This window comes from Mangifera indica, chromosome 11 (genome assembly GCF_011075055.1).
Source record: "Mangifera indica cultivar Alphonso chromosome 11, CATAS_Mindica_2.1, whole genome shotgun sequence".
In the NCBI taxonomy this organism is placed as follows: Eukaryota; Viridiplantae; Streptophyta; class Magnoliopsida; order Sapindales; family Anacardiaceae; genus Mangifera; species Mangifera indica.
The window spans coordinates 12,116,419-12,259,950 of NC_058147.1; the positions used below are offsets into that span (position 1 = coordinate 12,116,419).

General features: G+C 32.5%; 16 protein-coding genes and 2 pseudogenes across 21 annotated transcripts; 10 read left to right on the top strand and 8 right to left on the bottom strand.

Annotated features, from left to right (window-relative positions):
* Positions 1–2,987: 2,987 nt before the first annotated feature.
* LOC123229119 (pentatricopeptide repeat-containing protein At1g12300, mitochondrial-like) lies at positions 2,988–19,424 on the top strand. 5 transcript variants are annotated; one of them, XR_006504798.1, is made up of 4 exons: positions 2,988–4,399; positions 4,580–5,037; positions 18,904–18,986; positions 19,092–19,424. XR_006504798.1 is itself a non-coding variant. In XM_044654716.1 (2 exons), the coding sequence occupies exons 1-2, from the start codon at positions 3,013–3,015 to the stop codon at positions 4,957–4,959; spliced, it is 1,767 nt and encodes a 588-aa protein (XP_044510651.1). In that variant the 5' UTR covers positions 2,988–3,012; the 3' UTR covers positions 4,960–5,485. The 5 variants fall into 5 exon arrangements, 2 of the variants coding, with proteins under 2 accessions (XP_044510651.1, XP_044510652.1); XR_006504799.1 differs by having other exon boundaries at positions 4,580–4,609; positions 4,667–5,037; positions 18,904–19,424; XR_006504797.1 differs by having other exon boundaries at positions 18,904–19,424.
* On the bottom strand, positions 7,392–8,850 carry LOC123228733 (GDSL esterase/lipase At1g71691-like). Its single transcript, XM_044654196.1, has 4 exons — positions 8,686–8,850; positions 8,354–8,592; positions 7,927–8,177; positions 7,392–7,752 (listed from the first exon to the last, which is right to left on the bottom strand). The coding sequence occupies exons 1-4, from the start codon at positions 8,848–8,850 to the stop codon at positions 7,517–7,519; spliced, it is 891 nt and encodes a 296-aa protein (XP_044510131.1). The 3' UTR covers positions 7,392–7,516.
* LOC123228734 (pentatricopeptide repeat-containing protein At1g63130, mitochondrial-like) lies at positions 17,097–19,242 on the top strand. The gene is made up of 3 exons (XM_044654198.1): positions 17,097–18,602; positions 18,904–18,986; positions 19,092–19,242. The coding sequence occupies exons 1-3, from the start codon at positions 17,097–17,099 to the stop codon at positions 19,240–19,242; spliced, it is 1,740 nt and encodes a 579-aa protein (XP_044510133.1).
* Positions 19,425–22,450: 3,026 nt separating the features above from the next.
* On the bottom strand, positions 22,451–38,988 carry LOC123228738 (annotated as a pseudogene).
* LOC123228735 (GDSL esterase/lipase At1g71691-like) lies at positions 22,546–24,966 on the bottom strand. The gene is made up of 5 exons (XM_044654199.1): positions 24,861–24,966; positions 23,746–23,924; positions 23,423–23,652; positions 22,987–23,234; positions 22,546–22,811 (listed from the first exon to the last, which is right to left on the bottom strand). Exons 1-5 carry the CDS (start codon positions 24,964–24,966, stop codon positions 22,576–22,578), a joined length of 999 nt encoding a protein of 332 aa, XP_044510134.1. The 3' UTR covers positions 22,546–22,575.
* On the top strand, positions 31,717–32,753 carry LOC123228736 (pentatricopeptide repeat-containing protein At1g12300, mitochondrial-like). The gene has a single exon (XM_044654200.1). It carries the CDS (start codon positions 31,857–31,859, stop codon positions 32,751–32,753), a length of 897 nt encoding a protein of 298 aa, XP_044510135.1. The 5' UTR covers positions 31,717–31,856.
* LOC123228737 (pentatricopeptide repeat-containing protein At1g62930, chloroplastic-like) lies at positions 32,924–34,175 on the top strand. Its single transcript, XM_044654201.1, has 3 exons — positions 32,924–33,532; positions 33,834–33,916; positions 34,025–34,175. The coding sequence occupies exons 1-3, from the start codon at positions 32,924–32,926 to the stop codon at positions 34,173–34,175; spliced, it is 843 nt and encodes a 280-aa protein (XP_044510136.1).
* Positions 38,989–45,697: 6,709 nt separating the features above from the next.
* Positions 45,698–47,739, top strand: LOC123230091 (pentatricopeptide repeat-containing protein At1g12300, mitochondrial-like). Its single transcript, XM_044656207.1, has 3 exons — positions 45,698–47,029; positions 47,210–47,332; positions 47,416–47,739. The coding sequence occupies exons 1-3, from the start codon at positions 45,862–45,864 to the stop codon at positions 47,418–47,420; spliced, it is 1,296 nt and encodes a 431-aa protein (XP_044512142.1). The 5' UTR covers positions 45,698–45,861; the 3' UTR covers positions 47,421–47,739.
* A 2,705-nt stretch (positions 47,740–50,444) lies between these two features.
* LOC123228739 (GDSL esterase/lipase At1g71691-like) lies at positions 50,445–51,990 on the bottom strand. The gene is made up of 5 exons (XM_044654202.1): positions 51,954–51,990; positions 51,753–51,874; positions 51,430–51,659; positions 50,994–51,241; positions 50,445–50,818 (listed from the first exon to the last, which is right to left on the bottom strand). Exons 1-5 carry the CDS (start codon positions 51,988–51,990, stop codon positions 50,583–50,585), a joined length of 873 nt encoding a protein of 290 aa, XP_044510137.1. The 3' UTR covers positions 50,445–50,582.
* Positions 51,991–58,120: 6,130 nt separating this feature from the next.
* Positions 58,121–61,164, top strand: LOC123230090 (putative pentatricopeptide repeat-containing protein At1g12700, mitochondrial). 2 transcript variants are annotated; one of them, XM_044656206.1, is made up of 2 exons: positions 58,121–59,730; positions 59,788–60,232. In XM_044656206.1, exons 1-2 carry the CDS (start codon positions 58,134–58,136, stop codon positions 60,078–60,080), a joined length of 1,890 nt encoding a protein of 629 aa, XP_044512141.1. In that variant the 5' UTR covers positions 58,121–58,133; the 3' UTR covers positions 60,081–60,232. The 2 variants fall into 2 exon arrangements, 1 of the variants encoding a protein (XP_044512141.1); XR_006505015.1 differs by adding an exon at positions 60,332–61,164 and having other exon boundaries at positions 58,122–60,159.
* Positions 61,165–62,500: 1,336 nt separating this feature from the next.
* LOC123228740 lies at positions 62,501–64,435 on the bottom strand (annotated as a pseudogene).
* A 14,604-nt stretch (positions 64,436–79,039) lies between these two features.
* Positions 79,040–81,109, top strand: LOC123230093 (pentatricopeptide repeat-containing protein At1g62720-like). The gene is made up of 3 exons (XM_044656209.1): positions 79,040–79,174; positions 80,039–80,383; positions 80,770–81,109. The coding sequence occupies exons 2-3, from the start codon at positions 80,074–80,076 to the stop codon at positions 80,772–80,774; spliced, it is 315 nt and encodes a 104-aa protein (XP_044512144.1). The 5' UTR covers positions 79,040–79,174; positions 80,039–80,073; the 3' UTR covers positions 80,775–81,109.
* Positions 80,890–81,977, top strand: LOC123230092 (succinate--CoA ligase [ADP-forming] subunit beta, mitochondrial-like). Its single transcript, XM_044656208.1, has 2 exons — positions 80,890–81,021; positions 81,192–81,977. The coding sequence occupies exons 1-2, from the start codon at positions 81,000–81,002 to the stop codon at positions 81,530–81,532; spliced, it is 363 nt and encodes a 120-aa protein (XP_044512143.1). The 5' UTR covers positions 80,890–80,999; the 3' UTR covers positions 81,533–81,977.
* A 7,040-nt stretch (positions 81,978–89,017) lies between these two features.
* Positions 89,018–90,546, bottom strand: LOC123228742 (GDSL esterase/lipase At1g71691-like). The gene is made up of 5 exons (XM_044654203.1): positions 90,510–90,546; positions 90,309–90,430; positions 89,976–90,215; positions 89,550–89,799; positions 89,018–89,378 (listed from the first exon to the last, which is right to left on the bottom strand). The coding sequence occupies exons 1-5, from the start codon at positions 90,544–90,546 to the stop codon at positions 89,143–89,145; spliced, it is 885 nt and encodes a 294-aa protein (XP_044510138.1). The 3' UTR covers positions 89,018–89,142.
* A 6,439-nt stretch (positions 90,547–96,985) lies between these two features.
* Positions 96,986–107,576, top strand: LOC123230215 (pentatricopeptide repeat-containing protein At1g62720-like). The gene is made up of 3 exons (XM_044656383.1): positions 96,986–97,221; positions 98,086–98,430; positions 107,530–107,576. Exons 1-3 carry the CDS (start codon positions 97,044–97,046, stop codon positions 107,532–107,534), a joined length of 528 nt encoding a protein of 175 aa, XP_044512318.1. The 5' UTR covers positions 96,986–97,043; the 3' UTR covers positions 107,535–107,576.
* Positions 107,577–112,901: 5,325 nt separating this feature from the next.
* Positions 112,902–114,915, bottom strand: LOC123228743 (GDSL esterase/lipase At1g71691-like). The gene is made up of 5 exons (XM_044654204.1): positions 114,807–114,915; positions 114,071–114,192; positions 113,738–113,977; positions 113,262–113,562; positions 112,902–113,188 (listed from the first exon to the last, which is right to left on the bottom strand). Exons 1-5 carry the CDS (start codon positions 114,913–114,915, stop codon positions 112,902–112,904), a joined length of 1,059 nt encoding a protein of 352 aa, XP_044510139.1.
* A 10,932-nt stretch (positions 114,916–125,847) lies between these two features.
* On the top strand, positions 125,848–128,447 carry LOC123228744 (putative pentatricopeptide repeat-containing protein At1g12700, mitochondrial). The gene is made up of 4 exons (XM_044654206.1): positions 125,848–127,508; positions 127,566–127,807; positions 128,109–128,191; positions 128,297–128,447. The coding sequence occupies exons 1-4, from the start codon at positions 125,912–125,914 to the stop codon at positions 128,445–128,447; spliced, it is 2,073 nt and encodes a 690-aa protein (XP_044510141.1). The 5' UTR covers positions 125,848–125,911.
* Positions 128,448–131,018: 2,571 nt separating this feature from the next.
* On the bottom strand, positions 131,019–133,577 carry LOC123230164 (GDSL esterase/lipase At1g71691-like). The gene is made up of 5 exons (XM_044656300.1): positions 133,217–133,577; positions 132,382–132,503; positions 132,049–132,288; positions 131,623–131,872; positions 131,019–131,447 (listed from the first exon to the last, which is right to left on the bottom strand). The coding sequence occupies exons 1-5, from the start codon at positions 133,506–133,508 to the stop codon at positions 131,212–131,214; spliced, it is 1,140 nt and encodes a 379-aa protein (XP_044512235.1). The 5' UTR covers positions 133,509–133,577; the 3' UTR covers positions 131,019–131,211.
* Between the last annotated feature and the right edge of the window lie 9,955 nt (positions 133,578–143,532).

Consider the following 143,532-nt stretch of genomic DNA (forward strand, 5'->3'; position numbering starts at 1 on the left):
TTACGTGACGATATGACTCGATTATAGGATCGTATGCTTGTCTAGAAGACATCGTCACGCGTACATATCCAGCCCACGTCACTCAGGTTGTTAAACCACTTCTAATTTATTACTTATAAAAAATGATAGTAGTGTTATTATTCTGACAACTATTATTGCATTCGTACAGGAGAGGGATGATGATATCCGACTGACATCCCTCATTGATATCGCAATACCATCCCATTAGTCACACGAGGTCTGTATGACATTTCAAATTTATATTTAATGTTAAATGTCGTTATTATATTATAGTATTGTTATATGTGAAATGTCACTGATTAAGTTATTATTACTATTATCTTAGGGTAGTCGCCAGGAGGAGGCACCGGTTAGCCCTTTTGTTGCTGCATCACCTGTCCGAGCTAAGGTATGTCACTTATCAATGAAACTTTACTTTTATGATTGTTCAGTTATCGATTAATATAGGGTATATATATTCGTATAGGGTCTTCCTCATGAAGGCCATCCGGTCGAATCTCTAGTTGCTTCAGATCCTCCACTTGAGGTATGATAATTATTATAGATATTATATTTTATATGAAATGTAATTTACCATTTTGTCCTTTTCATGCATATAGGGAACCGACATTGATATATTATCGATTGAGGGTTCTCCCCGAACACCTTCTCCGGAAGTTGAGGTTAACGTTTTTTAAAAAATGACATTGATCGAGTTATCTTTTCAATTATATTGTTTATTTAATGATGTTTTGACTCTTTTTCAGGATGAGCGATTACGGTTACTTGCTGATATCCTGAGCTCAACCAAAAAAATAGTGGATAATGGTTCACAGAAGGACTTCCAGGAGGACGTTTCTAAGGCCATCTATATTGAGGTATATCAATTATACTTAGTATATAAATATTCGTATATATTGGTCACTAAGAAGTTCAAAATTACAATTTTTCAGCCCGCCGAGGGAGCACGCGTGGTGGACTTGATCGTGATTCAAGATTCTCTAGCTAAACCTCCTCCCGCATAGATGAAGAAGGTAAAATAAATCGATTAATGCTAATTGTTACGTAAGATGGAATGATGACTTAATTGTTTTTTGGGATCATGCAGCTGATTCGTACAGCACGTGGTTGGATCGTCCAGAAGGGTCCGTTGGTTCGCACCTCGTATACAAATCCACTCAAAGGGAGGGCGAAACGGTAACTTAGAACCATTCCATCCTTTGCCTCAGAGTGTGAGGAATCTTTCCTCACGTGGTACACCACAGTTGCGGCTTCCGACACACATAATGTCTACTTCATCAGGTCGAAGTCAAAGGATAGGTTTTGGCGGTTTGTGGTAGAGTTGTGCTAATGGCTGATCGACGATGTAAGTTGTCTATACTATATAATTCGGGAAAAAGTTTGATATATTTATCAATAACTAACACATGTGAACTTGTTTATACCATTTTAGTACGTGGATTCTTTTTTGGCTTTATTACGTCAGCACCGGGACGACCACCGTGTGACTGTTTCACATCGTTGGACAACTGCCCACACATTCTTCGGAGGCCATATTGAGATGGCTTAGAAGAGTTGGCAGACCACACCGTTTGAGGAGTTTGAGTTTTCGGAGCTCTTCACGAGGATGGTTAAGGCAGCATACACCCCGGGATTGCTATACAAACCATGGGGGATAGTCGATTAGGTATAGTATATATATATTTCTATTACATTGAATTGGTTGATGACAACGATAATTAACTAAAATTTGTCACTGTTTATAAGTTTACATCCCTATAAACTTCGAGAAAGCACATTGGGTCATCGAAGTTATAGATTTTCGTGAGTGGTCGATTACGGTATACGATTCAGAGGTATCATATTCAGGGAATATGGGGTCTCTTGAGCAGCGGATGCGACCGTATCTGACATTCATACCAGCGTTATTAGAGGCGACGAGTTTTTAGATCGCTTCTGGACAGACTCCACAACGTGATTCCCTCGCTTTATATAGAGCGAATGTCCTTCAGCAGGGACTGAGATCCGATGACTATGGCGTGTTTATGTTACGTTTTTTTGAGTGTCTGGCATTGTCACGGAGCGTTGATTTTCCCCAAGAGTCGTCTACCTCTACGCGTCGTCGTTTAGTGTTGTAGTTGTATTTTCACTATATCGAGTAGCTCACGGATGTATATTTAGTTAGCTCATTGTTTATTTATCATTCTTCATATGTTCGTATGTATATATTTATTGTATGTGTGTATGTGTACGATGTATTTTATCTATCATTATATATAGATATGTGTTTGATTTCATTTTATATATGATTTGAGTGATGTTACTATCCAGCAACAATCGAAAAATTCTTCAAAAATTCAGAAAATACGATTCGATATATCCTAAAATCGTGAAATTCAAAAAAACGAAACTAAAATTCGAATTCTAAAAGTTGAAATACCCTAGAATGGCAACAATCGAAAAATTCTTCGAAAATCTGAAAAATATGAGTCGATATATCGTAAAACGGTGAAATTCGAAAAAACAGAACTGAAATTCGAATTCTAAAAGTTGAAATACCCTAGAATGACAATAATCGAAAAATTCTTTGGAAATCTGACATTTAACCCCTAATATTAAAATGCCCCTCTAATTGTAATAAAATTTCATTTAACCTCTCATAATGAGTGAGGAGGGTTTATATAAATGAGAGGAAGGGCAATTTTGGTATTTTAAAAAAAGTCATGGGCATTTTTGCTTAGGAATAGTGATTTTGGGCATTTTTGCTTGAAAATAGTGATTTTGTGCATTTTTGCTTAGTGGGAGGGTATTTTGGCCATTTTTAATAATTTCCCTTATAATTTTTTACTTTTAATCAGTTAGTTCTTCTGTTTTTAAATATGCAAATTTGTAGAGCTGCTCAAAGGGAAATTTGAAGAGAAACTATATATAGAAAAAGAAATGTTTGACCGTAAAATGTCTTATAGATGTAGTTCATGCTTTAGGGTTTTTTTTTTCAAATGTCCTCTGAAAATGTTTCTTAAAACTTCACTTGTTTCTTCAAAATCATCTTTCAATGTTAGATTTTCATCTTCATCTATTCTTTCTTCAGTTTCCCAAAATCAACACACCAAATCACCACCCAAACACATCTCCACTCTTAAGCACCATTCTCAACTTTATAATTTCCTTCGTGTAAACTGCAGGTCAGGTAACTTTTCTCTTGATGAAGCTTTTGATTCCTTCAATTATATGATTCATATGCACCCAACTCCTGCTATGTCTTCCTTCAGTATTTTGTTTTCTGCACTTGTTAAGAAAAAACATTTTGATCAACTTCTTGTGATGTACACGAGATTCATTTCAGCTGGGTTGTTGCCGGATTTCTTTATTTTGAATATTTTAATTGATTGCTTAAGAAAAATGGTACGCGATTCTGATGGTTTTGTAGTTCTTGGGAGTATTTTTCGGAGGGGTTTTTACCCAAACGCTTTGACTTTTAACAATCTGATTAATGGTCTTTGTATGGCGGGCAAGATTAAGAAGGCCATTGAATTTTTTAGGAAAATGGTTTCAGTTGGTTGTAGACCGGATGCGGTTACAGTTGGGACTTTGATTACTGGGTTGTGTAGAACTGGTAATGTCACTGTTGCCCTTCAGTTGTTTGAAGAAATGAATAACGGGAATGGTGAATTTGGTGTCATTTGTAAGCCTAATATTGTTTGCTATACTACAATTATTGATGGTCTCTGCAAATATGGGTTAGTAGACAAGGCAAAGAAACTGTTTTCAGAAATGAAGACCAAGGGCATTAATCCAGACGTGATTACTTACACCACTCTAATTTATGGTTTGTGTAATACATGTAATTGGGAGGAGGCTAAAACTTTGTTTATAGAGATGTTGGAGGAAGGTGTAAAACCTGATGTGGTGACATTTAGCGTGGTAATTGATAAGCTCTGTATCAATGGAAAGATGGACGAAGCCAATGGGTTGTTCCAACTAATGATTAATAGAGGTGTTTGTCCCAACACAATAACTTATAACACACTTTTGAGTGGTTTTTGCTTGGCAGGTCAAATTGATGATGCTAGAAGGCTATTTGATTCCATGGCAAGTATGGGGTGTAAGCCTGATGTTTTTAGCTACAATATTTTGATGGATGGTTTATGCTTGACAAATAAAATTGATGATGCCAAGGAACTTTTAGCCTCAATGTTGAGTATGGGATGCACACCTGATGTAGTTAGCTACAATACTCTGATCAAATGGTATTGCAAGAATCGAAAAATTGATGAAGCCTTGAATCTTTATGAGGAAATGACTTCAGAGGGAGTTAGGCCAGATGTTGTTGCTTATAATACCTTGCTATCTGGGCTTTTTATGAACGGTAATGTCAGACATGCAAAAAAGCTATTTGGTAAGATGCAACTTAGTAATTTGCCTCCCGACTTATTTACGTATAGTATTCTTATTGATGGTTATTGCAAAAATGGTTATGTTTTGGAGGCTGTTGAACTGTTCTATACTTTAATAAATCGAAACATTCAACCTAACATCACAACTTTCAATTGTCTCATTAATGGGTTGTGCAAAACAGGGAGACTCAATATTGCTTGGGAAATGTTCAACAGATTACATAGTAATGGCTTTGTTCCAGATGTTATTACATATAGCATTATAATGCATGGATTTTGTAAGGAAGGAAAGTTAGAAATGGCAAGTAAATGTTTCTCAGATATGGAGCAAAATGGTGTTGCGCCAGATTTGGTCACTTTCAATACGCTTATGTCTGGTTTCTTGCAGAATAATGAGACTTTAAAAGTGGTGGAACTTCTTCACAAAATGAAAGAGAGAAATGTGAAACCAGATGCATCCACAGGTTCAATAATATTAGATTTACTGGGAAAGCATGAAGATTATCATGAAGTCCTGAATTTGCTACCATCCTTTTCAACCCAAGAACCAACAGGATGTTGATTGTTGAGGACGTGCATTTTCCAGGGGAGTATAGCTTATCAAGAGAGCCCTGGCAAACGTTAAAGTTTCCGTGTAAAGGTGTGTGCCAACATTGTAGTGGTGATTGTATTTATGTGAATCCATTAATGAAGAAGTCATATAATTGAAGTTATAGATTTTGTCTTCATCTCTGTTGATTTGGCTTGACTACCAAGTTGCTATATTTCTTTGGAGAGATGAATCCCCTTGATGAAGTCTCTAGTAAGAAGTTGGTGGTAGCTGATGCTAAGTTGAACTTCGATGATGATGCTGCCTTCCTGGTAGAAGGGAATCTCTCTTGTGATCCATCACTAGAGGGTCCTTGAGAGGTTTCGATACATTTACTTCTCGATTTATTGTTTACGTGGAATAATTATTCTTAATAGTAACTGCCAAACAAGTACACAAAGATTCAAGTCTGGTTAGTGATTAAGAGAGTTGTGGTGCTTTTTGGATATTCTATATGGCAACCAAATTCTTCTGATTAATTTGGCGATTTTCTTCTGCATCCTTTGATTTCTTTGCTCTTTTTGGTACCTAAGTTCAGTTATCTCAAAAATGGGCTTTTAAAGTTTGCTAGCAGAATGGAGTTTCAAATTGCGAGTGGAAGACTACTGCTATCACACAACACAAATTAGCCTTCTGCTTTAATTCATGCACTGAAAATAGGGCTTGTCTTTGAGGCTTGTGTCAAAATTAGAGTCTCTTCTCGGCATCATCAACAATTAGATTATAAATGTACATGAGGAACTATTAATTATGGTGTCAACAACACTAGTGTGCAACAAATTATAAAGTAGTTTCTCACTTTGCATGATGTTATAAAGTAGTTACTAACTTTTCCCACCAAACACCAAAAAGATAAATAAAAAAGAAATTATAAAGTTCACAGTTACAAAATAATAAAAATGACTTCGATTATACATATATCCGCCAATAGAAAAAGCTGCATTTCACACTAATTATGTTAATGACAATCATACAAATCCCTTAAGTGTGGTGGAGCACTATCAGAATCTCGACAAAGTATACTAGCATAAATCAAAATCTATCCACTTGAATAACATGATATTCCATAACCTTGAAACGCAATAGAAAATAAAGCGAAAAAAGAGAACAACAAAACGTTATTAAAATGTATATAACGCCTAAAAGTAACATAATCCAAATAAACCTATCAAAAAAACATATTCAATTAAATTAATCTTTGTCTCTATGATTCTAACAGTTCTAAACTACTTCTAATTCATCCAAGTTGGACATTGGAGCTCGTAACATCACTAGTGGCGTATGTTTTTTTGTTTCTTGACTCTACTTTTCTTAAATAGAAAAGCTGCATCTTACTATGTTAACTCTAATGAACTAAACCAGAACCACCCTTAGTTTCCATTGTCAGTAAACCATAAGGCATCCACCTTTTTCGCTTTTTGGTTTTTCTTCCTCAGTTAAGTGAAGTTTGACAATGGATACCACAGTACATTTACAACCATTTATTCCAATACTTTTCTTCTTCGATTTATTTCAAGAGCACAACCATTTAATAATTAAGTTGACACCATTACATTAACAACTCGATTTATTTCAGCAGCACAGCCATTTAATCATTAAGTTTTATTAATAAAGCTTGTAAACTTGCTTCGAATCTAACTCTAATTGAAAATATAGGGTATATAATGTGTTATGTGTGGGGGCCTATAGATATTTTACATTATGTACTGCATGGGGGTATGGATATTTTATGTTGGGGGGTAATTGATAGTTTTCATATACATGTGAAAACACACAATATGTGAGAAATCTCGGGTGGAATGAAGTTTTTTATTGATTTATTTTTTTATTTTGAAATAATTCATTTATTAAATTATGCAATCAGGGTTGATTAAAATTTAAATTTGGTTATTTAACTATAACAATGGAGACATATAGCTATGAAAATTAGTTACATAAAGAAAAGCAATACCAACCCATTGGAGAAATGTTGAGGCTTAACAGTAACAACGACACCTAATTTGAGTTGTGTTTTTGAGAGAAAGAGCCAGACACTGAGGTTATAGTTGGTTTTTAGACTATGTTACTTTTTTATGTTTTAATTTATTTTTCAAGTATCAGAAACAAAGTTCATTACACCTTGGGTGGAACATAGTCATTTGGCCATTACACCTTGGGTGGAACATGGTCATTTGGCCTTTTTAACTTGACGTGGAACCCATCACTCAACAGGTACAGGTATGCCGCTATGAACACTGAAGATTTGGTGGAGCTTTATACATAGAATTATGAAAGGCTGCTAGCCATAACATCATAATTCCCTAAAATATTAAACTACTACAGCAGAAATAAATAAGGATATGTCCAATCTAAGAGCCAAACATTCGTTTATACTAAAGGACAAAGGAAACAAATCCATCCAAGGGTAACCAAATTAAAGTTGCTGCATTATGAAAGAAAAAACCACAATCCCAACTTTCCTCTGATTACAACAAGCCCTAAAAACTGAAACAACTACATGCATGGGCATGGCTCTCATTCTAAATTCTTATTAATTGGGTCCAATGTCAAGATTGGCAAGTTGCTGTATGTTCATGGGATAAACGATGCCTAAGTCGCCCGAGAAGGCCTTCTTTCCAAATAAAATGTTGACAGCTTTTGTTGGATGAAATGCATCCCAAAACACATACTGATCTCTGTTTGGACATGGTGTTTGGAATGGAAGACACGTAATTTGTCCTCTATTTCGCCCGATTTCGCAACATCCTCGATCTATAACATTGAACCCTGTGTGCATAAAACAGTTCAAAGTAGTGAAGAAGACGTAAATTTGTATCACTATTTTAAATAGCTGAAGATAATATAAAGAAAACGAGAAAAAGTAATTTTGTATATTCAAAATGGGTAAACATAATTTTATTGAATGATAAAATATTAAGTATAGAAGTAGTGTATGCATACCATAGGATCTGTAGTTGACTAATAGATCTACAAACATTCTAGCGATATCGATGTAAATGAATTTTGAACCGAGAAGATTGGCATTAAGATTGTTGATCATCGTCTTCACATTTGTATTGAAAGGTAAAACAAGCTGGTTAACTTCTTCTGAGCAGGCACCAAGCTGGTTTTGAGCTAAGATGCTTGGTATGCAGCCCATTCTTCCTAATCCAGCTAGTACAACGTTCCGAGCGCCCAGATTGTACAGGCTTTGTGTTTGTCATGCACATAATTAGATTAAAAAATTCGTCAGTTTAACTAATAAGTTAAGCTCAGTTGGGTACTATATATAGTTGAATCAAAATCAATCAAAAAGACATGATATAGATTGGTAAAAATTTTAAAAGTAAAGATTTATGGTGTGTAAACCAGGTTAAGAGATCTCACAGTGAGTTGCCGCGCGTATTGTTCAACCAAAAGATCAGCATATTGTTGAGCATTATATTCATTCTTGGTATTGTAATTTGGCATGAGATAGTTGTTCAAGTAGTCATTGCTCCCCATCCCTACAAAGAATATAGATCTTGCGATAGCCTTGGACAAAATAGTTGCCGCAAGATTACCAGTAATTTGATCCAGAGTATTTTGGAAGTTCCTCATTTGTTGACTAAACGGTATACGACCCACCTGATCAAACATTATACAGACAAACTCTTTATAAAAATTTAACTCCTCTATTATCTGCATATGAATTCTTCCTTATAAATGAAGTTTTCTTACGAAGTTTCTTCCGGTGATGTCAAGGATGCCCGCGGCGGCAGAAGCATAGTTGACTCCATGAAGAACTTGATCTCCAGAAGCTTTAGAGTATGCAGGGATCAAGGGAAGGCCCAACTCCACAGCTGAATAAATGCATAACACATCAATTAAAACAAATGAGGTCATTATTATAATTAATCCTAGTTACTAAGAGGAAAATACCTTTAAATTGGTAATTATTAAGAGATGATGAAGACATTTAATTTTGCCATTAAGAGCATGTCAAACTGAACTCCTCGTGATTTAGTTAGAATGTGAAAATAGATAAGATTAAAGGGAGAAAGACTATTTCCCACCCAACTTTTGATGTGTTTTTAAATTGCCACCCACGGCAGATGGAAATCCACTTTTCCCACTCATGACCAAACTACCGTCCAATTCTTCAGTTAGAACAGGGGCAAAATCGTCACTTACTATTTAAAACCTTAAAACTTTAAAATTTTACCGTTTCCCTCCTCCAGGTTTTAAAAACTAATAACTAATCCATCCTCAAAGTTTGAAAAGTTTAATTTCACCCCTAGGGTTCGCTTCCTTCTCCGGCAACCACTGACGGTCGACGCATTCGATCGATCTCCCATCTTCGACTACAAAAGACGACGAAGGATGACCCTTCGTCGCCCAGATCTGGACGACGAAACGTCGTCCAGATAGGGAGGAACAGATGAAGGAAGACGCTTCGTCATCGCGTTTGGACGACGTGCCGAGCGACAAAGGACGGCGAAGCGTCGTCCTTCATCATCTGGGTGGAGCAACGAAGAGAGACCTCTTCGTCGCACGGTGGTGCAATGAAGAGATCTCTTTCTCTTTGTCGCACCGTGTGACGACGAGGAGATGAAGATCTCTTCGTCGCACTACTGCCGTCACACCAGAAGAAAAAGGAGGTCGGTGAAGACGCCGAAGACAACGTTGAGAGCTGAAGTTGAAGAATAGGGGTGAAACTGCTAGTTCTGAAAGTTATGGGGGGCGACTATTTTTTGAAAAATATGGAAACCCTAGGTTTGGGGATGAAAATGTTAGTTTTCAAAGTTTAAAAACTTTAGGTAAGGTGAAATGTTAGTTTCTAAAACCTAAGGGGGGTGAAGGTAAAACGCTCACATCAATTTTGGGATGAATTTTGCAAATTAAATTGAGGGGTATCTTTGTCATTTCATCTAATAAGGGAAAAATAGCCATTTTACCCTTATGCAAACAGATATCATTCATATTAATGGCTCATGGGTGGAAAAAGTGGATTTTCATCTGCTGTGGGTGGTAGTTAAGAACGCATCAAAAGTTGGGTGGGAAATAGTCCTTCTCCCTAAGATTAAATGACAAAACAATGTTAGGTTGAAAGGGGTTGGATTGGATCTCATAAATGTAATAAATGTTGGAGCATCATCAAAATCTTGACAAAGTATACTAGCAAAGTGGCAAGGTTAAATCAGAATCCATCCACTTAAATCACATGATACTCAATAACCCTAAAATGTAATAGAAAATAAAAGAGAAAGAAGAGAATAACAAATCGTTATTAAAATGTATATAACACCTAAAAGTAACATAATCCAAATAAACCTATCAGAGAAAAAAAACAGAAAGGGTAAACCAATTAAATTAGCATTAAATAGTATTCCTTTCATGAAGAGCAATATTATACGTACATAATTTTTACACATAATTTGGATACATAGATGGTGTATTATTAAATAGTATTATTGTTTCAGATAATCACAAAATTATCTTTGTGAAAACAGTTACACAACAATAACATCTACATTTAAAAATTAGTACAAAGAAGGATCAATTCTACGCAAGATATGCATCAGTCATATTTTTCTGATATGGTTACACAGTAATAACATCCATAGTCATATTTTTTCTGATATCTACTTCTAATTTTTGTCCCTATAATTCCAACACTTCTAAACTACTTGTAATTTATTCTGGCCTTGTGTGGGAATAAACTTTTTGGCCTTTTAATTAATATGCCCTTGAAAATTGTAGGTGTTCTTTATAATGAATAAAAATCAAAACTATATTTACTCTAAGTTGAAATTTAGGCAATGCTTTAATTTTGAGCGAAGCATGATTCTTTGTTAACAAGTTTGGTTACCAATTAGCGTTAAATATTTCGGAATCTATATAACTTTTTTTTAATTTTCTTACTCTCAATTCCTTTTTAATTTTATACATTGAAAACTTACTACAAATTTGCGTGATTACAATAAATTAAATTAAATTAGATGATTGTTTGTTTTATTTCCCTTAAAAAACTAAGAAAAGAAAATATTATTTATTGTTAAAATATATTTTAAATATATTATTTCGGTTAGAATATATTTAAATAGATTTCGAATATATTATTTTATATATTAGAATATATTTTAAATATATTATTTCCTAAGTTAACAGATATTCTAAATATATGTTTTCCATTTTTATATTATTGTATATTAATTATCTTGATTTGTATTTCCTTATATAAAATTTATGATAGATAGTTTAATATACAAAAAAGTTTATGTATTACTTAGATAGTTTAATATACAAAAAAATACAATTTATTCATATTTTTAGATGGTATCAAAGACAAGCATCCTTTTGGCATTTTAGTTAAGCTCACTTATGTCTTCATCTCCACATATATGGAAAGTGAAAAAATAAGTTTATTACTTTGGACACACTTATGCCTTCACCTATGTAGAAAGTGGAAATATGAGTTTTAGTTTGGGCACGCTCATGTCGTCATTTGTGTAAGAAGTAGAAAGATGAGTTTATTAGGTTTTGTCATGCCTTCACCTAAGTGGAAAGTGAAAAGATGAGTTTGCAAACATAAAAGATGAGTTTGCAAACTCAATTAAGCAAACATCACGTTTGCAAACTCATCTTTTCACTTTCCACATAGGTGAAGGCGTGAGTCTGATACTCTCATCTTTTCACTTTCTAAGCAAGTGAAAACGTGACAATATTTGAATTGAAAACTCATTTTTTCACTTTCTACATAAGTGAAAGTGTGAATGTACCCAAACTAATGAACTCATCTTTCCACTTTTTCCATATGTGAAAGCAAGGGCGTGAGCAAGTCTAACTAAAATATATATTATTTTCTATTTTATTTGCTCACTTAAGTTTGAGGGGTGTGTTGGAATATATTTCAAATATATTATTTCAGTTATAAAATATTTGAATAGATTTCGAATATATTATATTCTATATTAGAATATAATCCAAATATTTTATTTCCTAAGTGAGCAAATATTCTAAATATATATTTTCCCATTTTACATTTATGTATATTAATTATATTAATTTTATTTTTTTATATAAGATTTATGATAGGTATACACTTATGTATTATTAAGATATTTTAATATTCTAATATACAATTAATTCATATTTTAACATTTATAATAAATTAAATTAGATAATTTTGGCTTGTTTCTTCTTGTAAGTTGCAATTTAAATTTGTTTAAGGATGTGTTACTAACAATATTTTCAACAATTAATTCTTCTATATATTTTTAAAATTTTTTGAATTTTAACCATGTTTAGTATCAATACCATTTCAAGGTCAATGTACGAAGATTTAAAATACACATTATTGTTTTAGTATTTAAACATGAAAAATAATATGTATAAAAACAAATTTTATTAACTTATTTATATAATCTAATATAACAATATGTGATTAGATAATGTTAAAATAAGATTAAAAAATAAGCAATCATATTATTCAATTACAAATTGTCACATCAGTTTATAAAAATAAGTTGATAATATTTGTTTGTACATATAGCTTTATTCATTAAATATATTGTTATTTGTAAATATGCAAAGTGAAGTGTTTGTTAATGTAGGTGATGAGAAAATTTTAATTCTTGATCAGCAGTGACATTGTTTTTGAAATAAATGGGGAAGAAGAATGAAGCAAAATGGGCATGCATATACATAAAAGCAAGAATCAAAGCATGAAAAGAAACATACATGAGAAGGTTAGAAGATTACCTACTCCTTTGCTTTAGATGTAGGATGATGGAAGGAGTCTCTCACTTTAAAAAATCTCAAAAAAGTTGCACCTCCAAGCCAAAAACACCCAAACCCGAGGGGTAGAGAGAAAGGAAAAGAATGTTGTTTTTGTGATAGAAAGTTTGTTTCAAACGAGCTTAGTTCATCTAAGATAAACTAATGAGCCATTTTTATGTTGGTGGCTAATAAACAATAACGAAATTATTAATCGGTCCTTTAAATTTTTAATTTAAACTACAATCATGCATGCATATCAATTATATATCTTAGCTACCCTAATTCTGCTTCACAAACATTTTAACTTTTAAAATATTACTTTTCTACCTATGTAAAACTTTATATGATACTAATGTTAAGTATCCTTCGCAAGGTGCTAGCCAATCTCAGGTAATATACTCCTTACTCTCAAAAGCTTGATTTATTAGTGTGACCCTTTAGATTCATTATGACATAATCATGAGTCTTTTTTTGAACAATCTGAAATACATATGAAAACTCAACGATTATGATAAACATTTAGCAATGTGTCATAACCCCTAAACTACGATGAAAAAACACTTTATTGAATCTAATACCTTCAATCGTACATTTCATGTAGATAAGATCTTTCCATCATCTAATCTTGATCAATTTCGGGCTCATGGTTCGTCAAAGTCCTAATTTCAATTCTATACAAATCATCAATTGATATGTTCAAAACACTTCATCACAAATATCTTTAGTATAACTTATATTATACTCTGGCTAGAGATTTTGATTTCAAATATTTATCAACATTTTTTTCGGAACTCAAATATAGGCCAAATCAACAGATATCTTAAACCTAATATTTTTCGAGTCAATGGATTCTATCTTTATCATCATTCGTCTTCACATACAAACAACACATAACCAACATGGCCTTTCGTCTTGAAACTATTAGTTTGAGTATTCATGAGCATGAGCTTACCTTTCACATTAAGAAGCAAGTTACCAACCTTATTTCAAATCATATTGACAAGAACCTAATATAGGTATTTCAATGTTTAGATATGTCAAATTGGAACTCGGTCTTTTGAGTTGCATATTCTAGTATACCTATGATTTTGAACCAAGTTGAAGCAAAGTTGGGTCTTAAACCTTAGAAAGCTACACGTGACTATAAAGTGTGCTCACTAAGTATAGTAACATATCAAGTATGATTCTAAAGTTTGTCTTGGATGAATGAAGGAAACAATCTACTAGAATTGAGTTAAAGACAACAAAAGAAAGGTTGGAATGGGGAATGCCTTTCGAGATTGGCGTTGGTAGTATTGAGACCATGGTCTCTCGTAGTTTAGGGTGGATGTGATGTGAGCTAGTTTGAGTTTGGATTGTTGTTCTACCCAAGATTGATATCTCACTAGTATAGTGACACTTTATCTCACCATGTGGATGATTCTTCTTCTTCAATGGCTTTTTATGTTCTTCTTTGGTATTGATTCTTTTTCTTCTTTGATGACTTTTCTTTTATTTATTTTTTTTTTTGGCGTCACTTGATCATGAGTTGGCCATTCTAGATGCAAGTTGAGCACAAGTCATCCACCATTCTCCATAGTGTTTACATTGCTTAAGCCTCCATAGACTTGATATACTTTGCATTATTTTCTTTTTTATTTTAATTTTTTAAATAGTATGATTTGTTTGTGTCTTTTAATTAAAGGAAAAAGTGCTAAAGCGTGTTTAAGAGGGAAAAAAAACAAAGTATGACTTGTAGATTGTAGGTGTTTTTTATAATGAATAAAAATCAAAATTATATTTCCTCAAAGATGAAATTCATGCAATGCTTTAATTTTCTTATCTATGTGGCAGAAAGTTTAAGAAAAGTATGATTATTTGTTAACAAGTGTGCTTACCAATTACCATTAAATATTTGAGAATCGATTATTTTTTTTTAACTTTCTTTTTCTCAATTATTTATATTTACACATTGAAAATTTATTAGAAGTTTGCATGATTACATTAAAGGTTGTCTCACTTTGTTTGTTCTGTTTCCCTTAACAAACTGAGAGAAAGTAAAATATTATTCATAATAAATTAAAGGCCAAAAGACTTATTCCCACCTAAGATTTAGTCCATCCTCAAACTCTCACTCACAATGTTTTAAAAATTCAAATGCTCATTCATCATTCAACTTCTATTAAAATTTTCTATTAGAGTTATGGGCTTAAAATATAATTAATTAATAATATAATTTTTATGAAGGACGACCCTTTATCATCCAGATCTGGACAATGAAACATCATCCAAATCTATAAGAAGAGACGAAGGATGACAAAGTATCATCTTTCGTCATGTCTAGACAATGGGACAAAGGACGATGAAACATCGTCCTTTGTCTCTTCTTATAGATCTAGACGATACTTCATCGTTCAGATCTGGACAACGAAGGGTCGTTTTTCATTATCCTTTGTAGCTAGAGAGGACCTACACTTCTTCTTGATCTCCAGTCGGTTTCCTGAGCCACTAGAGATTAAACCTCAAAAGGGGGAAAAGTGAATTTTTTAAAGTTTAATCATGGGGGTAAATTTGAGTTTTTTAAACTGAGGGTGGAATGATATAAAGTTTTTAGGTTTTAGGATTTATGGATAAAATAATGATTATATCCCTGTCTCTAACTAAAAATTTAGATTACAGTTAGCCTATGAATAGCTATTTGGATTTTATATCTGCCATGAATATGATTTTGAATTTCGACTAAAACTTTGGTGGAAAATTGTCCTTTTCCTGATTGAATAATGTTGAAATAAAGTAAAAAATTAACAATTTAATCATTTAATCACAAAATATCACATCATTATATATAAATAAATAAATAAAATTATTTGTACATATAGTTTTATTTATTAAATATAGGGAAAAGGACAATTTTCCACCCAAGTTTTAGTCCAAATTCAAAATTATATCCACGGTAGATGAAAAACTCAAACATCCACTCATGGGCTAACTATCGTCCAAATTTTTACTTAGAAGTAAGGGTAAAATCATTATTTTACCCATAAACCCTAAAACCTAAAAAATTTATATCATTTTCACCCCTTAGTTTAGAAAACTCATATTCACCCGTCATGATTAAACTTTGAAAAATTCACTTTTTTCCCTCTTTCCAGGTTTCATTTTCGGTGGCTTAGGGAACTGGTAGATGATAGGAAGAAACGAAAGTTTTCTATGATAGAGGATGACTCTTGTCATCCAGAATGGGAAGACTTAAAAAGAAGGATGATGTTTTATTATCGAGTCTAGATGACTGTACTTCATCGTCCTTCATAGTCAGATCTGGAAGAAAGATGAAAAGCATCGGTTGTCAGTCAGAATGATGGTGGCTAAAGAAGAAAACAATCTTTAGAGGTGAAATTTAAACTTTTCAAACTTTGAGGATGGATTGAAATGTTAGTTTTTAAACCCTGGGGGAAAAATGATGTCAATTTCAAAGTTTTAAGAATTATAGGTAAACTAACGATTTTACCCCAGTCCTTAACTGAAAATTTGGATGGTAGTTAGTTCATGGGTGGGTGTTTGGGTTTTCTAAGTGTCATAGGTATGATTTTAAGATTAGACTAAAAGTTGGGTGGGAAATAGTCCTTTTTCCCTTAAATATATTACTAATTGTGAATATGCAAAATGAAGTGCCTTATTAATGTATGTAATAGAAAAATTTTGATTCTTGATTAACAGTGAGGTAGTGATATTTATGTATCAAAATTAAAGTTGAACAAGAACAAATAGTGTTGGTGTATGTATTTATAATTTTTAACTTTTAATCAGTTAGTTCTTCTGTTTTTAAATATGCAAATTTGTAGAGCTGCTCAAAGGGAAATTTGAAGAGAAACTATATATTGAAAAAGAAATGTTTGTCAGTAAAATGTCTTATAGATGTAGTTCATGCTTTGATAAACCCGAATCGACCTGATTTGTTTCAAAAAAAATTTAGGATTTTTTTTTTCAAATGTCCTCTGAAAATGTTTCTTAAAACTTCACTTGTTTCTTCAAAATCATCTTTCAATGTTAGATTTTCATCTTCATCTATTCTTTCTTCAGTTTCCCAAAATCAACACACAAAATCACCACCCAAACACATCTCCACTCTTAAGCACCATTCTCAACTTTATAATTTCCTTCATGTAAACTGCAGGTCAGGTAACTTTTCTCTTGATGAAGCTTTTGATTCCTTCAATTATATGATTCATATGCACCCAACTCCTGCTATGTCTTCCTTCAGTATTTTGTTTTCTGCACTTGTTAAGAAAAAACATTTTGATCAACTTCTTGTGATGTACACGAGATTCATTTCAGCTGGGTTGTTGCCGGATTTCATTATTTTGAATATTTTAATTGATTGCTTAAGCAAAATGGCACGCGATTCTGATGGTTTTGTTGTTCTTGGGAGTATTTTTAGGAGGGGTTTTTACCCAAACGCTTTGACTTTTAACAATCTGATTAATGGTCTTTGTATGGCGGGCAAGATTAAGAAGGCCATTGAATTTTTTAGGAAAATGGTTTCGGTTGGTTGTAGACCGGATGTGGTTACAGTTGGGACTTTGATTACTGGGTTGTGTAGAACTGGTAATGTCACTGTTGCCCTTCAGTTGTTTGAAGAAATGAATAACGGGAATGGTGAATTTGATGTCATTTGTAAGCATAATATTGTTTGCTATACTGCAATTATTGATGGTCTTTGCAAATATGGGTTAGTAGACAAGGCAAAGAAACTGTTTTCAGGAATGAAGACCAAGGGCATTAATCCAAACGTGATTACTTACACCACTCTAATTTATGGTTTGTGTAATACATCTAATTGGGAGGAGGCTAAAACTTTGTTTATAGAGATGTTGGAGGAAGGTGTAAAACCTAATGTGGTGACATTTAACGTGGTAATTGATAAGTTCTGGATCAATGGAAAGATGGACGAAGCCAATGGGTTGTTCCAACTAATGATAAATAGAGGTGTTTGTCCCGACACAATAACTTATAACATACTTTTGAGTGGTTTTTGCTTGGCAGGTCAGATTGATGATGCTAGAAGGCTATTTGATTCCATGGCAAGTATGGGTTGTAAGCCTGATGTTTTTAGCTACAATATTTTGATGGATGGTTTATGCTGGACAAATAAAATTGATGATGCCAAGGAACTTTTAGCCTCAATGTTGAGTATGGGATGCACACCTGATGTAGTTAGCTACAATACTCTGATAAAATGGTATTGCAAGAATCGAAAAATTGATGAAGCCTTTAATCTTTATGAGGAAATGACTTCCGAGGGAGTTAGGCCAAATGTTTTTGCTTATAATACCTTGCTCTCTGGGTTTTTTATGAATGGTAATGTCAGACATGCAAAAATGCTATTTGGTAAGATGCAACTTAGTCATTTGCCTCCCGACTTATTTACGTATAGTATTCTTATTGATGGTTATTGCAAAAATGGTTGTGTTTTGGAGGCCGTTGAACTGTTCTATACTTTAATAAATCGAAACATTCAACCTGACATCACAACTTTCAATTGTCTCATTAATGGGTTGTGCAAAACAGGGAGACTCAATATTGCTTGGGAAATGTTCAACAGATTACATAGTAATGGCTTTGTTCCTAATGTTATTACATATAACATTATAATGCATGGATTTTGTAAGGAAGGAAAGTTAGAAATGGCAAGTAAATGTTTCTCAGATATGGAGCAAAATGGTGTTGTGCCAGATTTGGTCACTTTCAATACGCTTATGTCTGGTTTCTTGCAGAATAATGAGACTTTAAAAGTGGTGGAACTTCTTCACAAAATGAAAGAGAGAAATGTGAAACCAGATGCATCCATAGGTTCAATAATATTAGATTTACTGGGAAAGCATGAAGATTACCGTGAAGTCCTGAATTTGTTACCATCCTTTTCAACCCAAGAACCAACAGGATGTTGATTGTTGAGTAAGTGCATTTTCCAGGGGAGTATAGCTTATCAAGAGAGCCCTGGCAAACGTTAAAGTTTCCATGTAAAGTTGTGCGCCACCATTGTAGTGGTGATTGTATTTATGTGAATCCATTAATAAAGAAGTCATATAATTGAAGTTATAGATTTTGTCTTTGTCTCTGTTGATTTGGCTTGACTACCAAGTTGCTATATTAGTATACATCTTTGTTTCTGACAGTTGCCTATTTTTGTTTTCAAAGGAAAATACTGACGAAGATGCTCGTAAGGTTGTAGATGGTTTAGCACCTAAGGCCACTGATCAAAATGATGCTATTGAGAAATGGTATGATCATGAATGTCTCATCTGTGTACTCTTAGTGCTACTTGTAATATACATACATAAATATAGTCTCTACATTTGTTCGTTTTTACCAATCAATGTTAGTAGGAATCTTTATTTCTTTGGAAAGATGAATCCCCTTGATGAAGTCTCTAGTAAGAAGTTGGTGGTAGCTGATGCTAAGTTGAACCTCGATGATGGTGCTGCCTTCCTGGTAGAAGGGAATCTCTCTTGTGATCCATCACTAGAGGGTCCTTGAGAGGTTTCGATACATTTACTTATCGATTTATTGTTTGCGTGGAATAATTATTCTTAATAGTAACTGCCAAACAAGTACACAAAGATTCAAGTCTGGTTAGTGATTAAGAGAGTTGTGGTGCTTTTTGGATATTCTATATGGCAACCAAATTCTTCTGATTAATTTGGCGATTTTCTTCTGCATCCTTTGATTTCTTTGCTCTTTTTGGTACCTAAGTTCAGTTATCTCAAAAATGGGCTTTTAAAGTTTGCTAGCAGAATGGAGTTTCAAATTGCGAGAGGAAGACTACTGCTATCACACAACACAAATTAGCCTTCTGCTTTAATTCATGCACTGAAAATAGGGCTTGTCTTTGAGGCTTGTGACAAAATTAGAGTCTCTCTTCTCAGCATCATCAACAATTAGATTATAAATGTACATGAGGAACTATTAATTATGGTGTCAACAACACTTGTGTGCAACAAATTATAAAGTAGTTTCTCACTTTGCATGATGTTATAAAGTAGTTACTAACTTTTCCCACCAAACACCAAAAAGATAAATAAAAAAGAAATTATAAAGTTCACATTTCCAAAATAATAAAAATGACTTCAATTATACATATATCCACCAATAGAAAAAGCTGCATTTCACACAAATTATGTTAATGGCAATCATACAAATCCCTTAAGTGTGGTGGAGCACTAACTGGAGCACCATCAGAATCTCAACAAAGTATATTAGCATAAATCAAAATCCATCCACTTGAATAACATGATACTCCATAACCCTGAAACGCAATAGAAAATAAAGCGAAAGAAGAGAACAACAGAATGTTATTAAAATGTATATAACACCTAAAAGTAACATAATCCAAATAAACCTATCAAAAAAACAAGAAAAAAACATAATCCAATTAAATTAATCTTTGTCCCTATGATTCCAATAGTTCTAACTACTTCTAATTCATCCAAGTTGGACATTGGAGCTCGTAACATCACTAGTAGCGTATGTTTTTTTGTTTCTAGGCGGTACTTTTCTCAAATAGAAAAGTTGCATCTTACTATGTTAACTCTAATGAACTAAACCAGAAACACCCTTAGTTTCCATTGTTAGTGAACCATAAGGCATCCACCTTTTTTGTTTTTTGGTATTTCTTCCTCAGTTAAGTGAAGTTTGACAATGGATACCTTTTACATTCACAACCATTTATTCCAATACTATTCTTCTTCGATTTATTTCAAGAGCACAACCATTTAATTATTAAGTTGACACCATTACATTAACAACTCGATTTATTTCAGCAGCACAAACATTTAATCATTAAGTTTTATTAATAAAGCTTGTAAACTTGCTTCGAATCTAACTCTAATTGAAAATATAGGGTATATAATGTGTTATGTGTGGGGGCCTATAGATATTTTACATTATGTACTGCATGGGGGTATGGATATTTTATGTTGGGGGGTAATTGATAGTTTTCATATACATGTCAAAACACACAACATGTGAGAAATCTCGGGTGGAATGAAGTTTTTTACAGATTTATTTTTTTATTTTGAAATAATTCATTTATTAAATTATGCAATCAGGGTTGATTAAAATTTAAATTTGGTTATTTAACTATAACAATGGAGACATATAGCTATGAAAATTAGTTACATAAACAATGGAGACATATAGCTATGAAAATTTGGTTGATTAAAATTAGTATACTAGCAAAGTAGCAGGGTTAAATCAGAATCCATCCACTCGAATAAATACTCCATAACCCTGAAATGCAATAGAAAATAAAGCGAAAGAAGAGAACAACAGAACGTTATTAAAATGTATACAACACCTAAAAGTAACATAATCCAAATAAACCTATCAAAAAAACAAGAAAAAAACATAATCCAATTAAATTAATCTTTGTCCCTATGATTCCAACAGTTCTAAACTACTTCTAATTCATCCAAGTTGGACAATGGAGCTTCTAACATCACAAGTAGCGTATGTTTTTTTGTTTCTTGGCTATACTTTTCTCAAATAGAAAAGCTGCGTCTGTACTATGTTAACTCTAATGAACTAAACCAGAACCCTTAGTTTCCATTGTCAGTGAACCATAAGGCATCCACCTTTTTGGTTTTTTGGTTTTTCTTCCTCAATTAAGTGAAGTTTGACAATGGATACCACAGTACATTCACAACCATTTTTTCCAGTACTTTTCTTCTTCGATTTATTTCAAGAGCACAACCATTTAATTATTAAGTTGATACCATTACATTAACAACTCCATTTATTTCAGCAGCACAACGATTTAATCATTAAGTTTTATTAATAAAGCTTGTAAACTCGCTTCGAATCTAGCTCTAATTGAAAATATGGGAAGTGGTATTGTTAAAGAAACTGGTGCAATTTTAGGAGTTCATTTCTAAATTATGTTTTTATACTTTCCATGTAGGGAACCTTATTAAAATTTTACCATGTGAAATGAATATAGGGGATATAATGTGTTATCTGTGGGGGCCTATAGATATTTTACATTATGTACTGCATGGGGGTATGGATATTTTATGTTGGGGGGTAATTGATAGTTTTCATATACATGTCAAAACACACAATATGTGAGAAATCTCGGGCGGAATGAAGTTTTTTACCGATTTATTTTTTTATTTTGAAATAATTCATTTATTAAATTATGCAATCAGGGTTGATTAAAATTTAAATTTGGTTATTTTACTATAACAATGGAGACATATAGCTATGAAAATTAGTTACATAAAGAAAAGCAATAGCAACCCATTGGAGAACTGTTGAGGCTTAACAGTAACAACGACACCTAATTTGAGTTGTGTTTCTGAGAGAGAGCCAGACACTGAGGTTATAGTTGGTTTTTAGACTATGTTACTTTTTTATGTTTTAATTTATTTTTCAAGTATCAGAAAAAAAGTTCATTACACCTTGGGTGGAACATAGTCATTTGGCCATTACACCTTGGGTGGAACATGGTCATTTGGCCTTTTTAACTTGACGTGGAACCCATCACTCAACAGGTACAGGTACGCCGCTATGAATAGTGAAGATTTGGTGGAGCTTTATACATAGAATTATGAAAGGCTGCTAGCCATAACATCATAATTCCCTAAAATATTAAACTACTACAGCAGAAATAAATAAGGATGTGTCCAATCTAAGAGCCAAACATTCGTTTATACTAAAAGACAAAGGAAACAAATCCATCAAAGGGTAACCAAATTAAAGTTGCTGCATTATGAAAGAAAAAACCACAATCCCAACTTTCCTCTGATTACAACAAGCCCTAAAAACTGAAACAACTACATGCATGGGCATGGCTCTCATTCTTATTTCTTATTAATTGGGTCCAATGTCAAGATTGGCAAGTTGCTGTATGTTCATGGGATAAACGTTGCTTAAGTCGCCCGAGAAGGCCTTCTTTCCAAATAAAATGTTGACAGCTTCTGTTGGATGAAATGCATCCCAAAACACATACTGATCTCTGTTTGGACATGGTGTTTGGAATGGAAGACACGTAATTTGTCCTCTGTTTCGCCCGATCTCACAACATCCTCGATCTATAACACTAAACCCTGTGTGTATAAAATAGTTCAAACTAGTGAGGAAGACGTAAATTTGTATCACTATTTTAAATAGCTGAAGAAAATACAAAAGAAAACAAGAAAAAGTAATTTTGTATATTTAAAATGGGTATACACAATTTTATTGAATGATAAAATATTAAGTATAGAAGTAGTGTATGCATACCATAGGATCTGTAGTTGACTAACAGATCTTCAAACATTCTAGTGATATCGATGTAAATGAATTTTGAACCTGGAAGATTGGCATTAAGATTGTTGATCATCATCTTCACATTTGAATTGAAAGGTAAAACAAGCTGGTTAACTTCTTCTGAGCAGGTATCAAGCTGGTTTTGAGCCAAGATGCTTGGCATGCAGCCCATTCTTCCTAATACAGCCAGTACAAATTTCCGAGCGTCCAGATTGTACAGGCTGTGTATTTATCATGCACATAATTAGATTAAAAAATTCGTCAGTTTAACTAATAAGTTAATCTCAGTTGGGTACTATATATAGTTGAATCAAAATCAATCAAAAAAACATGATATAGATTGGTAAAAGTTTTAAAAGGAAAGATTTGTGGTGTGTAAACAAGGTTAAGAGATCTTACAGTGAGTTGCCGGGTGTATTGTTCAACCAAAAGATCAGCATATTGTTGAGCATTATATTCATTCTTGGTATTGTAATTTGGCATGAGATAGTTGTTCAAGTAGTCATTGCTCCCCATCCCTACAAAGAATATAGATCTTGCGATAGCCTTGGACAAATCAGTTGCCCCAAGATTACCAGTAATTTGATCCAGAGTATTTTGGAAGTTCCTTATTTGTTGACTAAACGGTATACGGCCCACCTGATCAAACATTATACAGACAAACTCTTTATAAAAATTTAACTCCTCTATTATCTGCATATGAATTCTTCCTGATAAATGAAGTTTTCTTACAAAGTTTCTTCCGGTGATGTCAAGGATGCCCGCGGCGGCAGAAGCATAGTTGACTCCATGAAGAACTTGATCTCCAGAAGCTTCAGAGTATGCAGGGATCAAGGGAAGCCCCAGCTCCACAGCTGAATAAATGCATAACACATCAATTAAAACAAATGAGGTTATTATTATAATTAATCCTAGTTACTAAGAGGAAAATACCTTTAAATTGGTAATTATTAAGAGATGATGAAGACATTTAATTTTGCCATTAAGAGCATGTCAAACTGAACTCCTTGTGATTTAGTCAAAATGTGAAAATAGATAAGATTAAGAGATATTAATTAAAATAGGCAAAATTTTTTCGCTTAAACCTTTTTAGGCAAACCTACAGTCATTTTACCTTTATAAGCAAATTTATTTGTAATTCCAAAAATACCCTCTCAGTCCTGCATGCGTAGACACTGGAAGAAATGCTTGAGTGCGTGGGTGCGTGCAGAGTGCACGGTGCGTACGACTGCGTGCAGAGTGCGCACACCCTTGTATATATATATATATATATATATATATATATATATATAAAAACAGAGTGCAAGGGTGCGCGCACCCTTTCTTATATATATATATATTAAATAATATATATATAATCTTTAATATAATATATATAAATAATAATAACACTCCGCATGCATCCCGCCACTCTGCACGCACACATGCATACGCACCCTGTATGACATCTACAGGGCTGGGAGGGTATTTTTGGAGTTACAAAAAAATTTGCTTATAAAAGTAAAACTACTGTACGTTTGCCTAAAAACGTTTACGCGGAAAAATTTTTGCCTATTTTAATTAATATCCCTAAGATTAAAGGGAGAAGGACTATTTCCCACCCAACTTTTGATGTGTTTTTAAATTGCCACCCACGGCAGATGGAAATCCACTTTTCCCACCCATGACCAAACTGCCGTCCAACTTTTTAGTTAGGGACAGGGGAAAAATTGTCACTTACTATTTAAAACCTTAAAACTTTAAAATTTTAACGTTCCCCCCCAGGTTTTAAAAACTAATAACTAACCCATCCTCAAAGTTTGAAAAGTTTAATTTCACCCTTAGGGTTCACTTCCTTCTCCGGCAACCACCGACGGTCGACGCATTCGACTGCAAAGGACGACGAAGGATGACCCTTTGTCGTTCAGATCGGGAAGAACAGACGAAGGACGACGCTTCATCATCCTTCGTCATCGCGTCTGGATGACGTGACGAGCGATGAAGGACGGTGAAGTGTCATCCTTCGTCATCTAGGTGGAGCGACAAAGAGAGATCTCTTCGTCACACGGTGGTGTAACGAAGAGATCTCTATCTCTTCGTCACATCGTGCGACGACGAGGAGATGAAGATCTCTTCGTCGCACCACCGCCGTCACACCAGGAGAAGGAGGAGGCCGGTGAAGACTCCGGAGACGACGTCGAGAGCTGAAGTTGAAGAATAGGGGTGAAACTACTAGTTTTGAAAGTTATGGGGGGTAGCTATTTTTTGAAAAATATGGAAACCCTAGGTTTGGGGGTGAAAATGTTAGTTTTCAAAGTTTAAAAACTTTAGGTAAGGTGAAATGTTAGTTTCTAAAACCTAATGGGGGTGAAGGTAAAACCCTCACATCAATTTTGGGATGAATTTTGCAAATAAATTGAGGGGTATTTTTGTCATTTCATCTAATAAGGGTAAAATAGATATTTTACCCTTATGCAAATAGATATCATCCATATTAACGACTCATGGGTGGGAAAAGTGGATTTTCATCTGTCGTGGGTGGCAGTTTAAGAACGCATCAAAAGTTGGGTGGGAAATAGTCCTTCTCCCTAAGATTAAATGACAAAACAATGTTAAGTTCAAAGGGGTTGGATTGGATCTCATAAATGTAATAAATGTTAGATATTGGTCAAACAAAACAAGAACCCCTAATAATTCAAAAAATCTTAGTACGTATTACTAATCAATTATAATTAGTAGCATTATTAAATATCTAATTATCTACAGAGAGGAAAGAGAAAGAGATAATTAATTAATATCAATAAATGATGGTCAATTCATCCCATAAATATCAGAATAGATACTTCAAACAACTCACGACAAGCTCACTTTGCGCCAAAGTCACTTTACACTCCATGTGATTTATGAAATAAGTTAAGCTAGCAACAAAACTTTGTACCAGGAAATTAAAGAAAACACCAACCGCCAAAGCATTAATTTGTAACCGAAAAAAAAAAAAAACCAATTTGGCTTTTAATATATTAATTAGTTCATGGGTGGGTGTTTGGGTTTTCTATGTGTCATAGGTATGATTTTGAGATTAGACTAAAAGTTGGGTCGGAAATAGTCCTTTTTCCCTTAAATATATTACTAATTGTGAATATGCAAAATGAAGTGGCTTATTAATGTATGTAATAGAAAAATTTTGATTCTTGATTAACAGTGAGGTAGTTTACATGTTAAATTTTGATTAATATATTGTTAATTAATAATGAAAATATTTCCTTCATTCCATTGATAACAATTATCTTATCTTGTATTTTGTTGTGATATTTATGTATCAAAATTAAAGTTGAACAAGAACAAATAGTGTTGGTGTATGTATTTATAATTTTTAACTTTTAATCAGTTAGTTCTTCTGTTTTTATCTTGATTTGTATTTCCTAATATAAAATTTATGATAGATAGTTTAATATACAAAAAAATTTATGTATTATTCAGATAGTTTAATATACAAAAAAATACAATTTATTCATATTTTTAGATGGTATCTAAGACAAGCATCCTTCTGGCATTTTAGTTAAGCTCACCTATGTCTTCATCTCCACAGATATGGAAAGTGAAAAAATGAGTTTATTACTTTGGACACACTTATGTCTTTACCTATATAGAAAGTGGAAATATGAGTTTTAGTTTCGGCACGCTCATGTCGTCATTTGTATAAAAAGTAGAAAGATGAGTTTATTAGGTTCTCTCATGCCTTCACCTAAGTGGAAAATGAAAAGATGAGTTTGCAAACATAAAAGATGAGTTTGCAAACTCAATTAAGCAAACATCACGTTTGCAAACTCATCTTTTCACTTTCTATGCAAGTGAAAGCGTGACAATATTTAAACTGAAAACTCTTCTTTTCACTTTTTACATAAGTGAAAGTGTGAATGTACCCAAACTAATGAACTCATCTTTCCACTTTTTTCATATGTGAAAGCAAGGGCGTGAGCAAGCCTAACTAAAATATATATTATTTTTTATTTTATTTGCTTACTTAAGTTTGAGGGGTGTGTTGGAATATATTTCAAATATATTATTTTAGTTATAATATATTTGAATAGATTTCGAATATATTATTTTCTATATTAGAATATAATCCAAATATTTTATTTCCTAAGTTAGCAAATATTCTAAATATATATTTTCCTTTTTTACATTACTGTATATTAATTATATTAATTTTATTCTTTTATATAAGATTTAGGATAGGTATACACTTATGGATTATTCAGATATTTTAATATTCTAATATACAATTAATTCATATTTTAACATTTATAATAAATTAAATTAGATAATTTTGGCTTGTTTCTTCTTGTAAGTTGCAGTTTAAATTTGTTTAAGGTTGTGTTACTAACAATAATTTCAACAATTAATTCTTCTATATATTTTTAAAATTTTTTGAATTTTAACCATGTTTAGTATCAATACCATTTCAAGGTCAATGTACGGAGATTTAAAATACACATTATTGTTTTAGTAATTAAACATGAAAAAATAATATGTATAAAAACAAATTTTATTAACTTATTTGTATAATCTAATATAACAATATGCGATTAGATAATGTTAAAATAAGATAAAAAAATAAGCAATCATATTATTCCATTACAAATTGTCACATCAGTTTATAAAAATAAGTTGATAATATTTGTTTGTACATGTAGCTTTATTCATTAAATATATTGTTATTTGTAAATATGCAAAGTGAAGTGTTTGTTAATGTATGTGATGAGAAAATTTTAATTCTTGATCAGCAGTGACATAGTTTTTGAAATAAATGGGGAAGAAGACTGAAGCAAAATGGGCATGCATATACATAAAAGCAAGAATCAAAGCATGAAAAGAAACATACATGAGAAGGTTAGAAGATTACCTACTCCTTTGCTTTAGATGTAGGATGATGGAAGGAGTCTCTCACTTAAAAAAATCTCAAAAAAGTGGCACCTCCAAGCCAAAAACACCCAAACCCGAGGGGTAGAGAGAAGGGAAAGGAATGTTGTTTTTGCGATAGAAAGTTTGTTTCGAATGAGCTTAGTTCATCTAAGATAAACTAATGAGCCATTTTTATGTTGGTGGCTAATTAACAATAATGAAATTATTAATCGGTCCTTTAAATTTTTAATTTAAACTACAATCATGCATGCATATCAATTATATATCTTAGCTACCCTAATTCTGCTTCACAAACATTTTAACTTTTAAAATGTTACTTTTGTACCTATGTAACACTTTACATGATACTAATGTTAAGTATCCTTCGAAAAGTGCTAGCCAATCTCAGATAATATACTCCTTACTCTCAAAACCTTGGTTTATTAGTTTGACTATTTAGGTTCACTATGACATAATCATGAGTCTTTTTTTGAACAATCTAAAATACATATGAAAAATCAACGATTATAATAAACATTTAGCAATGTGTCATAGCCCCTAAACTACAATAAAAAAACACTTTATTGAACCTAATACCTTCAATTGTACATTTCATATAGATAAGATCTTTCCATCATCTAATCTTGATCAATTTTGGGCTCATGGTTCGTCAAAGTCCTTATTTCAATTCTATACAAATCATCAATTGATATGTTCAAAACACTTCATCACAAATATCTTTCGTATAACTTATATTATACTCTAGCTAGAGATTTTGATTTCAAATATTTATCAACATTTTTTTCGGAACTCAAATATGGGTCAAATCAATAGATATCCTACACCTAATATTTTTCGAGTCAATGGATTTTATCTTTATCATTATTCGTCTTCACATACAAATAACACATAACCAACATGGCCTTTTGTCTTGAAACTATTAGTTTGAGTATTCATGAGCATGAGCTTACCTTTCATATTAAGAAGCAAGTTACCAACCTTATTTCAAATCATATTGACAACAACCTAATATAGGTATTCCAATGTTTAGATATGTCAGATTGAAACTCGGTCTTTTGAGTTGCATATTCTAATGTACCTATGATTTTGAACCAAGCTGAAGCAAAGTTGGGTCTTAAACCTTAGAAAGCTACACGTGACTATAGAGTGTGCTCACGAAGTATAGTAACATGTCAAGTATGATTCTAAAGTTTGTCTTGGATGAATGAAGGAAAAAATCTACTAGAATTGAGTTAAAGACAACGAAAGAAAGGTTGGAATGGGGAGTGCCTTTCAAGATTGGCGTTGGTAGTATTGATGTGAGCTAGTTTGAGTTTGGATTGTTGTTCTACCCAAGATTGATATCTCACTAGTATAGTGACACTTTGTCTCACCATGTGGATGATTCTTCTTCTTCAATGGCTTTTTATGTTCTTCTTTGGTATTGATTCTTTTTCTTCTTAGATGACATTTCTTTTCTTTTTTTTTTTTGGTGTCACTTGATCATGAGTTGATCATTCTAGATGCAAGTTGAGCACAAGTCATCCACCCTTCTCCATAGTGTTTACATTGCTTAAGCCTCCATAGACTTGATATACTTTGCATTATTTTCTTTTTTATTTTAATTTTTTAAATAGTATGATTTGTTTGTGTCTTTTAATTAAAGGAAAAAGTGCTAAAGCGTGTTTAAGAGGGAAAAAAACAAAGTATGACTTGTAAATTGTAGGTGTTTTTTATAATGAATAAAAATCAAAATTATATTTCCTCAAAGATGAAATTCATGCAATGCTTTAATTTTCTTACCTACGTGGCAGAAAATTTAAGAAAAGTATGATTATTTGTTAACAACTGTGTTTACCAATTACCATTAAATATTTGAGAATCGATAATTTTTTTTAACTTTCTTTTTCTCAATTATCTATATTTACACATTGAAAATTTATAAGAAGTTTGCATGATTACATTAAAGGTTGTCTCACTTTGTTTGTTATGTTTCCCTTAAGAAACCAAGAGAAAGTAAAATATTATTCATAATAACTTAAAGGCCAAAAGACTTATTCCCACCTAAGATTTAGTCCATCCTCAAACTCTCACTCACAATGTTTTAAAAATTCAAATGCTCATTCATCATTCAACTTCTATTAAAATTTTCTATTAGAGTTATGGGGTTAAAATATAATTAATCAATAATATAATTTTTATGAAGGACGACCTTTTATCATCCAGATCTGGACAATGAAGCATTGTCCAGATCTGTAAGAAGAGACGAAGGATGGCAAAGCATCATCTTTCATCATGTCTAGACAATGAGACGAAGGACGACGAAGCATCGTCTCTTCGTCTCTTCTTCGTCGCTTCGTCGTTCAGATCTGGACAACGAAGGGTCATTTTTCATTATCCTTTATAGCCAGAGAAGACCTACACTTCTTCTTGATCTCTAGTCGGTTTCCTAAGCCACTAGAGATTAAACCTCAAAAGGGGGAAAGTGAATTTTTTAAAGTTTAATCATAGGGGTAAATGTAAGTTTTTTAAACTGAGTGTGGAATGATATAAAGTTTTTAGGTTTTAGATTTTATGGATAAAATAACGATTTTACCCCTGTCTCTAACTAAAAATTTAGATTATAGTTAGCCTATGAATAACTATTTGGATTTTATATCTGCCATTAATATGATTTTGAATTTCGACTAAAACTTTTGTGGAAAATTGTCCTTTTCCTGATTGAATAATGTTGAAATAAAATAAAAGATAAACAATTTAATCATTTAATCACATAACATCACATCATTATATATAAATAAATTAATAAAATTATTTGTACATATAGTTTTATTTATTAAATATAGGGAAAAGGACAATTTTCCACCCAAGTTTCAATCCAAATTCAAAATTATATCCACGATAGATGAAAAACTCAAATATCCACTCATGGGCTAACTATCGTCCAAAATTTTACTTAGAAGCAAAGGTAAAATCATTATTTTATCCATAAAACTTAAACCTAAAAAATTTATATCATTTTCACCTCTTAGTTTAGAAAACTCACATTCACTGTCATGATTAAACTTTGAAAAATTCACTTTTTTCCCCTTTCTAGGTTTCATTTTCGGTGGCTTAGGGAACTGGTAGATGATGGGAAGAAACGAAAGTTTTCTTTGACAAAGGATGACTCTTGTCATCCAGAATGGGAAGACTCAAAAAGAAGGATGATGTTTTATCATTGAGTCTAGATGACTGTACTTCATTGTCCTTTATAGTCAGATCTAGAAGAAAGATGAAAAGCATCGATCGTCAGTCAGAATGATGGTGGCTGGAGAAGGAAACAAACCTTAGAGGTGAAATTTAAACTTTTCAAACTTTGAGGATGGATTGAAATGTTAGTTTTTAAAACCTGGGGGGAAAATGATATCAATTTCAAAGTTTTAAGATTTATAGGTAAAATAATGATTTTACCTTTATCTTTAACTGAAAATTTGGATGGTAGTTAGTTCATGGGTGGGTGTTTGAGTTTTCTATGTGTCATAGGTATGATTTTGAAATTAGGGGGAAATAGTGCTTTTTCCCTTAAATATATTACTAACTGTGAGTTTGCAAAATGCAGTGCCTTATACGTGTAACTGAAAAAGGAATGTTTGACAGTAAAATGTCTTATAGATGTAGTTCATGCTTTGATAAACCCGAATCGACCTGATTTGTTTCAAAAAAAAGATTTAGAGTTTTTTTTTCAAATGTCCTCTGAAAATGTTTCTTAAAACTTCACTTGTTTCTTCAAAATCATTTTTCAATGTTAGATTTTCATCTTCATCTATTCTTTCTTCAGTTCCCAAAATCAACACACCAAATCACCACCCAAACACATCTCCACTCTTAAGCACCATTCTCAACTTTATAATTTCCTTCGTGTAAACTGCAGGTCAGGTAACTTTTCTCTTGATGAAGCTTTTGATTCCTTCAATTATATGATTCATATGCACCCAACTCCTGCTATGTCTTCCTTCAGTATTTTGTTTTCTGCACTTGTTAAGAAAAAACATTTTTATCAACTTCTTGTGATGTACACGAGATTCATTTCAGCTGGGTTGTTGCCGGATTTCTTTATTTTGAATATTTTAATTGATTGCTTAAGCAAAATGGCACGCGATTCTGATGGTTTTGTAGTTCTTGGGAGTATTTTTAGGAGGGGTTTTTACCCAAACGCTTTGACTTTTAGCAATCTGATTAATGGTCTTTGTATGGCGGGCAAGATTAAGAAGGCCATTGAATTTTTTAGGAATATGGTTTCGGTTGGTTGTAGACCGGATGTGGTTACAGTTGGGACTTTGATTACTGGGTTGTGTAGAACTGGTAATGTCGCTGTTGCCCTTCAGTTGTTTGAAGAAATGAATAACGGGAATGGTGAATTTGGTGTCATTTGTAAGCCTAATACTGTTTGCTATACTACAATTATTGATGGTCTCTGCAAATATGGGTTAGTAGGCAAGGCAAAGAAACTGTTTTCAGAAATGAAGACCAAGGGCATTAATCCAGACGTGATTACTTACGCCACTCTGATTTATGGTTTGTGTAATACATCTAATTGGGAGGAGGCTAAAACTTTGTTTATAGAGATGTTGGAGGAAGGTGTAAAACCTAACGTGGTGACATTTAACGTGGTAATTGATAAGTTTTGTATCGATGGAAAGATGGACGAAGCCAATGGGTTGTTCCAACTGATGATTAATAGAGGTGTTTGTCCCGACACAATAACTTATAACAGATTTTTGAGTGGTTTTTGCTTGGCAGGTCAAATTGATGATGCTAGAAGGCTATTTGATTCCATGGCAAGTGTGGGGTGTAAGCCTGATGTTTTTAGCTAATATTTTGATGGAGGGTTTATGCTTGACAAATAAAATTGATGATGCCAAGGAACTTTTAGCCTCAATGTTGAGTATGGGATGCACACCTGATGTAGTTAGCTACAATACTCTGATCAAATGGTATTGGAAGAATCGAAAAATTGATGAAGCCTTGAATCTTTTATGAGGAAATGACTTCAGAGGGAGTTAGGCCAAATGTTGTTGCTTATAATACCTTGCTATCTGGGTTTTTTATGAACGGTAATGTCAGACATGGAAAAAAGCTATTTGGTAAGATGCAACTTAGTAATTTGCCTCCCGACTTATATACGTATAGTATTCTTATTGATGGTTATTGCAAAAATGGTTGTGTTTTGGAGGCTGTTGAACTGTTCCATACTTTAATAAATCAAAACATTCAACCTGACATCACAACTTTCAATTGTCTCATTAATGGGTTGTGCAAAACAGGGAGACTCAATATTGCTTGGGAAATGTTCAACAGATTACATAGTAATGGCTTTGTTCCAGATGTTATTACATATAACATTATAATGCATGGATTTTGTACGGAAGGAAAGTTAGAAATGGCAGGTAAATTTTTCTCAGATATGGAGCAAAATGGTGTTGCGCCAGATTTGGTCACTTTCAATACGCTTATGTCTGGTTTCTTGCAGAATAATGAGACTTTAAAAGTGGTGGAACTTCTTCACAAAATGAAAGAGAGAAATGTGAAACCAGATGCATCCACAGGTTCAATAATATTAGATTTACTGGGAAAGCATGAAGATTATCATGAAGTCCTGAATTTGCTACCATCCTTTTCAACCCAAGAACCAACAGGATGTTGATTGTTGAGTAAGTGCATTTTCCAGGGGAGTATAGCTTATCAAGAGAGCCCTGGCAAACGCTAAAGTTTCCATGTAATGGTGTGTGTCAACATTGTAGTGGTGATTGTATTTATGTGAATCCATTAATAAAGAAGTCATATAATTGAAGTTATAGATTTTGTCTTCGTCTCTGTTGATTTGGCTTGACTACCAAGTTGCTATATTAGTATACATCTTAGTTTCTGACAGTTGCCTATTTTTGTTTTCAAAGGAAAATACTGACAAAGATGCTCGTAAGGTTGTAGATGGTTTAGCACCTACGGCCACTGATCAAAATGATGCTATTGAGAAATGGTATGAACATGAATGTCTCATCTGAGTACTCTTAGTGCTACTTGTAATAAACATACATAAATATAGTCTCTACATTATTTGTTCGTTTTTACCAATCAATGTTAGTAGGAAACTTTATTTCTTTGGAGAGATGAATCCCCTTTATGAAGTCTCTAGTAAAAAGTTGGTGGTAGCTGATGCTAAGTTGAACTTCGATGATGGTGCTGCCTTCCTGGTAGAAGGGAATATCTCTTGTGATCCATCACTAGAGGGTCCTTGAGAGGTTTGGATACATTTACTTCTCGATTTATTTTTTACGTGGAATAATTATTCTTAATAGTAACTGCCAAACAAGTACACGAAGATTCAAGTCTGGTTAGTGATTAAGAGAGTTGTGGTGCTTTTTGGATATTCTATATGGCAGCCAAATTCTTCTGATTAATTTGGCGATTTCTCTCTGCATCCTTTGATTTCTTTGCTCTTTTTTGTACCTAAGTTCAGTTATCTCAAAAATGGGCTTTTAAAGTTTGCTAGCAGAACGGAGTTTCAAATTGCGAGTGGAAGACTACTGCTATCACACAACACAAATTAGCCTTCTGCTTTAATTCATGCACTGAAAATAGGGTTGGATACTAGCCGAGTTGAGTTTGAGCAAGGCCTAGCGTGTTTTCAGAAGACTGAGTCTTAGGGCCAAGCTTGGTGTAACACGAGTTCAAGTTCGACTCGCTTCTTATTTTTAAAGTTCGTGATCAGTTCGTACTTATCTTAGGTTTGTGTGTACTGACCAAACTTTGCTCAGGTTCATATGGCTCGGCTCGGGCTTGTCTTTGAGGCTTGTGTCAAAATTAGAGTCTCTTCTCAGCATCATCAACAATTAGATTATAAATGTACATGAGGAACTATTAATTATGGTGTCAACAACACTAGTGTGCAACAAATTATACAGTAGTTTCTCACTTTGCAAGATGTTATAAAGTAGCTACTAACTTTTCCCACCAAACACCAAAAATATAAAAAAAAAGAAATTATAAAGTTCACATTTACAAAATGATAAAAGTGCCTTCAATTATTCATATATCCACCAATAGAAAAAGCTGCATTTCACACTAATTATGTTAATGGCAATCATAAAATTTAAGATGCATACAAATCCCTTAAGTGGTGGAGCACTAACTGGAGCATCATCAGAATCTCGACAAAGTGTACTAGCGAAGTAGTAAGGCTAAATCAGAATCCATTCCATCACTTGAATAACATGATACTCCATAACCTTGAAATGCAATAGAAAATAAAGCGAAAGGAGAGAATAACAGAACGCTATTAAGTAACATAATCCAAATAAACCTATCAAAAAACCAGAAAAAAACATAATCCAATTAAATTAATCTTTGTCCCTATGATTCCAATAGTTCTAAACTACTTCTAATTCATCCAAGTTGGACAATGGAGCTTCTAACATCACTAGTAGCGTATGTTTTTTTGTTTCTTGGTTGTACTTTTCTCAAATAGAAAAGCTGCGTCTGTACTATGTTAACTCCAATGAACTAAACCAGAACCCTTAGTTTCCATTGTCAGTGAACTATAAGGCATCCACCATTTTTGTTTTTTGGTTTTTCTTCCTCAGTTAAGTGAAGTTTGACAATGCATACCACATTACATTAACAACCATTTATTTCAATACTTTTCTTCTTCGATTTATTTCAAGAGCACAACCATTTAATTATTAAGTTTATACCATTACATTCACAACTTGATTTATTTCAGCAGCACAACCATTTAATCATTAAGTTTTATTAATAAAGCTTGTAAACTCGCTTCGAATCTAACCGTAATTGAAAATATGGAAGTGGTATTGTTAAAGAAGCTGGTGCAATTTTAGGAGTTCTTTTCTAAATTATGAGGTTTTTTATAATTTCCATGTAGGGAACCTCATTGAAATTTTACCATGTGAAATGATTATAGGGTATATAATGTGTTATGTGTGGGGGCCTATAGATATTTTACATTTTGTACTGCATGGAGGTATGGATATTTTTTATGTTGGGGGGGGGGGGGGGGGTGGTGGTGGGTGTTTGTAATTATAGTTTATACATGTCAAAACACACAAATATGTGAGAAGTCTCGGGTGGAATGAAATTTTTTACCGATTTATTTTTTTTATTTTGAAATAATTCATTTATTAAATTATGCAATCAGGGTTGATTAAAATTAAAATTTGGTTATTTAACTATAACAATGGACACATATAGCTATGAAAATTAGTTACATAAAGAAAAGCAATACCAACCCTTTGGAGAAATGTTGAGGTTTAACAGTAACAACGACACCTAATTTGAGTTGTGTTTTTGAGAGAGAGCCAGACACTGAGGTTATGGTTGGTTTTTAGACTATGTTACTTTTTTATGTTTTTATTTATTTTTCATGTATCAGAAACAAAGTTCAGTTAGACACTACAGACATTTGTTGGTTGTTTCAGTGCAATTTTTGGCTCAAATTGCACTAATTTGGTGCGATTTTAGTTTAAATTACACAAAATCAATATGAATTCAATGGAGGATCATACAGATCAAAATGATTTTACTAAAAGACAAAGGAAACAAATCCATCAAAGGATAACCAAATTAAAGTTGCTGCATTATGAAACAACCACATGCATGGGCATGGCTCTCATTCTTATTTCTTATTAATTGGGTCCAATGTCAAGATTGGCAAGTTGCTGTATGTTCATGGGATAAACGTTGCTTAAGTCGCCCGAGAAGGCCTTCTTTCCAAATAAATGTTGACAGCTTCTGTTGGATGAAATGCATCCCAAAACACATACTGATCTCTGTTTGGACATGGTGTTTGGAATGGAAGACACGTAATTTGTCCTCTGTTTCGCCCGATCTCACAACATCCTCGATCTATAACACTAAACCCTGTGTGTATAAAATAGTTCAAACTAGTGAGGAAGACGTAAATTTGTATCACTATTTTAAATAGCTGAAGAAAATACAAAAGAAAACAAGAAAAAGTAATTTTGTATATTTAAAATGGGTATACACAATTTTATTGAATGATAAAATATTAGTATAGAAGTAGTGTATGCATACCATAGGATCTGTAGTTGACTAACAGATCTTCAAACATTCTAGTGATATCGATGTAAATGATTTTTGACCTGGAAGATTGGCATTAAGATTGTTGATCATCATCTTCACATTTGAATTGAAAGGTAAAACAAGCTGGTTAACTTCTTCTGAGCAGGTATCAAGCTGGTTTTGAGCCAAGATGCTTGGCATGCAGCCCATTCTTCCTAATACAGCCAGTACAAATTTCCGAGCGTCCAGATTGTACAGGCTGTGTATTTATCATGCACATAATTAGATTAAAAAATTCGTCAGTTTAACTAATAAGTTAATCTCAGTTGGGTACTATATATAGTTGAATCAAAATCAATCAAAAAAACATGATATAGATTGGTAAAAGTTTTAAAGGAAAGATTTGTGGTGTGTAAACAAGGTTAAGAGATCTTACAGTGAGTTGCCGGGTGTATTGTTCAACCAAAAGATCAGCATATTGTTGAGCATTATATTCATTCTTGGTATTGTAATTTGGCATGAGATAGTTGTTCAAGTAGTCATTGCTCCCCATCCCTACAAAGAATATAGATCTTGCGATAGCCTTGGACAAATCAGTTGCCCCAAGATTACCAGTAATTTGATCCAGAGTATTTTGGAAGTTCCTTATTTGTTGACTAAACGGTATACGGCCCACCTGATCAAACATTATACAGACAAACTCTTTATAAAAATTTAACTCCTCTATTATCTGCATATGAATTCTTCCTGATAAATGAAGTTTTCTTACAAAGTTTCTTCCGGTGATGTCAAGGATGCCCGCGGCGGCAGAAGCATAGTTGACTCCATGAAGAACTTGATCTCCAGAAGCTTCAGAGTATGCAGGGATCAAGGGAAGCCCCAGCTCCACAGCTGAATAAATGCATAACACATCAATTAAAACAAATGAGGTTATTATTATAATTAATCCTAGTTACTAAGAGGAAAATACCTTTAAATTGGTAATTATTAAGAGATGATGAAGACATTTAATTTTGCCATTAAGAGCATGTCAAACTGAACTCCTTGTGATTTAGTCAAAATGTGAAAATAGATAAGATTAAGAGATATTAATTAAAATAGGCAAAATTTTTTTCGCTTAAACCTTTTTAGGCAAACCTACAGTCATTTTACCTTTATAAGCAAATTTATTTGTAATTCCAAAAATACCCTCTCAGTCCTGCATGCGTAGACACTGGAAGAAATGCTTGAGTGCGTGGGTGCGTGCAGAGTGCACGGTGCGTACGACTGCGTGCAGAGTGCGCACACCCTTGTATATATATATATATATTTAAATATATATATATTATATATATTATATATATATATATATAAAAACAGAGTGCAAGGGTGCGCGCACCCTTTCTTATATATATATATATTAAATAATATATATATAATCTTTAATATAATATATATAAATAATAATAACACTCCGCATGCATCCCGCCACTCTGCACGCACACATGCATACGCACCCTGTATGACATCTACAGGGCTGGGAGGGTATTTTTGGAGTTACAAAAAAATTTGCTTATAAAAGTAAAACTACTGTACGTTTGCCTAAAAAACGTTTACGCGGAAAAAATTTTTGCCTATTTTAATTAATATCCCTAAGATTAAGGGAGAAGGACTATTTCCCACCCAACTTTTGATGTGTTTTTAAATTGCCACCACGGCAGATGGAAATCCACTTTTCCACCCATGACCAAACTGCCGTCCAACTTTTTAGTTAGGGACAGGGGAGAAAAATTGTCACTTACTATTTAAAACCTTTAAAACTTTAAAATTTTAACGTTCCCCCCAGGTTTTAAAAAATAATATAAAACCATCCTCAAAGTTTGAAAAGTTTAATTTCACCCTTAGGGTTCACTTCCTTCTCCGGCAACCACCGACGGTCGACGCATTCGACTGCAAAGGACGACGAAGGATGACCCTTTGTCGTTCAGATCGGGAAGAACAGACGAAGGACGACGCTTCATCATCCTTCGTCATCGCGTCTGGATGACGTGACGAGCGATGAAGGACGGTGAAGTGTCATCCTTCGTCATCTAGGTGGAGCGACAAAGAGAGATCTCTTCGTCACACGGTGGTGTAACGAAGAGATCTCTATCTCTTCGTCACATCGTGCGACGACGAGGAGATGAAGATCTCTTCGTCGCACCACCGCCGTCACACCAGGAGAAGGAGGAGGCCGGTGAAGACTCCGGAGACGACGTCGAGAGCTGAAGTTGAAGAATAGGGGTGAAACTACTAGTTTTGAAAGTTATGGGGGGTAGCTATTTTTTGAAAAATATGGAAACCCTAGGTTTGGGGGTGAAAATGTTAGTTTTCAAAGTTTAAAAACTTTAGGTAAGGTGAAATGTTAGTTTCTAAAACCTAATGGGGGTGAAGGTAAAACCTCACATCAATTTTGGGATGAATTTTGCAAATAAATTGAGGGGTATTTTTGTCATTTCATCTAATAAGGGTAAAATAGATATTTTACCCTTATGCAAATAGATATCATCCATATTAACGACTCATGGGTTGGAAAGTGGATTTTCATCTGTCGTGGGGCAGTTTAAGAACGCATCAAAAGTTGGGTGGGAAATAGTCCTTCTCCCTAAGATTAAATGACAAAACAATGTTAAGTTCAAAGGGTTGGATTGGATCTCATAAATGTAATAAATGTTAGATATTGGTCAAACAAAACAAGAACCCCTAATAATTCAAAAAATCTTAGTACGTATTACTAATCAATTATAATTAGTAGCATTATTAAATATCTAATTATCTACAGAGAGAAAGAGAAAGAGATAATTAATTAATATCAATAAATGATGGTCAATTCATCCCATAAATATCAGAATAGATACTTCAAACAACTCACGACAAGCTCACTTTGCGCCAAAGTCACTTTACACTCCATGTGATTTATGAAATAAGTTAAGCTACAACAAAACTTTGTACCAGGAAATTAAAGAAAACACCAACCGCCAAAGCATTAATTTGTAACCGAAAAAAAAAAAAAACCAATTTGGCTTTTAATATATTAATTAGTTCATGGGTGGGTGTTTGGGTTTTCTATGTGTCATAGGTATGATTTTGAGATTAGACTAAAAGTTGGGTCGGAAATAGTCCTTTTTCCCTTAAATATATTACTAATTGTGAATATGCAAAATGAAGTGGCTTATTAATGTATGTAATAGAAAAATTTTGATTCTTGATTAACAGTGAGGTAGTTTACATGTTAAATTTTGATTAATATATTGTTAATTAATAATGAAAATATTTCCTTCATTCCATTGATAACAATTATCTTATCTTGTATTTTGTTGTGATATTTATGTATCAAAATTAAAGTTGAACAAGAACAAATAGTGTTGGTGTATGTATTTATAATTTTTAACTTTTAATCAGTTAGTTCTTCTGTTTTTATCTTGATTTGTATTTCCTAATATAAAATTTATGATAGATAGTTTAATATACAAAAAAATTTATGTATTATTCAATAGTTTAATATACAAAAAAATACAATTTATTCATATTTTTAGATGTATCTAAGACAAGCATCCTTCTGGCATTTTAGTTAAGCTCACCTATGTCTTCATCTCCACAGATATGAAAGTGAAAAAATGAGTTTATTACTTTGGACACACTTATGTCTTTACCTATATAGAAAGTGGAAATATGAGTTTTAGTTTCGGCACGCTCATGTCGTCATTTGTATAAAAAGTAGAAAGATGAGTTATTAGGTTCTCTCATGCCTTCACCTAAGTGGAAAATGAAAAGATAGTTTGCAAACATAAAAGATGAGTTTGCAAACTCAATTAAGCAAACATCACGTTTGCAAACTCATCTTTTCACTTTCTATGCAAGTGAAAGCGTGACAATATTTAAACTGAAAACTCTCTTTTCACTTTTTACATAAGTGAAAGTGTGAATGTACCCAAACTAATGAACTCATCTTTCCACTTTTTTCATATGTGAAAGCAAGGGCGTGAGCAAGCCTAACTAAAATATATATTATTTTTTATTTTATTTGCTTACTTAAGTTTGAGGGGTGTGTTGGAATATATTTCAAATATATTATTTTAGTTATAATATATTTGAATAGATTTCGAATATATTATTTTCTATATTAGAATATAATCCAAATATTTTATTTCCTAAGTTAGCAAATATTCTAAATATATATTTTCCTTTTTTACATTACTGTATATTAATTATATTAATTTTATTCTTTTATATAAGATTTAGGATAGGTATACACTTATGGATTATTCAGATATTTTAATATTCTAATACAATTAATTCATATTTTAACATTTAAATAAATTAAATTAGATAATTTTGGCTTGTTTCTTCTTGTAAGTTGCAGTTTAAATTTGTTTAAGGTTGTGTTACTAACAATAATTTCAACAATTAATTCTTCTATATATTTTTAAAATTTTTTGAATTTTAACCATGTTTAGTATCAATACCATTTCAAGGTCAATGTACGGAGATTTAAAATACACATTATTGTTTTAGTAATTAAACATGAAAAAAAATATGTATAAAAACAAATTTTATTAACTTATTTGTATAATCTAATATAACAATATGCGATTAGATAATGTTAAAATAAGATAAAAAAATAAGCAATCATATTATTCCATTACAAATTGTCACATCAGTTTATAAAAATAAGTGATAATATTTGTTTGTACATGTAGCTTTATTCATTAAATATATTGTTATTTGTAAATATGCAAAGTGAAGTGTTTGTTAATGTATGTGATGAGAAAATTTTAATTCTTGATCAGCAGTGACATAGTTTTTGAAATAAATGGGGAAGAAGACTGAAGCAAAATGGGCATGCATATACATAAAAGCAAGAATCAAAGCATGAAAAGAAACATACATGAGAAGGTTAGAAGATTACCTACTCCTTTGCTTTAGATGTAGGATGATGGAAGGAGTCTCTCACTTAAAAAAATCTCAAAAAAGTGGCACCTCCAAGCCAAAAACACCCAAACCCGAGGGGTAGAGAGAAGGGAAAGGAATGTTGTTTTTGCGATAGAAAGTTTGTTTCGAATGAGCTTAGTTCATCTAAGATAAACTAATGAGCCATTTTTTATGTTGGTGGCTAATTAACAATAATGAAATTATTAATCGGTCCTTTAAATTTTTAATTTAAACTACAATCATGCATGCATATCAATTATATATCTTAGCTACCCTAATTCTGCTTCACAAACATTTTAACTTTTAAAATGTTACTTTTGTACCTATGTAACACTTTACATGATACTAATGTTAAGTATCCTTCGAAAAGTGCTAGCCAATCTCAGATAATATACTCCTTACTCTCAAAACCTTGGTTTATTAGTTTGACTATTTAGGTTCACTATGACATAATCATGAGTCTTTTTTTGAACAATCTAAAATACATATGAAAAATCAACGATTATAATAAACATTTAGCAATGTGTCATAGCCCCTAAACTACAATAAAAAAACACTTTATTGAACCTAATACCTTCAATTGTACATTTCATATAGATAAGATCTTTCCATCATCTAATCTTGATCAATTTTGGGCTCATGGTTCGTCAAAGTCCTTATTTCAATTCTATACAAATCATCAATTGATATGTTCAAAACACTTCATCACAAATATCTTTCGTATAACTTATATTATACTCTAGCTAGAGATTTTGATTTCAAATATTTATCAACATTTTTTTTCGGAACTCAAATATGGGTCAAATCAATAGATATCCTACACCTAATATTTTTCGAGTCAATGGATTTATCTTTATCATTATTCGTCTTCACATACAAATAACACATAACCAACATGGCCTTTTGTCTTGAAACTATTAGTTTGAGTATTCATGAGCATGAGCTTACCTTTCATATTAAGAAGCAAGTTACCAACCTTATTTCAAATCATATTGACAACAACCTAATATAGGTATTCCAATGTTTAGATATGTCAGATTGAAACTCGGTCTTTTGAGTTGCATATTCTAATGTACCTATGATTTTGAACCAAGCTGAAGCAAAGTTGGGTCTTAAACCTTAGAAAGCTACACGTGACTATAGAGTGTGCTCACGAAGTATAGTAACATGTCAAGTATGATTCTAAAGTTTGTCTTGGATGAATGAAGGAAAAAATCTACTAGAATTGAGTTAAAGACAACGAAAGAAAGGTTGGAATGGGAGTGCCTTTCAAGATTGGCGTTGGTAGTATTGATGTGAGCTAGTTTGAGTTTGGATTGTTGTTCTACCCAAGATTGATATCTCACTAGTATAGTGACACTTTGTCTCACCATGTGGATGATTCTTCTTCTTCAATGGCTTTTATGTTCTTCTTTGGTATTGATTCTTTTTCTTCTTAGATGACATTTCTTTTCTTTTTTTTTTTTGGTGTCACTTGATCATGAGTTGATCATTCTAGATGCAAGTTGAGCACAAGTCATCCACCCTTCTCCATAGTGTTTACATTGCTTAAGCCTCCATAGACTTGATATACTTTGCATTATTTTCTTTTTTATTTTAATTTTTTAAATAGTATGATTTGTTTGTGTCTTTTAATTAAAGGAAAAAGTGCTAAAGCGTGTTTAAGAGGGAAAAAAACAAAGTATGACTTGTAAATTGTAGGTGTTTTTTATAATGAATAAAAATCAAAATTATATTTCCTCAAAGATGAAATTCATGCAATGCTTTAATTTTCTTACCTACGTGGCAGAAAATTTAAGAAAAGTATGATTATTTGTTAACAACTGTGTTTACCAATTACCATTAAATATTTGAGAATCGATAATTTTTTTTAACTTTCTTTTTCTCAATTATCTATATTTACACATTGAAAATTTATAAGAAGTTTGCATGATTACATTAAAGGTTGTCTCACTTTGTTTGTTATGTTTCCCTTAAGAAACCAAGAGAAAGTAAAATATTATTCATAATAACTTAAAGGCCAAAAGACTTATTCCCACCTAAGATTTAGTCCATCCTCAAACTCTCACTCACAATGTTTTAAAAATTCAAATGCTCATTCATCATTCAACTTCTATTAAAATTTTCTATTAGAGTTATGGGGTTAAAATATAATTAATCAATAATATAATTTTTATGAAGGACGACCTTTTATCATCCAGATCTGGACAATGAAGCATTGTCCAGATCTGTAAGAAGAGACGAAGGATGGCAAAGCATCATCTTTCATCATGTCTAGACAATGAGACGAAGGACGACGAAGCATCGTCTCTTCGTCTCTTCTTCGTCGCTTCGTCGTTCAGATCTGGACAACGAAGGGTCATTTTTCATTATCCTTTATAGCCAGAGAAGACCTACACTTCTTCTTGATCTCTAGTCGGTTTCCTAAGCCACTAGAGATTAAACCTCAAAAGGGGGAAAGTGAATTTTTAAAGTTTAATCATAGGGGTAAATGTAAGTTTTTTAAACTGAGTGTGGAATGATATAAAGTTTTTAGGTTTTAGATTTTATGGATAAAATAACGATTTTACCCCTGTCTCTAACTAAAAATTTAGATTATAGTTAGCCTATGAATAACTATTTGGATTTTATATCTGCCATTAATATGATTTTGAATTTCGACTAAAACTTTTGTGGAAAATTGTCCTTTTCCTGATTGAATAATGTTGAAATAAAATAAAAGATAAACAATTTAATCATTTAATCACATAACATCACATCATTATATATAAATAAATTAATAAAATTATTTGTACATATAGTTTTATTTATTAAATATAGGGAAAAGGACAATTTTCCACCCAAGTTTCAATCCAAATTCAAAATTATATCCACGATAGATGAAAAACTCAAATATCCACTCATGGGCTAACTATCGTCCAAAATTTTACTTAGAAGCAAAGGTAACATCATTATTTTATCCATAAAACTTAAACCTAAAAAATTTATATCATTTTCACCTCTTAGTTTAGAAAACTCACATTCACTGTCATGATTAAACTTTGAAAAATTCACTTTTTTCCCCCTTTCTAGGTTTCATTTTCGGTGGCTTAGGGAACTGGTAGATGATGGGAAGAAACGAAAGTTTTCTTTGACAAAGGATGACTCTTGTCATCCAGAATGGGAAGACTCAAAAAGAAGGATGATGTTTTATCATTGAGTCTAGATGACTGTACTTCATTGTCCTTTATAGTCAGATCTAGAAGAAAGATGAAAAGCATCGATCGTCAGTCAGAATGATGGTGGCTGGAGAAGGAAACAAACCTTAGAGGTGAAATTTAAACTTTTCAAACTTTGAGGATGGATTGAAATGTTAGTTTTTAAAACCTGGGGGGAAAATGATATCAATTTCAAAGTTTTAAGATTTATAGGTAAAATAATGATTTTACCTTTATCTTTAACTGAAAATTTGGATGGTAGTTAGTTCATGGGTGGGTGTTTGAGTTTTCTATGTGTCATAGGTATGATTTTGAAATTAGGGGGAAATAGTGCTTTTTCCCTTAAATATATTACTAACTGTGAGTTTGCAAAATGCAGTGCCTTATACGTGTAACTGAAAAAGGAATGTTTGACAGTAAAATGTCTTATAGATGTAGTTCATGCTTTGATAAACCCGAATCGACCTGATTTGTTTCAAAAAAAAAGATTTAGAGTTTTTTTTTCAAATGTCCTCTGAAAATGTTTCTTAAAACTTCACTTGTTTCTTCAAAATCATTTTTCAATGTTAGATTTTCATCTTCATCTATTCTTTCTTCAGTTCCCCAAAATCAACACACCAAATCACCACCCAAACACATCTCCACTCTTAAGCACCATTCTCAACTTTATAATTTCCTTCGTGTAAACTGCAGGTCAGGTAACTTTTCTCTTGATGAAGCTTTTGATTCCTTCAATTATATGATTCATATGCACCCAACTCCTGCTATGTCTTCCTTCAGTATTTTGTTTTCTGCACTTGTTAAGAAAAAACATTTTTATCAACTTCTTGTGATGTACACGAGATTCATTTCAGCTGGGTTGTTGCCGGATTTCTTTATTTTGAATATTTTAATTGATTGCTTAAGCAAAATGGCACGCGATTCTGATGGTTTTGTAGTTCTTGGGAGTATTTTTAGGAGGGGTTTTTACCCAAACGCTTTGACTTTTAGCAATCTGATTAATGGTCTTTGTATGGCGGGCAAGATTAAGAAGGCCATTGAATTTTTTAGGAATATGGTTTCGGTTGGTTGTAGACCGGATGTGGTTACAGTTGGGACTTTGATTACTGGGTTGTGTAGAACTGGTAATGTCGCTGTTGCCCTTCAGTTGTTTGAAGAAATGAATAACGGGAATGGTGAATTTGGTGTCATTTGTAAGCCTAATACTGTTTGCTATACTACAATTATTGATGGTCTCTGCAAATATGGGTTAGTAGGCAAGGCAAAGAAACTGTTTTCAGAAATGAAGACCAAGGGCATTAATCCAGACGTGATTACTTACGCCACTCTGATTTATGGTTTGTGTAATACATCTAATTGGGAGGAGGCTAAAACTTTGTTTATAGAGATGTTGGAGGAAGGTGTAAAACCTAACGTGGTGACATTTAACGTGGTAATTGATAAGTTTTGTATCGATGGAAAGATGGACGAAGCCAATGGGTTGTTCCAACTGATGATTAATAGAGGTGTTTGTCCCGACACAATAACTTATAACAGATTTTTGAGTGGTTTTTGCTTGGCAGGTCAAATTGATGATGCTAGAAGGCTATTTGATTCCATGGCAAGTGTGGGGTGTAAGCCTGATGTTTTTAGCTACAATATTTTGATGGAGGGTTTATGCTTGACAAATAAAATTGATGATGCCAAGGAACTTTTAGCCTCAATGTTGAGTATGGGATGCACACCTGATGTAGTTAGCTACAATACTCTGATCAAATGGTATTGGAAGAATCGAAAAATTGATGAAGCCTTGAATCTTTATGAGGAAATGACTTCAGAGGGAGTTAGGCCAAATGTTGTTGCTTATAATACCTTGCTATCTGGGTTTTTTATGAACGGTAATGTCAGACATGCAAAAAAGCTATTTGGTAAGATGCAACTTAGTAATTTGCCTCCCGACTTATATACGTATAGTATTCTTATTGATGGTTATTGCAAAAATGGTTGTGTTTTGGAGGCTGTTGAACTGTTCCATACTTTAATAAATCAAAACATTCAACCTGACATCACAACTTTCAATTGTCTCATTAATGGGTTGTGCAAAACAGGGAGACTCAATATTGCTTGGGAAATGTTCAACAGATTACATAGTAATGGCTTTGTTCCAGATGTTATTACATATAACATTATAATGCATGGATTTTGTACGGAAGGAAAGTTAGAAATGGCAGGTAAATTTTTCTCAGATATGGAGCAAAATGGTGTTGCGCCAGATTTGGTCACTTTCAATACGCTTATGTCTGGTTTCTTGCAGAATAATGAGACTTTAAAAGTGGTGGAACTTCTTCACAAAATGAAAGAGAGAAATGTGAAACCAGATGCATCCACAGGTTCAATAATATTAGATTTACTGGGAAAGCATGAAGATTATCATGAAGTCCTGAATTTGCTACCATCCTTTTCAACCCAAGAACCAACAGGATGTTGATTGTTGAGTAAGTGCATTTCCAGGGGAGTATAGCTTATCAAGAGAGCCCTGGCAAACGCTAAAGTTTCCATGTAATGGTGTGTGTCAACATTGTAGTGGTGATTGTATTTATGTGAATCCATTAATAAAGAAGTCATATAATTGAAGTTATAGATTTTGTCTTCGTCTCTGTTGATTTGGCTTGACTACCAAGTTGCTATATTAGTATACATCTTAGTTTCTGACAGTTGCCTATTTTTGTTTTCAAAGGAAAATACTGACAAAGATGCTCGTAAGGTTGTAGATGGTTTAGCACCTACGGCCACTGATCAAAATGATGCTATTGAGAAATGGTATGAACATGAATGTCTCATCTGAGTACTCTTAGTGCTACTTGTAATAAACATACATAAATATAGTCTCTACATTATTTGTTCGTTTTTACCAATCAATGTTAGTAGGAAACTTTATTTCTTTGGAGAGATGAATCCCCTTTATGAAGTCTCTAGTAAAAAGTTGGTGGTAGCTGATGCTAAGTTGAACTTCGATGATGGTGCTGCCTTCCTGGTAGAAGGGAATATCTCTTGTGATCCATCACTAGAGGGTCCTTGAGAGGTTTGGATACATTTACTTCTCGATTTATTTTTTACGTGGAATAATTATTCTTAATAGTAACTGCCAAACAAGTACACGAAGATTCAAGTCTGGTTAGTGATTAAGAGAGTTGTGGTGCTTTTTGGATATTCTATATGGCAGCCAAATTCTTCTGATTAATTTGGCGATTTTCTTCTGCATCCTTTGATTTCTTTGCTCTTTTTTGTACCTAAGTTCAGTTATCTCAAAAATGGGCTTTTAAAGTTTGCTAGCAGAACGGAGTTTCAAATTGCGAGTGGAAGACTACTGCTATCACACAACACAAATTAGCCTTCTGCTTTAATTCATGCACTGAAAATAGGGTTGGATACTAGCCGAGTTGAGTTTGAGCAAGGCCTAGCGTGTTTTCAGAAGACTGAGTCTTAGGGCCAAGCTTGGTGTAACACGAGTTCAAGTTCGACTCGCTTCTTATTTTTAAAGTTCGTGATCAGTTCGTACTTATCTTAGGTTTGTGTGTACTGACCAAACTTTGCTCAGGTTCATATGGCTCGGCTCGGGCTTGTCTTTGAGGCTTGTGTCAAAATTAGAGTCTCTTCTCAGCATCATCAACAATTAGATTATAAATGTACATGAGGAACTATTAATTATGGTGTCAACAACACTAGTGTGCAACAAATTATACAGTAGTTTCTCACTTTGCAAGATGTTATAAAGTAGCTACTAACTTTTCCCACCAAACACCAAAAATTAAAAAAAAAGAAATTATAAAGTTCACATTTACAAAATGATAAAAGTGCCTTCAATTATTCATATATCCACCAATAGAAAAAGCTGCATTTCACACTAATTATGTTAATGGCAATCATAAAATTTAAGATGCATACAAATCCCTTAAGTGGTGGAGCACTAACTGGAGCATCATCAGAATCTCGACAAAGTGTACTAGCGAAGTAGTAAGGCTAAATCAGAATCCATTCCATCCACTTGAATAACATGATACTCCATAACCTTGAAATGCAATAGAAAATAAAGCGAAAGGAGAGAATAACAGAACGCTATTAAGTAACATAATCCAAATAAACCTATCAAAAAACCAGAAAAAAACATAATCCAATTAAATTAATCTTTGTCCCTATGATTCCAATAGTTCTAAACTACTTCTAATTCATCCAAGTTGGACAATGGAGCTTCTAACATCACTAGTAGCGTATGTTTTTTTTTTTTCTTGGTTGTACTTTTCTCAAATAGAAAAGCTGCGTCTGTACTATGTTAACTCCAATGAACTAAACCAGAACCCTTAGTTTCCATTGTCAGTGAACTATAAGGCATCCACCATTTTTGTTTTTTGGTTTTTCTTCCTCAGTTAAGTGAAGTTTGACAATGCATACCACATTACATTAACAACCATTTATTTCAATACTTTTCTTCTTCGATTTATTTCAAGAGCACAACCATTTAATTATTAAGTTTATACCATTACATTCACAACTTGATTTATTTCAGCAGCACAACCATTTAATCATTAAGTTTTATTAATAAAGCTTGTAAACTCGCTTCGAATCTAACCGTAATTGAAAATATGGAAGTGGTATTGTTAAAGAAGCTGGTGCAATTTTAGGAGTTCTTTTCTAAATTATGAGGTTTTTTATAATTTCCATGTAGGGAACCTCATTGAAATTTTACCATGTGAAATGATTATAGGGTATATAATGTGTTATGTGTGGGGCCTATATATTTTACATTTTGTACTGCATGGAGGTATGGATATTTTTTATGTTGGGGGGGGGGGGGGGGGGGGTGGTGGGGTGTTTGTAATTATAGTTTATACATGTCAAAACACACAAATATGTGAGAAGTCTCGGGTGGAATGAAATTTTTTACCGATTTATTTTTTTTATTTTGAAATAATTCATTTATTAAATTATGCAATCAGGGTTGATTAAAATTAAAATTTGGTTATTTAACTATAACAATGGACACATATAGCTATGAAAATTAGTTACATAAAGAAAAGCAATACCAACCCTTTGGAGAAATGTTGAGGTTTAACAGTAACAACGACACCTAATTTGAGTTGTGTTTTTGAGAGAGAGCCAGACACTGAGGTTATGGTTGGTTTTTAGACTATGTTACTTTTTTATGTTTTAATTTATTTTTCATGTATCAGAAACAAAGTTCAGTTAGACACTACAGACATTTGTTGGTTGTTTCAGTGCAATTTTTGGCTCAAATTGCACTAATTTGGTGCGATTTTAGTTTAAATTACACAAAATCAATATGAATTCAATGGAGGATCATACAGATCAAAATGATTTTACTAAAAGACAAAGGAAACAAATCCATCAAAGGATAACCAAATTAAAGTTGCTGCATTATGAAACAACCACATGCATGGGCATGGCTCTCATTCTTATTTCTTATTAATTGGGTCCAATGTCAAGATTGGCAAGTTGCTGTATGTTCATGGGATAAACGTTGCTTAAGTCGCCCAAGAAGGCCTTCTTTCCAAATAAAATGTTGACAGCTTCTGTTGGATGAAATGCATCCCAAAACACATACTGATCTCTGTTTGGACATGGTGTTTGGAATGGAAGACACGTAATTTGTCCTCTGTTTCGCCCGATCTCACAACATCCTCGATCTATAACACTAAACCCTGTGTGTATAAAATAGTTCAAACTAGTGAGGAAGACGTAAATTTGTATCACTATTTTAAATAGCTGAAGAAAATACAAAAGAAAACAAGAAAAAGTAATTTTGTATATTTAAAATGGGTATACACAATTTTATTGAATGATAAAATATTAAGTATAGAAGTAGTGTATGCATACCATAGGATCTGTAGTTGACTAACAGATCTTCAAACATTCTAGTGATATCGATGTAAATGAATTTTGAACCTGGAAGATTGGCATTAAGATTGTTGATCATCATCTTCACATTTGAATTGAAAGGTAAAACAAGCTGGTTAACTTCTTCTGAGCAGGTATCAAGCTGGTTTTGAGCCAAGATGCTTGGCATGCAGCCCATTCTTCCTAATACAGCCAGTACAAATTTCCGAGCGTCCAGATTGTACAGGCTGTGTATTTATCATGCACATAATTAGATTAAAAAATTCGTCAGTTTAACTAATAAGTTAATCTCAGTTGGGTACTATATATAGTTGAATCAAAATCAATCAAAAAAACATGATATAGATTGGTAAAAGTTTTAAAAGGAAAGATTTGTGGTGTGTAAACAAGGTTAAGAGATCTTACAGTGAGTTGCCGGGTGTATTGTTCAACCAAAAGATCAGCATATTGTTGAGCATTATATTCATTCTTGGTATTGTAATTTGGCATGAGATAGTTGTTCAAGTAGTCATTGCTCCCCATCCCTACAAAGAATATAGATCTTGCGATAGCCTTGGACAAATCAGTTGCCCCAAGATTACCAGTAATTTGATCCAGAGTATTTTGGAAGTTCCTTATTTGTTGACTAAACGGTATACGACCCACCTGATCAAACATTATACAGACAAACTCTTTATAAAAATTTAACTCCTCTATTATCTGCATATGAATTCTTCCTGATAAATGAAGTTTTCTTACGAAGTTTCTTCCGGTGATGTCAAGGATGCCGGCGGTTGCAGAAGCATAGTTGACTCCATGAAGAACTTGATCCCCAGAAGCTTCAGAGTATGCAGGGATCAAGGGAAGCCCTAGCTCCACAGCTGAATAAATGCATAACACATCAATTAAAACAAATGAGGTTATTATTATAATTAATCCTAGTTACTAAGAGGAAAATACCTTTAAATTGGTAATTAGTAAGAGATGATGAAGACATTTAATTTTGCCATTAAGAGCATGTCAAACTGAACTCCTCGTGATTTAGTCAGAATGTGAAAATAGATAAGATTAAATGACACAACAATGTTAGGTTAAAAGGGGTTGGATTGGATCTCATAAATGTAACAAATGTTGGATATTGGTCAAACAAAACAAGAATTCTCTAATAATTCAAAAAATCTTAGTACGTATTACTAATAAATTATAATTAGTAGCATTACTAAATATCTAATTATCTGAAGAGAGAAAGAGAAAGAGATAATTAATTAATATCAATAAATGATAGTCGATTCATCCCATAAATATCAAAATAGATACTTCAAACAACTCACTAGAGGGTCCTTCAGAGGTTTCGATACATTTACTTCTCTTGAGCAGGGCCCAACTCTTTTTCAGAAGATTGAGCCTCAAGCTCGGCTCGGGCTCGCCAAGCGCGGTGGAACATGAGTTTAAGTTTGGCTCACTTCTTAATTTTAAGTTTGTGATTGGCTCATACTTATCTTGAGTTCGTGTCTACTAACCAAACTTTGCTCAAGTTCACATGACTCGGCTTCGGGCTCGTCTTTTAGGCTCATGTCAAAACTAGAGTTCTCCCTTCTCAACATTATCAACAATTAGAGTATAAATGTACATGAGGAACTATTAATTATGGTGTCAACAATACTAGTGTGCAACAAATTATAAAGTAGTTTCTCACTTTGCATGATGTTATAAAGTAGTTACTAACTTTTCCCACCAAACACCAAAAAGAAAAATAAAAAAGAAATTATAAAGTTCACATTTACAAAATGATAAAAGTGCCTTCAATTATTCATATATCGACCAATAGAAAAGGCTGCATTTCACACTAATTATGTTAATAGCAATCATACAAATCCCTTAAGTGTGGTGGAGCACTAACTGGAGAACCATCAGAATCTCGACAAAGTATACTAGCAAAGTAGCAAGGTTAAATCAAAATCCATCCACTTGAATCACATGATACTCAATAACCCTAAAATGCAATAGAAAATAAAGAGAAAGAAGAGATTAACTAATCGTTATTAAAATGTATATAACACCTTAAAAGTAACATAATCCAAATAAACCTATCAAAAAAATAAAAATAAAGGGTAAACCAATTAAATTAGCATTAAATAGTATTCCTTTCATGAAGAGCAATATTATATGTACATAATTTTTATACACAATTTAGATACATAGATGGTATATCATTATGTGATTGGATATTATTTTATTTTTAATTCAAAATCATCATATCATATATTAATACATTATCTATGCATATAAATTATATACAAAAAAATGTATACATATAGTATTATTGTTTCAGAAAATCACAAAATTATGTATACACTTCTGTATTATTTCTTTATATAAGATTTATGATAGGTATACACTTATGTATTATTCAAATATTTTAATATTCTAATATACAATTAATTCATATTTTAACATTTATAATAAATTAAATTAGATAATTTTGGCTTGTTTCTTCTTGTAAGTTGTAGTTTAAATTGTTTAAGGATGTGTTACTAACAATATTTTCAACAATTAATTCTTCTATATATTTTTAAAATTTTTTGAATTTTAACCATGTTTAGCATCAATACCATTTCAAGGTCAATGTACGAAGATTTAAAATACACATTATTGTTTTAGTAATTAAACATGAAAAATAATATTTATAAAAACAAATTTTATTAACTTATTTGTACAATCTAATATAACAATATGTAATTAGATAATGTTAAAATAAGATAAAAAAATAAACAATCATATTATTCAATTACAAATTATCACATCAGTTTATAAAAATAAGTTGATAATTTTTGTTTGTACATGTAACTTTATTCATTAAATATATTGTTATTTGTAAATATGCAAAGTGAAGTGTTTGTTAATGTAGGTGATGAGAAAATTTTAATTCTTGATCAGCAGTGACATAGTTTTTGAAATAAATGGGGAAGAAGAATGAAGCAAAATGGGCATGCATATACATAAAAGCAAGAATCAAAGCATGAAAAGAAACATACATGAGAAGGTTAGAAGATTACCTACTCCTTTGCTTTAGATGTAGGATGATGGAAGGAGTCTCTCACTTTAAAAAATCTCAAAAAAGTTGCACCGCTAAGCCAAAAACACCCAAACCCAAGGGGTAGAGAGAAGGGAAAGGAATGTTGTTTTTGTGATAAAAAGTTTGTTTCAAACGAGCTTAGTTCATCTAAGATAAACTAATGAGCCATTTTTATGTTGGTGGCTAATTAACAATAATGAAATTATTAATCGGTCCTTTAAATTTTTAATTTAAACTACAATCATGCATGCATATCAATTATATATCTTAGCTACCCTAATTCTGCTTCACAAACATTTTAACTTTTAAAACGTTACTTTTGTACCTATGTAACACTTTATATGATACTAATGTTAAGTATCCTTCGAAAGGTGCTAGCCAATCTCAGATAATATACTCCTTACTCTCAAAAGCTTGGTTTATTAGTTTGACCCTTTAGGTTCACTATGACATAATCATGAGTCTTTTTTTAAACAATCTGAAATGCATATGAAAACTCAACGATTATGATAAACATTTAGCAATGTGTCATAGCCCCTAAACTACGATGAAAAAACACTTTATTGAACCTAATACCTTCAATCATACATTTCATGTAGATAAGATCTTTCCATCATCTAATCTTGATCAATTTCAAGCTCATGGTTCGTCAAAGTCCTAATTTCAATTCTATACAAATCATCAATTGGTATGTTCAAAACACTTCATCACAAATATCTTTCGTATAATTTATATTTTACTCTGGCTAGAGATTTTGATTTCAAATATTTATCAACATTTTTTTCGGAACTCAAATATGGGTCAAATCAACAGATATCCTAAACCTAATATTTTTCGAGTCAATGGATTCTATCTTTATCATCATTCATCTTCACATACAAACAACGCATAACCAACATGGTCTTTCGTCTTGAAACTATTAGTTTAAGTATTCATGAGCATGAGCTTACCTTTCATATCAAGAAGCAAGTTACCAACCTTATTTCAAATCATATTGACAACAACCTAATATAGGTATTCCAATGTTTAGATATGTCAGATTGGAACTCAGTCTTTTGAGTTGCATATTCTAATGTACCTATGATTTTGAACCAAGTTGAAGCAAAGTTGGGTCTTAAACCTTAGAAAGCTACACGTGACTATAAAGTGTGCTCACTAAGTATAGTAACATGTCAAGTATGATTCTAAAGTTTGTCTTGGATGAATGAAGGAAACAATCTACTAGAATTGAGTTAAAGACAACGAAAGAAAGGTTGGAATGGGGAGTGCCTTTCGAGATTGGCGTTGGTAGTATTGAGACCATGGTCTCTCATAGTTTAGGGTGGATGTGATGTAAGCTAGTTTGAGTTTGGATTGTTGTTCTACCCAAGATTGATATCTCACTAGTATAGTGACACTTTATCTCACCATGTGGATGATTCTTCTTCTTCAATGGCTTTTTATGTTCTTCTTCGGTATTTATTCTTTTTCTTCTTTGATGACATTTCTTTTCTTTTTTTTTTTTTGGCGTCACTTGATCATGAGTTGACCATTCTAGATGCAAGTTGAGCACAAGTCATCCACCCTTCTCCATAGTGTTTACATTGCTTAAGCCTCCATAGACTTGATATACTTTGCATTATTTTCTTTTTTATTTTAATTTTTTAAATAGTATGATTTGTTTGTGTCTTTTAATTAAAGGAAAAAGTGCTAAAGCGTGTTTAAGAGGGAAAAAAACAAAGTATGACTTGTAAATTGTAGGTGTTTTTTATAATGAATAAAAATCAAAATTATATTTCCTCAAAGATGAAATTCATGCAATGCTTTAATTTTCTTACCAACGTGGCAGAAAATTTAAGAAAAGTATGATTATTTGTTAACAACTGTGCTTACCAATTACCATTAAATATTTGAGAATCGATAATTTTTTTTAACTTTCTTTTTCTCAATTATTTATATTTACACATTGAAAATTTATTAGAAGTTTGCATGATTACATTAAAGGTTGTCTCACTTTGTTTGTTCTGTTTCCCTTAAGAAACTGAGAGAAAGTAAAATATTAGTCATAATAAATTAAAGGCCAAAAGACTTATTCCCACCTAAGATTTAGTCCATCCTCAAACTCTCACTCACAACGTTTTAAAAATTCAAATACTCATTCATCATTCAACTTCTATTAAAATTTTTTATTAGAGTTATAAGGTTAAAATATAATTAATCAATAATATAATTTTTATGAAGGACGACCTTTTATCATCCAAATCTGGACAATAAAGCATCGTCCAGATTTATAAGAAAAGACGAAGGATGACAAAGCATCATCTTTCATCATGTCTAGACAACGAGACGAAGGACAACGAAGCATCATCCTTCATCTCTTCTTACAGATCTAAACGACGCTTCATCATTCAGATCTGGACAACGAAGGGTTGTTTTTCATTATCCTTTATAGCCAGAGAAGACGTACACTTCTTCTTGATCTCCAGTCGGTTTCCTGAGCCACTAGAGATTAAACCTCAAAAGGGGGAAAAGTGAATTTTTTAAAGTTTAATCATGGGGGTAAATGTGAGTTTTTTAAATTGAGGGTGGAATGATATAAAGTTTTTAGGTTTTAGGATTATGGATAAAAAAACGATTTTACCCTTGTCTCTAACTAAAAATTTAGATTACAGTTAGCCTATGAATAGCTATTTGCATTTTATATCTGTCATTAATATGATTTTGAATTTTGACTAAAACTTTGGTGGAAAATTGTCCTTTTCTTGATTGAATAATGTTGAAATAAAATAAAAAATAAACAATTTAATCATTTAATCACATAACATCACAACATTATATATAAATAAATTAATAAAATTATTTGTACATAGAGTTTTATTTATTAAATATAGGGAAAAGGACAATTTTCCACCCAAGTTTCAGTCCAAATTCAAAATTATATCCACGATAGATGAAAAACTTAAACATCCACTCATGGGCTAACAATCGTCCAAATTTTTACTTAGAAGTAAGGGTAAAATCATTATTTTACCCATAAACCCTAAAACCTAAAAATTTTATATCATTTTCACCCCTTAGTTTAGAAAACTCACATTCACCCGTCATAATTAAACTTCAAAAAATTCACTTTTTCCCCCTTTCCAGGTTTCATTTTCGATGGCTTAGGGAACTAGTAGATGATGGGAAGAAACGAAAGTTTTCTTTGACAAAGGATGACTCTTGTCATCCAGAATGGGAAGACTCAAAAAGAAGGATGATGTTTTATCATCGAGTCTAGATGATTGTACTTCATCATCCATTATAGTCAAATCTGGAAGAAAGATGAAAAGCATCGGTTGTCAGTCAGAATGATGGTGGCTGGAGAAGGAAACAAACCTTAGAGGTGAAATTTAAACTTTTCAAACTTTGAGGATAGATTGAAATGTTAGTTTTTAAAACCTGGGGGAAACATGATATCAATTTCAAAGTTTTAAGATTTATAGGTAAAATAACGATTTTACCCCTGTCCTTAACTGAAAATTTGGATGGTAGTTAGTTTATGAGTGGGTGTTTGGGTTTTCTATGTGTCATAGGTATGATTTTCAAATTAGACTAAAAGTTGGGTGGGAAATAGTCATTTTTCCCTTAAATATATTTAATTGTGAATATGCAAAATGAAGTGCCTTATTAATGTATGTAATAGAAAAATTTTGATTCTTGATTAATAGTGAGGTAGTTTACAAGTTAAATTTTGATTAATATATTGTTAATTAATAATGAAAATATTTCCTTCATTCCATTGATAACAATTATCTTATCTTATATTTTGTTGTGATATTTATGTATCAAAATTAAAGTTGAACAAGAACAAATATGTTTGGTGTATGTATTTATAATTTTTAACTTTTAATCAGTTAGTTCTTTTGTTTTAAATATGCAAATTTGTAGAGCTGCTCAAAGGGAAATTTGAAGAGAAACTATATATTGAAAAAGAAATGTTTGACAGTAAAATGTCTTATAGATGTAGTTCATGCTTTGATAAACCCGAATCGACCTGATTTGTTTCAAAAAAAATTTAGGGTTTTTTTTTGAAATGTCCTCTGAAAATGTTTCTTAAAACTTCACTTGTTTCTTCAAAATCATCTTTCAATGTTAGATTTTCATCTTCATCTATTCTTTCTTCAGTTTCCCAAAATCAACACACAAAATCACCACCCAAACACATCTCCACTCTTAAGCACCATTCTCAACTTTATAATTTCCTTCATGTAAACTGCAGGTCAGGTAACTTTTCTCTTGATGAAGCTTTTGATTCCTTCAATTATATGATTCATATGCACCCAACTCCTGCTATGTCTTCCTTCAGTATTTTGTTTTCTGCACTTGTTAAGAAAAAACATTTTGATCAACTTCTTGTGATGTACACGAGATTCATTTCAGCTGGGTTGTTGCCGGATTTCATTATTTTGAATATTTTAATTGATTGCTTAAGCAAAATGGCACGCGATTCTGATGGTTTTGTTGTTCTTGGGAGTATTTTTAGGAGGGGTTTTTACCCAAACGCTTTGACTTTTAACAATCTGATTAATGGTCTTTGTATGGCGGGCAAGATTAAGAAGGCCATTGCATTTTTTAGGAAAATGGTTTCGGTTGGTTGTAGACCGGATGTGGTTACAGTTGGGACTTTGATTACTGGGTTGTGTAGAACTGGTAATGTCACTGTTGCCCTTCAGTTGTTTGAAGAAATGAATAACGGGAATGGTGAATTTGGTGTCATTTGTAAGCCTAATATTGTTTGCTATACTACAATTATTGATGGTCTTTGCAAATATGGGTTAGTAGACAAGGCAAAGAAACTGTTTTCAGGAATGAAGACCAAGGGCATTAATCCAAACGTGATTACTTACACCACTCTAATTTATGGTTTGTGTAATACATCTAATTGGGAGGAGGCTAAAACTTTGTTTATAGAGATGTTGGAGGAAGGTGTAAAACCTAATGTGGTGACATTTAACGTGGTAATTGATAAGTTTTGTATCAATGGAAAGATGGACGAAGCCAATGGGTTGTTCCAACTAATGATTAATAGAGGTGTTTGTCCCGACACAATAACTTATAACATACTTTTGAGTGGTTTTTGCTTGGCAGGTCAGATTGATGATGCTAGAAGGCTATTTGATTCCATGGCAAGTATGGGTTGTAAGCCTGATGTTTTTAGCTACAATATTTTGATGGATGGTTTATGCTTGACAAATAAAATTGATGATGCCAAGGAACTTTTAGCCTCAATGTTGAGTATGGGATGCACACCTGATGTAGCTAGCTACAATACTCTGATCAATTGGTATTGCAAGAATCGAAAAATTGATGAAGCCTTGAATCTTTATGAGGAAATGACTTCCGAGGGAGTTAGGCCAGATGTTTTTGCTTATAATACCTTGCTATCTGGGCTTTTTATGAACGGTAATGTCAGACATGCAAAAAAGCTATTTGTTAAGATGCAACTTAGTAATTTGCCTCCCGACTTATTTACGTATAGTATTCTTATTGATGGTTATTGCAAAAATGGTTGTGTTTTGGAGGCTGTTCAACTGTTCTATACTTTAATAAATCGAAACATTCAACCTAACATCACAACTTTCAATTGTCTCATTAATGGGTTGTGCAAAACAGGGAGACTCAATATTGCTTGGGAAATGTTCAACAGATTACATAGTAATGGCTTTGTTCCAGATGTTATTACATATAACATTATAATGCATGGATTTTGTAAGGAAGGAAAGTTAGAAATGGCAAGTAAATGTTTCTCAGATATGGAGCAAAATGGTGTTGCGCCAGATTTGGTCACTTTCAATACGCTTATGTCTGGTTTCTTGCAGAATAATGAGACTTTAAAAGTGGTGGAACTTCTTCACAAAATGAAAGAGAGAAATGTGAAAGCAGATGCATCCATAGGTTCAATAATATTAGATTTACTGGGAAAGCATGAAGATTATCGTAAAGTCCTGAATTTGCTACCATCCTTTTCAACCCAAGAACCAACAGGATGTTGATTGTTGAGTAAAATGCATTTTCCAGGGGAGTATAGCTTATCAAGAGAGCCCTGGCAAACGTTAAAGTTTCCATGTAAAGGTGTGTGCCAACATTGTAGTGGTGATTGTATTTATGTGAATCCATTAATGAAGAAGTCATATAATTGAAGTTATAGATTTTATCTTCATCTCTGTTGATTTGGCTTGACTACCAAGTTGCTATATTAGTATACATCTTTGTTTCTGACAGTTGCCTATTTTTGTTTTCAAAGGAAAATACTGACGAAGATGCTCGTAAGGTTGTAGATGGTTTAGCACCTAAGGCCACTGATCAGAATGATGCTATTGAGAAATGGTATGAACATGAATGTCTCATCTGTGTACTCTTAGTGCTACTTGTAATACACGTACATAACTATAGTCTCTACATTTGTTCGTTTTTACCAATCAATGTTAGTAGGAATCTTTATTTCTTTGGAAAGATGAATCCCCTTGTTGAAGTCTCTAGTAAGAAGTTGGTGGTAGCTGATGCTAAGTTGAACTTCGATGGTGGTGCTGCCTTCCTGGTAGAAGGGAATCTCTCTTGTGGTCCATCACTAGAGGGTCCTTGAGAGGTTTCGGTACATTTTACTTCTCGATTTATTGTTTACGTGGAATAATTATTCTTAATAGTAACTGCCAAACAAGTACACGAAGATTCAAGTCTGGTTAGTGATTAAGAGAGTTGTGGTGCTTTTTGGATATTCTATATGGCAGCCAAATTCTTCTGATTAATTTGGCGATTTTCTTCTGCATCCTTTGATTTCTTTGCTCTTTTTGGTACCTAAGTTCAGTTATCTCAAAAATGGGCTTTTAAAGTTTGCTAGCAGAATGGAGTTTCAAATTGCGAGTGGAAGACTACTGCTATCACACAACACAAATTAGCCTTCTGCTTTAATTCATGCGCTGAAAATAGGGCTTGTCTTTGAGGCTTGTGTCAAAATTAGAGTCTCTCTTCTCAGCATCATCAACAATTAGATTATAAATGTACATGAGGAACTATTAATTATGGTGTCAACAACACTAGTGTGCAACAAATTATAAAGTAGTTTCTCACTTTGCATGATGTTATAAAGTAGTTACTAACTTTTCCCACCAAACACCAAAAAGAAAAATAAAAAAGAAATTATAAAGTTCACATTTACAAAATAATAAAAATGACTTCAATTATACATATATACACCAATAGAAAAAGCTGCATTTCACACTAATTATGTTAATGGCAATCATACAAATCCTTTAAGTGTGGTGGAGCACTAACTGGAGCACCATCAGAATCTTGACAAAGTATACTAGCATAAATTAGAATCTATCCACTTGAATAACATGATACTCCATAACCCTGAAATGCAATAGAAAATAAAGCAAAAAAAAAGAACAACAGAATGTTATTAAAATGTATATAACACCTAAAAGTAACATAATCCAAATAAACCTATCAAAAAAACATATTCAATTAAATTAATTTTTGTCCCTATGATTCCAACAGTTCTAAACTACTTCAAATTCATCCAAGTTAGACATTGGAGCTCGTAACATCACTAGTAGCGTTTGTTTTTTTGTTTCTTGGCTCTACTTTTCTCAAATAGAAAAGTTGCATCTTACTATGTTAACTTTAATGAACTAAACCAGAACCACTCTTAGTTTCCATTGTCAGTGAACCATAAGGCATCCACCTTTTTTGTTTTTTGGTTTTTCTTCCTCAGTTAAGTGAAGTTTGACAATGGATACCACAGTACATTCACGACCATTTATTCCAATACTTTTCTTCTTCGATTTATTTCAAGAGCACAACCATTTAATTATTAAGTTGATACCATTACATTAACAACTCGATTTATTTTAGCAGCACAACCATTTAATCATTAAGTTTTATTAATAAAGCTTGTAAACTTGCTTCGAATCTAACTCTAATTGAAAATATAGGGTATATAATGTGTTATGTGCGGGGGCCTAGAGATATTTTACATTATGTACTGCATGGGGGTATGGATATTTTATGTTGGGGGGCAAATGATAGTTTTCATATACATGTCAAAACACACAATATGGTCATTTGGCCTTTTTAACTTGACGTGGAAGCCATCACTCAGCAGGTACAGGCATGCCGCTATGAATAGTGAAGATTTGGTGGAGCTTTATACATAGAATTATGAAAGGCTGCTAGCCATAACATCATAATTCCCTAAAATATTAAACTACTACAGCAGAAATAAATAAGGATATGTCCAATCTAAGAGCCAAACATTCGTTTATACTAAAAGACAAAGGAAACAAATCCATCAAAGGGTAACCAAATTAAAGTTGCTGCATTATGAAAGAAAAAACCACAATCCCAACTTTCCTCTGATTACAACAAGCCCTAAAAACTGAAACAACTACATGCATGGGCTTGGCTCTCATTCTAAATTCTTATTAATTGGGTCCAATGTCAAGATTGGCAAGTTGCTGTATGTTCATGGGATAAACGATGCTTAAGTCGCCCGAGAAGGCCTTCTTTCCAAATAGAATGTTGACAGCTTCTGTTGGATGAAATGCATCCCAAAACACATACTAATCTCTGTTTGGACATGGTGTTTGGAATGGAAGACACGTAATTTGTCCTCTGTTGCGCCCGATTCCGCAACATCCTCGATCTATAACACTAAACCCAGTATGCATAAAACAGTTCAAAGTAGTGAGAAAGACGTAAATTTGTATCACTATTTTAAATAGCTGAAGATAATATAAAGAAAATGAGAAAAAGTAATTTTGTATATTTAAAATAGGTATACATAATTTTATTGAATGATAAAATATTAAGTATAGAAGTAGTGTATGCATACCATAGGATCTGTAGTTGACTAACAGATCTTCAAACATTTTAGCGATATCGAAGTAAATGAATTTTGAACCGGGAAGATTGGCATTAAGATTGTTGATCATCGTCTTCACATTTGTATTGAAAGGTAAAACAAGCTGGTTAACTTCTTCTGAGCAGGAACCAAGCTGGTTTTGAGCCAAGATGCTTGGTATGCAGCCCATTCTTCCTAATCCAGCCAGTACAAATTTCCGAGCGCCCAGATTGTACAGGCTCTGTATTTGTCATGCACATAATTAGATTAAAAAGTTCGTCAGTTTTACCAATAAGTTAAGCTCAGTTGGGTACTATATATAGTTGAATTAAAATCAATCAAAAAGACATGATATAGATTGGTAAAAGTTTTAAAAGTAAAGATTTATGGTGTGTAAACCAGGCTAAGAGATCTCACTGTGAGTTGCCGGGCGTATTGTTCAACCAAAAGATCAGCATATTGTTGAGCATTATATTCATTCTTGGTATTGTAATTTGGCATGAGATAGTTGTTAAAGTAGTCATTGCTCCCCATCCCTATAAAGAATATAGATCTTGCGATAGCCTTGGACAAATCAGTTGCCCCAAGATTACCAGTAATTTGATCCAGAGTATTTTGGAAGTTCCTTATTTGTTAACTAAACGGTATACGGCCCATCTGATCAAACATTATACAGACAAACTCTTTATAAAAATTTAACTCCTCTATTATCTGCATATGAATTCTTCCTTATAAATGAAGTTTTCTTACGAAGTTTCTTCCGGTGATGTCAAGGATGCCGGCGGCGGCAGAAGCATAGTTGACTCCATGAAGAACTTGATCTCCAGAAGCTTCAGAGTATGCAGGGATCAAGGGAAGCCCCAGCTCTACAGCTGAATAAATGCATAACACATCAATTAAAACAAATGAGGTTATTATTATAATTAATCCTAGTTACCAAGAGGAAAATACCTTTAAATTGGTAATTATTAAGAGATGATGAAGACATTTAATTTTGCCATTAAGAGCATGTCAAACTGAACTCCTCGTGATTTAGTCAGAATGTGAAAATAGATCAGCTTAAAGGGAGAAGCACTATTTCCCACCCAACTTTTGATGTGTTTTTAAATTGCCACCCACGGCTAGGGCTGGATTCGAGCCGAGCCAGCTCGAGCTCGAGCTCAGCTCGGCTCGGCTCGGTTTGAGCTGAGCCAGCTTGAGCTCGAGCTCGGTTCGAGCCCGAAACGAGCCGGGCTCTGCTCGGCTCAATCGAGCTCGAGCTCGAGCTGGCTCGGTTGATTTTTTTTTTAATATTTTATACAAAACGGCGTCGTTTTGATTTTTATATATATACAAAACGATGCCGTTTTGATATGAAAAATGAGCTAAGCCGAGCCGAGGTCAGCTCGAGTCGAGCCCGAGCCGAACTCGAGCCGACCATAAAAAATCGAGTCGAGCCCGAGCTCGGCTCGGCTCAAATCCAGCCCTACCCACGGCAGATGGAAATCCACTTTTCCCACCCATGAGTAAACTGCCGTCCAATTTTTCAGTTAGGGATAGGGGCAAAATCGTCACTTACTATTTAAAACCTTAAAACTTTAAAATTTTACCGTTTCCCCCTCCAGGTTTTAAAAACTAATATCTAACCCATCCTCAAAGTTTGAAAAGTTTAATTTCACCCCTAGGGTTCGCTTCCTTCTTTGGCAACCACCGACGACCGACGCATTCGACCGATCTCCCATCTCCGACTACAAAGGACAACGAAGGACGACCCTTCGTCATCCAGATCTGGACGACGAAGCGTCATTCAGATCAGGAAGAACAGACGAAGGATGACGCTTCGTCGTCTCATCTGGACGACACGACGAATGACGAAGGAAGGCGAAGCGTCATCCTTCGTTGTCTGGGTGGAGCGACGAAGAGAGACCTCTTCGTCACACGGTGGTGCAACGTTGAGATCTCTGTCTCTTCGTCGTACCGTGCGACGATGTGGAGATAAAGATCTCTTCGTCGCACCACTGTCATCGCACCAAGAGAATGAGGAGGAAGGTGAAGACGTCGGAGACGACGTTCAGAGCTGAAGTTGAAGAATGGGGGTGAAACTGCTTAGTTTTGAAAGTTATGAGGGTGGCTGTTTTTTGAAAAATATTGAAACCCTAGGTTTGAGGGTGAAAATGTTAGTTTTCAAAGTTTAAAAACTTTAGGTAAGGTGAAATGTTAGTTTCTAAAACCTAAAGGGGGTGAAGGTAAAACCCTCACATCAATTTTGGGATGAATTTTGCAAATTAAATTGATGGGTATTTTTGTCATTTCATCTAATAAGGGTAAAATGGATATTTTTACCTTATGCAAACAGATATCATCAATATTAACGGCTCATGGGTGGGAAAAATGGATTTTCATCTACAGTGGTGTGGCAGTTTAAGAATGCATCAAAAGTTGGGTGGGAAATAGTCCTTTTCCCTAAGATTAAATGACAAAACAATGTTAGGTTGAAAGGGGTTGGATTGGATCTCATAAATGTAATAAATGTTGGATATTGGTCAAACAAAACAAGAACCCCTAATAATTCAAAAAATCTGAGTACGTATTACTAATGAATTATAACTAGTAGCATTATTAAATATCTAATTATCTGCAGAGAGAAAAGAGAAAGAGATAATTAATTAATATCAATTTGCGCCAAAGTCACTTTACACTCCATGTGATTTATGAAATAAGTTAAGCTAGCAACAAAAATTTGTACCAGGAAATTAAAGAAAACACCAACCGCCAAAGCATTAATTTGTAACCAAAAAAAAAAAAACCAATTTGGCTTTTAATATATTAATTAGTTCATAGGTAGGTGTTTGGGTTTTCTATGTGTCATAGGTATGATTTTGAGATTAGACTAAAAGTTGGGTGGGAAATAGTTCTTTTTCTCTTAAATATATTACTAATTGTGAAAATGCAAAATGAAGTGCCTTATTAATGTATGTAATAGAAAAAATTTGATTCTTGATTAACAGTGAGGTAGTTTACAAGTTAAATTTTGATTAATATATTGTTAATTAATAATGAAAATATTTCCTTCATTCCATTGATAAGAATTATCTTATCTTATATTTTGTTGTGATATTTATGTATCAAAATTAAAGTTGAACAAGAACAAATAGTGTTGGTGTATGTATTTATAATTTTTAACTTTTAATCAGTTAGTTCTTCTGTTTTTAAATATGCAAATTTGTAGAGCTGCTCAAAGGGATATTTGAAGAGAAACTATATATTGAAAAGGGAAATTATTAAAAATAGGCAAAATTAAAGGGGTCTAAGCGAAATTACCCAAAAAATTCAGGTTTAAGCAAAAATGCCCAGGTTTTGTGAAATGACAAAACTGCCCCCATATATAAACACTGCAAATTTTCACTGTGCAATTGAAAGAAAATTCCAAAGCTTCCCACCTCCCACGGCAATCCCACGGCGAACGTCATTTCCGCCTATTTTCTTGCTTTCCGGCAACCGCAAATGGAAAAGAAGGTTAGTATATCTCCCGTAATCTTGTTTGCATCAAGTTATTGCTCATATTATTGAGATTTGATTGAGATTTTTGGGTTTGAAATTTTAGGGTTTACGATTTGAACAATGCTTAAAATGTTTCGATTTTTGGTTGTTTTCGTTGAATTGATTGAGGGGTTTTGTGTTATACAACGTGTAGATTTGATTTATGTGAAAATCAGAGGTCGAAACGACCAAAATTTGGCCGAAAATGGCTGTCGAATGGATCGGTAGTCTCGCCATGGGAACAGCGTTTCCCACGGCAAACGATTTATCCCACGGCAGCATATTGAGCATAGGTTAGTGGGGGGGGGGTAAAGTGGCTTTTTTAAAATGTTGGGGAGCTGCAAGAGATTCGTTAGAACACAACGGGTTTTTTGGAATTTTGTCATATAACAGTGGACCTTTTCAATTAAGGAATTTTCATGAGGGGGTAAATTGAGAATTTTCTTATCTAGGGTTTCTGATCGTGTAGTTTTTGAATTTTATATCCGTTTTTTCTGTTTTAGGGTTTTTCCATATGTATTTTTCAAATTTGAAATTCGAGTTTTCGAATTTTGGTGCTTTTTGACACAATTTACTATGTAATGACGCAATTTCAACTTAATAGTTCGATTTTTTCGTTTATAGGATATATTGATTCGTGTTTTTGAATTTCAGTTACGTTTTTCCATATTTTGTCTTTTTATGATATATCGATTCGTTTTTTTCAAATTTTCAACTGATTTTTCGATTAGCGACATTCATAGGTATTTCAACTGATAGAGTTCGAATTTCAAATCTGTTTTTTCGATTTTCCCCGTGTTAGGATAAATCGAGTCTTCTTTTCAAATTATCTAACGATTTTTCGATTGTTCACATTTTATGTTATTTTATTGTATAAATTTCGAATTTCATTTTCGTTTTTTTATAATTTGGCCGTTTCAACTTCTAGAATTCGAATTTCAGTTCCGTTTTTTCGAATTTCACAATTTCAAGATATATCGATTCGTATTTTCAAGATTTCCGATCGATTTTTCCATTATCGTCACTTTAAGGTATTTCAACGTATAGAATTCGAATTTCAGTTCTGTTTTTTCGAATTTCACCATTTTAGGATATATCGATTCGTATTTTCAAGATTTTCGAACGATTTTTCAATTATCGTGACTATAACGTATTTCAACGTATAAAATTCGAATTCGAATTCCGTTTTTCCGAATTTCACCATTTCAAGATATATCGATTTGTATTTTCCAAATCTCCGAACGATTTTTTCATTATCGTCACTTTAAGGTATTTCAATGTATAGAATTCAAATTTTAGTTCCGTTTTTCTGAATTTCACCATTTTAGAATATATCGATTCGTATTTTCAAGATTTTTGATCAATTTTTTGATTATCGTTACTTTAAGGTATTTCAACGTATAGAATTCGAATTCGAATTCGAATTCTGTTTTTCCGAATTTCACCATTTCAAGATATATCGATTTCTATTTTCCAGATCTCCGAACAATTTTTTCATTATCGTCACTTTAAGGTATTTCAACGTATAGAATTCGAATTTTAGTTCCATTTTTCTGAATTTCACCATTTTAGGATATATCGATTTGTATTTTCAAGATTTTCGAACGATTTTTCGATTATCTTCACTTTAAGGTATTTCAACGTATAGAATTCGAATTTCAGTTCTGTTTTTCTGAATTTCACCATTTAGGATATATCGATTCGTATTTTCAAGATTTTTGAACGATTTTTCGATTATCGTGACTTCAACGTATTTCAACGTATAGAATTCGAATTCAAATTCTGTTTTTTCAAATTTCACAATTTCAAGATATATCGATTCGTATTTTTAAGATCTCCGAACGATTTTTTCATTATCGTCACTTTAAGGCATTTCAACGTATAGAATTCAAATTTCAGTTCCCTTTTTTCGAATTTCACCATTTTAGGATATATCGATTCGTATTTTTAAGATTTTTGAATGATTTTTTGATTATCATCACTTTAAGGTATTTCAACGTATAGAATTCGAATTTTAGTTTCGTTTTTTCGAATTTTACCATTTTAGGATATATCGATTCGTATTTTCAAGATTTTCGATCGATTTTTCGATTATCATCAGTTTAAGGTATTTCAACATATAGAATTCGAATTTCAGTTTCGTTTTTTTGAATTTCACCATTTTAGGATATATCGATTCGTATTTTTAAGATTTCCGAATGATTTTTTGATTATCGTCACTTTAAGGTATTTCAACATATAGAATTCGAATTTCAGTTTTGTTTTTTTTATTTTTTGTCATTTCAGGATAATTTGATTCATATTTTGTTTTTTTCAATCGATTTTTTGATTGTTAACATTCTAGGGTATTTGAACGTATAGAACTCGAATTTCAGTTCTTATTTGTTAAGTTTTGTCATTTCCTTTTTGATTATTTGGTATTTCTCATCTTTTTATGTTTTTTCCACTAATACATTTGTTTACATATTTATTTTTATGAATGTCTAACAAATTTTTAAAATTGTTACAGGATATTTCTCGCAAAAGAAGACGGGTTGACAGCGAGTTACGCATTCCCGACGAGTCCAGACACTTTCGAGCAGATACGATATCTCGTGCACAGCGTACCGCATTATCTCGGATTTCTTCTACATTGACCCCAGGGCAGCTGCGACTATTTGAGAGGACATGTTTCGGGTCCCTTCTTCGTTTACCCGAAACCAAATTCGCTGGGATATTGGTTCATGCATTTCTACTACGATAGCTACATCCACCCTTTGCCAGAGACGAGTTTTGGTTTAGGGTTAGCGGGGTTGATGTGAGATTTAGCCCGTTTGAGTTTGCGTTGGTGACAGGGCTTTCATTTAGCTGACGGACTGATGTTTCTTCATATATTCCTCGCTCCTCCGGACATAGGATCGGAGATACGTACTTTTTTTATTATCCGAAGGTGCAGTATCAGGACATCGAGCGTGTTTTCTTGTCGAGGCCATTGGGGGATGACGATATTGACGCTGTCAAGATGGCCTTGTTGTATATTCTTCACATGGTTTTGTTGGGGAATGATCGACGAAAGAAGATGTCCACGGAGTACTTACAGTTAGTTGATCATTTGGACGGGTTTAATTCCTACCCTTGGGGCGTCGCTGTGTGGCAGATGACATACGATTCTATGTCACAGGCGAGTGAGAGAGTCTGTTCCGGACGGATGCATGAAATCCGTAAATACGACCTTTACGGATTTCCTTTCGCATTTCAGGTAAGTTTTATATTATTATTTATATATATTAATTGACAAAAATATAAATTGATTTATTTACATCGTAAATGATTATATTGCAGTATTGGATATATGAGACTTTAAAGACGTTACACGATTGGATTGACCTTGTCGATCTCTATTCGTCCCCACGGATGTTGAGGTGGCGTACGCGAGACGTCCCTGGTTGGACTCATATCGGTCGTATTTTCACTGGTGATCCGGTATGTACTAGATAATTAATAAGTTGATTAATTCATTATATGTTACAATTATTTTGACTTATACATCTTCATCATTAGGAGGATGTCACATTCCCTTTTCGTCCATTAGTGATCGAGGAGGGTTTACCGTGGTACGCTGAGATTCGTGAGTACACCGTTTTACCTGATGTTGATTCCTCCTCATCTTCTTCAGTTTCGACCGCGACTAGAGACGGGGCTTCTCCATCCTCAGGACCTTCAGATGTACCCGTCAAGACTTCTGAGACACATGAGGAGCCTATTCAGCTTCCTGTTATGGAGCAGCCTATATGTTCCCCTGTTGTTTAGAGCCCACGGACGACAGACCATCCTGGAGTGGAGGACCACCCTAGCGTGGATGAGCATCCTGGAGTGGAGGACCGCACTACCTATCATGCCACCGAGCAGTGTCCCCCATTCGTATCACCCAATATTTCTACATCAGATGCTACATTAGCACACTGGGCTGCTACGATTTTACGTGAGATATCGAGTTTTCGAGACGATATCTCTTCTCAGATGTCTCGGTTACATGACAATATCTCCTGACTCGATTAGAGGATCGTATGACTCGTTTGGAGGACATCGTCACGCGTACATATCCAGCCCCCGTCGCTGAGGTTGTAAAACTACTTCTAATTTATTACTTATATAAAATGTCTACAGTGTTATTATTCTGACAACTATTATTACATTCGTACAGGAGAGGGATGACGTTATTGGGACGACCTCCCCCATTGATACTGCAATACCATCCCATCAGTCACATGAGGTACGTATGTAATTTTAAATTTATATTTAATGCCCCAATGTTGTTATTATATTACAATATCGTTATATATAAAATGTCACTAAATAGATTTAATATTACTATTATCTTAGGGTAGTCGACAGGATGGGGCACCGGTTGACCCTTCGGTGACTTCATCGATCCGATCTGAGGTATGTCACTTATCATTATAACTTAATTTTTAATGTTATTTTGTTATCGATTAATTCATGGTATATATTTGTATAGCGTCTTCGTCATAAAGGCCAATCGATCACATCTCCTATCGCTTTAGATCGTCCACTGGAGGTATGAAAATTATTGTTCATATGATATTTTATATTAAATATCATTTACCATTTTTTCCTTTTGATAATTATAGGGACTCGACATTGATATATCATCGATCGAGGGTTATCTCCGAACACCTTCCCCGAAAGTTCAGGTTATGGGGATTTAAGAAATATCATTGATCAATTTGTCTTTAATATTATATATTTTTTTAAATGATGTTTTGTCTCTTTTTCAGGACGAGCGACTATGGTTACTTGTTGATATCCCGAGCTCGACCAAAAAGCTTGTGGATATTAGTTCACAGGAGGAGGACTTCCAAGAGGATGTTTCTGAGACCGTTCACATTGAGGTTTGTCAATTATAATTACTAAATAAATATAATTGATAAATATATGTCACTAAGATGTTTTAATATATAATGATGTAGTCTGTCGACGGAGCACGCGCTGTTGACTTGACCGTGATTCAGGATTCTCTAGTTAAACCTCCTCCCGCATACCTAGAGAAGGTAACATAAATCGAATAATGTGTATGTTTTGTTGAATGAAATAATGAATTAATAGTTTTTTGTAACATGCAGTTGGTTCGTACAGCACATGGTCGGATCATCCGGAAGGGTCCACTGGTTCGCACCCCGTATACAAATCCACTCAGGGGGAGGGCGAAACGGTAACTCACGATGATTCCATCCTCTACGTCAGACCGTGAGGAATCTTTCCTCACATGGTATACTAGAGTTGCGGCTTCTAACACACATGATGTGTACTTCATAGGATCGAAGTCGAAGGACAACTTCTGGAGGCTTGTTATAGAGTTATGCGAGTGGTTGACCGACGATGTGAGTTGTCTATACTATATAATTTGGTAAAAAGCCAGATATATTTATTAATAACTAACACGTGAACTTGTTTATACCATTTTAGCATGTGGATTCTTTTTTGGCTTTATTACGTCGACAGCAGGACGATCACCAGTCGACTATCTCACAGCGTTGGACGACTGCCCACACATTCTTTGGAGGCCATATTGAGATGGCCTGGAAAAGTTGGTAGTCCACATCGATTGACGAGTTTGAGTTTTTGGGGCTCTTCACGAGGATGGTTGATGTAGCGTACACCCCAGGATTATTGTACAAACCATGGGGGATGGTCGATCAGGTATAGTTTATATATATTTCTATTACATTCAATTGGTTAACAACAACGATAAGTAACTAAAATGTCTCATTGTTTATAGGTTTTCATCCCTATAAACTTCGAGAATGCACATTGGGTCGTCGGAGTTATAGATTTCCATGAGTGGTTGATTACGGTATATGATTCAGAGGTTTCATATTCGAGAAATATAGGGACTCTGGAGCAGCACATGCGACCGTACATGACCTTTATTCCCGCATTATTAGAGGCGATGAGTTTTTAGGCAGCTTCTGGGAGGACTCCACGACGTGATCCCCTCACTTTGCATCGAGCGTCGGATGTCCCTCAACAGGGATTGGGCTCCGGTGACTGTGGCGTGTTTATGTTACATTTTTTTGAGTGTTTGGCGTTGTCACAGAGCTACGTTTTTCCCCAAGAGTCATCTACCTCTATGCGTCGATGATTAGCGACACAGTTGTATTTTCACTGTATCGAGTAGCTCACGGATGTATTTTTATCGTTCTTTCTATGTTTAGATGTATATATTTATTGTTTAGTCGTCTACCTCTATGTGTATGATATACTTTATCTGTGGTTATATATGGATATGTATCGTATTTGATTTCATTTTTTAAATCATCTTGTCATGAAAAAACAATAAAAACGTATAATTACTCAAACATTTACACACTTGAAACAATTACAGGAAATAAAGTAATACTGAAATAACTCATAAGAAACACTAAATTTATTACATCAAATGACAATACAGTTACACGTTTGAAACAATAATAAAAATACATCGATTACATAAAACTGAAGTACCACAATGAAGAATCATATAACAAACAACATTGAGTATAAGCATGTCACGATCTCGTTCCTTTGCCTTTTATAGATGAATGCTACGGGGCAGAGCTCGGGACCAGTGCTGGGGATTTACATTGGGTTTGTGTGTGCCCCGGTTCATGGCAACGACTGTAAATCTTCGGTGTAACAATTTCTCCTTGCGATGGACGTCAATTTCTGTTGGATAGACGACCTGGACGACGACTATCAAGGACGGGGGGCAATATAACTCTGTCTTCTGGTGAGTGTAACCAATCAGATTGATTTCTAAGAGGATTGATCGGTTCCTGATATATTGCACGATAAATGTCGGTGCGAAAGAATGGATGAACCCATGCGTGCACATTCGCGAGTCTCATATGTCGTGCAACGGCAATGACATGCTTGCACGGAATACATGAAAGCTGAAACTTTCTACACGTGCAAGACATTTCACCAAAGTCCACAATACCCATGAATCCACCAAATCCAACAACCTGATACCGAGTAGGTGTAATCGGTCGAACCTCTAGACTTGCAGACTTTGAAAGACGATTGCTGATCTTTTCTTCCGCCCAAGGGGTGAGAAAGTTATGACATTCATCTGTAATTTGAAATAAATATTAAGAACACATTTGGTAATATGATGAACAAAGTGGAAAAAAGAAAATGAGACAACTTTTAATTAATATCGATTTCATACTTACTTGCATGGGTTCTCCTCTCGTAAAACCATCGTTGCATGGTACCACGAATAAACTCCAAGAGCATGGTTATAGGTAGGCCCTGTGCATGTCTGACAAGGGCATTAAATGACTCGGCAATATTTATGGTCATGATGTTGTGTCGATGTCCGAGAAAGTATGCTCTACTCCAACACTCAAATCTGACATCCCGTAGATAAGCTCCAGCTTGGGGGTTCATTGAGGTAAGAGATTGCATCATCGAACCAAATTCAAATTCTGTGTACGATTTTGCGGCTTTCCAATATGCACCCGCAACTTGTAAGATGGTAAAAAATATGAAAACTCAGTAAAAGCAAAATGTATGAAAAAGATAAACTGTTAAAAATTTAATTACTTGTTTACACTATACCTTTGAGTCTCGTTTATACTTTGCCCGCATGTTACACAGAAGATGATGACAACAACATCCATAATGGACATCTGGAAAGACTTCAGCCATTACCGAGTAGATAGCATGATGTCGATCTAAGATTATTGCAAGCTCAGAGAGGTTAGGGATGCATTCTTTAATTCTTATAAGAAACCAACACCACGTGTCGTGATCTTCTTTTTTACCAACATCAAAACCAATAGGATATATCTAATTATTACCATCAAGAGCCACCGCAATAAATAAATGTCCCAGATATCGACCTTTAAGGAAAGCAGCGTCAATGCAAATAACAGGGCGAAGATATTCTCTGAATGCACGAACGAAACATCCTAATGCCATGAAAAAATTCATAAATCGATGGTCATCATCTGTTTCAATAGCAATAACGGTGCCCGGATTAGTACGTTCTAGATTGTAGCAATAATCTGGTAAAAGCATAAATGATTCCTCCAGTGAATCTCTCAATGAATTGATAGCCCAATTTCTTGCCTGCCAGGCCTGTGAGTAGGAAATATCAATTTTATATCGATCGACGATGTCTACAATTATTTCTTTAGGTCGATAAATTCAATCAATCATCACAAACTTTGATCTCATTAATTGACCTAAAGCTCGGGCCCTAGCTTGTCTGTAATGTGACATGATTTGATCAACTAAACATGTGTGGGTAGGATTCATAGAGTTGATCCCCCACACATCACCGACAGTGGACTTGGTTGCATGTATGTACCACTTACAATTTTCAGCCTTGCACTTAATTTCTCACCGTTTCTTATCAGACTTTTTAACACCAAATTGAAATTCTTTTAGTAAGGCGAATTGCGTCACGACGTCTTTCAATTGGACTTTATTATGAAAAATATCACCAATCTTGACACCATTCTCCTCTTGGATCAAACTAGAACCACTTGATGATGCTGATGGCTGTGGAGGAAAATCAAGAAGCCACCTAAATGGATTAGTGGGGACATTGTCAAAAAATGGCCCAGAATAATTTCCACCACCGGAAATTGGATCTTCAAGCTGCAAACTATTCATACCCTCGGTAACTGATGCTAAATACTCAAGCTCTACATCTTCTGAAGGAATGTCGGGCATATCATTTCCATCAAAGTCACCCCAATACGGAACTATATCTTTTTCTCCATAAGCCCATGAGTTTGCAATATACAACGGGTCATTACTGAAATCAATCAACTTTTCCAAATCGTATTCGTTTTTGACCCAATTACTTTCTTTTTCATCTTCATCTTCATCTTCTTCCTTCTGCCCTTCAATTGGGGTACATGTAACAAAAACAGGAATACATTCCTGAAAGTACTAAGACATATCAAGAAGACCCTGGACATCTTCATCATTTTGGATTTGGATGGGGCAATCGAGCTCAATTTTTCTTGGCTTCATTGATACTTGAATGTAGTTTTTTATTGGATCAATACTGCAAGACTTCGTCAAAAGCTCAATAAATCCCTCGAATGTTGTTTCATAAGGGATTTTAATCAATTGTTTGGCTCCTCCAACATATTTCATTGTGTTGTTGCCACGTTGAATCCATTCTCCCTGGTAACGAACCGATGCATAACCATCCATTTTAATTATCAATCCTGCAATGACCAGTTTTTGAAGATAATTATTTATTTATAATAAAAAAGATCAATAATAACTATGTAAAACAGTCGTACAATTATTAATAATTAAAAAAAAACTCCTCATATTTTTCTAATATTTTATTTATCCCCCTATAATTATTTAACAATTTATATAATACTTTTCTATGTTATCTTATATTAAAATGCATCTATCTGTTTGTAACGTTCCATTTAAAACGTTTTTATAATATCTATACTTTGAAATAGATATTCAAATTCTATACTTTGAAATACTTTAAAATGTCAATAATAAAAAATTTATTCAGAAATCTGGAAAATACTAGCGGATATATCCTAAAATGATAAAATTCAAAAAAACAGAACTGGAATTCAAATTCTAAAAGTTGAAATACCCTAGAATGGTAATAATCGAATAATTCTTCGAAAATCTGAAAAATACAAGTTGATATATCCTAAAACGGTGAAATTCAAAAAAACAGAACTGAAATTTGAATTATAAAAGTTGAAATACCCTAGAATGGCAACAATCGAAAAATTCTTCAGAAATATGAAAAATACGAATCGATATATCCTAAAGCGATGAAATTTGAAAAAACGGAACTAAAATTTGGAATCTAAAAGTTGAAATACCCTAGTATGGTAACAATTGAAAAATTCTTCAAAAATGTGGAAAATACGAGTCGATATATCCTAAAATGGTGAAATTCGAAAAAACCTAAAATTTCATTTATAATGCTCCTACAATGTTTACTATCAAAATGCCCCCCAATTTTAATAATATTTCATTTGATCCCTCAATTATCTCTTTCTTTATTTAACCCCCTTGTATGTTGTCTTGTATCAAAGCAATACCTATCTATTTTAAACATGTTATATAAATTATGTATATATTGTAAAATATCCAAAAACCCCCATATTTATCTAAAATTTTTTAACCCCCCACATTTACCCTAAATTACATTTAACCCTCCATACTTGTCAATCATTGCATTTAACCCTCATATTATGACATACAAACTATACTTAACAAATAAAATTAAGTTTTAAGCTAAAATTGGCATAAATACCTTTTTTTGATGAATAGTATTTTCTCGAATCGAATTCAAAAATGCGAACTTCTTCCATCCGAACGAATCCCTACTAATTGATCTTGAATAAAAATGAAAGTGAGAGTGAGTGTTTGAGTGATATGAGAAGTGTGTGTAATAAAAGTGAGTGAGGAGGGTTTATATAGATGAGAGGAAGGGTAATTTTGATATTTTAGAAAAAGTAATGAAATAAATAAATAAATATCAAAATGCCTTTACAATGTAAAATATCCAAAAACCCCCCATATTTATCCTAAATTACATTTAACCCTCCATACTTGTCAATCATTGCATTTAACCCCCATATTATGACATACAAACTATACTTAACAAATAAAATTAAGTTTTAAGCTAAGATTGGCATAAATACCTTTTTTTGATGAATAGTATTTTCTCGAATCGAATTCAAAAATGCGAACTTCTTCCATCCGAACGAATCCCTACTAATTGATCTTGAATAAAAATGAAAGTGAGAGTGAGTGTTTGAGTGATATGAGAAGTGTGTGTAATAAAAGTGAGTGAGGAGGGTTTATATAGATGAGAGGAAGGGTAATTTTGACATTTTAGAAAAAAATAATGAAATAAATAAATAAATAAATATCAAAATGCCTTTACAATGTAAAATATCCAAAACCCCCCACATTTATCCTAAATTACTTTAACCCCCCATACTTGTCAATCATTGCATTTAACCCCCATATTATGACATACAAACTATACTTAACAAATAAAATTAAGTTTTAAGCTAAGATTGACATAAATACCTTTTTTTTATGAATAGTATTTTCTCGAATCGAATTCAAAAATGCGAACTTCTTCCGTCCGAACGAATCCCTACTAATTGATCTTGAATAAAAATGAAAGTGAGAGTGAGTGTTTGAGTGATATGAGAAGTGTGTGTAAAAAAAGTGAGTGAGGAGGGTTTATATAGATGAGAGGAAGAGTAATTTTGATATTTTAGAAAAAGTAATGAAATAAATAAATAAATAAATAAATATCAAAATGCCTTTACAATGTAAAATATCCAAAAAACCCCCATATTTACCCTAAATTACATTTAACCCTCCATACTTGTCAATCATTGCATTTAACCCCCATATTATGACATAAAAACTATACTTAACAAATAAAATTAAGTTTTAGGCTAAGATTGACATAAATACCTTTTTTTGATGAATAGTATTTTCTCGAATCGAATTCAAAAATGTGAACTTCTTCCGTCCGAACGAATCCCTACTAATTGATCTTGAATAAAAATGAAAGTGAGAGTGAGTGTTTGAGTGATATGAGAAGTGTGTGTTATAAAAGTGAGTGAGGAGGGTTTATATAGATAAGAGGAAGGGTAATTTTGACATTTTAGAAAAAGTAATGAAATAAATAAATAAATAAATATCAAAATGTCTTTATAATGTACAATATCCAAAAACCCCCATATTTACCCTAAATTACATTTAACCCCCATACTTACCCTAAATTACATTTAACCCCCATACTTGTCAATCATTGCATTTAACCCCCATATTATAACATAAAAACTATACTTAACAAATAAAATTAAGTTTTAGGCTAAGATTGACATAAATACCTTTTTTGATGAATAGTATTTTTTCGAGTGGAATTCAAAAATACGAACTTCTTCCGTCCGAACGAATCCCTACTAATTGATCTTGAATAAAAATGAAAGTGAGAGTGAGTGTTTGAGTGATATGAGAAGTGTGTGTAATAAAAGTGAGTGAGGAGGGTTTATATAGATGAGGGGAAGGGTAATTTTGACATTTTGGAAAAAGTTTGAAATAAATAAATAAATATCAAAATGTCTTTATAATGTTAAATATCTAAAAACCCCCCATATTTATCCTAAATTACATTTAACCCCCATAGTGAGTGAGGAGAGTTATATAAATGAGGGGAAAGGTAATTTTGATATTTTAGAAAAAGTTTGAAATAAATAAATCAATATCAAAATGCCTTTACAATATAAAATATCTAAAAACCCCCTATATTTATCTAAAATTACATTTAACCCCCAAAGTGAGTGAGAAGAGTTTTATAAATGAGGGGAAGGGTAATTTTGGTATTCTAAAAAAGTCATGGGCATTTTTGCTTAAGAATAGTGAATTTGGGTTTTTGGCTTGGAAATAGTGATTTTGGGCATTTTTGCTTAATGGGAGGGTATTTTGGCCATTTTTTAAAATTTCCCTGAAAAGAAATGTTTGACAGTAAAATCTCTTAAAACTTCACTTGTTTCTTCAAAATCACTTTCAATGTTAGATTTTCATCTTCATCTATTCTTTCTTCACTTTCCCAAAATCAACACACCAAATCACCACCCAAACACATCTCCACTCTTAAGCACCATTCTCAACTTTATAATTTCCTTCGTGTAAACTGCAGGTCAGGTAACTTTTCTCTTGATGAAGCTTTTGATTCGTTCAATTATATGATTCATATGCACCCAACTCCTGCTATGTCTTCCTTCATAATTTTGTTTTCTGCACTTGTTAAGAAAAAACATTTTGATCAACTTCTTGTGATGTACACGAGATTCATTTCAGCTGGGTTGTTGCCGGATTTCATTATTTTGAATATTTTAATTGATTGCTTAAGCAAAATGGCACGCGATTCTGATGGTTTTGTAGTTCTTGGGAGTATTTCTAGGAGGGGTTTTTACCCAAACGCTTTGACTTTTACCAATCTGATTAATGGTCTTTGTATGGCGGGCAAGATTAAGAAGGCCATTGAATTTTTTAGGAAAATGGTTTCGGTTGGTTGTAGACCGGATGTGGTTACAGTTGGGACTTTGATTACTGGGTTGTGTAGAACTGGTAATGTCACTGTTGCCCTTCAGTTGTTTGAAGAAATGAATAACGGGAATGGTGAATTTGGTGTCATTTGTAAGCCTGATATTGTTTGCTATACTACAATTATTGATGGTGTTTGCAAATATGGGTTAGTAGACAAGGCAAAGAAACTGTTTTCAGAAATGAAGACCAAGGGCATTAATCCAGACGTGATTACTTACACCACTCTAATTTATGGTTTGTGTAATACATCTAATTGGGAGGAGGCTAAAACTTTGTTTATAGAGATGTTGGAGGAAGGTGTAAAACCTAATGTGGTGACATTTAACGTGGTAATTGATAAGTTCTGTATCAATGGAAAGATGGACGAAGCCAATGGGTTGTTCCAACTAATGATTAATAGAGGTGTTTGTCCCAACACAATAACTTATAAGACACTTTTGAGTGGTTTTTGCTTGGCAGGTCAAATTGATGATGCTAGAAGGCTATTTGATTCCATGGCAAGTGTGGGGTGTAAGCCTAATGTTTTTAGCTACAATATTTTGATGGAGGGTTTATGCTTGACAAATAAAATTGATGATGCCAAGGAACTTTTAGCCTCAATGTTGAGTATGGGACGCACACCTGATGTAGTTAGCTACAATACTCTGATCAATTGGTATTGCAAGAATCGAAAAATTGACGAAGCCTTGAATCTTTATGAGGAAATGACTTCCGAGGGAGTTAGGCCAAATGTTTTTGCTTATAATACCTTGCTATCTGGGCTTTTTAGGAACGGTAATGTCAGACATGCAAAAATGCTATTTGGTAAGATGCAACTTAGTAATTTGCCTCTCGACTTATTTACGTATAGTATTCTTATTGATGGTTATTGCAAAAATGGTTGTGTTTTGGAGGCTGTTGAACTGTTCTATACTTTAATAAATCGAAACATTCAACCTGACATCACAACTTTCAATTGTCTAATGAATGGGTTGTGCAAAACAGGGAGACTCAATATTGCTTGGGAAATGTTCAACAGGTTACATAGTAATGGCTTTGTTCCAAATGTTATTACATATAACATTATAATGCATGGATTTTGTAAGGAAGGAAAGTTAGAAATGGCAAGTAAATGTTTCTCAGATATGGAGCAAAATGGTGTTGCGCCAGATTTGGTCACTTTCAATACACTTATGTCTGGTTTCTTGCAGAATAATGAGACTTTAAAAGTGGTGAAACTTTTTCACAAAATGAAAGAGAGAAATGTGAAACCAGATGCATCCATAGGTTCAATAATATTAGATTTACTGGGAAAGCATGAAGATTATCGTGAAGTCCTGAATTTGCTACCATCCTTTTCAACCCAAGAACCAACAGGATGTTAATTGTTGAGTAAGTGCATTTTCCAGGGAAGTATAGCTTATCAAGAGAGCCCTGGCAAATGTTAAAGTTTCCATGTAAAGGTGTGTGCCAACATTGTAGTGGTGATTGTATTTATGTGAATCCATTAATGAAGAAGTCATATAATTGAAGTTATAGATTTTGTCTTCATCTCTGTTGATTTGGCTTGACTGCCAAGTTGCTATATTAGTATACATCTTTGTTTCTGACAGTTGCCTATTTTTGTTTTCAGAGGAAAATACTGACGAAGATGCTTGTAAGGTTGTAGATGGTTTAGCACCTAAGGCCACTGATCAAAATGATGCTGTTGAGAAATGGTATGATCTTGAATGTCTCATCTGTGTACTCTTAGTGCTACTTGTAATATACATGCATAAATATAGTCTCTACATTTGTTCGTTTTTACCAATCAATGTTGGTAGGAATCTTTATTTCTTTGGAAAGATGAATCCCCTTGATGAAGTCTCTAGTAAGAAGTTGGTGGTAGCTGATGCTAAGTTGAACTTCGATGATGGTGCTGCCTTCCTGGTAGAAGGGAATCTCTCTTGTGATCCATCACTAGAGGGTCCTTGAGAGGTTTCAATACATTTACTTCTCGATTTATTGTTTACTTGGGATAATTATTCTTAATAGTAACTGCCAAACAATTACACGAAGATTCAAGTCTGGTTAGTGATTAAGAGAGTTGTGGTGCTTTTTGGATATTCTATATGGCAACCAAATTCTTCTGATTAATTTGGCGATTTTCTTCTGCATCCTTTGATTTCTTTGCTCTTTTTGGTACCTAAGTTCAGTTATCTCAAAAATGGGCTTTTAAAGTTTGCTAGCAGAATGGAGTTTCAAATTGCGAGAGGAAGACTACTACTATCACACGACACAAATTAGCCTTCTGCTTTAATTCATGCACTGAAAATAGGGCTTGTCTTTGAGGCTTGTGTCAAAATTAGAGTCTCTCTTCTCAGCATCATCAACAATTAGATTATAAATGTACATGAGGAACTATTAATTATGGTGTCAACAACACTTGTGTGCAACAAATTATAAAGTAGTTTCTCACTTTGCATGATGTTATAAAGTAGTTACTAACTTTTCCCACCAAACACCAAAAAGAAAAATAAAAAAGAAATTATAAAGTTCACATTTCCAAAATAATAAAAATGACTTCAATTATACATATATCCACCAATAGAAAAAGCCACATTTCACACTAATTATGTTAATGGCAATCATAAAATTTAAGATGCATACAAATCCCTTAAGTGGTGGAGCACTAACTAGAGCACCATCAGAATCTCGACAAAGTATACTAGCAAAGTAGCAAGGTTAAATCAGAATCCATTCACTTGAATAACACGATACTCCATAACCCTGAAACGCAGTAGAAAATAAAGCGAAAGAAGAGAACAACAAAACGTTATTAAAATATATATAACACCTAAAGGTAACATAATCCAAATAAACCTATTAAAAAAATAAGAAAAAAACATAATCCAATGAAATTAATCTTTGTCCCTATGATTCCAACAGTTCTAAACTATTTCTAATTCATCCAAGTTGGACATTGGAGCTCGTAACACCACTAACAACGTATGTTTTCTTGTTTCTTGGCTCTACTTTTCACAAATAGAAAAGTTGCATCTTACTATGTTAACTCTAATGAACTAAACTAGAACCACCCTTAGTTTCCATTGTCAGTGAACCATAAATGATGCAGGAGCATTCCTTTCCTAATTTATTTACTTATTTATTTTTTTTAAATAAAACACTCATGTGACTGGCATGTGACTTTTAATTTAAGTTAGGGTTTGTTTTAATAAGCAAAGTAATTTTAGTATAAATAGCCTCTTACGGCTACTTTAAGGGGATCATCTTATTTTTATCAATAAACTAGCATTTGTGGTTTTTCTGAAAACCCTATTTTTTTTTATGGTTCAATCTCAATCCAGCCGTCTCAGGACAGATTTCTGCCGCTTTTCTCGATTCAGACCCGTTACCACATTAATTGGTATCAGAGCCAACAGAGCTTGTTGAGGTCCTTAGCCGTTCAGGGTTTCTATTTGTTTCCTTCACAATGGTTGGACGTGGTAGAGGTCGTGGGAGAGGAAATCAAGTACAACAAACAGAGCTTGCTGAGATGCGTCGTATGATTGAAGATTTGTTGCGGGTTGTACAAGCTTTGCAGCGGCAAGAACCTACAGTAGCTCGTATGGAGACTTCGGAAGATTACCGTGACCCCTTTGACATACCGGAAGGTGGCTTGGAGGATATTTTGATGATGTAGAAAATGAAAACCCTTTTCATGATACTGGAGCCGTAAATAATCTGGTGGGAGGCAGATTGGAAGATTGGTTATTGCATACTCTTGATCTGAATGATGGGGGAGTCAAGGTGGAAGTTACTGATTTTTATGGGAAGACGCATGTCGAAGACTATTTAGATTGGGAAGCTAGTTTGGAAACATATTTTGAGTGGAAACCAATGGCTGAAAATAGGAAGGTGTTGTTTGTTAAGCTCAAATTAAAAGGCACTGCACTTCAATGGTGGAAAAGAGTTGAAGAGCAACGTGCTAGGCAAGGCAAGGCAAGGCAAGGCAAAAATCAGCACTTGGGAGCACATGAAGAAAAAGTTATGGCAAAATTTTTTGCCAGCTGATTATGCTATGGAATTATATGAGAAATTCCATTCCTTGAAGCAAAACAGCATGTCCGTCGAAGAGTATACGTCGGAGTTTAACAATTTGTCTATTCGTGTTGGTTTAAGTGAGACAAATGAACAGATGACTTCACGTTATCTTGTAGGGTTGAACAGAACTATTAGAGATGAAATGGGCGTGGTTCGCTTGTTTAATCTTGAAGATGCTCATCAATATGCTCTAATGGCCGAAAGGAGGGTGTTGCGCTATGGTGCAAGGAGGCCTTTATTGGGCAGAACAACAAGCAATCCCAACATTAATCAAACTTTTCAGGGCGATCAAGCAGCTCAACGTAATAACAGAGGGATTGTTCCATCCATTAAAGCAAGAGGTGGAGGTGTGAGTAACGTGGATAGAAACGAAAAAGGAAAGAATGTTATGCGATATGGGGTTCAAAATAATTCTGGTTCTGGTGGTTCCAAGGCAGGTAGCAATTCACAACCTTCATGTTTTACATGTGGAGAACGGGGACATTATTCCTATTCTTGTCCACGGCGAACGGTGAACCTTGCAGAGTTTGATGATGCTATTGAGGATGTTAAACCTGTTTATGATGAATATATTGATGAAGAGAATGAGATTGATGTTCATCCAGTTCAAGGGGAGTCCTTAGTGGTTAGAAGAGTGATGACGACAACAACTACGGAAGAGGGCAAAGATTGGAGGCGACGCAGCATATTTCGAACTCGTGTTCTATGTGGTGGTAAGGTGTGTAACTTAATTATAGACGGAGGAAGCATGGAGAATGTTATTTCAACTGAGGCAGTACAGAAATTAAAGCTACCTATAGAGAAACATCCACATCTATATCAAGTTAGATGGCTGAAGAAGGGCAATGAGATTCTAGTTACGAAGCGATGTTTGGTCAAATTTAGCATGGGTTCTAGTCTAGATGAAGAGGCTTTATGTGATGTTGTTCCTATGGATGTTGGTCACATCCTTTTGGGTCGACCTTGGTTATATAACCATGATATGGAACATCGCACCAAGCCTACAAAGCTAACAAAAGGTACACTTTGCACCCTCTTAAGGAAGAAGCTACGGAAACAAATACTCTTCCAATGAACAGCAAGGTGAATGGGTACTTGTCTGCTGAGAAGTTTGAAGCTGAAAGCCAAGAACTTGGGGTTATGTATGCTTTGGTTAGCAAGTTAGTAAACAGTGATAAGGTTGAAGAGTCAATTCAATTTCCCCCTGAAGTAAAATTACTACTTAATGAATATGCAGAATTGGTTAGAGAAGACTTGCCGCATGGTTTACCACCTATGAGGAGCATACAACATGCTATCGACCTGGTGCTAGGAGCACCATTGCTAAACCAACCAGCTTATAGAATGCCTCCTATGCAACGAGCTGAAATACAAAGACAAGTGGAAGAGTTACTTTGAAAGAGGCTAGTGCAAGAGAGTAAGAGCCCATGTGCTTGTCCGGCTTTACTTGCACCTAAGAAAGATGGCTCTTGGAGGATGTGTGTGGATAGTCGCGTAATTAACAAAATTACGATTAAATATCGTTTCTCTATTCCTCGTTTAGAAGATATGTTAGATCAACTATCTGGCTCGAAAGTATTTTCTAAAATTGATTTGAAGAGTGGCTATCATCAAATCAGATTAAGAAACGGTGATGAGTGGAAGACAACCTTTAAAACACCGGATGGGCTTTATGAATGGTTGGTAATGCCTTTTGGTCTCTCTAATGCGCCCAACACTTTTATACGAGTCATGACAGAGGTACTAAAACCTTTTTTGAAGTCTTTTGTTGTGGTTTATTTTGATGACATATTGATCTTTAGTAAGACTAAAGAGGAACATTTAAAGCATGTACGTCAAGTTTTTGAGGTGCTTCATAAAGAGCAGCTTTACATAAACTTGAAAAAATGTTCTTTTATGTGCCCGAAGTGGTATTTCTTGGCTTTGTTGTTTCTGCAGCAGGTTTAAAACCAGATTCAGAGAAAATATGTGCCATTACAGAATGGCCAATGCCACAATCCATCAAGGATATTCGAAGCTTTCATGGAATAGCTTCATTTTATCGAAGATTTATCAAAAATTTCAGCTCCATTATGAGCCCCATAACTGAATGTTTGAGAAAGGATAGTTTTGATTGCTCACCTGCTGCCCAAAAAGCCTTTGAACGTGTCAAGACTATGATGACAGAAGCGCCAGTCCTCGCACTACCAGATTTTGAGAAATTATTTGTGGTGGAATGTGATGCATCACAGGCTGGAATTGGGGCTGTTCTGAGTCAAGATGGAAAGCCAATAGAGTTTTTCAGTGAAAAATTATCTGATTCTAAACGGCGATATTCCACTTATGACTTGGAGTTTTATGCACTGGTGAGAGCAATACATCATTGGCAACATTATTTGGCTTATCGGGAGTTTGTGGTTTATTCTGATCATCAAGCCTTGCGTTATTTAAATTCACAAAAGAAACTTCTTGATCGACATGTGAGATGGAGTGCATTTCTTGATCAATTTAATTATTCCTTGAAGTACAAATCTAGTGGGTTAAATATTGTTGTAGATGCGTTGAGCAGACGTTCTTTGCTGTTGAACATAATGAGTACTCAAGTGGTGGGTTTTGAAGAGCTGAAAGAACAATACAAAGTTGATCCATATTTTAGCAGTGTAATAGCTGAATTGCAAGTTTCAACTAATGCAACAACCTTGCCGTTCAGAATGCATGATGGCTATTTGTTTAAAGGTAATCAATTGTGCATTCCTGAAGGGTCTTTGTGTGAACAAATTATTCGAGAGCTCTATGGTACTTGTTTAAGGGGACATTTTGGGCGAGATAAGACTTTGGCAATGGTGGCTGAGCGTTATTATTGGCCAAAAATGTCAAGGGATGTGGAGAGGTTGGTGAAACGGTGTTCAGCTTGCCAGTTTGGCAAAGGAAGCTCGCAAAACACAGGGCTATACACTCCTTTACCTGAACCAGAAGCACCTTGGGTCCATTTAAGCATGGATTTTGTATTGGGACTGCCTAAGACCTCTAAGGGGTATGATTCCATTTTTGTTATGGTGGATCGATTTTCGAAAATGGCCCATTTTATCCCATGTTCCAAAACTTCAGATGCAACACACATTGCTGAATTGTTTTTTAAAGAAGTAGTGCGATTGCATGGTGTTCCTACTTCTATTGTATCGGATAGAGATGTTAGATTTGTGGGGCATTTTTGGAGGACTCTATGGAGGAAACTTGGGACTGAATTGAAGTATTCTAGTACGTGTCATCCCCAAACGGATGGACAAACAGAGGTCGTAAATCGAAGCTTGGGTAATATGTTAAGATGTCTTGTTCGGAACAATGTGAAGACTTGGAATTCCGTAATACCACAAGCTGAATTTGCTTATAATAATTCAGTAAATAGAACTATAAAGAAGACGCCATTTGAAGCTGCCCACGGGTTGAAGCCACAACATGTTCTCAACTTTGTACCATTGCCACAGGAGGCTAGGGTGAGTGATGATGGAGAGGCTTTTGCTGACCATATCCAGCGGGTTCATCAAGAGGTGAAATCAGCCTTGAAAGCCAGCAATGAGGCTTATTCTGTTGCTGCAAATAAACATCGACGGTTGCAAGAATTTAAGGAAGGTGACTTGGTGTTGGTGCACTTATGGCGAGAAAGGTTTCCCAGAGGCACTTATGGCAAGCTTAAGTCTAGGAAATTTGGACCTTGTAAAGTGCTAAAGAAAATTAGCTCTAACGCATATGTTATTGAGCTACCATCTGATTTAAATATCAGCCCCATCTTCAATGTTTCTGATTTGTATTCTTGCGATGGGCTTGATGGGGAGGTAGATTCTATTTCTGAGCAAGCTGGTCAACTACCCAAAGTGCAAGCAGATGTTGTTGAAGATGTGTTGGACGTCAAAGAAATGACATCAAGAAGGGGCAATCAATATAGAAGATTTTTGGTGAAGTGGTTAGGTAAATCTGCTAGTGAAAGCACATGGCTTGCTGAAGATGACTTTAAAAGGGTTGATCCAGAGCTGTATGCTGAGATTATTCAAGCTTCTTCATCCGAGCCAGATTCTTTTCCAACCCGGGGAGATTGATGCAGGAGCATTCCTTTCCTAATTTATTTACTTATTTTTTTTTTTTTAAATAAAACACTCATGTGACTGGCATGTGACTTTTAATTTAAGTTAGGGTTTGTTTTAATAAGCAAAGTAATTTTAGTATAAATAGCCTCTTACGGCTACTTTAAGGGGATCATCTTATTTTTATCAATAAACTAGCATTTGTGGTTTTTCTGAAAACCCTATTTTTTTTTATGGTTCAATCTCAATCCAGCCGTCTTAGGACAGATTTCTGCCGCTTTTCTCGATTCAGACCTGTTACCACATTAATAAGGCATCCACCTTTTTTGTTTTTTGGTATTTCTTCCTCAGTTAAGTGAAGTTTGACAATGGATACCATTTACATTCACAACCATTTATTCCAATACTTTTCTTCTTCGATTTATTTCAAGAGCACAACCATTTAATTATTAAGTTGACACCATTACATTAACAACTCGATTTATTTCAGCAGCACAACCATTTAATCATTAAGTTTTATTAATAAAGCTTGTAAACTTGCTTCGAATCTAACTCTAATTAAAAATATAGGGTATATAATGTGTTATGTGTGGGGGCCTATAGATATTTTACATTATGTACTGCATGGGGGTATGGATATTTTATGTTGGGGGGTAATTGATAGTTTTCATATACATGTCAAAACACACAACATGTGAGAAATCTCGGGTGGAATGAAGTTTTTACCGATTTATTTTTTTATTTTGAAATAATTCATTTATTAAATTATGCAATCAGGGTTGATTAAAATTTAAATTTGGTTATTTAACTATAACAATGGAGACATATAGCTATGAAAATTAGTTACATAAAGAAAAGCAATAGCAACCCATTGGAGAAATGTTGAGGCTTAATAGTAACAACGACACCTAATTTGAGTTGTGTTTTTGAGAGAAAGAGCCAGACACTGAGGTTATAGTTGGTTTTTAGACTATGTTACTTTCTTATGTTTTAATTTATTTTTCAAGTATCAGAAAAAAAGTTCATTACACCTTGGGTGGAACATAGTCATTTGGCCATTACACCTTGGGTGGAACATGTTCATTTGGCCTTTTTAACTTGACGTGGAACCCATCACTCAACAGGTACAGGTATGCCGCTATGAATAGTAAAGATTTCGTGGAGCTTTATACATAGAATTATGAAAGGCTGCTAGCCATAACATCATAATTCCCTAAAATATTAAACTACTACAGCAGAAATGAATAAGGATATGTCCAATCTAAGAGCCAAACATTCGTTTATACTAAAAGACAAAGGAAACAAATCCATCCAAGGGTAACCAAATTAAAGTTGCTGCATTATGAAAGAAAAAACCACAATCCCAACTTTCCTCTGATTACAACAAGCCCTAAAAACTGAAACAACTACATGCATGGGCATGGCTCTCATTCTAAATTCTTATTAATTGGGTCCAATGTCAAGATTGGCAAGTTGCTGTATGTTCATGGGATAAACGATGCTTAAGTCGCCCGAGAAGGCCTTCTTTCCAAATAAAATGTTGACAGCTTCTGTTGGATGAAATGCATCCCAAAACACATACTGATCTCTGTTTGGACATGGTGTTTGGAATGGAAGACATGTAATTTGTCCTCTGTTTCGCCCGATCCCACAACATCCTCGATCTATAACACTAAACCCTGTGTGCATAAAACAGTTCAAAGTAGTGAGGAAGAAGTAAATTTGTATCACCATTTTAAATAGCTGAAGATTTAAAGAAAACGAGAAAAAGTAATTTTGTATATTTAAAATAGGTATACATAATTTTATTGAATGATAAAATATTAAGTATAGAAGTAGTGTATGCATACCATAGGATCTGTAGTTGACTAACAGATCTTCAAACATTCTAGCGATATCGATGTAAATGAATTTTGAACCGGGAAGATTGGCATTAAGATTGTTGATCATCGTCTTCACATTTGTATTGAAAGGTAAAACAAGCTGGTTAACTTCTTTTGAGCAGGTACCAAGCTGGTTTTGAGCCAAGATGCTTGGTATGCAGCCCATTCTTCCTAATCCAGCCAGTACAAATTTTCGAGCGCCCAGATTGTACAGGCTCTGTATTTGTTATGCACATAATTAGATTAAAAAGTTCGTCAGTTTTACCAATAAGTTAAGCTCAGTTGGGTACTATATATAGTTGAATCAAAATCAATCAAAAAGACATGATATAGATTGGTAAAAGTTTTAAAAGTAAAGATTTATGGTGTGTAAACCAGGCTAAGAGATCTCACAGTGAGTTGCCGGGCGTATTGTTCAACCAAAAGATCAGCATATTGTTGAGCATTATATTCATTCTTGGTATTGTAATTTGGCATGAGATAGTTGTTCAAGTAGTCATTGCTCCCCATCCCTATAAAGAATATAGATCTTGCGATAGCCTTGGACAAATCAGTTGCCCCAAGATTACCAGTAATTTGATCCAGAGTATTTTGGAAGTTCCTTATTTGTTGACTAAACGGTATACGACCCACCTGATCAAACATTATACAGACAAACTCTTTATAAAAATTTAACTCCTCTATTATCTACATATGAATTCTTCCTCATAAATGAAGTTTTCTTACGAAGTTTCTTCCGGTGATGTCAAGGATGCTAGCAGCGGCAGAAGCATAGTTGACTCCATGAAGAACTTGATCCCCAGAAGCTTCAGAGTATGCAGGGATCAAGGGAAGCCCTAGCTCCACAGCTGAATAAATGCATAACACATCAATTAAAACAAATGAGGTTATTATTATAATTAATCCTAGTTACTAAGAGGAAAATACCTGTAAATTGGTAATTAGTAAGAGATGATGAAGACATTTAATTTTGCCATTAAGAGCATGTCAAACTGAACTCCTCGTGATTTAGTCAGAATGTGAAAATAGATAAGATTAAATGACAAAACAATGTTAGGTTAAAAGGGGTTGGATTGGATCTCATAAATGTAATAAATGTTGGATATTGGTCAAACAAAACAAGAATTCTCTAATAATTCAAAAAATCTTAGTACGTATTACTAATAAATTATAATTAGTAGCATTACTAAATATCTAATTATCTGAAGAGAGAAAGAGAAAGAGATAATTAATTAATATCAATAAATGATAGTCGATTTATCCCATAAATATCAAAATAGATACTTCAAACAACTCACTAGAGGGTCCTTCAGAGGATTCGATACATTTACTTCTCTTGAGCAGGGCCCAACTCTTTTTCAGAAGATTGAGCCTCAAGCTCGGCTCGGGCTCACCAAGCCCGGTGGAACATGAGTTCAAGTTTGGCTCACTTCTTAATATTAAGTTTGTGATTGGCTCATACTTCTCTTGAGTTCGTGTCTACTAACCAAACTTTGCTCAAGTTCACATGACTCGGCTTCGGGCTCGTCTTTTAGGCTCATGTCAAAACTAGAGTTCTCCCTTCTCAACATTATCAACAATTAGAGTATAAATGTACATGAGGAACTATTAATTATGGTGTCAACAATACTAGTGTGCAACAAATTATAAAGTAGTTTCTCACTTTGCATGATGCTATAAAGTAGCTACTAACTTTTCCCACCAAACACCAAAAAGAAAAATAAAAAAGAAATTATAAAGTTCACATTCACAAAATGATAAAAGTGCCTTCAATTATTCATATATCGACCAATAGAAAAGGCTGCATTTCACACTAATTATGCTAATGACAATCATACAAATCTCTTAAGTGTGGTGGAGCACTAACTGGAGAACCATCAGAATCTCGACAAAGTATACTAGCAAAGTAGCAAGGTTAAATCAGAATCCATCCACTTGAATCACATGATACTCAATAACCCTAAAATGCAATAGAAAATAAAGAGAAAGAAGAGAATAACTAATCGTTATTAAAATGTATATAACACCTTAAAAGTAACATAATCCAAATAAACCTATCAAAAAAAAAAATAAAGGGTAAACCAATTAAATTAGCATTAAATAGTATTCCTTTCATGAAGAGCAATATTATATGTACATAATTTTTATACACAATTTAGATACATAGATGGCATATCATTATCTATGCATTATCTATGCATATAAATTATATACAAAAAAAAATATATACATATAGTATTATTGTTTCAGATAATCACAAAATTATGTATACATTTATGTATTATTTCTTTATATAAGATTTATGATAGGTATACACTTATGTATATTCAGATATTTTAATATTCTAATATACAATTAATTCATATTTTAACATTTATAATAAATTAAATTAGATAATTTTGGCTTGTTTCTTCTTGTAAGTTGCAGTTTAAATTTGTTTAAGGATGTGTTACTAACAATATTTTCAACAATTAATTCTTCTATATATTTTTAAAAATTTTTGAATTTTAACCATGTTTAGTATCAATACCATTTCAAGGTCAATGTACGAAGATTTAAAAAACACATTATTGTTTTAGTAATTAAACATGAAAAATAATATGTATAAAAACAAATTTTATTAACTTATTTGTATAATCTAATATAACAATATGTGATTAGATAATGTTAAAATAAGATAAAAAAATAAGCAATCATATTATTCAATTACAAATTATCACATCAGTTTATAAAAATAAGTTGAAAATTTTTGTTTGTACATGTAGCTTTATTCATTAAATATATTGTTATTTGTAAATATGCAAAGTGAAGTGTTTGTTAATGTAGGTGATGAGAAAATTTTAATTCTTGATCAGTAGTGACATAGTTTTTGAAATAAATGGGGAAGAAGAATGAAGCAAAATGGCCATGCATATACATAAAAGCAAGAATCAAAGCATGAAAAGAAACATACATGAGAAGGTTAGAAGATTACCTACTCCTTTGCTTTAGATGTAGGATGATGGAAGGAGTCTCTCACTTTAAAAAATCTCAAAAAAGTTGCACCTCCAAGCCAAAAACACCCAAACCCGAGGGGTAGAGAGAAGGGAAAGGAATGTTGTTTTTGTGATAGAAAGTTTGTTTCGAACGAGCTTAGTTCATCTAAGATAAACTAATGAGCCATTTTTATGTTGGTGGCTAATTAACAATAATGAAATTACTAATCGGTCCTTTAAATTTTTAATTTAAACTACAATCATGCATGCATATCAATTATATATCTTAGCTACCCTAATTCTGCTTCACAAACATTTTAACTTTTAAAATGTTACTTTTGTACCTATGCAACACTTTATATGATACTAATGTTAATTATCCTTCGAAAGGTGCTAGCCAGTCTCAGATAATATACTCCTTACTCTCAAAACCTTGGTTTATTAGTTTGACCCTTTAGGTTCACTATGACATAATCATAAGTCTTTTTTAGAACAATCTGAAATACATATGAAAACTCAACGATTATGATAAACATTTAGCAATGTGTCATAGCCCCTAAACTACGATGAAAAAACACTTTATTGAACCTAATACCTTGAATCATACATTTCATGTAGAGAAGATCTTTCCATCATCTAATCTTGATCAATTTCAGGCCCATGGTTCGTCAAAGTCCTAATTTCAATTCTATACAAATCATCAATTGGTATGTTCAAAACACTTCATCACAAATATCTTTCATATAACTTATATTTTACTCTGGCTAGAGATTTTGATTTCAAATATTTATCGACATTTTTTTTGGAACTCAAATATGGGTCAAATCAATAGATATCCTAAACCTAATATTTTTCGAGTCAATGGATTCTATCTTTATCATCATTCGTCTTCACATACAAACAACACATAACCAACTTGGCCTTTCGTCTTGAAACTATTAGTTTGAGTATTCATGAGCATGAGCTTACCTTTCATATTAAGAAGCAAGTTACCAACCTTATTTCAAATCATATTGACAACAACCTAATATAGATATTCCAATGTTTAGATATGTCAGATTGGAACTCGGTCTTTTGAGTTGCATATTCTAATGTACCTAAGATTTTGAACCAAGTTGAAGCAAAGTTGGGTCTTAAACCTTAGAAAGCTACACGTGACTATAGAGTGTGGTCACTAAGTATAGTAACATGTCAAGTATGATTCTAAAGTTTGTCTTGGATGAATGAAGGAAACAATCTACTAGAATTGAGTTAAAGACAATGAAAGAAAGGTTGGAATGGGGAGTGCCTTTCGAGATTGGCGTTGGTAGTATTGAGACCATGGTCTCTCGTAGTTTAGGGTGGATGTGATGTGAGCTGTTTGAGTTTGGATTGTTGTTCTACCCAAGATTGATATCTCACTAGTATAGTGACACTTTATCTCACCATGTGGATGATTCTTCTTCTTCAATGGCTTTTTATGTTCTTCTTCGGTATTGATTCTTTTTCTTTTGGCGTCACTTGATCATGAGTTGACCATTCTAGATGCAAGTTGAGCACAAGTCATCCACCCTTCTCCATAGTGTTTCCATTGCTTAAGCCTCCATAGACTTGATATACTTTGCATTATTTTCTTTTTTATTTTAATTTTTTAAATAGTATGATTTGTTTGTGTCTTTTAATTAAAGGAAAAACTGCTATAGCGTGTTTAAGAGGGAAAAAAACAAAGTATGACTTGTAAATTGTAGGTGTTTTTTATAATGAATAAAAATCAAAATTATATTTCCTCAAAGATGAAATTCATGCAATGCTTTAATTTTCTTACCTATGTGGCAGAAAATTTAAGAAAAGTATGATTATTTGTTAACAACTGTGCTTACCAATTACCATTAAATATTTGAGAATCAATAATTTTTTTTTAACTTTCTTTTTCTCAATTATTTATATTTACACATTGAAAATTTATTAGAAGTTTGCATGATTACATTAAAGGTTGTCTCACTTTGTTTGTTCTGTTTCCATTAAGAAACCGAGAGAAAGTAAAATATTATTCATAATAAATTAAAGGCCAAAAGACTTATTCCCACCTAAGATTTAGTCCATCCTCAAACTCTCACTCACAATGCTTTAAAAATTCAAATACTCATTCATCATTCAACTTCTATTAAAATTTTTTATTAGAGTTATGAGGTTAAAATATAATTAATCAATAATATAATTTTTATGAAGGATGACCTTTTATCATCTAGATCTGGACAATAAAACATCGTCCAGATCTATAAGAAGAGACGAAGGATGACAAAGCATCATCTTTCGTCATGTCTAGACAATAAGACGAAGGACGACGAAGCATCATCCTTCGTCTCTTCTTATAAATCTAAACGACGCTTCATCATTCAGATCTGGACAATGAAGGGTCGTTTTTCATTATCCTTTGTAGTCAGAGAAAAGCTACACTTCTTCTTGATCTTCAGTTGGTTTCCTGAGCCACTAGAGATTAAACCTCAAAAGGGGGAAAAGTGAATTTTTTAAAGTTTAATCATGGGGGTAAATGTGAGTTTTTTAAATTGAGGGCGGAATGATATAAAGTTTTTAGGTTTTAGGATTATGGATAAAATAACAATTTTACCCCTATCTCTAACTAAAAATTTAGATTATAGTTAGCCTATGAATAGCTATTTGGATTTTATATCTACCATGAATATGATTTTGAATTTCGACTAAAACTTTGGTGGAAAATTGTCCTTTTCCTGATTGAATAATGTTGAAATAAAATAAAAAATAAACAATTTAATCATTTAATCACATAACATCACATCATTATATATAAATAAATTAATAAAATTATTTGTACATAGAGTTTTATTTATTAAATATAGGGAAAAGGACAATTTTCCACCCAAGTTTCAGTCCAAATTCAAAATTATATCCACGATAGATGAAAAACTTAAACATCCACTCATGGGTGAACTATCGTCCAAATTTTTACTTAGAAGTAAGGGTAAAATCATTATTTTACCCATAAACCCTAAAACCTAAAAGATTTATATCATTTTCACCCCTTAGTTTAGAAAACTCACATTCACCCGCCATGATTAAACTTTGAAAAATTCACTTTTTCCCCCTTTCCAGGTTTCATTCTCGGTGGCTTAGGGAACTAGTAGATGATGGGAAGAAACAAAAGTTTTCTTTGACAAAGGATGACTCTTGTCATCCAGAATGGGAAGACTCAAAAAGAAGGATGATGTTTTATCATCGAGTCTAGATGACTGTACTTCATCGTCCTTCATAGTCAAATCTAGAAAAAAGATGAAAAGCATCAATTGTCAATTAGAATGATAGTGGCTGGAGAAGGAAACAAACTTTAGAGGTGAAATTTAAACTTTTCAAACTTTGAGAATAGATTCAAATGTTAGTTTTTAAAACCTGGGGGAAATATGATATCAATTTCAAAGTTTTAAGATTTTAGGTAAAATAACGATTTTACCCTTGTCCTTAACTGAAAATTTGGATGGAATTAGTTCATGGGTGGGTGTTTGGGTTTTCTATGTGTCATAGTTATGATTTTGAGATTAGACTAAAAGTTGGGTGGAAAATAGTCCTTTTTCCCTTAAATATATTACTAATTGTGAATATGCAAAATGAAGTGCCTTATTAATTAATGTATGTAAAATACCCAAAAACCTCCCATATTTATCTAGAATTACATTTAACCCCCATATTTGTCAAACATTGCATTTAACCCCTATATTACAACATAAAAACTAACTTAACAAATAAAATTAAGTTTTAGGTAAGATTGGTATAAATACCTTTTTTTGATGAATAGTCTTTTTTCAAATTGAATTCAAAAATACGAACTTCTTCGGTCCGAACGAATCCCCACTAATTGATCTTGAATAAAAATGAAAATGAGAGTGAGCGTTTGAGTGATATGACAGGTGTATGTAATAAAAGTGAGTGAGGAGAGTTTATATAGATGAAAGGAAGGGTAATTTTGATATTTTAGAAAAATTTATGAAATAATAAAGAAATATCAAAATACCCTTATAATGTAAACTATCAAATTGCCCCATAATTTTAATAAAATTTTATTTAACCTCTTCTAGTGAGTGAGGAGGGTCTATATAAATAAGGGGAAGGGTAATTTTGGTATTTTAGAAAAAGTTATGAAATAATTAAAAAATATCAAAATGCCCTTATAATGTAAACTATCAAAATATCTCTTAATTTTAATAAAATTTTATTTAACCCCTCATAGTGAGTGAGGAGGGTTTATATAAATAACGAGAAAGGTAATTTTGGTATTTTAGAAAAAGTCATGGGCATTTTTGCTTAGGAATAGTGAATTCGGATATTTTTGCTTAAAAATAGTGATTTTGGGTATTTTTGCTTAATGAGAGGGTATTTTGGCTATTTTTGATAATTTCCCCTTTGATAAACCCGAATCGACCTGATTTGTTTCAAAAAAAGATTTAGGGTTTTTTTTTTCAAATGTCCTCTGAAAATGTTTCTTAAAACTTCACTTGTTTCTTCAAAATCATCTTTCAATGTTAGATTTTCATCTTCATCTATTCTTTCTTCACTTTCCCAAAATCAACACACCAAATCACCACCCAAACACATCTCCACTCTTAAGCACCATTCTCAACTTTATAATTTCCTTCGTGTAAACTGCAGGTCAGGTAACTTTTCTCTTGATGAAGCTTTTGATTCCTTCAATTATATGATTCATATGCACCCAACTCCTGCTATGTCTTCCTTCAGTATTTTGTTTTCTGCACTTGTTAAGAAAAAACATTTTGATCAACTTCTTGTGATGTACACGAGATTCATTTCAGCTGGGTTGTTGCCGCATTTCTTTATTTTCAATATTTTAATTGATTGCTTAAGCAAAATGGCACGCGATTCTGATGGTTTTGTAGTTCTTGGGAGTATTTTTAGGAGGGGTTTTTACCCAAACGCTTTTACTTTTAACATTCTGATTAATGGTCTTTGTATGGCGGGCAAGATTAAGAAGGCCATTGAATTTTTTAGGAAAATGGTTTCGGTTGGTTGTAGACCGGATGTGGTTACAGTTGGGACTTTGATTACTGGGTTGTGTAGAACTGGTAATGTCACTGTTGCCCTTCAGTTGTTTGAAGAAATGAATAACGGGAATGGTGAATTTGGTGTCATTTGTAAGCCTAATATTGTTTGCTATACTACAATTATTGATGGTCTCTGCAAATATGGGTTAGTAGACAAGGCAAAGAAACTGTTTTCAGAAATGAAGACCAAGGGCATTAATCCAAACGTGATTACTTACAACACTCTAATTTATGGTTTGTGTAATACATCTAATTGGGAGGAGGCTAAAACTTTGTTTATAGAGATGTTGGAGGAAGCTGTAAAACCTAATGTGGTGACATTTAGCGTGGTAATTGATAAGCTCTGTATCGATGGAAAGATGGACGAAGCCAATGGTTTGTTCCAACTAATGATTAATAGAGGTGTTTGTCCCCACACAATAACTTATAAGACACTTTCGAGTGGTTTTTGCTTGGCAGGTCAAATTGATGATGCTAGAAGGCTATTTGATTCCATGGCAAGTATGGGGTGTAAGCCTGATGTTTTTAGCTACAATATTTTGATGGAGGGTTTATGCTTGACAAATAAAATTGATGATGCCAAGGAACTTTTAGCCTCAATGTTGAGTATGGGATGCACACCTGATGTAGTTAGCTACAATACTCTGATCAAATGGTATTGCAAGAATCGAAAAATTGATGAAGCCTTGAATCTTTATGAGGAAATGACTTCAGAGGGAGTTAGGCCAAATGTTTTTGCTTATAATACCTTGCTATCTGGGCTTTTTAGGAACGGTAATGTCAGACATGCAAAAATGCTATTTGGTAAGATGCAACTTAGTAATTTGCCTCCCGACTTATTTACGTATAGTACTCTTATTGATGGTTATTGCAAAAATGGTTGTGTTTTGGAGGCTGTTGAACTGTTCTATACTTTAATAAATCGAAACATTCAACCTGACATCACAACTTTCAATTGTCTCATTAATGGGTTGTGCAAAACAGGGAGACTCAATATTGCTTGGGAAATGTTCAACAGATTACATAGTAATGGCTTTGTTCCAGATGTTATTACATATAGCATTATAATGCATGGATTTTGTAAGGAAGGAAAGTTAGAAATGGCAAGTAAATGTTTCTCAGATATGGAGCAAAATGGTGTTGCGCCAGACTTGGTCACTTCAATACGCTTATGTCTGGTTTCTTGCAGAATAATGAGACTTTAAAAGCGGCGGAACTTCTTCACAAAATGAAAGAGAGAAATGTGAAACCAGATGCATCCATAGGTTCAATAATATTAGATTTACTGGGAAAGCATGAAGATTATCGTGAAGTCCTGAATTTGCTACCATCCTTTTCAACCCAAGAACCAACAGGATGTTGATTGTTGAGTAAGTGCATTTTCCAGGGGAGTATAGCTTATCAAGAGAGCCCTGGCAAACGTTAAAGTTTCCGTCTAACGGTGTGTGCCAACATTGTAGTGGTGATTGTATTTATGTGAATCCATTAATGAAGAAGTCATATAATTGAAGTTATAGATTTTGTCTTCATCTCTGTTGATTTGGCTTGACTACCAAGTTGCTGTATTAGTATACATCTTTGTTTCTGACAGTTGCCTATTTTTGTTTTCAAAGGAAAATACTGACGAAGATGGTCGTAAGGTTGTAGATGGTTTAGCACCTAAGGCCACTGATCAAAATGATGCTATTGAGAAATGGTATGAACATGAATGTCTAATCTGTGTACTCTTAGTGCTACTTGTAATATACATACATAAATATAGTCTCTACATTTGTTCGTTTTTACCAATCAATGTTAGTAGGAATCTTTATTTCTTTGGAGAGATGAATCCCCTTGATGAAGTCTCTAGTAAGAAGTTGGTGGTAGCTGATGCTAAGTTGAACTTCGATGATGATACTACCTTCCTGGTAGAAGGGAATCTCTCTTGTGATCCATCACTAGAGGGTCCTTGAGAGGTTTCGATACATTTATTTCTCGATTTATTGTTTACGTGGAATAATTATTCTTAATAGTAACTGCCAAACAAGTACACAGATTCAAGTCTGGTTAGTGATTAAGAGAGTTGTGGTGCTTTTTGGATATTCTATATGGCAACCAAATTCTTCTGATTAATTTGGCGATTTTCTTCTGCATCCTTTGATTTCTTTGCTTTTTTTGGTACCTAAGATCAGTTATCTCAAAAATGGGCTTTTAAAGTTTGCTAGCAGAATGGAGTTTCAAATTGCGAGTGGAACACTACTGCTATCACACAACACAAATTAGCCTTCTGCTTTAATTCATGCACTGAAAATAGGGCTTGTCTTTGAGGCTTGTGTCAAAATTAGAGTCTCTCTTCTCAGCATCATCAACAATTAGATTATAAATGTACATGAGGAACTATTAATTATGGTGTCAACAACACTAGTGTGCAACAAATTATAAAGTAGTTTCTCACTTTGCATGATGTTATAAAGTAGTTACTAACTTTTCCCACCAAACAGCAAAAAGAAAAATAAAAAAGAAATTATAAAGTTCACATTTACAAAATAATAAAAATGACTTCAATTATACATATATCCACCAATAGAAAAAGTTGCATTTCACACTAATTATGTTAATGGCAATCATAAAAATCCCTTAAGTGTGGTGGAGCACTAACTGGAGCACCATCGGAATCTCGACAAAGTATACTAGCAAAGTAGCAAGGTTAAATCAGAATCCATCCACTTGAATCACATGATGCTCAATAACCCTAAAATGCAATATAAAATAAAGAGAAGGAAGAGAATAACTAATCGATATTAAAATGTATATAACACCTAAAAGTAACATAATCCAAATAAACCTATCAAAAAAAAAAAAAAAAGGGTAATCCAATTAAATTAGCATTAAATAGTATTCCTTTCACGAAGAGCAATATTATACGTACATAATTTTTATATATAATTTGGATACATAGATGGTATATCATTATGTAATTGGATATTATTTTATTTTCAATTCAAAATCATCAAATCATATAGTAATACATTATCTATGCCGTCATTTGTGTAAAAAGTAGGAAGATGAGTTTATTAGGTTCTCTCATGCCTTCACCTAAGTGGAAAGTGAAAAAATGAGTTTGCAAACTCAATTAAGCAAACATCACGTTTGCAAACTCATCTTTTCACTTTCTATGCAGGTGAAAGCGTGACAATATTTGAACTGAAAACTCATCTTTTCACTTTCTACTTAAGTGAAAGTGTGAATGTACCCAAACTAATGAACTCATCTTTTCACTTTTTTCATATGTGAAAGCAAGGGTGTGAGCAAGCCTAACTAAAATATATATTATTTTCTATTTTATTTGCTTACTTAAGTTTTAGGGGTGTGTTGGAATATATTTCAAATATATTATTTCAGTTATAATATATTTGAATAGATTTCGAACATATTATTTTCTATATTAAAATATAATCCAAATATTTTATTTCCTAAGTTAGCAAATATTCTAAAAATATATTTTCCTTTTTTACATTATTGTATATTAATTATATTAATTTTATTTCTTTATATAAGATTTAGGATAGGTATACACTTATGTATTATTCAGATATTTTAATATTTTAATATACAATTAATTCATATTTTAACATTTATAATAAATTAAATTAGATAATTTTGGCTTGTTTCTTCTTGTAAGTTGCAGTTTAAATTTGTTTAAGGATGTGTTACTAACAATATTTTCAACAATTAATTCTTCTATATATTTTTAAAATCTTTTGAATTTTAATCGTGTTTAGCATCAATACCATTTCAAGGTCAATGTACTAAGATTTAAAATACACATTATTGTTTTAGTAATTAAACATGAAAAATAATATGTATAAAAACAAATTTTATTAACTTATTTGTATAATCTAATATAACATTATGTGATTAGATAATGTTAAAATAAGATAAAAAAAATAAGCAATCATACTATTCAATTACAAATTGTCACATCAGTTTATAAAAATAAGTTGATAATATTTGTTTGTACATGTAGCTTTATTCATTAAACATATTGTTATTTGTAAATATGCAAAGTGAAGTGTTTGTTAAAGTATGTGTTGAGAAAATTTTAATTCTTGATCAACAGTGACATAGTTTTTGAAATAAATGGGGAAGAAGAATGAAGCGAAATGGGCATGCATATACATAAAAGCAAGAATCAAAGCATGAAAAGAAACATACATGAGAAGGTTAGAAGATTACCTACTCCTTTGCTTTAGATGTAGGATGATGGAAGGAGTCTCTCACTTTAAAAAATCTCAAAAAAGTTGTACCTCCAAGCCAAAAACACCCAAACCTGAGGGGTAGAGAGAAGGGAAAGGAATGTTGTTTTTGTGATAGAAAGTTTGTTTCAAACGAGCTTAGTTCATCTAAGATAAACTAATGAGCCATTTTTATGTTGGTGGCTAATTAACAATAATGAAATTATTAATCGGTCCTTTAAAATTTTAATTTAAACTACAATCATGCATGTATATCAATTATATATCTTAGCTACCCTAATTCTACTTCACAAACATTTTAACTTTTAAAATGTTACTTTTGTACCTATGTAACACTTTATATGATACTAATGATAAGTATCCTTCGAAAGGTGCTAGCCAATCTCAGATAATATACTCTTTACTCTCAAAAGTTTAGTTTATTAGTGTGACCCTTTACGTCCACTATGACATAATCATGAGTCTTTTTTTGAACAATCTTAAATACATATGAAAACTCAACAATTATGATAAACATTTAGCAATGTGTCATACGATGAAAAAACACTTTATTGAACCTAATACCTTCAATCGTACATTTCATGTTGATAAGATCTTTCCATCATCTAATCTTAATCAATTTCGGGCTCATGATTCGTCAAACTCCTAATTTCAATTCTATACAAATCATCAATTGATATGTTCAAAACGCTTCATCACAAATATCTTTCGTATAACTTATATTATACTCTGGCTAGAGATTGTGATTTCAAATATTTATCGACATTTTTTTCGGAACTCAAATGTGGGTCAAATCAACAGATATCCTAAACCTAATATTTTTCGAGCAATGAATTCTATTTTTATCGTCATTCGTCTTCACATACAAACAACACATAACCAACATCGCCTTTCGTCTTGAAACTATTACTTTGAGTATTCATGAGCATGAGCTTACCTTTCATATTAAGAAGCAAGTTACCAACCTTATTTCAAATCATATTGACAACAACCTAATATAGGTATTCCAATGTTTAGATATGTCCGAGTGGAACTCGGTCTTTTGAGTTGCATATTCAAGTGTACCTATGATTTTGAACCAAGTTGAAGCAAAGTTGGGTCTTAAACCTTAGAAAGCTACACGTGACTATAGAGTGTGGTCACTAAGTATAGTAACATGTCAAGTATGATTCTAAAGTTTGTCTTGGATGAATCAAGGAAACAATCTACTAGAATTGAGTTAAAGACAACGAAAGAAAGGTTGGAATGGGGAGTGCCTTTCGAGATTGGTGTTGGCAATATTGAGACCATGGTCTCTCATAGTTTAGGGTAGATGTGATATGAGCTAGTTTGAGTTTGGATTGTTGTTCTGCCCAAGATTGATATCTCACTAGTATAGTGACACTTTATCTCACCATGTGGATGATTCTTCTTTTTCAATGGCTTTTTATGTTCTTCTTCGGTATTGATTCTTTTTCTTCTTTGATGACTTTTTTTTTTTTTTGGCGTCACTTCATCATGAGTTGACCATTCTAGATGCAAGTTGAGTAGAAGTCATCCACCATTCTCCATAGTGTTTACATTGCTTAAGCCTCCATAGACTTGATATACTTTGCATTATTTTCTTTTTTATTTTAATTTTTTAAATAGTATGATTTGTTTGTGTCTTTTAATTAAAGGAAAAACTGCTAAAGCGTGTTTAAGAGGGAAAAAAAACAAAGTATGACTTGTAGATTGTAGGTGTTTTTTATAATGAATAAAAATCAAAATTATATTTCCTCAAAGATGAAATTCATGCAATGCTTTAAATTTCTTATCTACGTTGCAGAAAATTTAAGAAAAGTATGATTATTTGTTAACAAGTGTGCTTACCAATTACCATTAAATATTTGAGAATCAATAATTTTTTTTTAACTTTCTTTTTCTCAATTATTTATATTTACACATTGAAAATTTATTAGAAGTTTGCATGATTACATTAAAGGTTGTCTCACTTTGTTTGTTCTGTTTCCCTTAAGAGACCGAGAGTAGTAAAATATTATTCATAATTAATTAAAGGCCAAAAGACTTATTCCCACCTAAGATTTAGTCCATCATCAAACTCTCACTCACAATGTTTTAAAAATTCAATTACTCATTCATCATTCAACTTCTATTAAAATTTTTTATTAGAGTTATGGGGTTAAAATATAATTAATCAATAATATAATTTTTATGAAGGATGACCCTTTATCATCTAGATCTGGACAATGAAACATCATCCAAATCTATAAGAAGAGACGAAGGATGACAAAGCATCATCTTTCGTCATGTCTAGACAATGAGACGAAGGACGACGAAACATCGTCCTTCGTCCCTTCTTACAGATCTAAACGACGCTTTGTCGTTCAGATTTGGACAACGAAGGGTCGTTTTTCATTATCCTTTGTAGCCAGAGTAAACCTACACTTCTTCTTGATCTCCAATCAGTTTCTTGAGCCACTAGAGATGAAACCTCAAAAGTGGTAAAAGTGAATTTTTTAAAGTTTAATTATGGGGGTAAATGTGAGTTTTTTAAACTAAGGGTGGAATGATATAAAGTTTTTAGGTTTTAGGATTTATGGATAAAATAACGATTTTACCCATGTCTCTAACTAAAAATTTAGATTACAGTTAGCCTATGAATAGCTATTTGGGTTTTATATCTGTCATGAATATGATTTTGAATTTCGACTAAAACTTTGGTGAAAAATTGTCCATTTCCTGATTGAATAATGTTGAAATAAAATTAAAAATAAACAATTTAATCATTTAATCACATAATATCACATCATTCTATATAAATAAATAAATAAATAAAATTATTTGTACATATAGTTTTATTTATTAAATTTAGGGAAAAGGACAATTTTCTATCCAAGTTTTAGTCCAAATTCAAAATTATATCCACGATAGATGAAAAACTCAAACATCCACTTATGGGCTAACTATCGTCCAAATTTTTACTTAGAAGTAAGGGTAAAATCATTATTTTACCCATAAACCCTAAAACCTAAAAAATTTATATCATTTTCACCCCTTAGTTTAGAAAACTCATATTCACCCATCATAATAAAACTTTGAAAAATTCACTTTTTTTCCCCTTTCCAAGTTTCATTTTCAGTGGCTTAGGGAACTGGTAGATGATAGGAAGAAACGAAAGTTTTCTTTGACAAAGGATGACTCTTGTCATCCAGAATGGGAAGACTCAAAAAAAAGGATGATGATTTATCATCGATGTAGATGACTGTACTTCATCGTCCTTCATAGTCAGATCTGGAAGAAAGAAGAAAAGCATCGGTCGTCAGTCAGAATGATGGTGGCTAGAGAAGGAAACAAACCTTAGAGGTGAAATTTAAACTTTTCAAACTTTGAGAATGGATTGAAATGTTAGTTTTTAAAACCTGGGAGAAAATGATATCAATTTCAAAGTTTTAAGATTTATAGGTAAAATAACGATTTTACCCCTGTCCTTAACTGAAAATTTAGATGGAATTAGTTCATGGCTGGGTGTTTGGGTTTTTTATGTGTCATAGTTATGATTTTGGGTTTAGATTAAAAGTTGGGTGGGAAATAGTCCTTTTTCCCTTAAATATATTACTAATTGTGAATATGCAAAATGAAGTGCCTTATTAATTAATGTATGTAATCGAAAAATTTTGATTCTTGATTAACAGTGAGGTAGTTTACATGTTAAATTTTGATTAATATATTGTTAATTAATAATGAAAATTTGAAGAGAAACTATATATTGAAAAAGAAATGTTTGACCGTAAAATGTCTTATAGATGTAGTTCATGCTTTAATAAACCCGAATCGACCTGATTTGTTTCAAAAAAAAAATTTAGGGTTTTTTTTTTTCAACACTCTTCTTCCCAATTCTCAAAAGTCCTCTGAAAATGTTTCTTAAAACTTCACTTGTTTCTTCAAAATCATCTTTCAATGTTAGATTTTCATCTTCATCTATTCTTTCTTCACTTTCCCAAATCAACACACCAAATCACCACCCAAACACATCTCCACTCTTAAGCACCATTCTCAACTTTATAATTTCCTTCGTGTAAACTGCAGGTCAGGTAACTTTTCTCTTGATGAAGCTTTTGATTCCTTCAATTATATGATTCATATGCACCCAACTCCTGCTATGTCTTCCTTCAGTATTTTGTTTTCTGCACTTGTTAAAAAAAAACATTTTGATCAACTTCTTGTGATGTACACGAGATTCATTTCAGCTGGGTTGTTGCCGGATTTCTTTATTTTCAATATTTTAATTGATTGCTTAAGCAAAATGGCACGCGATTCTGATGGTTTTGTAGTTCTTGGGAGTATTTTTAGGAGGGGTTTTTACCCAAACGCTTTTACTTTTAACAATCTGATTAATGGTCTTTGTATGGCGGGCAAGATTAAGAAGGCCATTGAACTTTTTAGGAAAATGGTTTCGGTTGGTTGTAGACCGGATGTGGTTACAGTTGGGACTTTGATTACTGGGTTGTGTAGAACTGGTAATGTCACTGTTGCCCTTCAGTTGTTTGAAGAAATGAATAAAGGGAATGGTGAATTTGGTGTCATTTGTAAGCCTGATATTGTTTGCTATACTACAATTATTGATGGTCTTTGCAAATATGGGTTAGTAGAGAAGGCGAAGAAACTGTTTTCAGAAATGAAGACCAAGGGCATTAATCCAAACGTGATTACTTACACCACTCTAATTTATGGTTTGTGTAATACATCTAATTGCGAGGAGGCTAAAACTTTGTTTATAGAGATGTTGGAGGAAGGTGTAAAACCTAATGTGGTGACATTTAACGTGGTAATTGATAAGCTCTGTATCAATGGAAAGATGGACGAAGCCAATGGGTTGTTCCAACTAATGATTAATAAAGGTGTTTGTCCCAACACAAGAACTTATAACACACTTTTGAGTGGTTATTGCTTGGCAGGTCAAATTGATGATGCTAGAAGGCTATTTGATTCCATGGCAAGTATGGGGTGTAAGCCTGATGTTTTTAGCTACAATATTTTGATGGATGGTTTATGCTTGACAAATAAAATTGATGATGCCAAGGAACTTTTAGCCTCAATGTTGAGTATGGGATACACACCTACTGTAGTTAGCTACAGTACTCTGATCAAATGGTATTGCAAGAATAAAAAAATTGATGAAGCCTTGAATCTTTATGAGGAAATGACTTCAGAGGGAGTTAGGCCAAATGTTTTTGCTTATAATACCTTGCTATCTGGGCTTTTTAGGAACGGTAATGTCAGACATGCAAAAAAGCTATTTGGTAAGATGCAACTTAGTAATTTGCCTCCCAACTTATTTACGTATAGTATTCTTATTGATGGTTATTGCAAAAATGGTTGTGTTTTGGAGGCTGTTCAACTGTTCTATACTTTAATAAATCGAAACATTCAACCTAACATCACAACTTTCAATTGTCTCATTAATGGGTTGTGCAAAACAGGGAGACTCAATATTGCTTGGGAAATGTTCAACAGATTACATAGTAATGGCTTTGTTCCAGATGTTATTACATATAGCATTATAATACATGGATTTTGTAAGGAACGAAAGTTAGAAATGGCAAGTAAATGTTTCTCAGATATGGAGCAAAATGGTGTTGCGCCAAATTTGGTCACTTTCAATACGCTTATGTCTGGTTTCTTGCAGAATAATGAGACTTTAAAAGTGGTGGAACTTCTTCACAAAATGAAAGAGAGAAATGTGAAACCAGATGCATCCATAGGTTCAATAATATTAGATTTACTGGGAAAGCATGAAGATTATCGTGAAGTCCTGAATTTGCTACCATCCTTTTCAACCCAAGGACCAACAGGATGTTGATTGTTGAGTAAGTGCATTTTCCAGGGGAGTGTAGCTTATCAAGAGAGCCCTGGCATACGTTAAAGTTTCCGTGTAAAGGTGTGTGCCAACATTGTAGTGGTGATTGTATTTATGTGAATCCATTAATGAAGAAGTCATATAATTGAAGTTATAGATTTTGTCTTCATCTCTGTTGATTTGGCGTGACTGCCAAGTTGCTGTATTAGTATACATCTTTGTTTCTGGCAGTTGCCTATTTTTGTTTTCAAAGGAAAATACTGACGAAGATGCTCGTACGGTTGTAGATGGTTTAGCACCTAAGGCCACTGATCAAAATGATGCTATTGAGAAATGGTATGAACATGAATGTCTCATCTGTGTACTCTTAGTGCTACTTGTAATATACATACATAAATATAGTCTCTACATTTGTTCGTTTTTACCAATCAATGTTAGTAGGAATCTTTATTTCTTTGGAGAGATGAATCCCCTTGATGAAGTCTCTAGTAAGAAGTTGGTGGTAGCTGATTGTAAGTTGAACTTGGATGATGATGCTGCCTTCCTGGTAGAATGGAATCTCTCTTGTGATCCATCACTAGAGGGGCCTTGAGAGGTTTCGATACATTTACTTCTCGATTTATTGTTTACGTGGAATAATTATTCTTAATAGTAACTGCCAAACAAGTACACGAAGATTCAAGTCTGGTTAGTGATTAAGAGAGTTGTGGTGCTTTTTGGATATTCTATATGGCAACCAAATTCTTCTGATTAATTTGGCGATTTTCTTCTGCATCCTTTGATTTCTTTGCTCTTTTTGGTACCTAAGTTCAGTTATCTCAAAAATGGGCTTTTAAAGTTTGCTAGCAGAATGGAGTTTCAAATTGCGAGTGCAAGACTACTGCTATCACACAACACAAATTAGCCTTCTGCTTTAATTCATGCACTGAAAATAGGGCTTGTCTTTGAGGCTTGTGTCAAAATTAGAGTCTCTCTTCTCAGCATCATCAACAATTAGATTATAAATGTACATGAGGAACTATTAATTATGGTGTCAACAACACTAGTGTGCAACAAATTATAAAGTAGTTTCTCACTTTGCATGATGTTATAAAGTAGTTACTAACTTTTCCCACCAAACAGCAAAAAGAAAAATAAAAAAGAAATTATAAAGTTCACATTTACAAAATAATAAAAATGACTTCAATTATACATATATCCACCAATAGAAAAAGCTGCATTTCACACTAATTATGTTAATGGCAATCATAAAATTTAAGATGCATACAAATCCCTTAAGTAGTGGAGCATTAACTGGAGCATCATCAAAATCTCGACAAAGTATACTAGCAAAGTAGTAAGGTTAAATCAGAATTCATCCACTTGAATAACATGATACTCCATAACCCTAAAATGCAATAGAAAATAAAGCGAAAGAAGAGAACAACAGAACGCTATTAAAATGTATATAACACCTAAAAGTAACATAATCCAAATAAACCTATCAAAAAAACCAGAAAAAAACATAATCCAATTAAATTAATCTTTGTCCCTATGATTCCAATAGTTCTCAACTACTTCTAATTCATCCAAGTTGGACAATGGAGCTTCTAACATCACTAGTAGCGTATGTTTTTTTGTTTCTTGGCTGAACTTTTCTCAAATGGAAAAGCTGCGTCTATACTATGTTAACTCTAATGAACTAAACCAGAACTCTTAGTTTCCATTGTTAGTGAACTATAAGGCATCCACCATTTTTGTTTTTTGGTTTTTCTTCCTCAGTTAAGTGAAGTTTGACAATGCATACCACATTACATTAACAACCATTTATTTCAATACTTTTCTTCTTCGATTTATTTCAAGAGCACAACCATTTAATTATTAAGTTTATACCATTACATTCACAACTCAATTTATTTCAGCAGCACAACCATTTAATCATTAAGTTTTATTAATAAAGCTTGTAAACTCGCTTCGAATCTAACCCTAATTGAAAATATGGAAGTGGTATTGTTAAAGAAGCTGGTGCAATTTTAGGAGTTCTTTTCTAAATTATGAGGTTTTTTATAATTTCCATGTAGGTAGACCTGGCCACGGTTCATGAATCGCTGGTTTCAGTTCGGAACCGTCGGTTCACAATTCGAAAACATAAGGACCCTGAACCAAAACCGTAACAGGATGGTTCACTACGGTTCAGAACTGCCAGTTCCGATTCATGGCCCCAGTTCGAAACCGTCAGTTTCGGTTCGAAACCGATATTGAATCGTCAATTCTAATACATGATCTTGATTTAATTTTTAAATTATTAATTACAATAATTGAAAATTAAAAGAAAGGCTGGACTAATTTTTCATTAAGCTTCCTACGTATCTTCTTAGGGTTTAGAAGAATCAAAACCTACGTAGTTCTCTTACCTTTGCATATCTAATAGTTGGCAGTACCCCCTTACCTTATCATTCACCTCCACTATCTTAAGTATTATTTCTCGTCGTCATCGAACTATCCGTAGTTAAATCAAGCGATTCTTCATTGAAGTCCACTTTCATTTCTTGTTGGCGTAATTCGACTCTTGTCCAATCGTCCACGCATACTTGGGCTTCAATTGATTTGGGAATCAAACTTGATCGTCTCTCATCCAATATATTACCCCTTTGACTAAAAGTTTGTTCTACTGCGACAGTTGATACTGGTGCTGCTAGAACTTGTTTAGCAATAACTGCTAATATTGGAAAAGTTGATGCGTGTCGACTCCACCATTCTAAAACTGGAAAGTCTTTACCTATATTGCTGTCACCAAAATCAAAAATAGTAGTTAAATAAATATCAAGCTCCGAGGTGGAGCCTAACGTTCCTTTTGGTCTTTTGCCCCTTTGCATCATAATACGATCACCATAACTCATATTTTAGGTTGATGATGGGGTAATAGGTGGTAGAGAGGAAGAAGAACCACCATAAATTAATGCATATTCAGCATAAATTTCTTTAATTAAATTCATAATATTAGTTATAGTTAATGGAATATTAACTTCATCTAATTGCAAACATTCATAATATAATGTCAAATAATCTGTGACACCATCTAATTTAAATCTAAGATAAAAAAAACATGCAACAAGAAAAAGTTTTGAAATTATTTTATAGTAACTTAACCATTTTGTTTTCATTAAAGAAACAGCTTCTTGTAGAATAATATCTTGTTCGGCTTCTTGTAAAACCTCAATAATATTAACAGCTTTATTTAAAAACAAATGAGAAGTGGGATAATAAACCTCATTTAAAGTATATGTTGTATTATTAAAATTTCTTAATACATTTAAAACTTTTTTACAAATATCCCAATGTTGGGGATATAATATAACTTGTGGCATATTTTGTGAAATAAATGAGGATAATAAATCTCTATAATCAAATGACTCGTTGAGTAATTTATATGTTGAATTCCAATGAGTCGGCACGTCTTTAGGAAATCTTTTTGGTATTTTATTATATTGTTTACAAAATTTACCCAATTCTTTCATAGTTTGGGGATGTGTCCATAAAAATGAAATTGCTATCTTTATTGGACTAATAAAATTATTAAGACAATGTAAACCATCTTGTACACATAAATTTAATACATGACATGCACATCTAATATGAAAAAATCTACCACCTAAATTAGGTTTACAAATATCAATTAAATCATTTATTGAGACAGTATTTGAACGTGCATTATCAAATGAAATTGAAAAAATTTTATAACGTAATTTATATTCTTCTAATATTCCTTTAATTATTCTATAAATATTATCAGCTGTATGTCATTCATCAAACACCCTAAATGATAAAATTCTTTTTTGTAATAGAAAATCGTCATCTATCCAATGACAAGTTATACTCATATAAGAGTGAACTTGCCAATGGTCACTCCAAATATCACTACATAGAGATACACGTCCACTAAAATTTGTAAAAAATTCAATTAACTCTTTTTTTTGTTTTTTATATAAACTAAATAATGTTCTTTTTAATGTATTTCTTGGAATAGTTTTATGTGCAGGATTTAATGCGGTTTTACAATAATTATTAAAACCTAAATTTTTACCAAAACTAAATGCTAAATGATCTATTGCTATCATTTTTGTAAATTCTTCTTTACTTTTATTATCACTATACATAAATAAATATTTGTAAGTAGAATCATACCCGGTTATTTGTGTTTGGCATCGGCTTTGCCCCATTTTTTCTGGATGCTTTGACTCCAAGTGTCTTTTGAATGTCCCGTATCCACCTCCTTGTTTGAATTTGTAAATTTGCCTACAATAATTGCAAGTAACATCAAAATTACCATCTTCCTTTTGTATTTTTTTGAAATGAATTTTGAAAATATCAGATGTAGGAATTTTTTTGAGATTGTTGTTCCATCTCCATCTGTTGTTGATGTTGTTGTTGTTGCTCCACCTCTTCATATTGGTTTTCACTTTCTTGTGAATGAAAATCATCTATAAGTTGATTTTCATTCATATTTGATATATATGAATATTGACCAAATCTCCTATTACCGGAAGAATTTCCACTACTTGCTATTTTTTGATAATAAATAAAATTAATTATATAAATAAATTATATGATTAATTATAAAAAATAATAAAAAATAATAAATAAAATTAATTATAGAAATAAATTCTATAATTAATAATGAAATGTATAAAAAAAATTGAAATTGAAATTAATAAAAAATTAAGAAAGAATTTAATTAAATTAAGAAAATTTGATTGAATTGAAAGATTGAGAGAGTATTAAGAGTTTAAAGAATGAAAATGAGAGTTTGAAGGATTTGAGTTGTGTTTTTGAGAGAGAGCCAGACACTGAGGTTATGGTTGGTTTTTAGACTATGTTACTTTTTTATGTTTTAATTTATTTTTCATGTATCAAAAACAAAGTTCAGTTAGACACTACAGACATTTGTTGGTTGTTTCAGTGCAATTTTTGGCTCAAACTGCACTAATTTGGTGCGATTTTAGTTTAAATTACACAAAATCAATATGAATTCAATGGAGGATCATACAGATCAATATGATTTTACTAAAAGACAAAGGAAACAAATCCATCAAAGGATAACCAAATTAAAGTTGCTGCATTATGAAAGAAAAAACCACAATCCCAACTTTCCTCTGATTACAACAAGCCCTAAAAACTGAAACAACCACATGCATGGGCATGGCTCTCATTCTTAATTCTTATTAAGCAGGTCCAATGTCAAGATTGACAAGTTGCTGTATGTTCATGGGATAAACGTTGCTTAAGTCGCCCGAGAAGGCCTTCTTTCCAAATAAAATGTTGACAGCTTTTGTTGGATGAAATGCATCCCAAAACACATACTGATCTCTGTTTGGACATGGTGTTTGGAATGGAAGACACGTAATTTGTCCTCTGTTTTGCCCGATCCCATAACATCCTCGATCTATAACACTAAACCCTGTGTGTATAAAACAGTTCAAACTAGTGAGGAAAACGTAAATTTGTATCACTATTTTAAATAGCTGAAGATAATACAAAAGAAAACAAGAAAAAGTAATTTTGTATATTTAAAAAGGGTATACATAATTTTATTGAATGATAAAATATTAAGTATAGAAGTAGTGTATGCATACCATAGGATATGTAATTGACTAACAGATCTTCAAACATTCTAGCGATATCGATGTAAATGAATTTTGAACCGGGAAGATTGGCATTAAGATTGTTGATCATCGTCTTCACATTTGTATTGAAAGGTAAAACAAGCTGGTTAACTTCTTCTGAGCAGGTACCAAGCTGGTTTTGAGCCAAGATGCTTGGCATGTAGCCCATTCTTCCTAATCCAGCCAGTACAAATTTCCGAGCGCCCAGATTGTACAGGCTCTGTATTTTCATGCACATAATTAGATTAAAAAATTCGTCAGTTTAACTAATAAGTTAAGCTCAGTTGGGTACTATATATAGTTGAATCAAAATCAATCAAAAAGACATGATATAGATTGGTAAAAGTTTTAAAAGTAAAGATTTGTGGTGTGTAAACAAGGTTAAGAGATCTCACAGTGAGTTGTCGGGCGTATTGTTCAATCAAAAGATCAGCATATTGTTGAGCATTATATTCATTCTTGGTATTGTAATTTGGCATGAGATAGTTGTTCAAGTAGTCATTGCTCCCCATCCCTACAAAGAATATAGATCTTACGATAGCCTTGGACAAATCAATTGCCCCAAGATTACCAGTAATTTGATCCAGAGTATTTTGGAAGTTCCTTATTTGTTGACTAAACGGTATACGACCCACCTGATCAAACATTATACAGACAAACTCTTTATAAAAATTTAACTCCTCTATTATCTAAATATGAATTCTTCCTCATAAATGAAGTTTTCTTACGAAGTTTCTTCCGGTGATGTCAAGGATGCTGGCGGCGGCAGAAGCATAGTTGACTCCATGAAGAACTTGATCCCCAGAAGCTTCAGAGTATGCAGGGATCAAGGGAAGCCCTAGCTCCACAGCTGAATAAATGCATAACACATCAATTAAAACAAATGAGGTTATTATTATAATTAATCCTAGTTACTAAGAGGAAAATACCTTTAAATTGGTAATTAGTAAGAGATGATGAAGACATTTAATTTTGCCATTAAGAGCATGTCAAACTGAACTCCTCGTGATTTAGTCAGAATGTGAAAATAGATAAGATTAAATGACAAAACAATGTTAGGTTAAAAGGGGTTGGATTGGATCTCATAAATGTAATAAATGTTGGATATTGGTCAAACAAAACAAGAATTCTCTAATAATTCAAAAAATCTTAGTACGTATTACTAATAAATTATAATTAGTAGCATTACTAAATATCTAATTATCTGAAGAGAGAAAGAGAAAGAGATAATTAATTAATATCAATAAATGATAATCGATTTATCCCAGAAATATCAAAATAGATACTTCAAACAACTCACTAGAGGGTCCTTCAGAGGTTTCGATACATTTACTTCTCTTGAGCAGGGCCCAACTCTTTTTCAGAAGATTGAGCCTCAAGCTCGGCTCGGGCTCGCCAAGCGCAGTGGAACATGAGTTCAAGTTTGGCTCACTTCTTAATATTAAGTTTGTGATTGGCTCATACTTCTCTTGAGTTCGTGTCTACTAACCAAACTTTGCTCAGGTTCACATGACTCGGCTTCGGGCTCGTCTTTTAGGCTCATGTCAAAACTAGAGTTCTCCCTTCTCAACATTATCAACAATTAGAGTATAAATGTACATGAGGAACTATTAATTATGGTGTCAACAATACTAGTGTGCAACAAATTATAAAGTAGTTTCTCACTTTGCATGATGTTATAAAGTAGTTACTAACTTTTCCCACCAAACACCAAAAAGAAAAATAAAAAAGAAATTATAAAGTTCACATTCACAAAATGATAAAAGTGCCTTCAATTATTCATATATCGACCAATAGAAAAGGCTGCATTTCACACTAATTATGTTAATGACAATCATACAAATCCCTTAAGTGTGGTGGAGCACTAACTGGAGAACCATCAGAATCTCGACAAAGTATACTAGCAAAGTAGCAAGGTTAAATCAGAATCCATCCACTTGAATCACATGATACTCAATAACCCTAAAATGCAATAGAAAATAAAGAGAAAGAAGAGAATAACTAATCGTTATTAAAATGTATATAACACCTTAAAAGTAACATAATCCAAATAAACCTATCAAAAAAAAAAAAAAGGGTAAACCAATTAAATTAGCATTAAATAGTATTCCTTTCATGAAGAGCAATATTATATGTACATAATTTTTATACACAATTTAGATACATAGATGGCATATCATTATGTGATTAGATATTATTTTATTTTTAATTCAAAATCATTAAATCATATAGTAATACATTATCTATGTATATAAATTATATACAAAAAAAATATATACATATAGTATTATTGTTTCAGATAATCACAAAATTATGTATACATTTATGTATTATTTCTTTATATAAGATTTATGATAGGTATACACTTATGTATATTCAGATATTTTAATATTCTAATATACAATTAATTCATATTTTAACATTTATAATAAATTAAATTAGATAATTTTGGCTTGTTTCTTCTTGTAAGTTGCAGTTTAAATTTGTTTATGGATGTGTTACTAACAATATTTTCAACAATTAATTCTTCTATATATTTTTAAATTTTTTTGAATTTTAACCATGTTTAGTATCAATACCATTTCAAGGTCAATGTACGAAGATTTAAAAAACACATTATTGTTTTAGTAATTAAACATGAAAAATAATATGTATAAAAACAAATTTTATTAACTTATTTGTATAATCTAATATAACAATATGTGATTAGATAATGTTAAAATAAGATAAAAAAAATAAGCAATCATATTATTCAATTACAAATTATCACATCAGTTTATAAAAATAAGTTGATAATTTTTGTTTGTACATATAGCTTTATTCATTAAATATATTGTTATTTGTAAATCTGCAAAGTGAAGTGTTTGTTAATGTAGGTGATGAGAAAATTTTAATTCTTGATCAGTAGTGACATAGTTTTTGAAATAAATGGGGAAGAAGAATGAAGCAAAATGGCCATGCATATACATAAAAGCAAGAATCAAAGCATGAAAAGAAACATACATGAGAAGGTTAGAAGATTACCTACTCCCTTGCTTTAGATGTAGGATGATGGAAGGAGTCTCTCACTTTAAAAAATCTCAAAAAAGTTGCACCTCCAAGCCAAAAACACCCAAACCCGAGGGGTAGAGAGAAGGGAAAGGAATGTTGTTTTTGTGATAGAAAGTTTGTTTCAAACGAGCTTAGTTCATCTAAGATAAACTAATGAGCCATTTTTATGTTGGTGGCTAATTAACAATAATGAAATTACTAATCGGTCCTTTAAAATTTTAATTTAAACTACAATCATGCATGCATATCAATTATATATCTTAGCTACCCTAATTCTGCTTCACAAACATTTTAACTTTTAAAATGTTACTTTTGTACCTATGCAACACTTTATATGATACTAATGTTAATTATCCTTCGAAAGGTGCTAGCCAGTCTCAGATAATATACTCCTTACTCTCAAAACCTTGGTTTATTAGTTTGACCCTTTAGGTTCACTATGACATAATCATAAGTCTTTTTTTGAACAATCTGAAATACATATGAAAACTCAACTATTATGATAAACATTTAGCAATGTGTCATAGCCCCTAAACTACGATGAAAAAACACTTTATTGAACCTAATACCTTGAATCATACATTTCATGTAGAGAAGATCTTTCCATCATCTAATCTTGATCAATTTCAGGCCCATGGTTCGTCAAAGTCCTAATTTCAATTCTATACAAATCATCAATTGGTATGTTCAAAACACTTCATCACAAATATCTTTCATATAACTTATATTTTACTCTGGCTAGAGATTTTGATTTCAAATATTTATCGACATTTTTTTTGGAACTCAAATATGGGTCAAATCAATAGATATCCTAAACCTAATATTTTTCGAGTCAATGGATTCTATCTTTATCATCATTCGTCTTCACATACAAACAACACATAACCAACATCGCCTTTCGTCTTGAAACTATTACTTTGAGTATTCATGAGCATGAGCTTACCTTTCATATTAAGAAGCAAGTTACCAACCTTATTTCAAATCATATTGACAACAACCTAATATAGATATTCCAATGTTTAGATATGTCAGATTGGAACTCGGTCTTTTGAGTTGCATATTCTAATGTACCTAAGATTTTGAACCAAGTTGAAGCAAAGTTGGGTCTTAAACCTTAGAAAGCTACACGTGACTATAGAGTGTGGTCACTAAGTATAGTAACATGTCAAGTATGATTCTAAAGTTTGTCTTGGATGAATGAAGGAAACAATCTACTAGAATTGAGTTAAAGACAACGAAAGAAAGGTTGGAATGGGGAGTGCCTTTCGAGATTGGCGTTGGTAGTATTGAGACCATGGTCTCTCGTAGTTTAGGGTGGATGTGATGTGAGCTGTTTGAGTTTGGATTGTTGTTCTACCCAAGATTGATATCTCACTAGTATAGTGACACTTTATCTCACCATGTGGATGATTCTTCTTCTTCAATGGCTTTTTATGCTCTTCTTCGGTATTGATTCTTTTTCTTTTTTGATGAGTTATATTTTCTTTTTTTTTTTTTTGGCGTCACTTGATCATGAGTTGACCATTCTAGATGCAAGTTGAGCACAAGTCATCCACCCTTCTCCATAGTGTTTCCATTGCTTAAGCCTCCATAGACTTGATATACTTTGCATTATTTTCTTTTTTATTTTAATTTTTTAAATAGTATGATTTGTTTGTGTCTTTTAATTAAAGGAAAAAGTGCTATAGCGTGTTTAAGAGGGAAAAAAACAAAGTATGACTTGTAAATTGTAGGTGTTTTTTATAATGAATAAAAATCAAAATTATATTTCCTCAAAGATGAAATTCATGCAATGCTTTAATTTTCTTACCTACGTGGCAGAAAATTTAAGAAAAGTATGATTATTTGTTAACAATTGTGCTTACCAATTACCATTAAATATTTGAGAATCGATAATTTTTTTTTAACTTTCTTTTTCTCAATTATTTATATTTACACATTGAAAATTTATTAGAAGTTTGCATGATTACATTAAAGGTTGTCTCACTTTGTTTGTTCTGTTTCCATTAAGAAACCAAGAGAAAGTAAAATATTATTCATAATAAATTAAAGGCCAAAAGACTTATTCCCACCTAAGATTTAGTCCATCCTCAAACTCTCACTCACAATGCTTTAAAAATTCAAATACTCATTCAACATTCAACTTCTATTAAAATTTTTTATTAGAGTTATGAGGTTAAAATATAATTAATCAATAATATAATTTTTATGAAGGACGACCTTTTATCATCTAGATCTGGACAATAAAGCATCGTCCAGATCTATGAGAAGAGACGAAGGATGACAAAGCATCATCTTTCGTCATGTCTAGACAATAAGACGAAGGATGACGAAGCATCATCCTTCGTCTCTTCTTACAAATCTAAACGACGCTTCATCATTCAGATCTGGACAACGAAGGGTCGTTTTTCATTATCCTTTGTAGTCAGAGAAGACTTACACTTCTTCTTGATCTTCAGTCGGTTTCCTGAGCCACTAGAGATTAAACCTCAAAAGGGGGAAAAGTGAATTTTTTAAAGTTTAATCATGGGGGTAAATGTGAGTTTTTTAAACTGAGGGTGGAATGATATAAAGTTTTTAGGTTTTAGGATTATGGATAAAATAACAATTTTACCCCTGTCTCTAACTAAAAATTTAGATTATAGTTACCCTATGAATAGCTATTTGGATTTTATATCTACCATGAATATGATTTTGAATTTCGACTAAAACTTTGGTGGAAAATTGTCCTTTTCCTGATTGAATAATGTTGAAATAAAATAAAAAATAAACAATTTAATCATTTAATCACATAACATCACATCATTATATATAAATAAATTAATAAAATTATTTGTACATAGAGTTTTATTTATTAAATATAGGGAAAAGGACAATTTTCCACCTAAGTTTCAGTCCAAATTCAAAATTATATCCACAATAGATGAAAAACTTAAACATCCACTCATGGGTGAACTATCGTCCAAATTTTTACTTAGAAGTAAGGGTAAAATCATTATTTTACCCATAAACCCTAAAACCTAAAATATTTATATCATTTTCACCCCTTAGTTTAGAAAACTCACATTCACCCGTCATGATTAAACTTTGAAAAATTCACTTTTTCCCCCTTTCCAGGTTTCATTCTCGGTGGCTTAGGGAACTAGTAGATGATGGGAAGAAACAAAAGTTTTCTTTGACAAAGGATGACTCTTGTCATCCAGAATGGGAAGACTCAAAAAGAAGGATGATGTTTTATCATCGAGTCTAGATGATTGTACTTCATCGTCCTTCATAGTCAAATCTAGAAGAAAGATGAAAAGCATCGATTGTCAGTTAGAATGATAGTGGCTGGAGAAGGAAACAAACTTTAGAGGTGAAATTTAAACTTTTCAAACTTTGAGAATAGATTCAAATGTTAGTTTTTAAAACCTGGGGGAAATATGACATCAATTTCAAAGTTTAAAGATTTTAGGTAAAATAACGATTTTACCTCTGTCCTTAACTGAAAATTTGGATGGAATTAGTTCATGGGTGGGTGTTTGGGTTTTCTATGTGTCATAGTTATGATTTTGAGATTAGACTAAAAGTTGGGTGGGAAATAGTCCTTTTTCCCTTAAATATATTACTAATTATGAATATGCAAAATGAAGTGCCTTATTAATTAATGTATGTAATAGAAAAATTTTGATTCTTGATTAACAGTGAGGTAGTTTACATGTTAAATTTTGATTAATATATTGTTAATTAATAATGAAAATATTTCCTTCATTCCATTGATAACAATTATCTTATCTTATATTTTGTTGTGATATTTATGTATCAAAATTAAAGTTGAACAAGAACAAATAGTGTTGGTGTATGTATTTATAATTTTTAACTTTTAATCAGTTAGTTCTTCTGTTTTTAAATATGCAAATTTGTAGAGCTGCTCAAAGGGAAATTAGAAGAGAAACTATATATAGAAAAATAAATGTTTGAGAGTAAAATGTCTTATATATGTAGTTCATGCTTTGTGTAAAAACGGAACTGAATTTCGAATTCTAAAAATTGAAATACCCTAGAATGGTAATAATCAAAAAATTCTTAAGAAATCTGGATAATACGAGTCGATATATCCTAAAACGATAAAACTCGAAAAAACATAAAATTTCAATTATAATGCGCCTACAATGTTTAATATCAAAATGCCCCCCTAATTTTAATAACATTTCATTTGACCCCTCAATTATCTCTTTCTTTATTTAACACCCTTGTATGTTGCCTTGTATCAAAACAATACCTATCCATTCTTAACATGTTATATAAATCCTTTATTTATTGTAAAATCTCCAAAACCCCCCATATTTATCTAGAATTATATTTAACCCCCATATTTGTCAAACATTGCATTTAACCCCTATATTACAACATAATAACTAACTTTACCAATAAAATTAAGTTTTAGGTTAAGATTGGTATAAATACCTTTTTTTAATGAATAATTTTTTTTTCGAGTTCAATTCAGAAATACGGACTTCTTCGGTTTGAACAAATCCCCACTAGTTGATCTTGAATAAAAATGAAAGCGAGAAAGTAAGTGTTTGAGTGATATGAGAAATGTGTGTAATAAAAGTGAGTGAGGAGGGTTTATATAGATGAGGGGAAGGGTAATTTTGATATTTTAGAAAAACTTATGAAATAATAAAGAAATATTAAAATGCCTTTACAATGTAAAATACCCAAAAACCCCCCATATTTATCTAGAATTACATTTAACCCCCATATTTGTCAAACATTGCATTTAACCCCTATATTACAACATAAAAACTAACTTAACAAATAAAATTAAGTTTTAGGGTAAGATTGGTATAAATACTTTTTTTTGATGAATAATCTTTTTTCAAATCGAATTCAAAAATACGAACTTCTTCGGTCCGAACGAATCCCCACTAATTGATCTTGAATAAAAATAAAAATGAGAGTGAGTGTTTGAGTGATATGACAGGTGTATGTAATATAAGTGAGTGAGGAGAGTTTATATAAATGAAAGGAAGGGTAATTTTGACATTTTAGAAAAATTTATGAAATAATAAAGAAATATTAAAATACCCTTATAATGTAAACTATCAAATTGCCCCCTAATTTTAATAAAATTTTATTTAACCCCTTCTAGTGAGTGAGGAGGGTCTATATAAATAAGGAGAAGGGTAATTTTGGTATTTTAGAAAAAGTTATGAAATAATAAAGAAATATCAAAATGCTCTTATAATGTAAACTATCAAAATATCCCTTAATTTTAATAAAATTTTATTTAACCCCTCATAATGAGTGAAGAGGGTTTATATAAATAACGAAAAAGTTATTCAATTACAAATTATCACATCAGTTTATAAAAATAAGTTGATAATTTTTGTTTGTACATGTAGCTTTATTCATTAAATATATTGTTATTTGTAAATCTGCAAAGTGAAGTGTTTGTTAATGTAGGTGATGAGAAAATTTTAATTCTTGATCAGTAGTGACATAGTTTTTGAAATAAATGGGGAAGAAGAATGAAGCGAAATGGCCATGCATATACATAAAAGCAAGAATCAAAGCATGAAAAGAAACATACATGAGAAGGTTAGAAGATTACCTACTCCTTTGCTTTAGATGTAGGATGATGGAAGGAGTCTCTCACTTTAAAAAATCTCAAAGAAGTTGTACCTCCAAGCCAAAAACACCCAAACCTGAGGGGTAGAGAGAAGGGAAAGGAATGTTGTTTTCGTGATAGAAAGTTTGTTTCAAACGAGCTTAGTTCATCTAAGATAAACTAATGAGCCATTTTTATGTTGGTGGCTAATTAACAATAATGAAATTATTAATCGGTCCTTTAAATTTTTAATTTAAACTACAATCATGCATGTATATCAATTATATATCTTAGCTACCCTAATTCTGCTTCACAAACATTTTAACTTTTAAAATGTTACTTTTGTACCTATGTAACACTTTATATGATACTAATGATAAGTATCCTTCGACAGGTGCTAGCCAATCTCAGATAATATACTCTTTACTCTCAAAAGTTTGGTTTATTAGTGTGACCCTTTAGGTCCACTATGACATAATCATGAGTCTTTTTTTGAACAATCTTAAATACATATGAAAACTCAATAATTATGATAAACATTTAGCAATGTGTCATAGCCCCTAAACTACGATGAAAAAACACTTTATTGAACCTAATACCTTCAATCGTACATTTCATGTTGATAAGATCTTTCCATCATCTAATCTTAATCAATTTCGGGCTCATGGTTCGTCAAAGTCCTAATTTCAATTCTATACAAATCATCAATTGATATGTTCAAAACGCTTCATCACAAATATCTTTCGTATAACTTATATTATACTCTGGCTAGAGATTTTGATTTCAAATATTTATCGACATTTTTTTCGGAACTCAAATGTGGGTCAAATCAACAGATATCCTAAACCTAATATTTTTCGAGCAATGGATTCTATCTTTATCGTCATTCGTCTTCACATACAAACAACACATAACCAACATCGCCTTTCGTCTTGAAACTATTACTTTGAGTATTCATGAGCATGAGCTTACCTTTCATATTAAGAAGCAAGTTACCAACCTTATTTCAAATCATATTGACAACAACCTAATATAGGTATTCCAATGTTTAGATATGTCCGAGTGGAACTCGGTCTTTTGAGTTGCATATTCAAGTGTACCTATGATTTTGAACCAAGTTGAAGCAAAGTTGGGTCTTAAACCTTAGAAAGCTACACGTGACTATAGAGTGTGGTCACTAAGTATAGTAACATGTCAAGTATGATTCTAAAGTTTGTCTTGGATGAATCAAGGAAACAATCTACTAGAATTGAGTTAAAGACAACAAAAGAAAAGCTGGAATGGGGAGTGCCTTTCGAGATTGGTGTTGGCAATATTGAGACCATGGTCTCTCGTAGTTTAGGGTAAATGTGATATGAGCTAGTTTGAGTTTGGATTGTTGTTCTGCCCAAGATTGATATCTCACTAGTATAGTGACACTTTATCTCACCATGTGGATGATTCTTCTTCTTCAATGGCTTTTTATGTTCTTCTTCGGTATTGATTCTTTTTCTTCTTTGATGACTTTTTTTTTTGGCGTCACTTCATCATGAGTTGACCATTCTAGATGCAAGTTGAGTAGAAGTCATCCACCATTCTCCATAGTGTTTACATTGCTTAAGCCTCCATAGACTTGATATACTTTGCATTATTTTCTTTTTTATTTTAATTTTTTAAATAGTATGATTTGTTTGTGTCTTTTAATTAAAGGAAAAAGTGCTAAAGCGTGTTTAAGAGGGAAAAAAAACAAAGTATGACTTGTAGATTGTAGGTGTTTTTTATAATGAATAAAAATCAAAAATATATTTCCTCAAAGATGAAATTCATGCAATGCTTTAAATTTCTTATCTACGTTGCAGAAAATTTAAGAAAAGTATGATTATTTGTTAACAACTGTGCTTACCAATTACCATTAAATATTTGAGAATCGATAATTTTTTTTTAACTTTCTTTTTCTCAATTATTTATATTTACACATTGAAAATTTATTAGAAGTTTGCATGATTACATTAAAGGTTGTCTCACTTTGTTTGTTCTGTTTCCCTTAAGAAACCGAGAGTAGTAAAATATTATTCATAATAAATTAAAGGCCAAAAGACTTATTCCCACCTAAGATTTAGTCCATCCTCAAACTCTCACTCACAATGTTTTAAAAATTCAATTACTCATTCATCATTCAACTTCTATTAAAATTTTCTATTAGAGTTATGGGGTTAAAATATAATTAATCAATAATATAATTTTTATGAAGGATGACCCTTTATCATCTAGATCTGGACAATGAAACATCATCCAAATCTATAAGAAGAGACGAAGGATGACAAAGCATCATCTTTCGTCATGTCTAGACAATGAGACGAAGGACGACGAAACATCGTCCTTCGTCTTTTCTTACAAATCTAAACGACGCTTTGTCGTTCAGATTTGGACAACGAAGGGTCGTTTTTCATTATCCTTTGGAGCCAGAGTAAACCTACACTTCTTCTTGATCTCCAATCAGTTTCTTGAGCCACTAGAGATGAAACCTCAAAAGGGGTAAAAGTGAATTTTTTAAAGTTTAATTATGGGGGTAAATGTGAGTTTTTTAAACTAAGGGTGGAATGATATAAAGTTTTTAGGTTTTAGGATTTATGGATAAAATAACGATTTTACCCATGTTTCTAACTAAAAATTTAGATTACAGTTAGCCTATGAATAGCTATTTGGGTTTTATATCTGTCATAAATATGATTTTGAATTTCGACTAAAACTTTGGTGAAAAATTGTCCATTTCCTGATTGAATAATGTTGAAATAAAATAAAAAATAAACAATTTAATCATTTAATCACATAATATCACATCATTCTATATAAATAAATAAATAATAAAATTATTTGTACATATAGTTTTATTTATTAAATTTAGGGAAACGGACAATTTCTATCCAAGTTTTAGTCCAAATTCAAAATTATATCCACGATAGATGAAAAACTCAAACATCCACTTATGGGCTAACTATCGTCCAAATTTTTACTTAGAAGTAAGGGTAAAATCATTATTTTACCCATAAACCCTAAAACCTAAAAAATTTATATCATTTTCACCCCTTAGTTTAGAAAACTCATATTCACCCATCATGATAAAACTTTGAAAAATTCACTTTTTTTCCCCTTTCCAGGTTTCATTTTCAGTGGCTTAGGGAACTGGTAGATGATAGGAAGAAACGAAAGTTTTCTTTGACAAAGGATGACTCTTATCATCCAGAATGGGAAGACTCAAAAAGAAGGATGATGATTTATCATCGAGTGTAGATGATTGTACTTCATCGTCCTTCATAGTCAGATCTGGAAGAAAGAAGAAAAGCATCGGTCGTCAATCAGAATGATGGTGGCTAGAGAAGGAAACAAACCTTAGAGGTGAAATTTAAACTTTTCAAACTTTGAGGATGGATTGAAATGTTAGTTTTAAAACCTGGGGGAAAATGATATCAATTTCAAAGTTTTAAGATTTATAGGTAAAATAATGATTTTACCCCTGTCCTTAACTGAAAATTTAGATGGAATTAGTTCATGGGTGGGTGTTTGGGTTTTCTATGCGTCATAGTTATGATTTTGGGTTTAGATTAAAAGTTGGGTGGGAAATAGTCCTTTTTCCCTTAAATATATTACTAATTGTGAATATGCAAAATGAAGTGCCTTATTAATTAATGTATGTAATCGAAAAATTTTGATTCTTGATTAACAGTGAGGTAGTTTACATGTTAAATTTTGATTAATATATTGTTAATTAATAATGAAAATTTGAAGAGAAACTATATATTGAAAAAGAAATGTTTGACCGTAAAATGTCTTATAGATGTAGTTCATGCTTTAATAAACCCGAATCGACCTGATTTGTTTCAAAAAAAAAATTTAGGGTTTTTTTTTTTCAACACTCTTCTTCCCAATTCTCAAAAGTCCTCTGAAAATGTTTCTTAAAACTTCACTTGTTTCTTCAAAATCATCTTTCAATGTTAGATTTTCATCTTCATCTATTCTTTCTTCACTTTCCCAAAATCAACACACCAAATCACCACCCAAACACATCTCCACTCTTAAGCACCATTCTCAACTTTATAATTTCCTTCGTGTAAACTGCAGGTCAGGTAACTTTTCTCTTGATGAAGCTTTTGATTCCTTCAATTATATGATTCATATGCACCCAACTCCTGCTATGTCTTCCTTCAGTATTTTGTTTTCTGCACTTGTTAAGAAAAAACATTTTGATCAACTTCTTGTGATGTACACGAGATTCATTTCAGCTGGGTTGTTGCCGGATTTCTTTATTTTGAATATTTTAATTGATTGCTTAAGCAAAATGGCACGCGATTCTGATGGTTTTGTAGTTCTTGGGAGTATTCTTAGGAGGGGTTTTCACCCAAACGCTTCGACTTTTAACAGGCTGATTAATGGTCTTTGTATGGCGGGCAAGATTAAGAAGGCCATTGAATTTTTTAGGAAAATGGTTTCGGTTGGTTGTAGACCGGATGTGGTTACAGTTGGGACTTTGATTACTGGGTTGTGTAGAACTGGTAATGTCACTGTTGCGCTTCAGTTGTTTGAAGAAATGAATAAAGGGAATGGTGAATTTGGTGTCATTTGTAAGCCTAATATTGTTTGCTATACTACAATTATTGATGGTCTTTGCAAATATGGGTTAGTAGACAAGGCAAAGAAACTGTTTTCAGAAATGAAGACCAAGGGCATTAATCCAAACGTGATTACTTACACCACTCTAATTTATGGTTTGTGTAATACATCTAATTGGGAGGAGGCTAAAACTTTGTTTATAGAGATGTTGGAGGAAGGTGTAAAACCTAATGTGGTGACATTTAACGTGGTAATTGATAAGCTCTGTATCAATGGAAAGATGGACGAAGCCAATGGGTTGTTCCAACTAATGATTAATAGAGGTGTTTGTCCCAACACAATAACTTATAACACACTTTTGAGTGGTTTTTGCTTGGCAGGTCAAATTGATGATGCTAGAAGGCTATTTGATTCCATGGCAAGTATGGGGTGTAAGCCTGATGTTTTTAGCTACAATATTTTGATGGATGGTTTATGCTTGACAAATAAAATTGATGATGCTAAGTTAGTTTTAGCCTCAATATTGAGTATGGGATGCACACCTGATGTAGTTAGCTTTAATACTCTGATCAATTGGTATTGCAAGAATAAAAAAATTGATGAAGCCTTGAATCTTTATGAGGAAATGACTTCAGGGGGAGTTAGGCCAGATGTTGTTACTTATAGTACCTTGCTATCTGGGTTTTTTATGAACGGTAATGTCGGACATGCAAAAAAGCTATTTGGTAAGATGCAACTTAGTAATTTGCCTCCCGATTTATTTACGTATAATATTCTTATTGATGGGTATTGCAAAAATGGTTGTGTTTTGGAGGCTGTTGAACTGTTCCATACTTTAATAAATCGAAACATTCAACCTAACATCACAACTTTCAATTGTCTCATTAATGGGTTGTGCAAAACAGGGAGACTCAATATTGCTTGGGAAATGTTCAACAGATTACATAGTAATGACTTTGTTCCTAATGTTATTACATATAACATTATAATGCATGGATTTTGTAAGGAAGGAAAGTTAGAAATGGCAAGTAAATGGTTCTCAGATACGGAGCAAAATGGTGTTGCGCCAGATTTGGTCACTTTCAAAACGCTTATGTCTGGATTCTTGCAGAATAATGAGACTTTTAAAGTGGCGGAACTTCTTCACAAAATGAAAGAGAGAAATGTGAAACCAGATGCATCCATAGGTTCAATAATATTAGATTTACTGGGAAAGCATGAAGATTATCGTGAAGTCCTGAATTTGCTACCATCCTTTTCAACCCAAGAACCAACAGGATGTTGATTGTTGAGTAAGTGCATTTTCCAGGGGAGTATAGCTTATCAAGAGAGCCCTGGCAAACGTTAAAGTTTCCATGTAAAGGTGTGTGCCAACATTGTAGTGGTGATTGTATTTATGTGAATCCATTAATGAAGAAGTCATATAATTGAAGTTATAGATTTTGTCTTCATCTCTGTTGATTTGGCTTGACTACCAAGTTGCTATATTAGTATACATCTTTGTTTCTGACAGTTGCCTATTTTTGTTTTCAAAGGAAAATACTGACGAAGATGCTCTTAAGGTTGTAGATGGTTTAGCACCTAAGGCCACTGATCAAAATGATGCTATTGAGAAATGGTATGAACATGAATGTCTCATCTGTGTACTCTTAGTGCTACTTGTAATATACATACATAAATATAGTCTCTACATTTGTTCGTTTTTACCAATCAATGTTAGTAGGAATCTTTATTTCTTTGGAAAGATGAATCCCCTTGATGAAGCCTCTAGTAAGAAGTTGGTGGTAGCTGATGCTAAGTTGAACTTCGATGATGATGCTGCTTTCCTGGTAGAAGGGTATCTCACTTGTGATCCATCACTAGAGGGTCCTTGAGAGGTTTCGATACATTTACTTCTTGATTTATTGTTTACGTGGAATAATTATTCTTAATAGTAACTGCCAAACAAGTACACGAAGATTCAAGTCTGGTTAGTGATTGAGAGAGTTGTGGTGCTTTTTGGATATTCTATATGGCAAGCAAATTCTTCTGATTAATTTGGCGATTTTCTTCTGCATCCTTTGATTTCTTTGCTCTTTTTGGTACCTAAGATCAGTTATCTCAAAAATGGGCTTTTAAAGTTTGCTAGCAGAATGGAGTTTCAAATTGCGAGTGGAACACTACTGCTATCACACAACACAAATTAGCCTTCTGCTTTAATTCATGCACTGAAAATAGGGCTTGTCTTTGAGGCTTGTGTCAAAATTAGAGTCTCTCTTCTCAGCATCATCAACAATTAGATTATAAATGTACATGAGGAACTATTAATTATGGTGTCAACAACACTAGTGTGCAACAAATTATAAAGTAGTTTCTCACTTTGCATGATGTTATAAAGTAGTTACTAACTTTTCCCACCAAACAGCAAAATGAAAAATAAAAAAGAAATTATAAAGTTCACATTTACAAAATAATAAAAATGACTTCAATTATACATATATCCACCAATAGAAAAAGTTGCATTTCACACTAATTATGTTAATGGCAATCATACAAATCCCTTAAGTGTGGTGGAGCACTAACCAGAGTACCATCAGAATCTCGACAAAGTATACTAGCGTAAATTAGAATCCATCCACTTGAATAACATGATACTCTATAACCCTGAAATGCAATAGAAAATAAAGCGAAAGAAGAGAACAACAAAACGTTATTAAAATGTATGTAACACCTAAAAGTATCATAGCCCAATTAAACCTATCAAAAAAACAAGAAAAAACACATAATCCAATTAAATTAGCATTAAATAGTATTTTTTTTCATAAAAAACAATATTATGCGTACACATTTTTTATACACAAATGATATGTCACCATGTGATTAGATATTATTTTATTTTTAATTCAAAATTATTCAATCACATAGTAATATATTATCTGTGCATACAGACTAAACAAAAAAAATATGTACATATAATTTTATTGCTTCAAAAAATCTCAAAAGTATCTTTGTGAAAACGGTTACACAACAATAACATCTATGGTCCACTAATATTTAAAAACAATAAAACTATGTATACCTATATTTTATACATAATGTGTACACAGATGAAATGTCATCATGTGATTGGATATTTCTTTATCATATGATGACACATGTTTTAAAATTATCTAATTGCATAATGACACATCACTGTGTACATGAATTATGTACAAAAAATGGGTACACATAGCATTGCTCATTTAAAAATTAGTACAAACAAGGGTCAATTCTACGCAAGATATGAATCAGCCATATTTTTTTGATATGTTTACACAGTAATAACATCCATAGTCATATTTTTTCTGATATCTACTTCTAATTTTTGTCCCTATGATTCCAACAGTTCTAAACTACTTCTAATTCATCCAAGTTAGACATTGGAGTTCGTAACATCAAGTAGCGTATGTTTTCTTGTTTCTTGGCTCTACTTTTCTCAAATAGAAAAGTTGCATCTTACTATGTTAACTCTAATGAACTAAACCAGAACCCTTAGTTTCCATTGTCAGTGAACCATAAGGCATCCACCTTTTTTGTTTTTTGGTATTTCTTCCTCAGTTAAGTGAAGTTTGACAATGGATACCACAGTACATTCACAACCATTTATTCCAATACTTTTCTTCTTTGATTTATTTCAAGAGCACAACCATTTAATTATTAAGTTGATACCATTACATTAACAACTCGATTTATTTCAGCAGCACAACCATTAAATCATTAAGTTTTATTAATAAAGCTTGTAAACTCGCTTTGAATCTAACCCTAATTGAAAATATGGAAGTGATATTGTTAAAGAAGCTGGTGCAATTTTAGGAGTTCTTTTCTAAATTATGAGGTTTTATATAATTTCCATGTAGGGAACCTCATTGAAATTTTACCATGTGAAATGAATATAGGGTATATAATGTGTTATGTGTGGAGGCCTATAGATATTTTACATTTTGTACTGCATGGAGGTATGGATATTTTTTATGTGGGGGGGGGGGGGGGGGGGGGGGGGTGTGGTGTGGTGTTGTAATTATAGTTTTCATATACATGTCAAAACACACAAATATGTGAGAAGTCTCGGGTGGAATGAAATTTTTTACCGATTTATTTTTTTTATTTTGAAATAATTCATTTATTAAATTATGCAATCAAGGTTGATTAAAATTTAAATTTGGTAATTTAACTATAACAATGGAGACATATAGCTATGAAAATTAGTTACATAAAGAAAAGCAATAGCAACCCTTTGGAGAAATGTTGAGGTTATGGTTGGTTTTTAGACTATGTTACTTTTTTATGTTTTAATTTATTTTTCATGTATCAGAAACAAAGTTCAGTTAGACACTACAGACATTTGTTGGTTGTTTCAGTGCAATTTTTGGCTCAAATTGCACTAATTTGGTGCGATTTTAGTTTAAATTACACAAAATCAATGTGACTTCAATGGAGAATCATACAGATCAATATGATTTTACTAAAAGACAAAGGAAACAAATCCATCAAAGGATAACCAAATTAAAGTTGCTGCATTATGAAAGAAAAAACCACAATCCCAACTTTCCTCTGATTACAACAAGCCCTAAAAACTGAAACAACCACATGCATGGGCATGGCTCTCATTCTTATTTCTTATTAATTGGGTCCAATGTCAAGATTGGCAAGTTGCTGTATGTTCATGGGATAAACGTTGCTTAAGTCGCCCGAGAAGGCCTTCTTTCCAAATAAAATGTTGACAGCTTCTGTTGGATGAAATGCATCCCAAAACACATACTGATCTCTGTTTGGACATGGTGTTTGGAATGGAAGACACGTAATTTGTCCTCTGTTTCGCCCGATCCCACAACATCCTCGATCTATAACACTAAACCCTGTGTGCATAAAACAGTTCAAAGTAGTGAGGAAGACATAAATTTGTATCACTATTTTAAATAGCTGAAGATAATACAAAAGAAAACGAGAAAAAGTAATTTTGTATATTTAAAATGAGTATACATAATTTTATTGAATGATAAAATATTAAGTATAGAAGTAATGTATGCATACCATAGGATCTGTAGTTGACTAACAGATCTTCAAACATTCTAGCGATATCGATGTAAATGAATTTTGAACCGGGAAGATTGGCATTAAGATTGTTGATCATCGTCTTCACATTTGTATTGAAAGGTAAAACAAGCTGGTTAACTTCTTCTGAGCAGGTACCAAGCTGGTTTTGAGCCAAGATGCTTGGTATGCAGCCCATTCTTCCTAATCCAGCCAGTACAAATTTCCGAGCACCCAGATTGTACAGGCTCTGTATTTGTCATGCACATAAATAGATTAAAAAATTCGTCAGTTTAACTAATAAGTTAAGCTCAGTTGGGTACTATATATAGTTGAATCAAAATCAATCAAAAAGACATGATATAGATTGGTAAAAGTTTTAAAAGTAAAGATTTGTGGTGTGTAAACAAGGTTAAGAGATCTTACAGTGAGTTGCCGGGTGTATTGTTCAACCAAAAGATCAGCATATTGTTGAGCATTATATTCATTCTTGGTATTGTAATTTGGCATGAGATAGTTGTTCAAGTAGTCATTGCTCCCCATCCCTACAAAGAATATAGATCTTGCGATAGCCTTGGACAAATCAGTTGCCCCAAGATTACCAGTAATTTGATCCAGAGTATTTTGGAAGTTCCTTATTTGTTGACTAAACGGTATACGACCCACCTGATCAAACATTATACAGGCAAACTCTTTATAAAAATTTAACTCCTCTATTATCTGCATATGAATTCTTCCTTATAAATGAAGTTTTCTTACGAAGTTTCTTCCGGTGATGTCAAGGATGCCGGCGGCGGCAGAAGCATAGTTGATTCCATGAAGAACTTGATCCCCAGAAGCTTCAGAGTATGCAGGGATCAAGGGAAGCCCTAGCTCCACAGCTGAATAAATGTATAACACATCAATTAAAACAAATGAGGTTATTATTATAATTAATCCTAGTTACTAAGAGGAAAATACCTTTAAATTGGTAATTATTAAGAGATGATGAAGACATTTAATTTTGCCATTAAGAGCATGTCAAACTGAACTCCTCGTGATTTAATCAGAATGTGAAAATAGATAAGATTAAATGACAAAACAATGTTAGGTTGAAAGGGGTTGGATTGGATCTCATAAATGTAATAAATATTGGATATTGGTCAAACAAAACAAGAATTCTCTAATAATTCAAAAAATCTTAGTACGTATTACTAATAAATTACAATTAGTAGCATTACTAAATATCTAATTATCTGAAGAGAGAAAGAGAAAGAGATAATTAATTAATATCAACAAATGATAGTCAATTCATCCCATAAATATCAAAATAGATACTTCAAACAACTCACGGCAAACCCACTTTGCGCCAAAGTCACTTAAAACTCCATGTGATTTATGAAATAAGTTAAGCTAGCAACAAAAATTTGTACCAGAAAATTAAAGAAAACACCAACCGCCAAAGCATTAATTTGTAACCAAAAAAAAAAAAAACCAATTTAGCTTTAAAAGAATTGCACATGCATGCATGCATGTGTGTGTATACGAGATAGATGATATATAAAATTAAATCAAAGAAATATAAGTAGAAATGCAGAGGTAGGGAGTGTGTTACCAATGGCATCAACCATGGTGTAGCCATTAGAAAAACGACCAGTCGGACCACCATTAAAATCTATTCCATAAGGGTAGTAATTAGCCTTGGCGAAAGAAGGAAGATTATTGTTATTGCCATTGTCAATAAGGGAGTCTCCAAAAATGAACATGGCAGGCACCATTTCCGATCTCCTCCTCCCTCCGTCTGTTCCGACGATCGGATCCTCGTCTTGCCCTAGAGTCATTCTCCCCATCAACACCACCACCAATAATAGACAATAAGAATAAGAATATTGCTTCGAAAAAGCCATATGAGAGAGACTGAAAGTCGCTAGAAAAACAAAGAAGGGAGAGTAACTTGAAGAGTTTTAGGGATAAATGAGTTTGTGAGTGAAAATGAGGAATTAATAGAAGAAGTGAAGGTGGGTGGTTGAGTAAGAGTAAATGCATTCATCTGTTTCCTCCGGTGTAGTAATTACACAATGCTGCATGCAACGCAGTGCAGGCAAAGAATTTGAAATTTCTGTCCACCCTGAGGTTTTGGTAAGTTTTGTCTAGGTCCTATATTTTGAATTACTGCGTTTACCCCATGAATTTAACACCCGTCTATTTATAATCACATTAATGGGACGTTTATTTTGTTATGAGCCTCTCCTTTTGGTAGGTTTTGAGGTGTAAACGAGTCAAGTTGTTTGCAATTTGATATGACTGAAATTGAGGCTTTCAAGTTGGTTCTCAAGTTGAGTTTAAGTTTACGGCTTGATGGACTTGATGAGTTTGCGACTTGACTTGAGTAAAATATTAATAAATTTTTAATAGTTTTAAATATTATATTTACACCTATAAAATCTTGTTTTTTAACTTTAAAAATATAGGGTGTGTAATAATATATAAGATCCATAATTTAAATGTAATATTTTGAAAATGTTTAAAATATAATTTTTTAATTGAGCTCAAGTCATCCATTTATATCTCTTGAGCTCAAACTTAAGCCGAGATTTTACTAACTCAAAGAACTCAACCTTGAGTTCTCCTTTTAGATAATCAAGTCGAGTTAAAATCAACTACTACTCAATTTGGTTAAAATCAAATATAATGTTAGAATAAAGATTGCTATGATTCCACAAACTATTTCTTGCCTTTAATTGATAGGTGGCAAAATGATGTTCAAACTTGCAATGTTATGTGCATATCTTTGAAAGTTCATTCCTCTTATGATTAGGGGTATACGGATATCTCAATACTTTAAATTGCATTGCCTATGACAGTAAGCCTAAACTTTTAAGGGGCAAATGTATTTACCTCGAAATTTTACAGCAATTCAATATAAGACGATTAATCTTTTTTTATGCAAGCACAAGTGTTTTGTTCCATTTGGTACTTGAGTAAAAATTTGGTGGGAATCGTGCAAGTAATTTCTTGCACTGTTTTTACTGTAGAAGGAACTTATTGTGCGATCGATCATGGTATTATTTCTTTGACAGATTCAGGCGGATCTCACCACCTTTATTGTTCTCATCTATATCACAAGTTTGTTTGAGGGAGAAAAAGAAATTAATTTTCAAGTATTGCCTTTCAGCCATGATTCATCTAATGCATTTAATTCAGTCGTTTCTTTTTTGTAACTTTTTTAGCCTTTCAATGCCTGTAAAATTAAAGAATTTTTTTTTGTTGTTAATTAAGTATCTTACCTTGATAGGAAGGACCCCTACATTAAAATAAACAAGGTCAAATCACTATTTTCCACCCCAACTTTAATGAAAAATGTTGCCGCTCCTTCAGTTTTTTTTTTAAATTCCACCCATTCGCTAAAGTCCAACATCAATTTAACACTCAAATGATATTTTTATTATGGCCAAAGGATTTGTTCCAACTCAAGGTTTGGTTTAATTCCAAAGTTCCACTTGCTAATTTTTTAAAACTCAAACACATAATTAAAAAATATATAATTTATTATATTTTCTCTTAAATTTTAAAAAACTAATAACTTCACTCTTCTCTAAAGTTTTTCATCTTTAAAAAGTCATATTTTTCTTTTAAAATCTACGTCATTCATATTTTATTTTAACAAAATTTAGCTCATGGGTGAAACTTTGGATTTTCTAAAATTGGCTGGTGAGAGCGGAATTACATTAAACCTAGGCAGGGAACAAGTCTTGGGCCTTTTATTATTTTGTATGATACATAATAGCGTTAAATGTTTACACCCTTATAGTATAAAAAAATTATATTTTATTCTAATTATTTTTAATTTCTTTTTTCATCTCTATTTTTTTTCCACTATTCCACCAAAATCGCCGATCAATAGATAATCCCATGTCCCCTCCCCTCTCTCTCTCTTACATCCAATTTCAGAACTTAACATGTTGATTTGGAAAAGTTCAACGCTTTGCCTTCCACTCTCTTCACCACCACCCCAACTTCATCCTCTCTCCCTTCTTCAACATTGATGAACATAGACTCCTCGGGACCTCAAGTTTGGATCTTAGCCTTTCCTGTTGGCCAACAACCCTTGCTTTGCTCCTTTCTTGTAAGGCTTATGACCTTATTTACTTTCGTGAGTTCATATCGTAAATGGGGTTATGTATTCTATACATTATTATCGTTACGTCACACAAGTTTTGTCATCCAACCCAACCAAAGATGAAGACTTTTTGTGAAGCCAAATTGTTGACAAAAGAGTCGATGAAGAAATATTGCATATTCCCAAAATATTATATAGATAGGAGAGACTTCACGAGGACGGATTCTCAAAATTATCTACATCTTGTTGAATATAGGCCAAAAGGTATTTCTCACCAAAGGTTTGTTGAAAAGCCAAAGCACTATTTCCCGCCCAAGTTTTGATGAAAAGACAAATATATACTCGCGAGAGATGAAAAACTCAAATACCTAACTAAGTTTTAGTTCATTGCCACTCTCATGAATTTTCTATTATGGTTAAGGGATAAAATCATTATTTTATCAATAATATTAAAATAATTAAAATTATATCTCATTTTCCCGTCTTAGTTTAAAAACTAATAATTTTTTTTAAATTAAATTTTAAAAAATTCACTTTTCTCCCAAGATATCAAACTTAAAATCTGGCAACTCTTTTCAGTGAATAATGAATGACGAACAACGAAGAAGGTGTCATTGTGGTCTAGCGAAGGATGATAAACATCATCTAGACTGAATGATACTTGATGTCCGATTTGGACGATGACAGCGCCTTCGTCTGCCATTCGTCGTTCGTTGGAGGAAGTGAAGAAAAACCTAGGGATTTGTTTGGGGGGGGGGGGGTGGGTTGGCGGCGAGGAGGAGAAGTGGGAGTCACTTTTCAAAGTGGAGACCTAGGGTGAAAGTTAATTTTCAAAAGTTAGGTGAGAAATAAGATAAAATTATAAATTTTTTAAAATTATTACTAAATTATAGTTTTACTTTTATATTTAATAACAAATTTAACGGAAGTTTGAGAATAAGTAGGTGTTTGAGTTTTTTATTTATTGCAGATATATTTTTAAGATTGAATTAAAACTTAGGTGAAAAATAATCCTCTGGCTTTATTGAAATGACAAATTTTCATCCCACCCATTTTTGATAATGTTTTTCATTAGTTTTTAAAATCAATTACCAATTTACTATTTTCTTATGTAATGACAAAAACACCTTTGTAAATTAATATACATTTAAATTACATATTTATACTTTATTTAATTAAATGTATAAATGCACCTTTATATAAAAATGAAATTTAATCTATATAATTAAAGTTGATTTATGAATTTAATCTATCAATTTGATGTAATTTACCAACATAATTAACTCATGACACAAATCTCATTATGCATCTCTTCATTATCATCTTCATTTTCCCGTAAACATGCTAACACAATATTTCCAATAACGAAGTATCCTCTATTTATCATTTTCATATTTCATTAAATTCACCTTAAAATTTTTAATTAATCCAACAATTTATTAAAATTTTTGAAGAAATATTAGTTCTTAAATATCTAACATTAAAAAATAACATATGTAGTGCAATACAAAGGAGAATTTCAAAATGTTAATTGTTTTATTCAAAGATATTTTTTTGTTATGTGTTAAATAACATCCCACCCTCCACATGTCAATTTTATATTTACTCACACTATTTAAATGAATTTACACCATTAATTTGTGACCATTAATTTTTACAATTCATCTAATATTAAATAATGTATTGTATTAAATATATTTGACTTTTATATTTTGAAATAACGTGCTAATTCTTCATTTTACGTATTCCCAATTGCCATGTGTGTCAACATACAAATGAACTATGTTAACCCAAATTGTAAATTCCCTAAGATTTTCATTTCAAATCACATAAAATTTTGTCCATTTATAGTCACACGTCTAAATACAATTTGTTGATGTTAAAATTTTATTTTATTGTTCTGTGTCTTTTGTAGAAAACATTTATTTTTGGCCACACATTTTTAATTATAAATAATTTTAAAACTATATTTGTGAATACTAAGTACAATAACTTTTGTGTCCCAACCTTTAACAAATTTCATTAACGAAAACACTTCACAGGTGGGCATTTTTCTTTTTCAAACTGAACATATAGAAATTTGTCATTTCAACAAACCTTGAGTGGGACATAGTTTTTTGCTTTGAAAATAATACTGAAAACAATGTTTTAGATTGTCACATTCCCTCTTCCTTTCTTAACATTCTTTATTAAGAAGGAATATTAACTCTCTTCTTCGTTAGGATGAGTCCCCTTTCGGCTTCCTTTCTGCCCAAATAAACTCATCAATATGTATGTTCTTTCTTTTCAACAATCCTATAATTGTAGATTGATTCACTAATTACAAATCCTAAAACAAGTTATCCAAGGAGAGGATTTGTATAACTTGACTAACAATTAGCATTGTCTCGCTCTTCAAGTAAGTACCTTGTACCTAACTCTAAACGAAATGAGCTCTCACTCCAGTAAATGTATGAATGAACTTCATGTTTGTTCGCTATAGGGGAAGATGAGAGAAGAGTTCAAATGGTTTGGGGTGGACAAAGATGGGTTTGTTTTTAGAGAATTTGAAAGCTTGGGATGCTAAAGAAAGGTATTCAACTTGTGAAAGAAGGAAAGTGGTGTCAATTAGGAGATGGATAAGAGGTGTTGAACTGGAGTTATTCTTGGAATATGGAGCTAATTGATAATGGTGATGAAAGGTCTTGAGATGAGGTTATGAGGTGCATAAAGAGGATTTAATTGGTCTCCATTTTCATTTGTTTATTTAGTTCACTAATTCACATAGTTTTACCTCTAAACTCCAATTCTTCATTGAATTTGACCAAATTGCATGTTCTTTGCCTATTTGTTTAAGCGGGTCACCAACTATCAATCATGGTTTAAAATGGTCTTAGGTGTGAATTAGTTTTGCAATTTGGGGTGATCCGATGAATGTATTGAGAGTTTTGCATTAGAGGTAGGTTGGGAAGGCCATTCGCTAGGTTAGGGGCCAATCACAAGGTGAATAAAAGTTGTGAGGTTGTGAGGTATATAAAGAGGATATGAAGAAAGATGAAGAATCTAATTGGTCTCCATTTTCATTTGTTTATTTAGTTCACTAATTCACATAGCTTTACCTCTAAGCTCCAATTCTTAATTGAATCTAATCAAATTGCGTGGTCTTTGTCTGCTTGTTTAAGCGGATCACTAACTATCAATCGTGATTTAAACTGGTCATTAGTGTGAATTATTTTTGCAATTTGGGGTGATGCGATAAATGTATTGAGAGTTCTGCATCAAAGGTGGGTTGGGAAGGCGATTCGCATGGTTGAGGCGCAATCACAAGGTGAATAAAAATTTTATAAACTTTTGTAGGTGAACTATTATTTAACCATAAGAAAGAAAGAGAATATTTTTGTTTTTCGACCAACTTTATAAAAAATTTAACAAATTTATATAATAAATTTAACAAATAAGTGGAAAAATGGACTTTCAAATTTATAAGTTTGAAATTTTTCATTTCATCAAAATTTGGGTTAGAAATAGTCATTAGACTAATAAATAATACAAGAATAAGAAATTGAATATCATTTTATATATAGTTTTCTCACTAAAATTTTAAACAAAAATAATTTGAGATTACTTTTTATATATATATATTATAAATTGAATAAATTTGTATCCAATATTATGTGGTATAACGTTAAATGGTTAGATTATATATGACATTTAATCAATTTTCTTTCTTTAGACTCAATCATGTAACTTGAATTATGTTTTTTGGACCAATATCAATACTTTAAAATGAGTAAGGAGAATAATTCTTTTTTACTTGATTTATATTAAAATGATAAGTTACCACTCTTAAAGTAAGAAAAATAACAAATTTCCACCTTCCATCAGGTACTATAAATAAATTAATATATATTTTCTAACAAAAATAAGGAAAAGACCAAAATATTCGTATAATAATTTTAAAGTGATTAAATTGTCCTTTACAATTTATTTCACAAGTGGAGGACAATACCACCATTAATAACACCACCACAACCCTATCACCATTAATAACAACATCACCTACTCCTGCCACCATCACCACACCTTAACACTGTTGACAACTCAAATTGAACATTTAATAAAGCAAACAGAAACCCTTCTCAACATTCAATTAAAACAAAGAAGCCTAGGTAAAATTTCAATCAATCATTCAAATCAAACAAACAAAATTCTTATTGTAGTTTCATTAAACAATCAGGCAAACCCAATTAAAAATTTGGTTATTATTGGAATCACACCATTTTGGTGCAATTCCAATTGAAAGGGTGCTAGTCATTAGGGTTTCATTTGACAATTGATTTTGTGATTGAAGCTTGGAGACAAAGAAGAAGAAAAGAGGGTTAAGGAGTGTTAAGAGGTGTGGTGAGATGACATTGAAGAAGAAAGAAGTTGTGTGGTGTCTAACATAAATTTTAGAAGATTTTTTTAAATATATAATTAACATTCAAAATAAATAAATAAGATTAAGTAGATACACTTTTGTTGTTAAAGTTGGTGGAAAAATCAAAAGGTAGAAATTTGTTATGACACCAAATGAAATTTACCAATAAAAATGTATGATGGGTGGTTAAATGAGTTTCTCAAACTTAAAAGGTATGAAATTGTGATTTAGGAGTGAATACAAATCAAATCAAACACCGCTTTGCTTGACTTTAACTCAAATAAAACACGTTTTAACTTAAGTTTGATAAACCAAAATTAAGGATGATTTGAATTCAATTAGAATAAAAAATTATTCTATTTGAGTTTAACTTAAGTTCGTGATGCGAATCCATGACTCTAATTTGTGATACATTAACAAAACAATGTTATTTTATTCAGTAATAAATAAAACGATATTGTTTCGATAATTAATATAATCTGAATTGAGGTACGAGCCAAATTCAAATTAAATAGAACCATTACTCAATTCATGAATCAAAGCAAATCGAACACTTTTTAATTTAAATTTGACTTAGTTTTAAAAACCAACTCCTAACTTAAACTTGACTGGAAATTGAACTAAAAGAATTTGAGACAAATTGAATTAAAACAAATCGGCTTTTGAGACTAAACCAATTCGGTTTGCCTCTAACCTTATTGTCATTCCATCAAAGTTAGGGTGGGAAATTATCATTTGGCCTTCTAAATAAGACAATCTTTCAAGGTAATATAAAATAGGGTTAAGATTATAGTAATACAGAATTTGACATGAAATTCATAGTTGTCAATTCAATAATCCAATGAATTTGGACGAAAAATTAGAATTAACTAGTTTAAATGCCAACTATATAGTTTGATCAAATAAGATATTTTATTATAAAATTAATTTATAAATAAATTAGAATTTACGATTTCTCTATTGTCATGCAAATTTGATGAAACTAACTAAAAAAATTGGATTAAATGCTTTCTTTGAATTTAATATTTTTGTTGGTAATTGCACCGTTCAAGACTCAAAGTTTTATATGTGTAGTTGGTGGAATTTTCGTTGATGAAATTTATTGTGTATTTAAATGTTTGGGTTTTAAAATAATAATGTCTCGCAAATTGTGCTTGCTTGGATTTATCAATGATTTTATTTGGATTCCATTCGTAATTATTATTTCATTCATAGGAGATGGTGTCCAACCTCCAATCTTGTGTGTAAATTAATTTTCTCCTCTTTTTTTATTGAAGCAAACTCTATAGGAATTAATTAATTTTAGTGATATACAAAGAGAACAATACAAAATAATTAAAAAAAAATTAATTTTATATTTTACTTTATAATATATACACAGGAGGTACGAAACTACAATATATATTTATTCTATTATTATAGATAGGAAGTACATATGTGCACCTTAGGGTGTGTTTTTACGTATTCGAAACCTTTTAATTTTTGAAATACCTCAAAATTGGTGTAGAATATTTTGGAAAATACATGTTACTGTATTTTTGTTATAAAAATTTGATATTTATGAAAAAAAATTCTGTACATTAATATGTTTCCCTATGTTTCTTTCTTTATAGTTTTAAAAAAATATGTTTTAATATTTATGTTTCTGTTTTCATGGTTCCATACCATATAATATTATAGTTTTATTTTTACGTGGGAATATGATTCCGGCTTTAAGGCTTAAATAACTTCGTTTATTCTTAAAAAAAAAAAAAAAGGAGCCAAAAAAATACTTTCCACCCAAGGTTTGTTGAAATGTCATATGCTTACTTTTACATTTAAAAAATTTAAATACTCACTGGTCAATCACTCCTATTAATAAGTTTTGTTAAGTAAAGTGTGCGAAGTTTCAAATAATTTTGTGGGATAGAGAGATTGTGAGATTTTTGCTAATTTTCCTAAGAAAGTATACTATTTCATAGCTTGTCAACAAATAACATAGACTATGTATTAACAATCGAATCTATATAGAAAAAAATATTATAAAATTTATAAAATTATATAATACATATTATTCATTGGAATTTGTAACACATTACAAATTATGGATTCAATATTAAAAACCCACACTAAATTTTTATGTTTCATTCTACAATAAAGGTAAATTGCAAATTAATCCATAATTTTTGTAATTAACACAAATCCCCTTACATTTTTCTTAGAATCTACAAAATGAAATTTGTAAAAATTTTACTTTTCAGTTGTTGAAGCTTGAATAAGAATAATAAGAAATGAAAGTTTTGGTCATACACACAAACCAAGGTAGATTGGAGTCGTTAGTGACTAAATAATCAAATAAGAAAGCCAACACCATTCAAATTTAATGAACACATAGATATCATCTGGTATTTAATAAAATTAATTAAAGTTTTGGGAGAAAAACTATAATTAATGCGAAATTGAATTATTTATGTTATCAAATATAACATATCAATAATATCGAAGATTGTAGAGATAATTGTACTTGAAGAATATTTATTATTTAATAATATAAGAGTATGGTTTTCATTTCATACTTTTTTTATAAAATTATAAATTTTAAAAAAGAAAAATAAATAAAAGATTATGAAATTATAAAATAAAATATTATATATGGTTTTTGAAGGTAGAGTTTCATTCTAAATATTTAATTTTATTTGTCAAACATTTTTAATCTTCTGTTATATTTTTAATTTTAATTTTTTATTTTACTATATTAATCTCAAGAGTTCAATTTTTTTAATTTCTCTATTTAATCATCCTAATAAAACAAATTGGTTATAATAGATAGAATACATGATTCTCTAATTGAAGCCGTCTAATGGACTTCCTTGACCAAAGTACTTTCTTCGAAAATCAGGATGAAAAAGTGATTTAACTCTATAATTTCAGAGGAGGAAGGGGAATTAAATTGGGAATTGGGGCCATTAAATAGAAGTCAAGTCAGACAAATCCATGGACTAGGAGGAAGAAAATAAATAAGACTCACATGTCTGCGACTGCATGTGTATGCTGTCATTTATTACTCTTTTGACTACTCTTTCCAAATTTTAATTATATAAATACATAATGGTGAGTGTTTCCCACCCAAATTTGTATGATACAAGTACGGGGTTAGAAAATTAAAAAAAAAATCCAAGTGGAATTAGAACCATTGATTATTTCGGGAATTATTTGGGACTAGCCTACTCTTGAATAGATTTTAGTTCTAATTTTGTAATATTGATTGGTTCTGATTTCATTCCTAAAGAGTTAGACCTTGAACCTAAACTCGATTCTAGAGATAAAATGGGAATGCTAGAAATATTTCTAATTTAATTTTGTGGATGGAAACTCTCGATGTGTGATAATAAAAAAATAAAAACAATATTATATATATTCACATTTAATATAT

Bases quoted from the DNA above. Each gene is read 5' to 3' on its own strand.
- LOC123229119 (XM_044654716.1), top strand. From the start codon at position 3,013: ATGTTTCTTAAAACTTCACTTGTTTCTTCAAAATCATCTTTCAATGTT. The intron at 4,400-4,579 runs GTAAGATGCAAC...TGTGCAAAACAG, and splicing joins ACATGCAAAAAAGCTATTTG to GGAGACTCAATATTGCTTGG.
- LOC123228733 (XM_044654196.1), bottom strand. From the start codon at position 8,850: ATGACCTCATTTGTTTTAATTGATGTGTTATGCATTTATTCAGCTGTG. The intron at 8,178-8,353 runs TGTGAGATCTCT...ATGACAAACACA, and splicing joins CAATACGCGCGGCAACTCAC to AAGCCTGTACAATCTGGGCG. The intron at 7,753-7,926 runs GTATGCATACAC...TTATGCACACAG, and splicing joins AGTCAACTACAGATCCTATG to GGTTCAATGTTATAGATCGA.
- LOC123228734 (XM_044654198.1), top strand. From the start codon at position 17,097: ATGGCACGCGATTCTGATGGTTTTGTTGTTCTTGGGAGTATTTTTAGG. The intron at 18,603-18,903 runs GTCCTGAATTTG...TTGTTTTCAAAG, and splicing joins AGCATGAAGATTACCGTGAA to GAAAATACTGACGAAGATGC. The intron at 18,987-19,091 runs GTATGATCATGA...CAATGTTAGTAG, and splicing joins AATGATGCTATTGAGAAATG to GAATCTTTATTTCTTTGGAA.
- LOC123228735 (XM_044654199.1), bottom strand. From the start codon at position 24,966: ATGACGAAGGATGATGAAGCGTCGTCCTTCGTCTGTTCTTCCCGATCT. The intron at 23,925-24,860 runs GTTGCCGGAGAA...CTTAGTAACTAG, and splicing joins GAATGCGTCGACCGTCGGTG to GATTAATTATAATAATAACC. The intron at 22,812-22,986 runs GTATGCATACAC...TTATACACACAG, and splicing joins AGTCAACTACAGATCCTATG to GGTTTAGTGTTATAGATCGA.
- LOC123228736 (XM_044654200.1), top strand. From the start codon at position 31,857: ATGATTCATATGCACCCAACTCCTGCTATGTCTTCCTTCAGTATTTTG.
- LOC123228737 (XM_044654201.1), top strand. From the start codon at position 32,924: ATGACTTCAGAGGGAGTTAGGCCAAATGTTGTTGCTTATAATACCTTG. The intron at 33,533-33,833 runs GTCCTGAATTTG...TTGTTTTCAAAG, and splicing joins AGCATGAAGATTATCATGAA to GAAAATACTGACAAAGATGC. The intron at 33,917-34,024 runs GTATGAACATGA...CAATGTTAGTAG, and splicing joins AATGATGCTATTGAGAAATG to GAAACTTTATTTCTTTGGAG.
- LOC123230091 (XM_044656207.1), top strand. From the start codon at position 45,862: ATGATTCATATGCACCCAACTCCTGCTATGTCTTCCTTCAGTATTTTG. The intron at 47,030-47,209 runs GTAAGATGCAAC...TGTGCAAAACAG, and splicing joins ACATGCAAAAAAGCTATTTG to GGAGACTCAATATTGCTTGG.
- LOC123228739 (XM_044654202.1), bottom strand. From the start codon at position 51,990: ATGTCTTCATCATCTCTTACTAATTACCAATTTAAAG. The intron at 51,660-51,752 runs GTAAGAAAACTT...ATGTTTGATCAG, and splicing joins ACATCACCGGAAGAAACTTC to GTGGGTCGTATACCGTTTAG. The intron at 51,242-51,429 runs GCAACTCACTGT...ATAAATACACAG, and splicing joins TTGGTTGAACAATACACCCG to CCTGTACAATCTGGACGCTC.
- LOC123230090 (XM_044656206.1), top strand. From the start codon at position 58,134: ATGTTTCTTAAAACTTCACTTGTTTCTTCAAAATCATCTTTCAATGTT. The intron at 59,731-59,787 runs ACAGATTACATA...ACATTATAATGC, and splicing joins TATTGCTTGGGAAATGTTCA to ATGGATTTTGTAAGGAAGGA.
- LOC123230093 (XM_044656209.1), top strand. From the start codon at position 80,074: ATGGCAAGTGTGGGGTGTAAGCCTAATGTTTTTAGCTACAATATTTTG.
- LOC123230092 (XM_044656208.1), top strand. From the start codon at position 81,000: ATGTTAAAGTTTCCATGTAAAG. The intron at 81,022-81,191 runs GTGTGTGCCAAC...TTTTGTTTTCAG, and splicing joins GTTAAAGTTTCCATGTAAAG to AGGAAAATACTGACGAAGAT.
- LOC123228742 (XM_044654203.1), bottom strand. From the start codon at position 90,546: ATGTCTTCATCATCTCTTACTAATTACCAATTTACAG. The intron at 89,800-89,975 runs GTGAGATCTCTT...TAACAAATACAG, and splicing joins AATACGCCCGGCAACTCACT to AGCCTGTACAATCTGGGCGC. The intron at 89,379-89,549 runs GTATGCATACAC...TTATGCACACAG, and splicing joins AGTCAACTACAGATCCTATG to GGTTTAGTGTTATAGATCGA.
- LOC123230215 (XM_044656383.1), top strand. From the start codon at position 97,044: ATGTTTCTTAAAACTTCACTTGTTTCTTCAAAATCATCTTTCAATGTT. The intron at 97,222-98,085 runs GTAACTTTTCTC...TTTGCTTGGCAG, and splicing joins TCGTGTAAACTGCAGGTCAG to GTCAAATTGATGATGCTAGA.
- LOC123228743 (XM_044654204.1), bottom strand. From the start codon at position 114,915: ATGTTGAGAAGGGAGAACTCTAGTTTTGACATGAGCCTAAAAGACGAG. The intron at 114,193-114,806 runs GTATGAGCCAAT...GCATTTATTCAG, and splicing joins TAGACACGAACTCAAGAGAA to CTGTGGAGCTAGGGCTTCCC. The intron at 113,189-113,261 runs GTATACCCTTTT...TATTTAAAATAG, and splicing joins TTATCATTCAATAAAATTAT to TGATACAAATTTACGTTTTC.
- LOC123228744 (XM_044654206.1), top strand. From the start codon at position 125,912: ATGTTTCTTAAAACTTCACTTGTTTCTTCAAAATCATCTTTCAATGTT. The intron at 127,808-128,108 runs GTCCTGAATTTG...TTGTTTTCAAAG, and splicing joins AGCATGAAGATTATCGTGAA to GAAAATACTGACGAAGATGC. The intron at 128,192-128,296 runs GTATGAACATGA...CAATGTTAGTAG, and splicing joins AATGATGCTATTGAGAAATG to GAATCTTTATTTCTTTGGAA.
- LOC123230164 (XM_044656300.1), bottom strand. From the start codon at position 133,508: ATGGCTTTTTCGAAGCAATATTCTTATTCTTATTGTCTATTATTGGTG. The intron at 131,873-132,048 runs GTAAGATCTCTT...TGACAAATACAG, and splicing joins AATACACCCGGCAACTCACT to AGCCTGTACAATCTGGGTGC. The intron at 131,448-131,622 runs GTATGCATACAT...TTATGCACACAG, and splicing joins AGTCAACTACAGATCCTATG to GGTTTAGTGTTATAGATCGA.